General features: G+C 44.1%; 1 protein-coding gene across 1 annotated transcript; it reads right to left on the reverse strand.

The window, feature by feature from the left end:
- Positions 1-46,465: 46,465 nt before the first annotated feature.
- Positions 46,466-112,277, reverse strand: LOC120993688 (amine oxidase [flavin-containing] B-like). Its single transcript, XM_040422165.1, has 10 exons — positions 112,149-112,277; positions 109,462-109,611; positions 108,778-108,937; positions 102,681-102,777; positions 100,006-100,059; positions 87,066-87,123; positions 84,437-84,534; positions 82,987-83,098; positions 79,194-79,256; positions 46,466-46,771 (listed from the first exon to the last, which is right to left on the reverse strand). The coding sequence occupies exons 1-10, from the start codon at positions 112,275-112,277 to the stop codon at positions 46,613-46,615; spliced, it is 1,080 nt and encodes a 359-aa protein (XP_040278099.1). The 3' UTR covers positions 46,466-46,612.
- Positions 112,278-141,144: the final 28,867 nt, after the last annotated feature.

Below are 141,144 nucleotides of genomic sequence, written 5' to 3' on the forward strand. Positions count from 1 at the left end.
CATTCTAGACACAGTCCAATGGAAAACAAACTACCATTGGGTAACACTAGATGTAAGCTCTCTTTACAGCAACATCCAACATGAATTAGGCCTGCAGGCAATTAAACATTTTTTATCCCAAGATCAAGAAATGCCCTCGGTCCAAAAAGAATTCATCCTCCAATCCATCCACTTTATTCTTCACCACAACTTTTTCACCTTCAATAAAAAATTCTTCCTACAAACCAAGGGGACAGCAATGGGGACAAAATGTGCGCCCTCCTATGCCAATTTATTTGTAGGCCTTTTTGAGGAAAGGCTGGGCCTCCTCTCCTATGACCAGATTATATTCTACAAAATATATATTGATGACATCATAATGATCTGGGATGGACGAGAGGAGGATCTAGTTAACTTCATCAAGGACCTTAACACCAACAGCTGGGGCCTACAATTTAGCTCTGAACACGACCCCCAGGAAGCCGTTTTTTTAGACATCCATATCAAAACCCTAACAAATAAAATCACCACCCAAACGCACTTCAAAAAAGTTGATGCGAATAGCTACCTCGAATATTCCAGCTGTCACTACTCCAAATGGAAAAACAACATTCCATTTGGTCAAATGAAAAGAATCAGAAGAAACTGCTCAAGCGACCAAGTAATGAAGGAACAACTAGAGATCATCAAAAACTGATTTAAGGAAAAGGGGTACCCCAAAAAAATAATCAATGCTACTGCAAAGAATGTCTGCACTCTTAATCAGAAAGCCACTCTTACATCGACCCGACCCAAAACCACAACCGACGTGAAATATCAATACAACCTCATCACCCGTTTTAATGCAAAACACAAAAATATCAGGCAGATACTGAATAAACATTGGGACATCCTCTTGAAGGATCCAATCTTAAGAGACTCCTTACCCAGACAACCATCCCTCACATTCAGAAGAGCCCAAACCATGAAAAATTTAATCGCCCCATCTTGCCCTAAATTAGAAACAAAAAAAGTGACTCTGCCTCTTGGGATAACAAGTCTGATAGGAATACGGAAATGCCGACTCAAAAAATGCCTATGCTGCACCATGATCACTCAGGGCACAAAAGAACTATCTATTGATGGACCAAAAGAGGCCCCTAAGGAAATATGGAACATAAACCAAGATCTACATTTCGGCACAAAAAATGTGATTTATCTACTTACCTGTCCCTGCAAACTAAAATACGTTGGGAGAACCACACAAACAGTCAGGGAAAGAATGAACGAGCATCGCTCTAACATCAGACGAGGCGTTCTAACCCACAGCGTGTCCCGACATTACTCAGAAAAACATAACAAAGACCCATCTACACTAAAAGTTTCACCTATAGAACATATAACCACCTCATACCAACAACTCTGCCGGAAAGAAATGCATTGGATCTACCGCTTTAACAACCTAACACCCTTCGGACTCAACGAATCAATGGAATATTCAAATTACTAACCAGCACCTCCAATCACCAATCACCATAACAACACACCATAAAACCTTTTATAAAAAACCTATATATATAAAATATTATCCCTTAAACAACCATCATAGATCCTTCCGCACATAACCAACACATCTTTACGGTTAACCCACGGACGAAATATATAATAAAATAATAATATTGAAACAATATACGAAACAATTTTTTCCTATTTATTTATCCATCCCCCTTTTTTATTTATATATTTTTTTATTATATTTTTTTATATTTTTTATACTTTTTTATACTTTCTATAGCAACCTCTATCCACCCTGTCTTTTAATACATTTTATCATTATTATATAGCGCTCCTCGAGCAATATTTTTATTGAGCTCGACGATAATAATTATTTAGGGCACACCCCTCCATTCATATACACACACATGTCCTTCCTTGGAACAAAAATATACTCGTCTGTTCCAAGACACTGACACACAGATCGCCTTTTTTAAAATAATTAAAAAAAAAAAAAAAATTCTTTTTTTAAAATTTCTGCACGATCTTTATACAATCCATGTAACCCTCCTTCCCCGATCCCGCAAAATACACACACATTTTATTCATCAGACCTCCACATTTTTTTTATTTCTACAGTATTTTCTAATTTTCCTTGTTAACTTCTTCATCTCTTCTAAATGCCCTTACAAACCATTTTTATTCACTTTTTTCCCATCGTTTCCACCTATAGAACAAATCCCCCCCCCCCTCCCTGTGCACATATTTGCGTACGTGTGTGTATATATATAAATATACACTTAGGGAGATGTTACCTGCTGATCCAAATAACATCTAAAAATAAAATCATATATCTCCCGATTCTCCCCATATCCCTATGGGATAAGAAAAACCAGCCATTGCCGGTTAGAATACCCTGGTCAAAATATAATAGAATATATCAAAATATATTACTATACATAATGTGTTTCTCTGCCATTCCCTTTAGACTAACAACTACCAACAGCTATTTTGCCCCCCCTCCCATACACAGACATTCTCCACCATGATCCCTGTGAGAAGCTGTGGTGCGTTTCACCCTGGAACGCACACCGGAACCTTTACCACTTCCAGTTTTCTCCACACCCAACTCCCTCTCCCTGGCCATCATATCATATTATATTATACATAAATAAAACTAGATACCCCTCCTAAACATCGCCACACCTACCCACAATATCCGACAAGAAGTTTAATTACTTTTGTGCCGATCCCTCAGCCGCCTCGATCCCGATGCGTTCCAGGCTGGAACGCATACCGGAAGTGACGTCGCTTCCCCTCCTGGTCCACATTCAATCCATCACATCGGTGCCGATGCGTTCCAAGCTGGAACGCACACCGGAAGTGAAGTCTCTTCCCCTCCTGGTCCACTATCCATCCACTACAAGGCCGAGATGCTTCCTGATGCGTTCCACGCTGGAACGCAAACCGGAAACCACTCCAAGTTAAGCCTACCACAATGCGTTCCACCCTGGAACGCAAACCGGAAGTGACGCCAGTACCTCCCGTTTTTTGGCGCCGTTTTCTGGCGTTCTTTGGCGCTTTTTCTCTGTATAAATACCTGCCATTATGCATGATGCACTTATGCTCCTGATGAAGGGGATCCCAGTGACCCCGAAACGCGTTGAGCCTACTCCTACCCCTACCCTGTGCTAAAACAATAAAAAGAAAATAACCAGAAGTTCCAAGTGTGACTGCCGTTATTTCCGGACGATCTTACAGGCGATCCAGGCGCAGGAGGAAGCAGAGTGGGTGTTATGTGCTTTATCCCACCCTGCCCCTCCTGGGTGAAGTGAGTCTTTACTACAAAATGCCTTTTTTAACCAACTACCTTTACTGTTTTAATTAAGGTTATTTTGCACGTTTTACAAATGTTGTGTTTTTAAACAACTATATCAAAGTTACCACTCAATTGACCATTTTTATCGCAAGTAGGCTATTACCTTTGAGGCTATTGGCGCCCGATACAGGTCTATTTTTCTTACGTTTTTTTCCCTATCCCCATGCATGTACCAGTGTAGTTGTGCCGTTATACGTCATATGACTGAATATTTATGACCTCCACAGTACCCGCCCATTTAACAGTGACCTCCACAGTACCTGCACCTATAACAGTGACCTCCACAGTGCCCGCCCCTTTAACAGTGATCACCCCTTTAACAGTGACCTTCATAGTGGCCGACCTTATAACAGTGACTTTCACAGTGCATGCTCCTTTAACAGTGACCTCCGCAGTGCCTGCCCCTTTAACAGTGACCTCCACAGTGTCCGCCCCTTTAACAGTGACCTCCACAGTGTCCGCCCCTTTAACAGTGACCTCTAAAGTGCCTGCCCCTTTAACCACCTCAGCCCCCCTTGCTTAAACACCCTTAATGACCAGGCCACTTTTTACACTTCTGACCTACACTACTTTAACGGTTTATTGCTCGGTCATGCAACTTACCACCCAAATGAATTGTACCTCCTTTTCTTCTCACTAATAGAGCTTTCATTTGGTGGTATTTCATTGCTGCTGACATTTTTACTTTTTTTGTTATTAATCGAAATTTAACGATTTTTTTGCAAAAAAATGACATTTTTCACTTTCAGTTGTAAATTTTTTTTAAAAAAACGACATCCATATATAAATTTCTCTCTAAATTTATTGTTCTACATGTCTTTGATAAAAAAAAATGGTTTGGGTAAAAGTTATAGCGTTTACAAACTATGGTACAAAAATGTGAATTTCCGCTTTTTGAAGCAGCTCTGACTTTCTGAGCACCTGTCATGTTTCCTGAGGTTCTTCAATGCCCAGACAGTAGAAAAACCCCACAAATGACCCCATATCGGAAAGTAGACACCCTAAGGTATTCGCTGATGGGCATAGTGAGTTCATAGAACTTTTTATTTTTTGTCACAAGTTAGCGGAAAATGATGATTTTTTTTTTGATTTTTTTCTTAGAAAGTCCACTAACTTGTGACAAAAAATAAAAACTTCCATGAACTCACTATGCCCATCACGAAATACCTTGGGGTGTCTTCTTTCTAAAATGGGGTCACTTGTGGGGTAGTTATACTGCCCTGGCATTTTAGGGGCCCAAATGCGTGCAAAGTAGTTTGAAATCAAAATCTGTAAAAAATGGCCGGTGAAATCCAAAAGGTGCTCTTTGGAATGTGGGCCCCTTTGCCCACCTAGGCTGCAAAAAAGTGTCACACATGTGGTATTGCCGTACTCAGGAGAAGTTGGGAAATGTTTTTTGGGGTGTCATTTTACATATACCCATGCTGGGTGAGAGAAATATCTCGGCAAAAGACAACTTTTCCCATTTTTTATACAAAGTTGGCATTTGACCAAGATATTTATCTCACCCAGCATGGGTATATGTAAAATGACACCCCAAAACACATTGCCCAACTTCTCCTGAAAACGGTGATACCAGATGTGTGACACTTTTTTGCAGCCTAGATGCGCAAAGGGGCCCGCATTCCTTTTATAAGGGCATTTTTAGACATTTGGATCCCAGACTTCTTCTCACGCTTTAGGGCCCCTAAAAAGCCAGGGCAGTATAAATACCCCACATGTGACCCCATTTTAGAAAGAAGACACCCCAAGGTATTCAATGAGGGGCATGGCGAGTTCATAGAAATATTTTTTTTTGGCACAAGTTAGCGGAAATTGATTTATTTATTTTTTTCTCACAAAGTTTCCCTTTCCGCTAACTTGGGACAAAAATTTCAATCTTTCATGGACTCAAGATGCCCCTCAGCGAATACCTTGGGGTGTCTTCTTTCCGAAATGGGGTCACATGTGGGGTATTTATACTGCCCTGGCATTCTAGGGGCCCTAAAGCTTGAGAAGAAGTCTGGAATATAAATGTCTAAAAAATTTTACGCATTTGGATTCCGTGAGGGGTATGGTGAGTTCATGTGAGATTTTATATTTTGACACAAGTTAGTGGAATATGAGACTTTGTAAGAAAAAAAAAAAAAATTCTGCTAACTTGGGCCAAAAAAATGTCTGAATGGAGCCTTACAGGGGGGTGATCAATGACAGGGGGGTGATCAGGGAGTCTATATGGGGTGATCACCCCCCTGTAAGGCTCCATTCAGACGTCTGTATGTGTTTTGCGGATCCGATTCATGTATCGGTGGATCCGTAAAAAACATACGGACATCTGAATGCAGCCTTACAGGGGGGTGATCAATGACAGGGGGGTGATCAATGACAGGGGGTGATCAGGGAGTCTATATGAGGTGATCACCCCCTGTCATTGATCACCAACCTGTAAGGCTCCATTCAGACGTCCGTATGTGTTTTGCGGATCCGATCCATGTATCAGTGGATCCGTAAAAATCATACGGACGTCTGAATGGAGCATTACAAGGGGGTGATCAATGACAGGGGATCAGGGAGTCTATATGGGGTGATCACCCCCCTGTAAGGCTCCATTCAGACGCCTGTATGTGTTTTGCGGATCCGATCCATGTGTCCGTGGATCCGTAAAAAACATACGGAGATCTGAATGCAGCCTTACAGAGGGGTGATCAATGACAGGGGGCTGATCAATGACAGGGGGGTGATCAGGGAGTCTATATGGGGTGATCACCCCCGTCATTGATCACCCCCCTGTAAGGCTCCATTCAGACGTCCGAATGCGTTTTGCGGATCCGATCCATGTATCAGTGGATCCGTAAAAATCATACGGACGTCTGAATGGAGCCTTACAGGGGGGTGATCAATGACAGGGGGGTGATCAGGGAGTCTATATGGGGTGATCAGGGGTGATCAGGGGTTAATAAGGGGTTAATAAGTGACAGGGGGGGTGTAGTGTAGTGTGGTGCTTGGTGCTACTTATTACTGAGCTACCTGTGTCCTCTGGTGGTTGATCCAAACAAAAGGGACCACCAGAGGACCAGGTAGCAGGTATATTAGACGCTGTTATCAAAACAGCGTCTAATATACCTGTTAGGGGTATAAAAAATCGCATCTCCAGCCTGCCAGCGAACGATCACCGCTGGCAGGCTGGAGATCCACTCGCTTACCTTCCGATCCTGTGAACGCGCGCGCCTGTGTGCGCGTTCACAGGAAATCTCGCGTCTCGTGAGATGACGCATATATGCGTGACTGTGCGCAGGGCTGCCACCTCCGGAACGCGATCCTGCGTTAGGCAGTCCGGAGGCGGTTAATAGTGACCTCCACAGTGTTCGCCCCTTTAACAGTGACTTCCACAGTGCCCGCCCCTTTAACAGTGAACTCCATAGCGCCAGTCCATTTAATAGTGGCCCCTGCCCCCATGCATGTACCAGTGTAGTTGTGCCGTTATACGTCATATGACTGAATATTTAAGGACCTGCGAACTGCTAAAACCTGTGATCAGTTTTTATGGCAACCTGGAGTAGGACCTGCAAGTTTCTATTGGCTGATAAGGGACATGTGACCGTGTATATGACAGTTGGGATATGAGTGAAAGACTTGCAGGCTTCTATTGGCTAATGCAGGTCATTTTTGGGGAATATCTCCGGAATGGTATGGTCTAGAGAGCTGAGACCCGGTCTAAAACATTCCCGGACACCTGATGTACCTGTGTACCAAATTTAGTGAAGATCGGTGCAGTCATTTGGTCGATCAAAAAGAACGTCCAGACAGACAGACAGACGTCTAGACAGACAGAAATTAATTTTTATATATATAAGAGACTAGCAGGAGGATGCAGTTTCGCACGGGTATATTTCATCAATTTCATTTCATGTTTCCGTGAGTCGTAAAACAATATCAACAGTATCCCCCATAACAGTGAACTCCACAGTGTCCGCCCCTTTAACAATGACCGCCCCTTTAACAGTGACCAACACAGTGTCTGCCCCTTTAACAGTGACCTCTACAGTGCACGCCCCTTTAACAGTGACCTCCACAGTGCCAGCACCTTTAACAGTGATCTCTACAGTGCCTGCCCCTTTTATCAGTGATCTCCACAGTGGCCGCCCCTTTAACAGTGATTGCTCCTTTAACAGTGACTGCTTCTTTAACAGTGACCTCTACAGTGCCCGCTCCTTTAACATTAAACTCCACAGTGTCTGCCACTTTAACAGTGACCTCTACAGTGCCCGTCCCTTTAACAGTGACCTCTACAGTGGCTGCCTCTTTAACATTAAACTCCACAGTGTCTGCCACTTTAACAGTGACCTCCACAGTGTCCGCCCATTTAACAGTGACCTCTACAGTGCCTGCCCCTTTAACAGTGACCTCCACAGTGTTTGTCCCTTTAACAGTGACCTCCACAGTGTTTGCCCCTCTAACAGTGACCTTCACAGTGTTTGCCCCTTTAACAGTGACCTTCACAGTGCCAGCCCCATTAACAGTGCCCACCCCATTAACAGTGACCTCCACAGTGCCCGCCCCTTTAACATTGACCTCCGCTTTAACAGTGACCTTTATAGTGGCTGCCCCTTTAATAATGACCTTCACAGTGCCCGCTTCTTTAACAGTGACCTCCACATTGCCCGCCCCTTTAACAGTGACCTACACAGTGTCCGCCCCTTTAATAGTGAACTCCACAGTTCCCACCCCCTTAACAGTGACCTCCACAGCGCAAGCACCTTTAACATTGACCACCCCTTTAACAGTGACCTTTATAGTGGCTGCCCCTTAAATAATGACTTCACAGTGACCGCCTCTTTAACAGTGACCTCCACAATGCCCATCCCTTTAATAGTGCCCTCCCCATTAACAGTGATCTTTATAGTGGCAGCTCTTTAAACAGTGACCTCCACAGTACCTTCCCCTATAACAGTGACCTCCACAGTGTCCACTCCTTTAACAGTGATCACCCCTTTAACAGTGACCTTCATAGTGGCCGCCCTTATAACAGTGACTTTCACAGTGCACGATATTTAACAGTGACCTCCGCAGTGCCTGACCCTTTAACAGTGACCTTCACAGTGCCCACCCCTTTAACAGTGACCTTCACAGTGCCTGCCCCTTTAACAGTTATCTCCACATGGCCCGCCCCTTTAACAGTAACCTCAACAGTGCCCGCCACTTTAACAGTGACTTCCACAGGGCCCGCCCCTTTAACCGCCTCCGGACCGCCTAACGCAGGATCGCATTCCGCAGGCGGCAGTTCTGCGCAGAGTCACGCATATATGCGTCATCTCGCGAGACGCGAGATTTCCTGTGAATGCGCGCACACAGGCGCGCGCGTTCACAGGAGCGGAAGGTAAGCGAGTGGATCTCCAGCCTGCCAGTCGTTCGCCGGCAGGCTGGAGATGCGATTTTTTTAACCCCTAACAGGTATATTAGACGCTGTTTTGATAACAGCGTCTTATATACCGGCTACCTGGTCCTCTGGTGGTCCCTTTTGTTTGGATCGACCACCAGAGGACACAGGTAGCTCAGCAATATGTAGCACCAAGCACCACACTACACTACACCCCCCCCTGTCACTTATTAACCCCTTATTAGCCCCTGATCACCCCATATAGACTCCCTGATCACCCCCCTGTCATTGATCACCCCCCCTGTCATTGATCATCCCCCTGTAAGGCTCCATTCAGACGTCCTATGATTTTTACAGATCCACTGATACATGGATCGGATCCGCAAAACACATACGGACGTCTGAATTAAGCTTTACAGGGGGGTGATTAATGATGGGGGTGATCACCCCATATAGACTCCCTGATTACCCCCCTGTCATTGATCACCCCCCTGTCATTGATCAACCCCCTGTAGGCTGCATTCAGATGTCCGTATGTTTTTTACGGATCCACGGATACATGGATCGGATCCGCAAAACACATACAGACGTCTGAATGGAGCCTTACAGGGGGGTGATCACCCCATATAGACTCCCTGATCACCCCCTGTCATTGATCACCCCCTTGTAAGGCTCCATTCAGACGTCCGTATGATTTTTACGGATCCACTGATACATGGATCGGATCCGCAAAACACATACGGACATCTAAATGGAGCCTTACAGGGGGGTGATCAATGACAGGGGGTGATCACCCCATATAAACTCCCTGATCACCCCCTGTCATTGATCACCCCCCTGTCATTGATCACCCCCCTGTAAGGCTGCATTCAGATGTCCGTATGTTTTTTTACGGATCCACGGATACATGGATCGGATCCGCAAAACACATACAGACGTCTGAATGGAGCTTTACAGGGGGTTGATCACCCCATATAGACTCCCTGATCACCCCCCTGTCATTAATCACCCCCCTGTCATTGATCACCCGCCTGTAAGGCTGCATTCAGATGTCCGTATGTTTTTTTTACGGATCCACGGATACATGGATCGGATCCGCAAAACACATACGGACATCTGAAAGGAGCCTTATAGGGGGGTGATCAATGACAGGGGGGTGATCACCCCATATAGATTCTTTGATCACCCCCCCTGTCATTGATCACCCCCTTGTAAGGCTCCATTCAGACGTCCGTATGATTTTTACGGATCCACTGATACATGGATTGGATCCGCAAAACACATACGGACGTCTGAATGGAGCCTTACAGGGGGGTGATCAATGGCAGGGGGGTGATCACCCCATATAGACTCCCTGATCACCCCCCTGTCATTAATCACCCCCCTGTCATTGATCACCCCCCTGTCATTGATCACCCCCCTGTTATTGATCACCCCCCTGTAAGGCTCCATTCAGACATTTTTTTGGCCCAAGTTAGCAGAATTTTTTTTTTTCTTACAAAGTCTCATATTCCACTAACTTGTGTCAAAAAATAAAATCTCACATGAACTCCCCATACCCCTCACGGAATCCAAATGCGTAAAATTTTTTAGACATTTATATTCCAGACTTCTTCTCACGCTTTAGGGCCCCTAGAATGCCAGGGCAGTATAAATACCCCACATGTGACCCCATTTCGGAAAGAAGACACCCCAAGGTATTTGCTGAGGGGCATATTGAGTCTATGAAAGATTGAAATTTTTGTCCCAAGTTAGCGGAATGGGAGACTTTGTGAGAAAAAAAAATCTATTTCCGCTAACTTGTGCCAAAAAAAAAAAAATTCTATGAACTCGCCATGCCCCTCATTGAATACCTTGGGGTGTCTTCTTTCCAAAATGGGGTCACATGTGGGGTATTTATACTGCCCTGGAATTTTAGGGGCCCTAAAGCGTGAGAAGAAGTCTGGGATCCAAATGTCTAAAAATACCCTCATAAAAGGAATGTGGGCCCCTTTGCGCATCTAGGCTGCAAAAAAGTGTCACACATCTGGTATCGCCGTACTCAGGAGAAGTTGGGCAATGTGTTTTGGGGTGTCATTTTACATATACCCATGCTGGGTGAGATAAATATCTTGGTCAAATGCCAACTTTGTATAATAAAAGGGAAAAGTTGTCTTTTGCCGAGATATTTATCTCACCCAGCATGGGTATATGTAAAAAGACACCCCAAAACACATTGCCCAACTTCTCCTGAATACGGCGATACCACATGTGTGACACTTTTTTGCAGCCTAGGTGGGCAAAGGGGCCCACATTCCAAAGAGCACCTTTCGGATTTCACAGGTCATTTACCTACTTACCACACATTAGGGCCCCTAGAATGCCAGGGCAGTATAACTACCCCACAAGTGACCCCATTTTGGAAAGAAGACACCCCAAGGTATTCCGTGAGGGGCATGGCGAGTTCCTAGAATTTTTTTTTTTTTCACAAGTTAGCGGAAAATGATGATTTATTTTTTTTTATTTTTTTTCTTACAAAGTCTCATATTCCACTAACTTGTGACAAAAAATAAAAACTTCCATGAACTCACTATGCCCATCACGAAATACCTTGGGGTGTCTTCTTTCCAAAATGGGGTCACTTGTGGGGTAGTTATACTGCCCTGGCATTTTTGGGGCCGAATGCGTGAGAAGTGGTTTGAAATCAAAATCTGTAAAAAATGGCTGGTGAAATCTGAAAGGTGCTCTTTGGAATGTGGGCCCCTTTGCCCACCTAGGCTGCAAAAAAGTGTCACATATCTGGTATCCTCGTACTCAGGAGAAGTTGGGCAATGTGTTTTGGGGTGTCTTTTTACATATACCCACGCTGGGTGAGAGAAATATCTTGGCAAAAGACAACTTTTCCCATTTTTTTTATACAAAGTTGGCATTTGACCGAGATTTTTATCTTACCCAGCATGGGTATATGTAAAATGACACCCCAAAAAACATTGCCCAACTTCTCCTGAGTACGGCAATACCACATGTGTGACAGTTTTTTGCAGCCTAGGTGGGCAAAGGGGCCCACATTCCAAAGAGCACCTTTTGGATTTCACCGGCCATTTTTTACAGATTTTGATTTCAAACTACTTACCACACATTAGGGCCCCTAGAATGCCAGGGCAGTATAACTACCCCACAAGTGACCCCATTTTGGAAAGAAGACACCCCAAGTTATTCGCTGATGGGCATAGTGAGTTTATAGAAGTTTTTATTTTTTGTCACAAGTTAGTGGAATATGAGACTTTGTAAGAAAAAAAAAATCATCATTTTCCGCTAACTTGTGACAAAAAATAAAAAGTTCTATGAACTCACTATGCCCATCAGCGAATACCTTAGGGTGTCTACTTTCCGAAATGGGGTCATTTGTGGGGTGTTTGTACTGTCTGGCCATTGTAGAACCTCAGGAAACATGACAGGTGCTCAGAAAGTCAGAGCTGCTTCAAAAAGCGGAAATTCACATTTTTGTACCATAGTTTGTAAACGCTATAACTTTTACCCAAACCATTTTTTTTTTTACCCAAACATTTTTTTTTTTATCAAAGACATGTAGAACAATAAATTTAGAGAAAAATTTATATATGGATGTCGTTTTTTTTGCAAAATTTTACAACTGAAATTGAAAAATGTCATTTTTTTGCAAAAAAATCGTTAAATTTCGATTAATAACAAAAAAAGTAAAAATGTCAGCAGCAATGAAATACCACCAAATGAAAGGTGCTCTTTGGAATGTGGGCCCCTTTGCCCACCTAGGCTGCAAAAAAGTGCCACACATGTGGTATCGCTGTACTCAGGAGAAGTTGGGGAATGTGTTTTGGGGTGTCATTTTACATATACCCATGCTGGGTGAGATAAATATCTCAGTCAAATGCCAACTTTGTATAAAAAAATGGGAAAAGTTGTCTCTTGGCAAGATATTTCTCTCACCCAGCATGGGTATATGTAAAAAGACACCCCAAAACACATTGCCCAACTTCTCCTGAGTACGGTGATACCAGATGTGTGACACTTTTTTGCAGCCTAGTTGGGCAAAGGGGCCCACATTCCAAAGAGCACCTTTCGGATTTCACCGGCCATTTTTTACAGATTTTGATTTCAAACCACTTCTCACGCATTCGGGCCCCTAAAATGCCAGGGCAGTATAACTACCCCACAAGTGACCCTATTTTGGAAAGAAGACACCCCCAGGTATTTCGTGATGGGCATAGTGAGTTCATGGAAGTTTTTATTTTTTGTCACAAGTTAGTGGAATATGAGACTTTGTAAGAAAAAAAATAAAAAATCATCATTTTCCGCTAACTTGTGAAAAAAAAAATAATAATTCTAGGAACTCGCCATGCCCCTCACGGAATACCTTGGGGTGTCTTCTTTCCAAAATGGGGTCACTTGTGGTGTAGTTTTACTGACCTGGCATTCTAGGGGCCCTAATATGTGGTAAGTAGGTAAATGACCTGTGAAATCTGAAAGGTGCTCTTTGGAATGTGGGCCCCTTTGCCCACCTAGGCTGCAAAAAAGTGTCACACATGTGGTATCGCCATATTCAGGAGAAGTTGGGCAATGTGTTTTGGGGTGTTTTTTTTACATATTCTCATGCTGGGTGAGAGAAATATCTTGGCAAAAGACAACCTTTCCCATTTTTTTATACAAAGTTGGCATTTGACCAAGATATTTATCTCACCCAGCATGGGTATATGTAAAATGACACCCCAAAACACATTGCCCAACTTCTCCTGAGTACGGTAATACCAGATGTGTGACACTTTTTTGCAGCCTAGATGCACAAAGGGGCCCACATTCCTTTTATGAGGGTATTTTTAGACATTTGGATCCCAGACTTCTTCTCACGCTTTAGGGCCCCTAAAATGCCAGGGAAGTATAAATACCCCACATATGACCCCATTTTGGAAAGAAGACACCCCAAGGTATTCAATGAGGGGCATGGCGAGTTCATAGAAATTATTTTTTTTGGGCACAAGTTAGCGGAAATTATTATTTTATTTTTTTCTCACAAAGTCTCCCTTTCCGCTAACTTGGGACAAAAATTTAAATCTTTCATGGACTCAATATGCCCCTCACGGAATACCTTGGGGTGTCTTCTTTCCGAAATGGGGTCACATGTGGGGTATTTATACTGCCCTGGCATTCTAGGGGCCCTAAAGCGTGAGAAGAAGTCTGGAATATAAATGTCAAATTTTTTTTACACATTTGGATTCCGTGAGGGGTATGGTGAGTTCATGTGAGATTTTATTTTTGGACACAAGTTAGTGGAATATGAGACTTTGTAAGAAAAAATAAATAAATTTCCGCTAACTTGGGCCAAAAAAATGTCTGAATGGAGCCTTACAGGGGGGTGATCAATGACAGGGGGGTGATCAATGACAGGGGGGTGATCAATGACAGGGGGGTGATCAATGACAGGGGGGTGATCAATGACAGGGGGGTGATCAGGGAGTCTATATGGGGTAATCACCCCCCTATAAGGCTCCATTCAGATGTCCGTATGTGTTTTGCGGATCCGATCCATGTATCCGTGGATCCGTAAAAAACATACAGACATCTGAATGGAGCCTTACAGGGGGTGATCAATGACAGGGGGGTGATCAATGACAGGGGGGTGATCAGGGAGTCTATATGGGGTGATCACCCCCCTGTCATTGATCACCCCCCTATAAGGCTCCATTCAGATGTCTGTATGTGTTTTGCGGATCCGATCCATGTATCCGTGGATCCGTAAAAAACATACGGACGTCTGAATGGATCCTTACAGGGGAGTGATCAATGACAGGGGGGTGATCAATGACAGGGGGGTGATCAGGGAGTCTATATGGGGTGATCACCCCCTGTTATTGATCACCCCCCTGTAAGGCTCCATTCAGACGTCCGTATGTGTTTTGCGGATCCGATCCATGTATCAGTGGATCCGTAAAAATCATACGGACGTCTGAATGGAGCCTTACAAGGGGGTGATCAATGACAGGGGGGTGATCAATGACAGGGGGGTGATCAGGGAGTCTATATCGGGTGATCAGGGGTTATTAAGGGGTTAATAAGTGACAGGGGGGGTGTAGTGTAGTGGTGTTTGGTTCTACATATTACTGAGCTGCCTGTGTCCTCTGGTGGTCGATCCAAACAAAAGGGACCACCAGATTACCAGGTAGCAGGTATATTAGACGCTGTTATCAAAACAGCGTCTAATATACCTGTTAGGGGTTAAAAAAATCGCATCTCCAGCCTGCCAGCGAACGATCGCCGCTGGCAGGCTGGAGATCCACTCGCTTACCTTCCGATCCTGTGAACGCGCGCGCCTGTGTGCGCGCATTCACAGGAAATCTCGCGTCTCGCGAGATGACGCATATATGCGTGACTCTGCGCAGGGCTGCCGCCTCCGGAACCGCCTAGGCGGTCCGGAGGTGGTTAACAGTGACCTCCACAGTGTTCGCCCTTTTTACAGTGATTGCCCCTTTAACAGTAACCGCCCCTTTAACAGTGACCTCTACAGTGCCTGCCCCTTTAACAGTGACCTCCACAGTGTTCGCCCCTTTAACAGTGACCTCTACAGTGCCTGCCCCTTTAACAGTGACCTCCACATTGTTTTCTTCTTTAACAGTGACCTTCACAGTGTTTACCCCATTAACAGTGACCTCCACAGTGCCCGCCCCTTTAACATTGACCTACACAGTGTCCGCCCCTTTAATAGTGAACTCCACAGTTCCCGCCCCCTTAACAGAGATCTCCACAGTGCCCGCACCTTTAACATTGACAACCCCTTTAACAGTGACCTGTATAGTGGCTGCCCCTTTAATAATGACCTTCACAGTGCCCGCTTCTTTAACAGTGACCTCCACAGTGCCCGCCCCTTTAACAGTGACCTACACAGTGTCTGCCCCTTTAATAGCGAACTCCACAGTTCCCGACCCCTTAACAGAGATCTCCACAGCGCCCGCACCTTTAACATTGATCACCCCTTTAACAGTGACTTTTATAGTGGCTGCCCCTTTAATAATGACCTTCAGAGTGCCTGCTTCTTTAACAGTGACCTCCACAGTGTCAACCCCTTTAACAGTGACCTTCACAGTGCCTGCCACTTTAACAGTGACTTCCACAGTGCAAGCCCCTTTAACAGAGACCTCGACAGTGCCTGCCCCTTTAAAAATGACTTTCACAGTGATCCCCTGTTAACAGTGACCGCCCCTTTAACAGTGATAACCCCTTTAACAGCCACTTTCACAGTGGCAACCCCTTTAACAGTGACTTTCAAAGTGACCACCCCTTTAACAGGGACCTTCATAGAGCTCGCCTCTTTAATAACAGTGACCTCCACAGTGCCCACCCATTTCATAACAGTGACCTCCTCTGTGCCCGCCCCTTTAATAACCGTGACCTCCACTGTGCCCGCCCCTTTAAAAACAGTGACCTTCACTGTGCCCGCCCCTTTAAAAACAGTGACCTTCACTGTGCCCGCCCCTTTAAAAACAGTGACCTCCACAGTACCCGCCCCTTTAAGCAGTAAATAAATATGGCTGGGTTGTTATGGAAACCTGGAGTAAAACAGTTTTTATGGCAGTTCAGATTTGAAGAGAAAGACTTGCAGGCTTGTATTGGGGGGCTCATTTTTTCTGAATATCTCAGTAACGGTACGTCCTAGAAAGCTGAGACCCAGTCTAAAACCTTCCGGGACACCTGATGTACCTGTGTGCCAAATTTGGTGAAAATAGGTCCAGTCGTCTGGTCGCGCATAAAAAACATTCAGGCAGACAGACAGACGTCTAGACAGACAGATAGAAATTATTTTTTATATATATAAGAGAATAGTAGAAGGACCCGGCTTCGCACGGGTATATTTGATCTATTTCATTTTATGTTTCCGTGTGTCGTAAAAAGATATCGACAGTACCCCCCATAACAGTGACCTCTACAGTACCTGCCCCTTTAACAATGACCTCCACAGTGCCCACCCCTTTAACATTAGTATTCCCCATAACAGTGACTTTCATGGTGACCGCCCCTTTAACTGTGATTTTCATGGTGACCGCCCTTTTAACAGTGAATTTCACAATGACCTCCCCTTTAACAATGACTTTCACAGTGGCCGCCCCTTTACCAGTGAATTCCACAGTGACTGCCCCTTTAACAGTGACTTTCACAGTGACCGCCCCTTTAACAGTGACTTTCACAGTGACTGCCCCTTTAACAGTGATTGCCCCTTTAACAGTAACCGCCCCTTTAACAGTGACTTTCATAGTGACCGCCCCTTTAACTGTGACTTTCATGGTGACCGCCCCTTTAACAATGTATTTCATGGTGACCGCCCCTTTAACAGAGATTTTCATGGTGACAGCCCCTTTAACAGTGACTTTCACAGTGACCGCCCCTTTAACAGTGACTTTTACAGTGACCGCCCCTTTAACAGTGACTTTCACAGCTACTGCCCCTTTAACAGAGACTTTCACAGTGACCGCCCCTTTAACAGTGACTTTTACAGTGACTTCCCCTTTAACAGTGACTTCCCGAGTGCCAGCCCCTTTAACAATGACCTCCACACTGCCTGCCCCTTTAACAGTGACCTCCAAATTGCCTGTCCCTTTAATAGTGACCTCCACAGTGCCCGCCCCTTTAACCTGTTGGGGACACATGACGTAGCGGTACGTCATGATGTCCCGGTACTTAAGGACACATGACGTACCGGTACGTCATGTGTATTTCCGATCACCGCCGCGCGGGCGGTTCTCGGAACTGGGTGCCTGCTGAAATCAATCAGCAGGCACCCTGGGACAATGTGGTAAAGGGTCCTGTGACCGCCCCCGTATCGGCGATCGCGGCAAACGGTAGGGTAATTTAGACCTGCGGTTTGCTGCGTTTCCGGGTTATTCGGGTCTCTGGTGACCCGATAACCCGGAACAGGATGGTGATCGTGGTGTGATAATATACCACCAATCACCATCCTGTGATCCAGAGAGGTGATGGGGACATTAGCTCTCAGGATCGCTTCTGATTGGCTGCAGGGCGGGCGGAAGGTTTAAGTTATTGCAGCTCTCCTCTCCTTCTCCTTTCTGTGTCCGGGAGCGAGGAGAGAGGAGCCTGCATCGGATCTCCTGACCCAGCACCCCCATCTGTGCCCAGCACCCCCCTTCTGACCCTCCACAGTGCCATCTGGCACTAAAAGGTACTTAGGGAAAGGTTAGGGAAAGGTTAGGTTAGGCTGGGAAATTCAAGGAAAGTTTAGGGAAAAAATAAAAATAAAGTTTTAACTGTTGCATCACCCTGATCGGGTGTCTGGGGTCCACAGCACAGCTGTGTGACCCTAGACCCCCCAGCGGTGCTGCAGCTTGCCCCCCCACACACACATTTTTTGGGGTGCAAGCATATTATTATTAGTATTATTTATTTTTTCGTACGCTGACTGTGGCCGGCACTCTTAGCGTCCGGCCACTGGTAGCGCATCGCACACCCCACCGCTCATGATCAGCTTCAGATGGCTGATCAGCTAGTTTGAATCATTTTTATTTATTTTTTCACATATTTGGGGATTTTCTTTTATTTCTTTTTTTTTTTTCTATTAGGTTTAGGGATAAGTAAGCGAACACCCGTGCCCCCACACACACGTACACTAAATAAAGATTTCCACAAACGCACACACACACGCACACACACACTCCCCTATGGCTTACCAGATACGCCCAGCTTGCCTCCGACTCCAAGAGCCCCAGTGAGGACGAGGATGACCCCACTTTCCTTTTGTCATCCGCGTCCTCCTCATCATCTAGCGATGATAATGAGCCCCCAAGGCGGCGGAGATGCTGCCAGGCAGAGCAAGGGGACCTCCATGCCATGGACCCTGTGGCCCACACTAGTACGAGCAGCTCGGGCTCGTACTAGTTTTCCGGCCCACCAGATAAGTCCAGCGGAGCCCCCTACCGGTGAACTTGCATGGTGTACCGCAGAGGATTTTGAGCCTGTGATTCCTGATTTTGTTGGCCAACCAGCAATCCAGATTCCAACAGTGGGCTTCACTGAATATGACTATTTTAGTATTTTTTTTTCTGTGACCACTTTGTGAATCTGATGGTGGAGCAAACGAACTTGTACGCCCAACAGTTCATTGCTCAACACCCGGGCTCCTTTTTGGCTAGGGCTGGTGGCTGAACTCCGGTCAGTGTAGCCGAGATGAGGACGTTTTGGGGCCTCGTGCTGCACATGGGCCTAGTCAAAAAACCCAGTGTCAGGCATTACTGGAGTGGTGACGTCCTCTACCAGACCCCACTTTACATTACGACCATGACACGCTCCCATTTTGAAGCCATTCGGAAATGCCTGCATTATGCAGATAATGCAGCATGTCCTCCTAAGGTGATCCTGCCTATGACCGCCTGTACAAAATCAGGCCGGTCATCGATCACTTTGAGGCCAAATTTTTGGAGGCCTATGTACCTGGAAGGGAGGTCGCGGATGATGAGTCTCTCATTGCTTTCAAAGGGAGACTCATTTTCCGCCAGTATGTTCCCTCTAAGCGGGCAAGGTATGGCGTGAAGCTGTACAAACTTTGTGAGAGTACCTCTGGGTACACATACAAGTTTTGTGTGTACGAGATTCCCGTATTGAACCGCTAGAATGTCCCCCCACACTGGGTGTTAGCGGGAAACTTGTGTGGGACCTTATGCACCCACTGCTAGATAAGGGTTACCACCTGTACGTGGATAACTTTTATACTAGTATCCCCTTGTTCCAGTCCCTCGCCGCCAGATCCACGTCCTCTTGTGGGACTGTGAGGAAAAATCAACGTGGCCTCCCTACCCACCCCCTCCAGGTGCCTTATCCCCAGGGGTGGGACCCGTGCCCTTACCAGTGGAAACCTGTTGCTGGTCAGATATAAGGACAAGAGGGATGTCCTTGTACTGTCCACAAATCACAGTAACGGCATCACCCCTGTCCCTGTGCGAGGTACCGCGGCAACGGTCCTCAAGCCCGATTGTATCGTCGACTACAATTGGTATATGGGAGGAGTTGATCTCTCTGATCAAGTCCTCAAGCCATATAATGCCATGCGCAAAACACGGGCATGGTACAAAAAAGTTGTGGTCTACTTGGTACAGGTTGCCTTGTACAACTATTTTGTGCTGTCCCAGAGCACTGGCAACATAGCGAATTTCCTCCAGTTCTATAAGGTAGTCCTCAAGGCCTTGATCTTTTCTGACCGGGAAAGAGCAGGCAGGAGTACCTCGGGAACTGGAGGCGCCCGGATCGTCCCTGGCCGACATTTTCCAGTTGTGGTCCCCCATACTGGAAAGAAGGGACGGACCCAAAAAAAAAAAAAAGGTGCAGAGTGTGTCACAGGAGGAGGATACGAAAGGAAACCACCACTCAGTGTGACACGTGCCCCGATCATCCGGGCCTCTGCATTATTGGTTGCTTTAGGGAGTACCACACTTCCATGGAGTACTAAAATGTATAATTCCCTTCCCCAATTTAAATTCCATTTAGCCACTAACAATCGAAAAAATATATATGGTTCTCAGACTTGAGACACTAAAACAAATAAATATATATTTTTCAAAAATATTATTTTGTAAAATTAAAATAAGTAAAAAAAGTAGACATATTAGGTATCGCCGCGTCCGTAAGAATCTGCTCTATAAAATAAAAACGGTGCAAAAAAAGGTATTTTTTGTCACATTACATCACAAAAAGTGTAATAGCAAGCGATCAAAAAGTCATATGCCCCCCAAAATAGTACCAATAAAACCATCCTCTCATCCCGCAGAAAAGACTCTTAGACTATGGAGATAATTAAATGTTCTTTTTTTTGTTTAAAAAAGGATAATATAGTGTAAAACCTGAATAAATAAAAAAAAAGTAGACATATTAGGTATCGCCGCGGCCGTAAGAATCTGCTCTATAAAAATACCTCATGACCTAACCCCTCAGATGAACAAGGTCAAACAAATTAAATAAAAACTGTGCCAAAACAGCTATTTTTTGGCAAATTTTTAATTTTAATCTGTTTTCTTTCCAGTAACAAAGCAAAGGTTAACAGCCAAACAAAACTTAATATTTATTACCCTGATTCTGCAGTTTACAGAAACACCCCATATGTGGTCGTAAACTGCTGTATGACCAAACGGCAGGGCGCAGAAGGAAAGGAACGACATATGGTTTCTGGAAGGCAGATTTTGATGGCCTTTTTATTTTGGCACCATGTCCCATTTGAAGAACCCCTGATGCACCCCTAGTAGAAACTCCATAAAAGTGACCCCATCTAAGAAACTACACCCCTCAAGGTATTCAAAACTGATTTTACAAACTTTATTAACCCTCAACAGTTTATGGCAAACGGAGATGAAATTTCTGAATTTCTATTTTTGGTAACCTTGCCTCACAAAAATGTAATATAGAGCAACCAAAAATCATATGTACCCTAAAAATTGTCCCAACAAAACTGCCACCTTATCCCGTAGTTTCCAAAATGGGGTCACTTTTATGGAGTTTCTACTCTAGGGGTGCATCAGGGGAGCTTCAAATGGGACATGGTGTAAATAAACCAGCCCAGCAAAATCTGCCTTCCAAAAACCACACGACGCACCTTCCCCTCTACACCCTACTGTGTGCCCGTACAGTAATTTACGATCACATATGGGGTGTTTCTGCAAACTACAGAATCAGGGCAATAAATATTGAGTTTTGTTTGGCTGTTAACCCTTGCTTTGTTACTGAAAAAAATGGATTAAAATTGAAAATTTGCCAAAAAATCTAATTCTGAAATTTTATCTCCATTTGCCATTAACGCTTGTGGAACACCTAAAAGGTTGACGATGTTTGTAAAATCTGTTTTAAATACCTTGAGGGGTGTAGTGTCTTAGATAGGGTCACTTTTATGGAGTTTCTACTCTAGGGGTGCATCAGGGGGGCTTCAAATGGGACATGGTGTAAATAAACCAGTCCAGCAAAATCTGCCTTCCAAGAACCACACGGCGCTCCTTTCCCTCTAGACCCTACAGTGTGCCCGTACAGCAGTTTACGACCACATATGGGGTGTTTCTGCAAACTACAGAATCAGGGCAATAAATATTGAGTTTTCTTTGGCTGTTAACCCTTGCTTTGTTACTGGAAAAAATGGATTAAAATGGAAAATTCTGGAATTGTATCTCCATTTGCTAACTCTTGTGGAACACCTAAAGGGTTATGTAAAAATCTGTTTTGAATACCTTGAGAGGTGTATTTTGTAGAATGGGGTCATTTTTGGGTGGTTTCTATTACGTAAGCCTCACAAAGTGACTTACCGTATTTTTCGCCCCATAAGACGCACTCTCCCCCCCCCAAAAGTAGGGGAAAAATGCCCCTGCATCTTATGGGGCGAATGCTGCCATTTTACATCGCAGACTGCGATGTATCAGCTGGACGGGGAGGGAGGAGGGGCCAGTGTCATGCAAATGCGGTGGGGCCGGTGCGATCACTGTACTCCGGCCCCACCGCTCACTCACTGCTTTATTGCCATAACATTTTATATTAATAGCTTTCATTGAAGTTCCGATCCCCAGCCCCATCTGTACTACTTACTAAATGTCCTGTAGCAGGCAGAGCAGGGCGGGCGGCCGGCCATAACTCACTGACGTCACGTGCCTGAGCCGCCTATTTCATTCATATAGTAGGCGGCGCAGGCACATGACGTCAGTGAGTTCCGGCCGCCCGCCCGCCCTGCTCTGCCTGCTACAGGACATTTAGTAAGTAGTACAGATGGGGCTGGGGATCGGAACTTCAATGAAAGCTATTATTATAAAATGTTTAGGCAATAAAGCAGTGAGTGAGCGGTGGGGCCGGAGTACAGTGACCGCACCGGCCCTGCTGCATTTGCATGACACCGGCCCCTCCCACAGGTTTAGCCCCCGTATATTAGGGAATCTATGGATGCCACTATTATGGAGAGGGGGATCTGTGGGTGACACATATATAGCAGTGCCATCCACAGATCCACCCCCCATAGCAGTGCCATCCACAGATCCCCCTCCATAACAGTGCCATCCACAGATCTCCCCCCCATAACAGTGCCATCCACAGATCACCCCCCCATGACAGTGCCATCCACAGATCACCCCCCCATACCAGTGCCATTCATAGATCCCCCCCATAACAGTGCCCCCTCAGATCCCCCCCATAACAGTACCATCCACAGATCCCCCATAACAGTGCCATCCACAGATCCCCCATAACAGTGCCATCCACAGATCCCCCCATAACAGTGCCACCCACAGATCCCCCCATAACAGTGTCATCCACAAATCCCCCATAGTAGTGTCATCCACAAACCACCATTAGTTCAAAACCCACCAAAAGCACACCTTTTGGTTAAAAATTATTTTTTTCTTATTTTCCTCCTCAAAAACCTAGGTGCGTCTTATGGGCCGGTGCATCTTATAGGGCAAAAAATACGGTAAGACCTGAACTGGTCCTTAAAAAGTGGGTTTTTGAAAATTTCAGAAAAATTTCAAGATTTGCTTCTAAACTTCTAAGCCTTGTAACAACCCCCAAAAATAAAATGGCATTCCCAAAATGATCCAAACATGAAGTAGGCATATGGGGAATGTTAAGTAATAACTATTATTGGAGGTATTACTATGTATAATAAAAGTAGAAAAATTTTAACTTTTTTTTTGGTAAATTTGGTATTTTTTTATAAATAAAAATTAATTTAACATTGACCTCCACAGTGTCTACCCCTTTAACAGTGACCTCCACAGTGCCCACCCCTTTAACAGTGCCTGCCCCTTTAACAGTGGCCTCCACAGTGCCCGCCCCTTTAGCATTGAACACCCCTTTAACAGTGACCTTCATAGTGGCTGACCATTTAACAGTGAACTTCACAGTGCCCGTCCCTTCAATAGTGACCTCCACAGTGCCCGTCCCTTTAACACTGACCTCCAAAGTTCCCGCCCCTTTAACAATGACCTCCACAGTGCTCGCCCCTTTAACATTGACCACCCCTTTGACAGTGACCTTCACAGTGCACCTCCCTTTAACAGTGACTTCTAAAGGGAAATGTGACTCCATCTTGTCTTCTCTTACATGTACAGAATTGTTATAATATCTCACCAACGCACTGTTTCACATTTCCCCCGCTGTGAGTTAGGTTCACTTATCTGTCCTAGGACAGAATCTGGGAATCTCCCAGAACTGGAACAAATGTTCTGTCTCATTCAGGGTCATTCGGCACAACTGCGTACATTCTTATATGTGACGTATTACATACCATAAAAGGATGTTCCGGTAGTATCTGTGTGATCACCAATGTTTATTTTTTATGATTGGATTAACGCTGTTGTTATGCAAACTTTTCTACTGCCTATATAAGGCCAAGCTATAGCATAATAAAATTAGAGTGTTTCTTAGTGATTGCCTGTGTGTGTGTCTGTTATTAGCAACTGAGAAACATCTCTCCTGACGTCAGTGTGTCAAACCAAGGTTGTCGTAGAGGTCCAGAAAGGTCCAAATCCTTTCAGGTTGGGGGCTCCGTCCGGGATAGAGAAGGCCATCCTTGTGTACAGTAAGAGAGATATCCCTTTTGTCCACTGCCGGGTCCGAGGGCACTGGCCACATCTCTATCCATGAGTTTTTATTATGTATCCGGGATACATTGTTAAGCCTTAAAAATAGACTCTGGGAGTTTATAATAAGTACTTGGAGTACTTTCATGAATAAGGCCGGCACTTGGAGTGCCATGCACGGCATAGAGTCTCAGGGAGATCTATCCGTAAGTTGGTTTGTGTCATACAAGACTTTGAGAAACAATTATATGAGAAGGAGGCAGCGGGATGCTTTGAGATCAGAAAGATACAGACCCCCACACATAGTTACAAAAGTTCAGGAGCCAACACGTGAGTAAACAGAGACAGCCGACATTTCTCAGTTGCTGTCAGCCATTTACTGCAGAAGCTGTCTGTTTCAGCGTGATAGACTTGCAAAATGCTTTCTTCTCTATCCCGGTTGACAAGCAGACCAGACTCTTTTTGCTTTTTCCTTTGAGGGTCGTCAACTCACCTGGTGCAGGATGCCCCAGGGATATGCTGATTCACCTGTAGTGTACAGCATTGTCCTCCAAGCCAGTTTAAAACCATGGCCCCCCCCCCCCCCCCAGGGTTCTGTGCTCTTGCAATACGTGGATTATTTGTTATTGTGTAGTATGTCAGAGGAGGCCAATGTAACAGATGGTTTATCTTTGTTGAAATGGTTGTCTGAATGTGGACACAAGGTGTCACGCAAGAAAATGAAATGGTGTAAAAAGCAAGTTGAATACTTGGGCTTTGTTCTCTCAAAGGGAGAAAGGAGAATCAGCACAGAAAGAGTCCAGTCTGTTGCGGGCCTGGTCACCCCACACACCAAGAAAGAAATGTTATCTTCCTTGGAATGATAAACTACTGCAGACAATGGATTCCTGATTGATCCTACTATGACAATGTAATGAGACAAGCCACTCTGGCAGACATGCCAGATCTCATAAGGTGGTCTGAGGAAATGTTTAATGCATTTGATTATTTGAAATGTTCTTTAATGAAAAGTCCAGGTTTGGGCCTCCCTGACTACAAACTCACATTCCACGTATATGATCGACAAAATTGTAAAACCATGGCGGGTGTGCTGACACAATATCACGGAGGCAAGTTACGTCCTTGTGCCTTTTTTTCAAAGGTGGTTCCGGCATCCGTCCAAGGAATGCCGGCCTGTCTGAGATCTCTTGCAGCCTGTGCTATGATGGTTGAGCTTGCAACGCCACTCACAATGGGACATGAGACTATCCTGTACACCACACATGATGTAGTAGGCCTTCTCAAAGGCATACACACACAGCACATGTCTGCACAAAGACTATCTGGATATGAGATTCTACTCCTCAGCAATCCCTCCCTCCAAATCAAATATGCAACACACACCTCAGATCCATCACCTATCTTGAATGCCCTATTAGGACTTAAAGGACATGAGGATCACTTGACAGAGGCTCATGATTGTATACACGCCATACAACATGACACACATATTGTCCTGGAAGCCAGACCCATCACATACCAATCTGCACAAGCAGCAGAATTAATTGCACTCACGAGAGCATGCATACTACATGAAAGCAAGCCAGTCACCATTTACACTGACAGCAGGTACGCACATGGAGTGGTCTGGGACCACGGGGTCATTTGGCAAAGGAGAGGATTCATTGCAGATGATGGTAAGCACATCTCACATTCACAACTTGTCATACAACTTTTAGAAGCCATAAGATTGCCCTCATAGATTGCAATTGTCCACTGCAGGGCGCATATTGGGGGTAAAGATCATGTGTCCCAAGGCAATGCCCTGGCAGACGCGGAGACCAAGAAGGCTGCACTTATGGCACCAGCCACATTGCAAATGGTGAAATTAGTACCTCCTTCACTTGAGTTAACTCAGATGCTTGTGGATCTCCAGTCCTCAGCTACTGACGATAAAATGGCCGATTGGTGTTATCCAATCTTGCAGAAGAATCCTAGGACAGGATTAATCTGCAAACAGGGGGAAACATGCATACCACAGCACAGCTCCCCTCTGTTCATTGCACATTTTCATGGAGTAGGACACAACAGCATTCAAACAACACACATGCTGCTGGCACATAATTTCTATATTACAGGCATTAAACAGTTAGTGTCAGATTATGTGGGAAGGTGTATCACATGTTTGAGGAACAACCCAAACACCAATGTAACCAGATTGATTAAAGCCCTAAGTGAAATTGAGGAAAAAAATTGATTGTAAGTCTCCTTGTCTTCCACAGGAACCAACTCACCCATTCCAAGTGGGAGATATCGTGCTGATAAAGAAATTAAAGAAAGGAAAATTCGCAGGAAACTTCACCTATGGACCACCGACTACAGTGGTGGCCGTGACCCACACAGCAGTACTCACGGAAGAAGCACCTACTTGTATCCACGCCACCAGAGTGAAACTGGTAAAGGAGGCACCCCAAAAGGAGGTAATAACGGGGACAGACAGTCCTGACCTCGAAAAAGGACAAAGTGAGGTACTAATGGGAGCAGACAGCTCTGACCTCCACCAGGATGCACTCCCTCAATTCTGGAAGATGGCACAGACGGTCTACTTGGACTGTGGGATTACTGACGATCCTAATGACTCTGCCGGAGGATAACAAAGCTGAAGTTGCTATAGCGCAGAAAGGTGGAATCACTACCTTCTGGTACAATTCCTCCAGTACTCACGTTGCAACTTACTCCTTCTGTTTATGCAGCATAATGAAGTGCAGTCCTTCCACGAGCTGCGGCAACCACTATAAGAATGGACATACCCTCAGAAACAAACCAACCCCCTCAAACCCCGTATCTTAACTTTTAACAATATGAGAGCAATATCTGACCCAACATATGATGCCAACCTATGGTTAGAATGGATGAAGTACAGCGCTGCTTCAGTAAATAAAAGTAATTTTTATATATGTGGGACCGCTAAGCCTCACCTAGGTACTGTGCCCTTAATATTGCCCTCTAGTGTTGAGGAAAGTTTTTTGCAATTATTCTCAAATTCATCTACTAACCAGTCTGCATGTGAAGAATGGAAGCAAAAATACCCACTCCTCATAAAAACTCCCCACCCTGGTGCAGGTATACATATCTATCCTGGTAACTATACCTGCCACAGAGGGGGAGATCAAAGAAGATCCCTGGGTAATTTTACTGAAGGATACTGTGCAACTTACAGTGAAACAGATACCTCCCTCACACAGAATCAAGTATACTCGATTGGAGATGTATATTGGATCTGTGGGGATGGAAAGATAAGATCTAGACTAGAGGGTTCCTGGAAAGGTGAATGTGCCCTTGCTAAAGCCATCGTGAACATACACATCTTCACTGAAAATGAAAAAGACACCAACACACATATACGCAACCGTCACACCCTCCCAAAAGGTAGCTTCGACCCACACGTGTATATTGATGCAATCGGGGTCCCAAGAGGGGTCCCTGATGAATTCAAGGCCAGAGGTCAGGTGGCAGCAGGATTTGAATCCATAATTCCCCACATAACAATCAACAAAAATGTAGACTGGATCAACTATATCTACTATAATCAACAAAGGTTTGTAAACTACACCAGGGATGCGTTACAGGGTGTAGCAGAACAGTTACAAGCAGATTCCTTTATGACATTTAAAAACCGCATGGTACTCGATATGATACTTGCAGAAAGAGGTGGTGTCTATAAGGTATGGACGGACCCCTCATCCAACCCCTCATCCTGCTGCACGTTCATACCCAACAACACCGGCCCTAATGGTAAGGTCACACTGGCAATAAAGAAACTCGAGGATTTATCAATCGAGCTCAAAAGAAACTCAGGTATTGATAACCCTTGGGATCAGTATTTTGGCTGATTCACTAACTGGAAACAGGCACTTGTACAGTTGGGAATTATTATCCTGATAATTATTATAGTAATAGCATTAGTTGCAACATGTATCATACCATGTGTACGGAAACTGATAATAAAAGGAGTATCAAATATGTAATTTTCTGAAACTCTGCTACCTAATCCTGAAGACAACTCACATGAAGGATATAGAAAATATCTGGCGGTATACAGGGAAAAGGGCAAGGGTAAGAACCATATTATCTAAGAAATTTTGTTCTAAGAGGGGATTAAAGGAAAATGTGACTCCATCTTGTCTTCTCTTACATATACAGAATTGTTATAATATCTCACCCACGCACTGTTTCACATCCGCCCCGCTGTGAGTTAGGTTCACTTATCTGTCTCACGACAGATTCTGGAAATCTCCCAGAACTAGAACAAATGTTCTGTCTCATTCAGGGTCATTCGGCACAACTGCGTACATTCTTATATGTGACGTATTACATACCATAAAAGGATGTTCCGGTAGTATCTGTGTGAGCACCAATGTTTATCTTTTATGATTGGATTAACGCTGTTGTTATGCAAACTTTTCTACTGCCTATATAAGGCCAAGCTATAGCATAATAAAATTAGAGTGTTTCTCAGTGATTGCCTGTGTGTGTGTCTGTTATTAGCAACTGAGAAACATCTCTCCTGACGTCAGTGTCTCAAACCAAGGTTGTCGTAGAGGTCCAGAAAGATCCAAATCCTTTCAACTTCCACAGTGCACGCCCCTTTAACAGTGACTTCCACAGTGCACGCCCCTTTAAAATATGCCTGCACAGTGCCCGCCCCTTTAACAGTGACTTTCACAGTGCCCGCCCCTTTAACAGTGACCTCCACAGTGCCCGCCCCTTTAACATTGATCACCCCTTTAACAGTGACCTTCACAGTGACCGCCCCTTTAACAGTGACCTCCACAGTGCCCGCCCCTTTAACATTGATCACCCCTTTAACAGTGACCTTCATAGTGGTCGCCCCTTTAACAGTGACCTCCACAGTACCTGCCCCTTTAACAGTGACTTCCACAGTGCCCGCCCCTTTAAAAATAACCTCCACAGTGCCTGCCCCTTCAACAGTGTTCTCTACAATACCCGCCCCTTTAACAATGAACTACACAGCACATTTAATAGTGGCCTCTTCCCCCATGCATGTAGCAGTGTAGTTGTGCCATCATACATCATATGACTGAATAGTTAAGGACCTACTAACTGCTAAAACCTGTGATCAGTTGTTATGGCAACCTGGAGTAGGACGTGCAAGCTTCTATTGGCTAATAAGGGACATGTGACTGTGTGAATGGCAGTTCGGATTTAAGTGAAAGGCTTGCTGGCTTCTAATGGCTAATGAAGGTAATTTTTGGGGAATATCTCAGGAACGGTACGTCCTAGAGAGTTAAAACAATGACCTTCGCAGTGCCTGCCCCTTTAACAGTGACCTCCACAGTGCCCGCCCCTTTAATAACAGTGACCTCCAAAGAGTCTGCCCCTTTAATAACAGTGACCTCCACAGCGCCCGCCCCTTTAACAGTGGCCTTCACAGCGCCCTCCCCTTTAATAACAGTGACCTCCACAGCATCTGCCCTTTTAATAACAGTGACCTCCACAGTGCCCGCCCCTTTAACAGTCAATACCACAGCCCCCGTCCGTTTAATAGTGGCCCCCCATGCATGTAGCAGTGTTGTTGTGCCGTGATACGTCATATGACTGAATATTTAAGGACTTTCGACCTGCTGAAACCTTCGATCAGTTGTTATGGCAACCTGGAATAGGACCTGTGAGCTTCTATTGGCTGATAAGGGACATGTGACCGTGTGTATAGCATTTGGGATATGAGTGAAAGACTTGCAGACTTTTATTGGCTAATGCAGGTAATTTTTTGGGAATATCTCAGGAGCGGTAAGTCCTAGAGAGCTGAGAGCCTGTCTAAAACCTTCTTTACCTGTGTGCCAAATTTGGTGCGCTTAAAGAACGTCCAGACAGACGTCTAGACAGACAGACAGACAGAAACTCATTTTTATATGTATAACAGATATATAGTATATCACAAAAGTGAGTACACCCCTCACATTTTTCTAAATATTTTATTATATCTTTTAATAGGACAACACTGAAGATGTGACACTTTGCTACAATGTAGTCAGTGTACAGCTTGTATAACCGTGTAAATTTTGTGTGCCCTCAAAATAACCCAACACACAGCCATTATTGTCTAAACCGCTGGCAATAAAAGTGAGAACACCCCAAAGTGAAAATGGCCAGATTGTGCCCAATTAGCGATTTTCCCTCCTCGGTGTCATGTGACTTGTTAGTTACTAGGTCTCAAATGTGAAGGGGGAGCAGGTGTGTTAAATTTGGTGTTATCACTCTCAAAGAATCTCATACTAGTCACTGAAAGTTCAACATGGAACCTCATGTCAAAGAACTATCTGAGTATCTTAAAAAAAGAATTGAAAAAAAGAATTGTTGCTCTACATAAAGGCTATAGTAGAGCCTAGGCTATAGGACGATTGCCAACACCCTAAAACTGAGCTGTAGCATGGTGGTCAAGACCATACAGCGATTTAACAAGACAGGTTCCACTCAGAACAGGCCTAGTCATGGTCGGCCTAAGAAGTTGAGTGCACGTGCTCAGCGTCATATCCAGAGGTTGTCTTTTTAAAATAGACGCATGAGTGCTGCCAGCATTGCTGCAGAGGTTAAAGAGGTCAGCCTGTCAGTGTTCAGACCATACGCTGCACACTTCATCAAATAGGTCTACATGGCTGTCGTCCCAGAAGGAAGACTCTTCTAAAGATGATGCACAGGAAAGCCTGCAAACAGTTTGCTGAAGACAAGCAGACTAAGGTCATGGATTACTGGAATCATGTCTTGTGGTCTGATGAGATCAAGATAAACTTACGGTATTTGGTTCAGATGGTGTCAAGCGTGTGTGGCGGCAACCAGGTGAGGAGTACAAAGACAAGTGTGTCTTGCCTACAGTCAAGCATGGTGGTGGGAGTGTCGTGGTTTGGGGCTGCATGAGGACTGCAGGCTGTAGGGAGCTACAGTTCATTAAGGGAACCACGACAAACCGAAGCAGAGCATAGACACCTCCCTTTGGAAACTGGGCCGCGGGGCAATATTCCAACATGATAACGACTCCAAACGCACCTCCAAAACAATATACACATACACACTGCAGAAGTCATCAAAATCTAGAGGTGTAAGCATGCTAATCTCCAGATCTACCCCCTGGGAACTGGTAGACTTTCAGACTGATGAAAATGGTTTATACCTTTTCGCAAAAGGCTGTCTAGCAGGACAACTTTACACTCTAGCCAATGTGTACCAATCAACACAAGGCTCTAGCGGGAATACTATCGAAATTAGACTGTTTTGCGGAAGGTGTGCTTTTCGTCAGGGGGATCTAAATGTTGCCATAGACCCGCAGATAGACATATCTAGAGGGGCTTCACACTTGGCCTATTCTTATCTCCATAGTATCAAATGTCTTCTACACTCCCACCAACTAATAGATGTATGGAGGGCGGTGAACCCAGATGTCTGGGACTACACCAATTAATCTGCGGCAAGAGATGTCTACTCCAGGTTAGACTACTTCCTGATAAGATATTCAGCGGTTCCTCTTTTAGCTTCCTCCTCGATCGACACAATGACCTTCTCTGATCATGCTATGCTCCATGCTTCTTTGAGAATCCCGCTTCCAGCACCCAAATCCTGGCAGTGGCGATTGAATGAGTCTTTAATAAAGGATCTAGTGATCTCTCAAGATATCCACAAGGTTCTCTCCAGTCACTTCGAGGAAAACCAGGTGGATAACACTTCCCCCCTTACAGTATGGGCAGCTCAGAAATGTGTAATCAGAGGGGCTCTCATTAAGCATAGAGCCAGGTGGAAAAAAGAAAGAGCAGAGGAAATCTCCCAACTTCTTGTGGAGGTCTCCCGCCTTGAGCTTGTTCACAAACAAACAATCTCATGCCCAGTTGACTAAGGCTACTTTCACACTAGCGGCACGGACCTCCGGCAGGCTGTTCCGTCGGGTGAACAGCCTGTCGGATCCGTCCTGCCGCTAGTGAACGTGTGCCCCCGGACTACCGCTCCGGCCCCATTGAATATAATGGGGGCGGGGCGAAGTTCCGGCAGAGGCACGGCAGCACATGGCGAGAGGCTGCCGGAATAAATGTCGGACATGTAGTTTTATTCCGGCAGCATTGAACAGCATTGCTCTCGAACCCCTCTAGTGCTCTTGCCCTGGGCAATGGTGCGGACACCAACCGCTCTTTCCGCTCACCCCACCATAGGCCCCACCTTATTGCAATTCCACAAGTATGCTGCCGTGAACACACTATCCACTTCACCCTCCCCATTGTTCACAATCCTGGGTCACCCGGACTTCCTAGTCAGCTGCTCCTCAGGGCCGCACCTACAAAGGCATCTGAGTGGTAAGTGCAGGGCCCCTTTGTTCAGAACTGCAGGGAGATGGCTCACACATTCCGAATTACAAAACCTATCGGACCCGTGTGCCCTGGGGCATTGGAGAGCTAGACAAATATCTCACTTCCTCTCCTCGATCCCCTCGTCTCCGGGCTTCGACAGATCCTTGACTTCATTTGAAAAGGTCTGTATCGGCTCAGGAATCTACCGACACTCAGAGTTTTATAAAGCGCTGGTAGCTCCGGATCCGGACTTTCGCCCTACATATATTGATAAATGGAGCTCTGATCTTGGGACAGACATTCCCCCCGACCAATGGCCAAAGCTATTCAACATAATGCCTAAATCATCCATAGCTAGCCTGTAAATTTCAAGAAGCAGGTTTCAAGATACTCTCTAGACGGTACTATGTCCCGACCCGCCTACAGAAAATGTTCCCCTCAATATCTTCACTATGCTGGAGATGTGAGTCGGCACCAGGCACACTGATTCATATCTTTTGGCACTGTTGTAGAATCAGACAATTTTGGGAGTAGGTACATAAAACCATGACACAGATCTTCTCCTTTCAAATTCCGAATTCTCCGAGCTTCTTTTTATCACACCTTTCGGACCTACCTAACCGTCTACTATACAAATCAATATTGCGTCACCTAGTAAACACGGTGAGGGCCTGTATCCCAGCCAGATGGAAATCACCTTCCCCACCTGCTACACACCTTTGGGTCAACAAGGTAGTGGACATTTGGAGAATGGAGGAAATAAAAGCCACCTTGAAAAACTCTCATGAGGCATTTGTCTCGGTATGGACTCACCTTCCAGGACACACCAGAATACCACGCTCTGTTAACATAATGAAGACCTCCTTTCTTACTGTACTTTACTCATCCCTCTTCAACTCCCCCCCCCCTTATTTCTTTCTTTCTTTCTTTCTTACTCCTCTCCCCCTTTCCCCACAACCCTCCCCTTATATTGCTGTTTGTCTCCCTCCTACTGTCTGTCTGATTATACGGTATTTAAGATAAGATTGATAGTTTAAAGCACTGTTAGACTATATCATATGGACAATGGGCAAAGCACAATAGCGCTAAAACTGATTTGTCACAGAGGACTCTTCACACAGGTCTATATTTGACATGTTTTATTTAAATGATGATGAAGATATTGAGTTGCTGATTACTTGCCTTACAGATATATGTCTGATATGTTTTATTGTAATGAAGAGACACTTGTTCTTGTTTTTATTGAAACTTCCTAAATAAAGAATTTAAAAATAATAATAATATATGCGGATTAAGGCCCCTTTCACAAGAGCGAGTTTTCCGCGCGGGTGCAATGCGTGACGTGAACGCATTGCACCTGCACTGAATCCGGACCCATTCATTTATATGGGGCTGTGCACACGAGCAGTGATTTTCACGCATCACTTGTGCGTTGTGTGAAAATCGCAGCATGTTCTATATTCAGCGTTTTTCACGCAACGCAGGCCCCATAGAAGTTAATGGGGATGCGTGAAAATCGCAAGCATCCGCAAGCAAGTGCGGATGCGGTGAGATTTTCACGCACGGTTGCTAGGAGACGATTGGGATGTGGACCCGATCATTATTATTTTCCCTTATAACATGGTTATAAGGGAAAATAATAGCATTCTTAACACAGAATGCATAGTACAATAGGGCTGGAGGGGTTAAAAAAATAAATAAAAATAATATAACTCACCTTAATCCACTTGATCGCGCAGCCCGGCTTCTCTTCTGTCTTCTTCTTTGCTGTGCACAGGAAAAGGACCTTTGATGACGTCACTGTGCTCATCACATGGTCTGTCACATGATCTATCACCATGGTAAAAGATCATGTGATGAACCATGTGATGAGCGCAGTAATGTCATCAAAGGTCCTATTCCTCAAAGAAGAAGACAGAAGAGAAGCAGGGCTGCGCGATCAAGTGGATTAAGGTGAGTTAAATTATTTTTTATTTTTTTTAATCCCTCCAGCCCTATTGTACTATGCATTCTGTATTAAGAATGCTATTATTTTCCCTTATAACCATGTTATAAGGGAAAATAATAAAATCTACACAACACCTAACCCAAACTCGAACTTCTGTGAAGAAGTTTGGGTCTGGGTACCAAACATGCTGATTTTTCTCACGCGCGTGCAAAACGCATTACAATGTTTTGCACCCGGCAAAAAACGCAAACATAGAATGCAATCGCAGTGAAAACTGACTTGTTTTAGTGTCAAAATCGCACCATTTTCCCTGAACACATCCGGCCCCAATCCGCAACGCCAATGTGAAAGGGGCCTAACATTGCAAAGAATGAAATCTTTGACAGAACAGTATAATTGATATGCTGCAAATTTAAAATCTGCACAGTGGTACAATTTACCCTGCTGGTTTTTATTTGCCTGTCATGTATAGACGAGAATTCTCAAAATCACATCAACATTGCTTGTACTGAAAACTAAAGAAGATTTTCCGCACACGATTTCACGGTTGCATCATACCCTAAGGGCTCATGCACATGACCGTATGTATTTTGCAGTCCGCAAAAAACGGATCCGCAAAAAATACGGATGACGTCCGTGCGCATTCCATACTTTGCGGAACGGAACAGCTGGCCCCTAATAGACCAGTCCTATCCTTGTCCGTAATGCGGACGATAATAGGACATGTTCTATTTTTTGCAGAACGGCAATACGGACATACGGAAACGGAATGCACACAGAGTCACTTTCCATTTTTTGCAGACCCATTGAAATGCAAAAAAACCTAATGGACACGGAAAGAAAATACGTTTGTGTGCATGAGCTCTAAGAGATAAGGTTAACGTGGCATGTGGCTTATACGCTATCCATGAGTTTTTATTATGTATCCGGGATACATTGTTAAGCCTTAAAAATAGACTCTGGGAGTTTATAATAAGTACTTGGAGTACTTTCATGAATAAGGCCGGCACTTGGAGTGCCATGCACGGCATAGAGTCTCAGGGAGATCTATCCGTAAGTTGGTTTGTGTCATACAAGACTTTGAGAAACAATTATATGAGAAGGAGGCAGCGGGATGCTTTGAGATCAGAAAGATACAGACCCCCACACATAGTTACAAAAGTTCAGGAGCCAACACGTGAGTAAACAGAGACAGCCGACATTTCTCAGTTGCTGTCAGCCATTTACTGCAGAAGCTGTCTGTTTCAGCGTGATAGACTTGCAAAATGCTTTCTTCTCTATCCCGGTTGACAAGCAGACCAGACTCTTTTTGCTTTTTCCTTTGAGGGTCGTCAACTCACCTGGTGCAGGATGCCCCAGGGATATGCTGATTCACCTGTAGTGTACAGCATTGTCCTCCAAGCCAGTTTAAAACCAGGGCCCCCCCCCCCCCCCCCCAGGGTTCTGTGCTCTTGCAATACGTGGATTATTTGTTATTGTGTAGTATGTCAGAGGAGGCCAATGTAACAGATGGTTTATCTTTGTTGAAATGGTTGTCTGAATGTGGACACAAGGTGTCACGCAAGAAAATGAAATGGTGTAAAAAGCAAGTTGAATACTTGGGCTTTGTTCTCTCAAAGGGAGAAAGGAGAATCAGCACAGAAAGAGTCCAGTCTGTTGCGGGCCTGGTCACCCCACACACCAAGAAAGAAATGTTATCTTCCTTGGAATGATAAACTACTGCAGACAATGGATTCCTGATTGATCCTACTATGACAATGTAATGAGACAAGCCACTCTGGCAGACATGCCAGATCTCATAAGGTGGTCTGAGGAAATGTTTAATGCATTTGATTATTTGAAATGTTCTTTAATGAAAAGTCCAGGTTTGGGCCTCCCTGACTACAAACTCACATTCCACGTATATGATCGACAAAATTGTAAAACCATGGCGGGTGTGCTGACACAATATCACGGAGGCAAGTTACGTCCTTGTGCCTTTTTTTCAAAGGTGGTTCCGGCATCCGTCCAAGGAATGCCGGCCTGTCTGAGATCTCTTGCAGCCTGTGCTATGATGGTTGAGCTTGCAACGCCACTCACAATGGGACATGAGACTATCCTGTACACCACACATGATGTAGTAGGCCTTCTCAAAGGCATACACACACAGCACATGTCTGCACAAAGACTATCTGGATATGAGATTCTACTCCTCAGCAATCCCTCCCTCCAAATCAAATATGCAACACACACCTCAGATCCATCACCTATCTTGAATGCCCTATTAGGACTTAAAGGACATGAGGATCACTTGACAGAGGCTCATGATTGTATACACGCCATACAACATGACACACATATTGTCCTGGAAGCCAGACCCATCACATACCAATCTGCACAAGCAGCAGAATTAATTGCACTCACGAGAGCATGCATACTACATGAAAGCAAGCCAGTCACCATTTACACTGACAGCAGGTACGCACATGGAGTGGTCTGGGACCACGGGGTCATTTGGCAAAGGAGAGGATTCATTGCAGATGATGGTAAGCACATCTCACATTCACAACTTGTCATACAACTTTTAGAAGCCATAAGATTGCCCTCATAGATTGCAATTGTCCACTGCAGGGCGCATATTGGGGGTAAAGATCATGTGTCCCAAGGCAATGCCCTGGCAGACGCGGAGACCAAGAAGGCTGCACTTATGGCACCAGCCACATTGCAAATGGTGAAATTAGTACCTCCTTCACTTGAGTTAACTCAGATGCTTGTGGATCTCCAGTCCTCAGCTACTGACGATAAAATGGCCGATTGGTGTTATCCAATCTTGCAGAAGAATCCTAGGACAGGATTAATCTGCAAACAGGGGGAAACATGCATACCACAGCACAGCTCCCCTCTGTTCATTGCACATTTTCATGGAGTAGGACACAACAGCATTCAAACAACACACATGCTGCTGGCACATAATTTCTATATTACAGGCATTAAACAGTTAGTGTCAGATTATGTGGGAAGGTGTATCACATGTTTGAGGAACAACCCAAACACCAATGTAACCAGATTGATTAAAGCCCTAAGTGAAATTGAGGAAAAAAATTGATTGTAAGTCTCCTTGTCTTCCACAGGAACCAACTCACCCATTCCAAGTGGGAGATATCGTGCTGATAAAGAAATTAAAGAAAGGAAAATTCGCAGGAAACTTCACCTATGGACCACCGACTACAGTGGTGGCCGTGACCCACACAGCAGTACTCACGGAAGAAGCACCTACTTGTATCCACGCCACCAGAGTGAAACTGGTAAAGGAGGCACCCCAAAAGGAGGTAATAACGGGGACAGACAGTCCTGACCTCGAAAAAGGACAAAGTGAGGTACTAATGGGAGCAGACAGCTCTGACCTCCACCAGGATGCACTCCCTCAATTCTGGAAGATGGCACAGACGGTCTACTTGGACTGTGGGATTACTGACGATCCTAATGACTCTGCCGGAGGATAACAAAGCTGAAGTTGCTATAGCGCAGAAAGGTGGAATCACTACCTTCTGGTACAATTCCTCCAGTACTCACGTTGCAACTTACTCCTTCTGTTTATGCAGCATAATGAAGTGCAGTCCTTCCACGAGCTGCGGCAACCACTATAAGAATGGACATACCCTCAGAAACAAACCAACCCCCTCAAACCCCGTATCTTAACTTTTAACAATATGAGAGCAATATCTGACCCAACATATGATGCCAACCTATGGTTAGAATGGATGAAGTACAGCGCTGCTTCAGTAAATAAAAGTAATTTTTATATATGTGGGACCGCTAAGCCTCACCTAGGTACTGTGCCCTTAATATTGCCCTCTAGTGTTGAGGAAAGTTTTTTGCAATTATTCTCAAATTCATCTACTAACCAGTCTGCATGTGAAGAATGGAAGCAAAAATACCCACTCCTCATAAAAACTCCCCACCCTGGTGCAGGTATACATATCTATCCTGGTAACTATACCTGCCACAGAGGGGGAGATCAAAGAAGATCCCTGGGTAATTTTACTGAAGGATACTGTGCAACTTACAGTGAAACAGATACCTCCCTCACACAGAATCAAGTATACTCGATTGGAGATGTATATTGGATCTGTGGGGATGGAAAGATAAGATCTAGACTAGAGGGTTCCTGGAAAGGTGAATGTGCCCTTGCTAAAGCCATCGTGAACATACACATCTTCACTGAAAATGAAAAAGACACCAACACACATATACGCAACCGTCACACCCTCCCAAAAGGTAGCTTCGACCCACACGTGTATATTGATGCAATCGGGGTCCCAAGAGGGGTCCCTGATGAATTCAAGGCCAGAGGTCAGGTGGCAGCAGGATTTGAATCCATAATTCCCCACATAACAATCAACAAAAATGTAGACTGGATCAACTATATCTACTATAATCAACAAAGGTTTGTAAACTACACCAGGGATGCGTTACAGGGTGTAGCAGAACAGTTACAAGCAGATTCCTTTATGACATTTAAAAACCGCATGGTACTCGATATGATACTTGCAGAAAGAGGTGGTGTCTATAAGGTATGGACGGACCCCTCATCCAACCCCTCATCCTGCTGCACGTTCATACCCAACAACACCGGCCCTAATGGTAAGGTCACACTGGCAATAAAGAAACTCGAGGATTTATCAATCGAGCTCAAAAGAAACTCAGGTATTGATAACCCTTGGGATCAGTATTTTGGCTGATTCACTAACTGGAAACAGGCACTTGTACAGTTGGGAATTATTATCCTGATAATTATTATAGTAATAGCATTAGTTGCAACATGTATCATACCATGTGTACGGAAACTGATAATAAAAGGAGTATCAAATATGTAATTTTCTGAAACTCTGCTACCTAATCCTGAAGACAACTCACATGAAGGATATAGAAAATATCTGGCGGTATACAGGGAAAAGGGCAAGGGTAAGAACCATATTATCTAAGAAATTTTGTTCTAAGAGGGGATTAAAGGAAAATGTGACTCCATCTTGTCTTCTCTTACATATACAGAATTGTTATAATATCTCACCCACGCACTGTTTCACATCCGCCCCGCTGTGAGTTAGGTTCACTTATCTGTCTCACGACAGATTCTGGAAATCTCCCAGAACTAGAACAAATGTTCTGTCTCATTCAGGGTCATTCGGCACAACTGCGTACATTCTTATATGTGACGTATTACATACCATAAAAGGATGTTCCGGTAGTATCTGTGTGAGCACCAATGTTTATCTTTTATGATTGGATTAACGCTGTTGTTATGCAAACTTTTCTACTGCCTATATAAGGCCAAGCTATAGCATAATAAAATTAGAGTGTTTCTCAGTGATTGCCTGTGTGTGTGTCTGTTATTAGCAACTGAGAAACATCTCTCCTGACGTCAGTGTCTCAAACCAAGGTTGTCGTAGAGGTCCAGAAAGATCCAAATCCTTTCAACTTCCACAGTGCACGCCCCTTTAACAGTGACTTCCACAGTGCACGCCCCTTTAAAATATGCCTGCACAGTGCCCGCCCCTTTAACAGTGACTTTCACAGTGCCCGCCCCTTTAACAGTGACCTCCACAGTGCCCGCCCCTTTAACATTGATCACCCCTTTAACAGTGACCTTCACAGTGACCGCCCCTTTAACAGTGACCTCCACAGTGCCCGCCCCTTTAACATTGATCACCCCTTTAACAGTGACCTTCATAGTGGTCGCCCCTTTAACAGTGACCTCCACAGTACCTGCCCCTTTAACAGTGACTTCCACAGTGCCCGCCCCTTTAAAAATAACCTCCACAGTGCCTGCCCCTTCAACAGTGTTCTCTACAATACCCGCCCCTTTAACAATGAACTACACAGCACATTTAATAGTGGCCTCTTCCCCCATGCATGTAGCAGTGTAGTTGTGCCATCATACATCATATGACTGAATAGTTAAGGACCTACTAACTGCTAAAACCTGTGATCAGTTGTTATGGCAACCTGGAGTAGGACGTGCAAGCTTCTATTGGCTAATAAGGGACATGTGACTGTGTGAATGGCAGTTCGGATTTAAGTGAAAGGCTTGCTGGCTTCTAATGGCTAATGAAGGTAATTTTTGGGGAATATCTCAGGAACGGTACGTCCTAGAGAGTTAAAACAATGACCTTCGCAGTGCCTGCCCCTTTAACAGTGACCTCCACAGTGCCCGCCCCTTTAATAACAGTGACCTCCAAAGAGTCTGCCCCTTTAATAACAGTGACCTCCACAGCGCCCGCCCCTTTAACAGTGGCCTTCACAGCGCCCTCCCCTTTAATAACAGTGACCTCCACAGCATCTGCCCTTTTAATAACAGTGACCTCCACAGTGCCCGCCCCTTTAACAGTCAATACCACAGCCCCCGTCCGTTTAATAGTGGCCCCCCATGCATGTAGCAGTGTTGTTGTGCCGTGATACGTCATATGACTGAATATTTAAGGACTTTCGACCTGCTGAAACCTTCGATCAGTTGTTATGGCAACCTGGAATAGGACCTGTGAGCTTCTATTGGCTGATAAGGGACATGTGACCGTGTGTATAGCATTTGGGATATGAGTGAAAGACTTGCAGACTTTTATTGGCTAATGCAGGTAATTTTTTGGGAATATCTCAGGAGCGGTAAGTCCTAGAGAGCTGAGAGCCTGTCTAAAACCTTCTTTACCTGTGTGCCAAATTTGGTGCGCTTAAAGAACGTCCAGACAGACGTCTAGACAGACAGACAGACAGAAACTCATTTTTATATGTATAACAGATATATAGTATATCACAAAAGTGAGTACACCCCTCACATTTTTCTAAATATTTTATTATATCTTTTAATAGGACAACACTGAAGATGTGACACTTTGCTACAATGTAGTCAGTGTACAGCTTGTATAACCGTGTAAATTTTGTGTGCCCTCAAAATAACCCAACACACAGCCATTATTGTCTAAACCGCTGGCAATAAAAGTGAGAACACCCCAAAGTGAAAATGGCCAGATTGTGCCCAATTAGCGATTTTCCCTCCTCGGTGTCATGTGACTTGTTAGTTACTAGGTCTCAAATGTGAAGGGGGAGCAGGTGTGTTAAATTTGGTGTTATCACTCTCAAAGAATCTCATACTAGTCACTGAAAGTTCAACATGGAACCTCATGTCAAAGAACTATCTGAGTATCTTAAAAAAAGAATTGAAAAAAAGAATTGTTGCTCTACATAAAGGCTATAGTAGAGCCTAGGCTATAGGACGATTGCCAACACCCTAAAACTGAGCTGTAGCATGGTGGTCAAGACCATACAGCGATTTAACAAGACAGGTTCCACTCAGAACAGGCCTAGTCATGGTCGGCCTAAGAAGTTGAGTGCACGTGCTCAGCGTCATATCCAGAGGTTGTCTTTTTAAAATAGACGCATGAGTGCTGCCAGCATTGCTGCAGAGGTTAAAGAGGTCAGCCTGTCAGTGTTCAGACCATACGCTGCACACTTCATCAAATAGGTCTACATGGCTGTCGTCCCAGAAGGAAGACTCTTCTAAAGATGATGCACAGGAAAGCCTGCAAACAGTTTGCTGAAGACAAGCAGACTAAGGTCATGGATTACTGGAATCATGTCTTGTGGTCTGATGAGATCAAGATAAACTTACGGTATTTGGTTCAGATGGTGTCAAGCGTGTGTGGCGGCAACCAGGTGAGGAGTACAAAGACAAGTGTGTCTTGCCTACAGTCAAGCATGGTGGTGGGAGTGTCGTGGTTTGGGGCTGCATGAGGACTGCAGGCTGTAGGGAGCTACAGTTCATTAAGGGAACCACGACAAACCGAAGCAGAGCATAGACACCTCCCTTTGGAAACTGGGCCGCGGGGCAATATTCCAACATGATAACGACTCCAAACGCACCTCCAAAACAATATACACATACACACTGCAGAAGTCATCAAAATCTAGAGGTGTAAGCATGCTAATCTCCAGATCTACCCCCTGGGAACTGGTAGACTTTCAGACTGATGAAAATGGTTTATACCTTTTCGCAAAAGGCTGTCTAGCAGGACAACTTTACACTCTAGCCAATGTGTACCAATCAACACAAGGCTCTAGCGGGAATACTATCGAAATTAGACTGTTTTGCGGAAGGTGTGCTTTTCGTCAGGGGGATCTAAATGTTGCCATAGACCCGCAGATAGACATATCTAGAGGGGCTTCACACTTGGCCTATTCTTATCTCCATAGTATCAAATGTCTTCTACACTCCCACCAACTAATAGATGTATGGAGGGCGGTGAACCCAGATGTCTGGGACTACACCAATTAATCTGCGGCAAGAGATGTCTACTCCAGGTTAGACTACTTCCTGATAAGATATTCAGCGGTTCCTCTTTTAGCTTCCTCCTCGATCGACACAATGACCTTCTCTGATCATGCTATGCTCCATGCTTCTTTGAGAATCCCGCTTCCAGCACCCAAATCCTGGCAGTGGCGATTGAATGAGTCTTTAATAAAGGATCTAGTGATCTCTCAAGATATCCACAAGGTTCTCTCCAGTCACTTCGAGGAAAACCAGGTGGATAACACTTCCCCCCTTACAGTATGGGCAGCTCAGAAATGTGTAATCAGAGGGGCTCTCATTAAGCATAGAGCCAGGTGGAAAAAAGAAAGAGCAGAGGAAATCTCCCAACTTCTTGTGGAGGTCTCCCGCCTTGAGCTTGTTCACAAACAAACAATCTCATGCCCAGTTGACTAAGGCTACTTTCACACTAGCGGCACGGACCTCCGGCAGGCTGTTCCGTCGGGTGAACAGCCTGTCGGATCCGTCCTGCCGCTAGTGAACGTGTGCCCCCGGACTACCGCTCCGGCCCCATTGAATATAATGGGGGCGGGGCGAAGTTCCGGCAGAGGCACGGCAGCACATGGCGAGAGGCTGCCGGAATAAATGTCGGACATGTAGTTTTATTCCGGCAGCATTGAACAGCATTGCTCTCGAACCCCTCTAGTGCTCTTGCCCTGGGCAATGGTGCGGACACCAACCGCTCTTTCCGCTCACCCCACCATAGGCCCCACCTTATTGCAATTCCACAAGTATGCTGCCGTGAACACACTATCCACTTCACCCTCCCCATTGTTCACAATCCTGGGTCACCCGGACTTCCTAGTCAGCTGCTCCTCAGGGCCGCACCTACAAAGGCATCTGAGTGGTAAGTGCAGGGCCCCTTTGTTCAGAACTGCAGGGAGATGGCTCACACATTCCGAATTACAAAACCTATCGGACCCGTGTGCCCTGGGGCATTGGAGAGCTAGACAAATATCTCACTTCCTCTCCTCGATCCCCTCGTCTCCGGGCTTCGACAGATCCTTGACTTCATTTGAAAAGGTCTGTATCGGCTCAGGAATCTACCGACACTCAGAGTTTTATAAAGCGCTGGTAGCTCCGGATCCGGACTTTCGCCCTACATATATTGATAAATGGAGCTCTGATCTTGGGACAGACATTCCCCCCGACCAATGGCCAAAGCTATTCAACATAATGCCTAAATCATCCATAGCTAGCCTGTAAATTTCAAGAAGCAGGTTTCAAGATACTCTCTAGACGGTACTATGTCCCGACCCGCCTACAGAAAATGTTCCCCTCAATATCTTCACTATGCTGGAGATGTGAGTCGGCACCAGGCACACTGATTCATATCTTTTGGCACTGTTGTAGAATCAGACAATTTTGGGAGTAGGTACATAAAACCATGACACAGATCTTCTCCTTTCAAATTCCGAATTCTCCGAGCTTCTTTTTATCACACCTTTCGGACCTACCTAACCGTCTACTATACAAATCAATATTGCGTCACCTAGTAAACACGGTGAGGGCCTGTATCCCAGCCAGATGGAAATCACCTTCCCCACCTGCTACACACCTTTGGGTCAACAAGGTAGTGGACATTTGGAGAATGGAGGAAATAAAAGCCACCTGAAAAACTCTCATGAGGCATTTGTCTCGGTATGGACTCACCTTCCAGGACACACCAGAATACCACGCTCTGTTAACATAATGAAGACCTCCTTTCTTACTGTACTTTACTCATCCCTCTTCAACTCCCCCCCCCCTTATTTCTTTCTTTCTTTCTTTCTTACTCCTCTCCCCCTTTCCCCACAACCCTCCCCTTATATTGCTGTTTGTCTCCCTCCTACTGTCTGTCTGATTATACGGTATTTAAGATAAGATTGATAGTTTAAAGCACTGTTAGACTATATCATATGGACAATGGGCAAAGCACAATAGCGCTAAAACTGATTTGTCACAGAGGACTCTTCACACAGGTCTATATTTGACATGTTTTATTTAAATGATGATGAAGATATTGAGTTGCTGATTACTTGCCTTACAGATATATGTCTGATATGTTTTATTGTAATGAAGAGACACTTGTTCTTGTTTTTATTGAAACTTCCTAAATAAAGAATTTAAAAATAATAATAATATATGCGGATTAAGGCCCCTTTCACAAGAGCGAGTTTTCCGCGCGGGTGCAATGCGTGACGTGAACGCATTGCACCTGCACTGAATCCGGACCCATTCATTTATATGGGGCTGTGCACACGAGCAGTGATTTTCACGCATCACTTGTGCGTTGTGTGAAAATCGCAGCATGTTCTATATTCAGCGTTTTTCACGCAACGCAGGCCCCATAGAAGTTAATGGGGATGCGTGAAAATCGCAAGCATCCGCAAGCAAGTGCGGATGCGGTGAGATTTTCACGCACGGTTGCTAGGAGACGATTGGGATGTGGACCCGATCATTATTATTTTCCCTTATAACATGGTTATAAGGGAAAATAATAGCATTCTTAACACAGAATGCATAGTACAATAGGGCTGGAGGGGTTAAAAAAATAAATAAAAATAATATAACTCACCTTAATCCACTTGATCGCGCAGCCCGGCTTCTCTTCTGTCTTCTTCTTTGCTGTGCACAGGAAAAGGACCTTTGATGACGTCACTGTGCTCATCACATGGTCTGTCACATGATCTATCACCATGGTAAAAGATCATGTGATGAACCATGTGATGAGCGCAGTAATGTCATCAAAGGTCCTATTCCTCAAAGAAGAAGACAGAAGAGAAGCAGGGCTGCGCGATCAAGTGGATTAAGGTGAGTTAAATTATTTTTTATTTTTTTTAATCCCTCCAGCCCTATTGTACTATGCATTCTGTATTAAGAATGCTATTATTTTCCCTTATAACCATGTTATAAGGGAAAATAATAAAATCTACACAACACCTAACCCAAACTCGAACTTCTGTGAAGAAGTTTGGGTCTGGGTACCAAACATGCTGATTTTTCTCACGCGCGTGCAAAACGCATTACAATGTTTTGCACCCGGCAAAAAACGCAAACATAGAATGCAATCGCAGTGAAAACTGACTTGTTTTAGTGTCAAAATCGCACCATTTTCCCTGAACACATCCGGCCCCAATCCGCAACGCCAATGTGAAAGGGGCCTAACATTGCAAAGAATGAAATCTTTGACAGAACAGTATAATTGATATGCTGCAAATTTAAAATCTGCACAGTGGTACAATTTACCCTGCTGGTTTTTATTTGCCTGTCATGTATAGACGAGAATTCTCAAAATCACATCAACATTGCTTGTACTGAAAACTAAAGAAGATTTTCCGCACACGATTTCACGGTTGCATCATACCCTAAGGGCTCATGCACATGACCGTATGTATTTTGCAGTCCGCAAAAAACGGATCCGCAAAAAATACGGATGACGTCCGTGCGCATTCCATACTTTGCGGAACGGAACAGCTGGCCCCTAATAGACCAGTCCTATCCTTGTCCGTAATGCGGACGATAATAGGACATGTTCTATTTTTTGCAGAACGGCAATACGGACATACGGAAACGGAATGCACACAGAGTCACTTTCCATTTTTTGCAGACCCATTGAAATGCAAAAAAACCTAATGGACACGGAAAGAAAATACGTTTGTGTGCATGAGCTCTAAGAGATAAGGTTAACGTGGCATGTGGCTTATACGCTGTGTATACCAAATAACACAACAGAATCGGCTGATTGTCACCATGAAAATGAGACCAGTATTGTGAACTTATTTAACATGAGCAATGAAGCCTTTCTTGTATGCAAAGAACCCAAGAGCAGTTGCCGAAGCAATGAACGTAGAGTAGCCAATGAACCTAACAAATCCTTGAGCTGATGGCAAATTTCTTTCCAAGAACGATCTATTAAATGGTAGTGCAGGAACATCCTACAAGAGAAAGATCACAGCGTTAGATGACAATGCCTCATATAGCTTCATAAAATGTTAAGAAATGTTCACACCATGTTTTTTTCACCCTGGTTATTTTTTTTTTTCAACATAACAAAAAACCTTTCCTACCATATCCACATACCGCAATTAACTTCTATTACAAGACCTTAAAAACTGGTTACATCTGGATTTTAAGGGCTCATGCACATGGCCAATGCCTGGCCGTGGCCGTACTGTGGTCCGCATACAGTGGGTCCGCAATACACGGGCACCGCAATGGGTCTGCAATCCGGAAGATGCGGTGCGGTGAGGCCATAAAAGCAGCTGGCATTTTTCATACCACATGCTGTTTCTACAGTGTTTCTTATAACAGTATAGCACTTTGTAGCAAAAGTTTGAAGGACATTTTTTTCATGTGTTTTTTCCCCTCGAAGCAGAAGCAATCCAGCATTAGCAATTTATCATAAACAGGGAAATGCAGACCACAAGAAAAGTGACCAGGCTATTCAACCCTGTCTCGCGCTTCAATCTATTACCTTACCCAAATGATAATTTTTTTTAAAGTATCTGAATAAAAGTTATTTTTTATTTTTTACAAAGCACACTCAGTCCATTATAAATAAAATGTTATGGAAGAACCAAAACAGATCACCATTTTTGGTGGTAGTTGCAGCCAAAAACGTGATCTGACTGCAATGTGTGAATACACCCTTAGGCCTCTTTCACACTGACGTGTGTGACCCGTGCCTGTGTTGCGGCCCGCAAATAGCGGGCCGCAATGCACGATCGCCGGCCGTAGGTCAGCCGCATCGGATCGCGGACCCATTAACTTTAATGGGTCCGCGATCCGCCCGTTCCGCTAAAAGATAGGACACGTTCTATCTTTTTGCGGAACGGAAGTACGGGACGTAACCCCACGGAGGCACTCCGTAGTACTTCCGAGGGGTCCCGTCCCGTGCAGCCATTCCGCGATTCCGGATTTGCGGACCCATTGAAGTGAATGAGTCCGCATCCGTGATGCGGAATGCACACGAAACTGTGGCCGTGTATTGCGGCCCGCGATTTGCGGGCCGCAATATGGCCACGGATCACACACGTCAGTGTGAAAGAGGCCTTAAGTTGGTGGTCCCAAACTTAAAGGCTATGAACATGCTTTTTTTAGCATTGCATTTTACTAATTTCGGTCTAAAAATAATTTTTTCAATTGGTCTTTTTAAAAAAATGTTCAACACTTGCATCTGTGTTATCAGGCTGGTGCAAACAAGCAGCAATGGACAATTATTATCCACCATTGCCGAATATTGGGCAGTGTAATATCACCCTAAGGTTTCTTTCACACAAACGATACGGATTGTCAGGATGTGTTCTGTGAAACTCGCACCATTTCGCAAGCACCATCAGTCACTTTTGTCTGCAATTGCGTTCAGTGTTTGTTTTTTCTGCACGGGTGCAAAAATATTTTTATTTTTTTATTAATCTTTTTATTTGTTATACCAAACACATACAAAAAACACAGCATCGGACCGTCCAAAGGGTCCATCACAATAATCATTCATGTATTAACATATTATACCGACTACCCTCCCACCCACGAGAGAGAGAGAGAGAGAGAGAGAGAGAGAGAGAGAGAGAGAGAGAGAGAGAGAGAGAGAGAGAGAGAGAGAGAGAGAGAGAGAGAGAGAGAGAGAGAGAGAGAGAGAGAGTTTCTCCGCCCCTCCGTTTGGAGAGAAAGAGCCAAGGTGGGGGGGGGGGGGAGAGGAGAGAGAGGGAAAAAAAAAGAAGGTATTTATCATTCAAGCACCGTGGCCCTGGTTCAACCATTTCCTCCATATTTTGTCAATTTTTACATCTCTATCCCTATATCTCTCAGCCGCCTGTTCCAATTTAATCAAATTGAGCACTGCTTCCTGCCACTGTCCCACTGTGGGGGGATCTTTATTTATCCATTTTCGAAGTATAAGCAATCTAGCCTGAAATAATATTTTACACAATACCCCTTGTATCTCTCTTTTAAGTTTGAGATGTGCCACAGTATTATATCAGTATAATTTTGTAGAAGTAAGGTCATACAATGACACAAAGCATTATAAATCATCACTATGCTGTGCAATCTTGCAAAACTAGCAGTGTCCATAACAGGAAATCATGCCCACACATGATTTCCACACAGGACATGCTCGTCTGAAAGAGCATAGGACAACTACAATGCCACACCTTTGTCAACAGATAACCCAGATTGACACATCAGCCAGCTCAGTTATTTTGTCTTCTATGCTGCACGTAGGCTGGATTCACACATGTTTTTTACTGGTGATTTTCCCACCTTTTTGCACGTGTTTTTGCAGGAAAAACACAGGCACCCGAAGTTTGGCGGTTTTTCCTAGTGTACCTTTTCAATGTGAGTGTGGTTTTCATGTCTAAAGTGTCATTTATTTTATTTTTTTAAGTGTACCTAAACCATTCTATATACTTTATTAAAACCCACTGTAAATGCCATAAAATTTATTTTTGCGAATACGTTGTTTTTTTTTCTCATGTTTTCTCAGTTCAATAGCCTATAGCATTTTGCAATACGTACCTCCATACACCACTGTTTATGGGAGTACAGACACCCTTACGGCCACACTGAACATTGTACAGGCAGGAGATCCATAGCACATCACTGCTCCTGCCTATACCAGTGCTGCTCTACTAAAGCCTGGCTCAGGGCTCATGCACACAAAAGTTTTTTGCGTTCCGTATACAGACCGTATTTTAATTCCGTATACGGAAACATTCATTTCAATGGGTCCGCAAAAGATGTGGACAGCACTCTGTGTGCTGTCCGCATGCTTTGCTCCGTTCCGTGACCCCGCAAAAAAAATTATGAGACGTCCTATTCTTGTGCATTTGCAGACAAGAATAGGCATCTCTATAATGGGCCTCCTGTTCCATTCCGCAAATTGCGGAAGGCACATGGGGGGCATCCATTTTTTGCAGATCCGCAATTTGCGGACAGCAAAAAATGGCACGGTCGTGTGCATGAGCCCTTAGATAGGCTTTTTTATACCCAGCAAAAAGTAAAAAGAAGAGAAAAACAGCCTGTTATTCAGTGATGGCCAGTTCGCAGTGTTCGCCCGCGAACACATGCGGGCTGCAATCTTAACTCACAAGTCCGGTGATGCACAGGTAAGCTCTTACCTGTGCCTGTGTTGCGAGCCAGTCTGAAACAAATGCGGTCACCGGGAGCAGGCAGTTCCGAGAACAGCACAATGAAGGCCCCCAGCGGCTGTTATCGGAACTGCCTGCTCCTGGTGACTGCATTTGTTTCAGGGCGAACACTGCAAACTGGCCTTCACTGCTGTTATTTACATTTGAATTTTTTTTTTTAAATAGAACAGTGCAGCTGAAATACATTTTTAAGGCCTCTTTCACACTTGCGTTGTCCGGATCCGTCGTGTACTCCATTTGCCGGAAGTGCCCGCCGGATCCGAAACACCGCAAGTGAACTGAAAGCATTTGAAGACGGATCCGTCTTCAAAATGCGTTCAGTGTTACTATGGCACCCAGGACGCTATTAAAGTCCTGGTTGCCATAGTAGTGGGGAGCGGGGGAGCAGTATACTTACCATCCGTGCGGCTCCCGGGGCGCTCCAGAATGACGTCAGGGCGCCCCATGCACATGGATGACTTGATCCATGCGATCACGTCATCCATGCGCGTGGGGTGCCCTGACGTCACTCTGAAGCGCCCTGGGAGCTGCACGGACGGTAAGTATACTGCTCCCCCGCTCCCCACTACAATTTACCATGGCAAACAGGACTTTAGCGTCCTGGCAGCCATGGTAACCATTCAGAAAAAGCTAAACGTCGGATCCGGTAATACGCCGAAACGACGTTTAGCTTAGGGCCGGATCCGGATTAATGCCTTTCAATGGGCATTAATTCCGGATCCGGCCTTGCGGCAAGTGTTCAGGATTTTTGACCGGAGCAAAAAGCGCAGCATGCTGCGGTATTTTCTCCGGCCAAAAAACTTTCCGTTCCGGAACTGAAGAGATCCTGATGCATCCTGAACGGATTTCTCTCCATTCAGAATGCATGGGGATAATCCTGATCAGGATTCTTCCGGCATAGAGCCCCGACGACGGAACTCTATGCCGGAACAGAACAACGCAAGTGTGAAAGAGCCCTAAATTGTGTCTCTGGAACATTTTGATACAGGGGATGGTTTATGGTTGCTGGGGCTTGAAGCTGCAATGTAAGCTTCTAGATTATTAATTTTAATATTTATTTTTTAAAGCTTAAATATTTATTTTAAACTTTGTGCCCTCATACAAAACCTTTGAAGGTATTTAACAATATGTTTTACTTTTTTAATGCTGTTTTTTCTTGTAACTGGGGCTGACATACAGGTGAAACTCGAAAAATTTGAATATCGTGCAAAAGTCCATCAATTTCAGTAATGCAAATTAAAAAGAATTGCATTAATGCTGCTTAAAATTAGAATTTTGTGAAAAGGTTCAATATTCTAGGATCAAAGTGTCACACTCTAGTCAGCTAATTAATCCATACCCCCTGAGCAAAGGGTACCTCAAAATTGAGACTTTGGGGTTTTCATAAGCTGTAAGCCATAATCATCCAAATTATAACAAATAAAGGCTTGAAATATCTCACTTTGCAGGTAATGAGTCTATCTCATATGTTAGTTTCACCTTTTAAGTTGGATTACTGAAATAAATGAACTTTGCACAATATTCTAATATTTTGAGTTTCACCTGTATTAGCTCCAGTTACAGGGGATTACAGTTTCCTGATATGCAATGCAGGGCTGATCTGAATCTGCTAAGAACCAAGAGCTCTTGCAGTTACCTGGAAATCAGAGGGAACACTGTACATATATGATTACTACGACTGGAAAAGGAAACAGCACTGATGCTTCCTGATCTGTGCATACAGATATACAGTGATAGGGAAAGCATGGATGGCAAATAAAAAACACAGGTCTGCCTTCTCAATCGGGATGCAAAAGAGAATTAAACACAGTGCACCTTGAACAGTATTGTTTGTATACATTGTGGGATGGCGCAAAAGCGAGTGATTGGGTGCTCTACCTTTGATGGTTGTGCAAACAACAGACACAACCCTAGTGTTGACAAATAAGCAGAATCCCAAAGAGTCACATGAACAAGAAAAGATAAGAAGGGACTTGGCCACACCTCTGGTACTGAGAGGTCATCAAATAAAGTTAATTCAAGATAAAATGCTTTATTGGGACTACATGTTTCAGTACTAAACCAGTGCCTTCATCAGGCCTGAAACAAATAGTCCCAATAAAGCTTCCATCTTGGATGAACTTCGTTTGAAAACTTCTCAGGATCAGTGCCGTGATTTAATCCCTACTTACCTCTTCTTGATCATGGGATTTTCAATAGGGAGCCCGGCTGTCACTGACAACTAGTTCCCCGCTCCTGTAGCTGCACAATCTCTCTGCAGACATCTCTGTAAAGATGTTTAGGAAAAAATAAAAGCATTTAACCTCTTCCAGACCGTCAAATAAATTTCTAGGTGCCCCGGAAGAAGTTACATTTTTTTTCTTAAATATCCTAATCCATATTTCTTATTTCTGTTGTTTTATTAGGATGTTTTTGACTGTTGAAGCATAAAGCTTATTATAGTGTAATTACACACAAAATGTAATACCATATTAAGGTAGCACGGACATGGTCATGACTGATGCAAGGCTAAGGGCCACAAACATGAATTTGGTCTGGCGTTATTTTTTACCACTGAAAGGATGTCACAGAAACTGCTTGCATTTTTCTCCAAAGTGTGTGTATGCGTTTTTTATGGCACTTTTTTTTGTTTTTTGTATGGATGATGTTTTTTTAAGCTTCATAGCTTCAAAATGCTGCATTTAAAAAAACGCCATACACATGAAAAATAGCACCAAATTGAAAAAAACACCACTGCCAAAAAAATCTCGCGTGTACTGCATATTTTATATTTCCCATAGACTTTCAGCTAACATCTGGAGCTGGTGTTCATTCAGCAAAAAAACGCTGGTGCAGAAGACACCACCGCCAAAGTGGTGAAAAACGCCACAGAATTCTCATGTGAATCCAACATTAAAAGACATTTTCTAAATGTTGGATATATTTATAATAGACCATGATTAAGACTGATATTTTCTTTCCACGGTATGCATTAGGGCTCATGCACACAAACTTATTTTCTTTCTGCTTCCATTCCGGTTTTTTTGCGGACCGTATGCGGAAACATTTACTTCAATGGGTCTGCAAAAACAATGGAAGGTACTCCGTATGCATTCCATTTCATTCCATGTCATCCGTATTTTGCGGATCCATACTGTAAAAATGCTATGCCCACCCATATTGCTCATGTGTTTGGTGATTAATAAGTTACCGTTTCCGTTCCCGATCTGCAAAAAACGGATCGCATACGGAAACCATACGGATATGTTTTGTGGAATAACGGAACGGAAGACAACTTAAATCAGAGAAAAAAAAAACCTTAGATACGGAACAACGGATCCGTGAAAAACGGACCGCAAAACAACAATGGTCGTGTGCATGAGCCCTTATACTGAATATAGAAGTGTCATGTTTGACTCTAATCCAAAAACATAATTGATCTATGTTTGTTTAGCTGTTGTAGCCTTCATCACATGAGGATTGCATCAAAGCCAGAAGTTTATTTCAGCCTTTTATCATTACATTATTTTCTTTTGGGCCAACATTCTATGCTGATTCATTTCATAACATATCTTTATGCTGTCGGAGCTCCATTTTCCCATGAAGAGCTCCAAGTTCACTGCATAGACACTGAATTAAAGTAAATTTGTCAGGTCTCTTATGCTTCCAATCTAAGAGCAGTTTCTGTAAGAGAGGGAGATGCTGAGCTCGGGGGATATATTGTTTTTATGATGTGATTCAGTATTTTAATGAAAAAAAAAAAAAAAGAAAAGCTGTAGTCAGAAATCATCGAAAAAGCCTACGAGTTCTGCTTTTTCAGGCACACACGGCCTGATTGACAGTTTTTGCCGTATAAGATAGTATGCACTGCTGTCAATTACTCTATGTTTGGCAGAGGGAGCAGGACTCTGTGTTCTTTATGATTCCTTTCAGTTTGTAAACTGCTTTTTACGTGCAAATACTAATTCAAATTCTAGAACACTATATAGTAACTATATACCTATATTAGAATAGGTGACTTGAAAAACTGAGCTCTAAAAAAAGAGGTTTGCTATGCTGAAGGTAAAGGGATTGTTCCAGGGTAGAAAACATGGCAGCTTCCTTACAGAAACAGCACAACACCTGTCCACAGGTTGTGCGTGGTATTGCAGCCGCTTTCCACTGAAGTGAATGGGAATGAGCTGCAAAACCACACACAATATGTGGACAGGTATGGGACACCTTTTTTGGGGGGACAACAACCATGTTTTCCAAATCCTGAAGTGATGGTGAGCAGTCATTTGTGTAGACTACCTACATTTACTTTTCTTTCTTTAAAGAGGTATTCCCATCACAGTCATATCACTAGAATATGTCTCCATTGTCTGATAGGTGCGGGTCACACCTCTGTGACCCGCACCTATGCCGAGAACGGTGCGGGCAGAGCAGCGAGTTTACCGGGGTCCGGCCACCGCCAAGCTCTCTCCCCATATAAGTGAATGGGAGCGCGGTGCGAGCAAGCCACTATCAGGGCCGACGGAAATAGCTGAGCCAGCTCGGCTATTTTCGGCGGCCCAATACACATGAATTGAGGGCGGCTGCGCATGCGAAGTGCGCCCTCCACCACCTTTCCCGGCTCCGTTCTCAGTGTAGGTCCCAGCAATATGCCCCCATTGTCTGTGATGGGAAAACCTCTTTAAGAGTATATTTTCACAAACAGACAAACAGGTTTTGTGGCACATTTTCTTACACAATTAGGCCAATTTCACACAAGTGTATACAAGGGGTTTGTCTTATCTTGCTGTTATTAAGATGAGATGAGACACAGTCCCGACCACCAGCCGGTCAGAAACAGCGTAGCATAGCAAGCTATGCTATTTCTGAGTTAGGGAAACAGTATAGCTTGCTGTTCTATGCTGTTTCCGCAGCTCTTATGCGCCACAATGGGAGCTACTGAAACAACGAGCGCTGCAACGCTCTACTGTTTCCCAACAAGGTGGTCAGGACTAGTGATGAGCGAGCATGCTCGGCCGAATACCTGTTCGGCTCGAGCATCGCTATGCTCTGCATATGGCGGTACTCGGCCGAGTACCACATGTGCTCGAGCGGCATGCTCGAGTCTCCTCCCCGCACGTTTTGCGGCTGCTCAGCAGCCAATAAATGTGCATGTAAGTACTGCCATCACTGTAATGCCAGTTTTCGAAAACTGTCCTGCATCCGAAAACTGTTTCTTTAGGGCAAATTCCAATAATCTGGGCCTAATATAGTGTCCATATTCTGTGGGTTTCTGCGACATATACTGTCCTGCATCCGAAAACTGTTTCTTTAGGGCAAATTTCAATAATCTAGGCCTAATATAGTCTCCACATTCTTTGTGTTTCTGTGACATATACTGTCCTGCATCCAAAAACTGTTTCATTAGGGCAAATTCCAATAATCTGGGCCTAATATAGTGTCCATATTCTGTGGGTTTCTGTGACATATTGTCACGCCGGTGACAGGTTTGAGAAGGTCTGAAAGAATATCTGCACATTAGTTATCTGACAGCCTCTTTTGGTTTCACTTTGTCTGTGTGTTGTTTGTATGTCCACACCCCCTGTTCAGGTGTGGATCATGTGACCTTCACCTCCCCCTATTTAGTCTGACTTTACCCATCACTCCTTGCTCTGGATAGCTTCATTTAGTTTTTGGAAGAGCTGGAGTGTGGTTCGTGGTGAAGTCCTGTTCGTCCATCAGCTGCAGAAGTTAAGTGTTCTGCTTGTTGTGTTTTGTATTCCCCCCACCTTTGTTGTTTACTAGGCCTTAGCGAGACGCTGGTTCCTTCACCAGGGAAGGAGTGGGTTGTCTCTGCCCTGTCATTACGATTAGGGCATCTGAGGGCCACCAGGGTTTTCTAGGTTCCTGTGTATGGGTATCTCTACCATCGACAGGTGCCCATACGGATAGGAGTTAGGGCCAGGAGCAGGGTTTTATAGGTGGTGACCCTTTTCCTTCCCTAGCGGTGAGGCCTAGTGTCTTTTCCCTTCCTTCTTGTTGTCTTTTGGTGTTCTCCCCTACAACATCCGTGACATTATCCAGAGCCAATACCGCCATTTTTTGTTCTGATCTGTGCAGCTATGGATGCTATGACTGCACTGGTCAAACAGCTGCAAAATTTGACTTTGGAGGTAGCAGACCTCCATGCAATGGTTTTGCAGATTCAGAGTCCACAGGCTGCTGGTTCCAGTGGTGGGTTCCAGGCCTGCCCTGAACCGAAGGTAGCTCTCCCAGACAGGTTTTCCGGGTAGTGACAATTTCATACGGTTCAGGGAGTCATGTAAATTATACTTTAGGCTGTGCCCATACTCTTCTGGGGATGAGTGTTAACGTGTGGGTATGATTATTTCATTGCTAAAAGAGGACGCCCAATCTTGGGCTTTTTCTCTGCCGACTGGTCGGTAGATAAATTCTTTAGAGCCTTGGGTCTTATCTATGATGACCCGGATCGGATCTCTCAGGCCGAGACCAAGTTACGGGGTTTGCGGCAGGGAGAACGTTTTGTTGAGACCTATTGCTCAGAATCTAGGAGATGGGCTACGGATACAGAGTGGAACGATTCTGCTCTCCGTAGCCAATTCTGCCAGGGTCTCTCTGAGAGACTGCAGGACGCATTGGCTTTTCATGAAAATCCTGAGTCATTGGAAGCAGCTATGTCTCTTGCTGTACGTCTTGATAGACGCCTGAGGAAGAGATCTAGGGGTCCTCACCTTCAGGACGTACTGTCCAATAAGGGTACTGCTTCCTTTGACACTTATGGTGGAGAGACACGAGTGGTTGTGCCTTGTGATGAGCCTATGCAGTTAGGAGGAGCTACTCCTGGAACTATTGCAAAAGCTTGGGTCATGTGAAAGGAGTCTGCTTTTGTTGTTGCAAGAAGGGACATTTGGTGAATATTTGTCCGTACTTGCAGCATCAAGGTGTAAACAAAAAAAAAAAAGTTTAATCCCCAAATTACTATTGGTAGTATGGGTGGGGAGCAAGAAAACCTACTTTTGTCTTTTACTGGTAGTACCCTTTTTCTCTTGTCTGCCGAGGTGGCGCTAGAGTCCAAAACGGTGAAAATCGAAGCATTTATCGACAGTGGGGCAGGAGTAAACTTGATTGATGGACAGTTTGTACGCATTCACGGGTTGACTACTAATGCATTAGAGAATAGTATTTCTGTCTTTGCAATTGACTCAGCACCTCTCGCCCAAAAATGCCTGTCGCAGGTAGTGAATGACATTCATTTAAGAGTGGGTGATTTGCATCAGGAATCTATCTCCTGTTATGTGTTGGAGGGTCTGCCTGCTCCGTTGGTGTTGGGCTTACCATGGCTAAGCAAACATAACTCTAACATCGATTGGCAAGCGAGACAGATTCTAGATTGGAGTGATTTTTGCATGGACAACTGTCTTAATGCATCATTCTCTATGGTTACCACTAAAACTGTACCCTCGTTCATTTCAGAATTTTCTGATGTTTTCTCTGAGAGTGGTAATCAGGAGTTGCCTCCACACCGGGAGTATGACTGTCCCGTCAATCTTATTGCCGGATCTAAATTGCCCAAATCTCGGTTGTATAATCTTTCGGAACCCGAAAGAAAGGCTATGCGAGAATATATCACCGAGAGTTTGGCAAAGGGACATATTAGACCATCCAAGTCCCCAGTGGCTGCTGGATTTTTCTTTGTAAAGAAAAAGGATGGTACCTTGAGACCATGTCTGGACTTCCATGAGCTCAATCGTATTACCGTCCGTGATCCTTACCCCCTTCTTTTGATTCCGGATTTGTTTAGTCAGATTGTCGGTGCCAAGGTGTTCTCTAAATTGGATCTGAGGGGGGCATATAATCTGGTAAGGATCAAGGAGGGGGATGAGTGGAAGACCGCATTTAATACCCCTGAGGGTCATTTTGAAAACCTTCTCATGCTCTTTGGGTTAACCAATGCTCCTGCGGTTTTTCAACACTTTGTCAATGACATCTTTCATCATCTGGTGGGGAGGTTTGTCGTTGTATACCTTGATGACATACTAATTTATTTGCCTAATATGGAGACTCATCAGGATCATGTGAGACAGGTGTTACAGATCCTGAGAGAATAAGTTGTATGCTAAGATGGAAAAGTGTGTATTTGCTGTACAGGAAGTGCAATTTCTGGGTTACCTGCTCTCATCCTCAGGTTTTCGTATGGATCCCGAGAAGGTCCGTGCCGTGTTGGACTGGGATCGACCCTAAAATCTGAAAGTGCTTATGCGGTTTTTGGGGTTTACCAACTACTACCGTAAATTTATCTTGAACTATTCATCGGTGGTTAAACCTTTAACAGACATGACTAGGAAGGGTGCTGATATTTCTATCTGGTCTGATGCGGCATTACAGGCCTTTTCTGCTGTGAAAGAATGTTTTGCTTCGGCCCCTATTCTGGTGCAACCGGAAGTGTCTCAGTCAATTATTGTTGAGGTTGACGCGTCTGAGGTTGGGGTAGGAGCAATATTGTCGCAGGGTCCTTCACCCAGTAAATGGCGCCCATGTGCATTTTTTTTTAAAAAAAAATCTCGACTGCTGAAATGAATTATGATGTAGGGAATAGGGAATTGCTGGCTATTAAGTTAGCATTCGAGGAATGGCGGCATTGGTTGGAAGGAGCAATTCATCCTATTACGGTAATTACGGATCACAAGAATCTGGCCTACTTGGAGTCGGCTAAGCGACTGAACCCAAGGCAGGCCAGATGGTCATTGTTTTTCACCAGATTTAACTTCATCGTCACTTATCGCCCTGGGGTTAAGAACATAAATGCGGAAGCTTTGTCACGTAGCTTTCCTGGGGGGGGGGGGAGAGTCCAATGACCCTAGTCCCATTTTATCTGAAGGGGTAGTTATATCCGCTATTTATCCTGATCTCGAGGCCAGGGTGTCGGAGGCACAGGAGGATGCTCCGGACTCTTGTCCTCAGGGGAAATTGTTTGTTCCCTCCGAATTACGTCACAAGTAGAGTTGAGCGAACACCTGGATGTTCGGGTTCGAGAAGTTCGGCCGAACTTCCCGGAAATGTTCGTGTTCGGGATCCGAACCCGACCCGAACTTCTTCCCGAACCCGAACCCCATTGAAGTCAATGGGGACCCGAACTTTTGGGCACTAAAAAGGCTGTAAAACAGCCCAGGAAAGAGCTAGAGGGCTGCAAAAGGCAGCAACATGTAGGTAAATCCCCTGCAAACAAATGTGGATAGGGAAATGAATTAAAATTAAAATTAAAAAAATTAAAATTAACCAATATCAATTGGACAGAGGTCCCATAGCAGAGAATCTGGCTTCACGTCAGCAGAGAATCAGTCTCTTCATGCCATAGCAAAGAATCTGGCTTCATGTCAGCAGAGAATCAGTCTCTTCATGCCATAGCAGAGAATCTGGCTTCATGTCAGCGCAGAATCAGTCTTCATGTCATAGCAGAGAATCAGGCTTCACGTCACCCACCACTGGAACAGGCCACTGTCACACATTTAGGCCCAGGCACCCAGGCAGAGGAGAGAGGTCCCGTAACAGAGAATCTGGCCTTATGTCAGCGCAGAATCAGTCTTCATGTCATAGCAGCGAATCAAGCTTCACGTCACCCACCAATGGAACAGGCCACTGTCACACATTTAGGCCCCGGCACCCAGACAGAGGAGAGAGGTCCTGTAACAGAGAATCTGGCCTTATGTCAGCACAGAATCTGTCTTCATGTCATAGCAGAGAATCAGGCATCACGTCACCCACCACTGGAACAGGCCACTGTCACACATTTAGGCCCAGGCACCCACGCAGAGGAGAGAGGTCCCGTAACAGAGAATCTGGCCTTATGTCAGCGCAGAATCTGTCTTCATGTCATAGCAGAGAATCAGGCATCACGTCACCCACCACTGGAACAGGCCACTGTCACACATTTAGGCCCAGGCACCCAGGCAGAGGAGAGAGGTCCCGTAACAGAGAATCTGGCCTTATGTCAGCGCAGAATCAGTCTTCATGTCATAGCAGAGAATCAAGCTTCACGTCACCCACCACTGGAACAGGCCACTGTCACACATTTAGGCCCCGGCACCCAGACAGAGGAGAGAGGTCCTGTAACAGAGAATCTGGCCTTATGTCAGCACAGAATCTGTCTTCATGTCATAGCAGAGAATCAGGCTTCACGTCAGCCACCACTGGAACAGGCCACTGTCACACATTTAGGCCCAGGCACCCAGGCAGAGGAGAGATGTCCCGTAACAGAGAATCTGGCCTTATGTCAGCACAGAATCTGTCTTCATGTCATAGCAGAGAATCAGGCTTCATGTCACCCAACACTGGAACAGGCCACTGTCACACATTTAGGCCCCGGCACCCAGACAGAGGAGAGGTTCATTCAACTTTGGGTTGCCCCACAATATAATGGTAAAATGAAATTAAAAATAGTATTGAATGAGGAAGTGCCCTGGAGTAGAATAATATATTGTTAAGGGGAGGTAGTTAATATCTAATCTGCACAAGGGATGGACAGGTCCTGTGGGATCCATGCCTGGTTCATTTTTATGAACGTCAGCTTGTCCACATTGGCTGTAGACAGGCGGCTGCGTTTGTCTGTAATGACGCCCCCTGCCGTGCTGAATACACGTTCAGACAAAACGCTGGCCGCCGGGCAGGCCAGCACCTCCAAGGCTTAAAAGGCTAGCTCTGGCCACGTGGACAATTTGGAGACCCAGAAGTTGAATGGGGCCGAACCATCAGTCAGTACGTGGAGGGGTGTGCACAGGTACTGTTCCACCATGTTAGTGAAATGTTGCCTCCTGCTAACACGTTCCGTATCAGGTGGTGGTGCAGTTACCTGTGGCGTGGTGACAAAACTTTTCCACATCTCTGCCATGCTAACCCTGCCCTCAGAGGAGCTGGCCGTGACACAGCTGCGTTGGCGACCTCTTGCGCCTCCTCTGCCTTCGCCTTGGGCTTCCACTGGTTCCCCTGTGACATTTGGGAATGCTCTCAGTAGAGCGTCTACCAACGTGCGCTTGTACTCGCGCATCTTCCTATCACGCTCCAGTGTAGGAAGTAAGGTGGGCACATTGTCTTTGTACCGGGGATCCAGCAGGGTGGCAACCCAGTAGTCCGCACACGTTAAAATGTGGGCAACTCTGCTGTCGTTGCGCAGGCACTGCAGCATGTAGTCGCTCATGTGTGCCAGGCTGCCCAGAGGTAAGGACAAGCTGTCCTCTGTGGGAGGCGTATCGTCATCGTCCTGTGTTTCCCCCCAGCCACGCACCAGTGATGGGCCCGAGCTGCTTTGGGTGCCACCCCGCTGTGAACATGCTTCATCCTCATCCTCCTCCACCTCCTCCTCATCCTCGTCCTCCAGTAGTGGGCCCTGTCTGGCCACATTTGTACCTGGCCTCTGGTGTTGCAAAAAACCTCCCTCTGAGTCACTTTGAAGAGACTGGCCTGAAAGTGCTAAAAATGACCCCTCTTCCTCTTCTTCCTCCTGGGCCACCTCCTCTTCCATCATCGCCCTAAGTGTTTTCTCAAGGAGACATAGAAGTGGTATTGTAACGCTGATAACGGCGTCATCGCCACTGGCCATGTTGGTGGAGTACTCGAAACAGCGCAACAGGGCACACAGGTCTCGCATGGAGGCCCAGACATTGGTGGTGAAGTGGGTCTGATCTGCAGTGCGACTGACCCGTGCGTGCTGCAGCTGAAACTCCACTATGGCCTGCTGCTGCTCGCACAGTCTGTCCAGCATATGGAAGGTGGAGTTCCACCTGGTGGGCACGTCGCATATGAGGCGGTGAGCGGGAAGGCCGAAGTTACGCTGTAGCGCAGACAGGCGAGCAGCGGCAGGGTGTAAACGCCGGAAGCGCGAACAGACGGCCCGCACTTTATGCAGCAGCTCTGACATGTCGGGGTAGTTGCGAATGAATTTCTGCACCACCAAATTCAGCACATGCGCCAGGCAAGGGATGTGCGTCAAACCGGCTAGTCCCAGAGCTGCAACGAGATTTATCGCATACCACCAGGCCGGGCTTGAGGCTCACCGGCAGCAACCACTCGTCGGTCTGTTGTTTTATACCCCGCCACAACTCCTGTGCGGTGTGGGGCCTCTCCCCCAAACATATGAGTTTCAGAATGGCCTGCTGACGTTTACCCCGGGCTGTGCTGAAGTTGGTGGTGAAGGTGTGTGGCTGACTGGATGAGCAGGTGGAAGAAGAGGAGGAGGAAGCTGAGTAGGAGGAGGAGGAGACAGGAGGCAAAGAATGTTGCCCTGCGATCCTTGGCGGCGGAAGGACGTGCGCCAAACAGCTCTCCGCCTGGGGCCCAGCCGCCACTACATTTACCCAGTGTGCAGTTAGGGAGATATAGCGTCCCTGGCCGTGCTTACTGGTCCACGTATCTGTGGTTAGTTGGACCTTGCCACAGATGGCGTTGCGCAGTGCACACTTGATTTTATCGGACACTTGTTTGTGCAGGGAAGGCAATGCTCTCTTAGAGAAGTAGTGGCGGCTGGGAAAAACATACTGTGGGACAGCAAGCGACATGAGCTGTTTGAAGCTGTGTGTCCACCAGCCTAAATGACAGCATTTCATAGGCCAGTAGTTTAGAAATGATGGCATTCAGGGCCAGGGATCGAGGGTGGCTAGGTGGGAATTTACGCTTTCTCTCAAATGTTTGTGAGATGGAGAGCTGAACGCTGCCGTGTGACATGGTTGAGATGCTTGGTGACGCAGGTGGTGGTGTTGGTGGTACATCCCATGTTTGCTGGGCGGCAGGTGCCAACGTTCCTCCAGAGGCGGAGGAAGAGGCAGAGGCGGCGGCAGCAGCAGCAGAAGAGGCCGAGGCGGCGGCAGCAGCAGAAGAGGCCGAGGCGGCAGCAGCAGAAGAGGTAGCAGGGGGAGCCTGAGTGACTTCCTTGTTTTTAAGGTGTTTACTCCACTGCAGTTTATGCTTTGCATGCAGGTGCCTGGTCATGCAGGTTGTGCTAAGGTTCAGAACGTTAATGCCTCGCTTCAGGCTCTGATGGCACAGCGTGCAAACCACTCGGGTATTGTCGTCAGCACATTGTTTGAAGAAGTGCCATGCCAGGGAACTCCTTGAAGCTGCCTTTGGGGTGCTCGGTCCCAGATGGCGGCGGTCAGTAGCAGGCGGAGTCTCTTGGCGGCGGGTGTTCTGATTTTTCCCACTGCTCCCTCTTTTGCTACGCTGTTGGCTCGGTCTCACCACTGCCTCTTCCTCCGAACTCTGAAAGTCAGTGGCACGACCTTCATTCCATGTGGGGTCTAGGACCTCATTGTCCCCTGCATCGTCTTCCACCCAGTCTTGATCCCTGACCTCCTGTTCAGTCTGCACACTGCAGAAAGACGCAGCAGTTGGCACCTGTGTTTCGTCATCATCAGAGACGTGCTGAGGTGGTATTCCCATGTCCTCATCATCAGGAAACATAAGTGGTTGTGCGTTAGTGCATTCTATCTGCCCTTGGGAAACCCTGGCAGCAGAGTCTTCAAACAGCATAAGAGACTGCTGCATAACTTGAGGCTCAGACAGTTTCCCTGATATGCATGGGGGTGATGTGACAGACTGATGGGCTTGGTTTTCATGCGCCATCTGTGCGCTTTCTGCAGAAGACTGGGTGGGAGATAATGTGAACGTGCTGGATCCACTGTCGGCCACCCAATTGACTAATGCCTGTACCTGCTCAGGCCTTACCATCCTTAGAACGGCATTGGGCCCCACCAAATATCGCTGTAAATTCTGCTGGTTACTGGGACCTGAGGTAGTTGGTTCACTAGGACGTGTGGCAGTGGCAGAACGGCCACGTCCTCTCCCAGCACCAGAGGGTCCACTAACACCACCACGACCATGTTCACGTCCGCGTCCCTTATTAGATGTTTTCCTCATTGTTCCCGTTCACTACAATTTTGAGAATGGCAAATTTGGGAATGCTTTTTTACCCAGAACAAAAAGTGTGCTTTTACGGTCACTACAAATAACTTGACCAGCTAAAACTGTGCAGATTTGGTTGAATAGAGATGTGAGACCTGTTTTTTTTTTGCGCTGTGTGACAGTTATAGGTTTAATCACAGAATGACACTTCTATCAGCACGCTAGCATGTGTCTTAGGTTTTTCTGAATGATACTATCAATAACTTCAATGTAAGATTTTCTTTTTGGGATAGATTTCAAGTAGGCCTGAAATACCACAAACTAGTTATTTTCAGAATGGCAAATTTGGGAATGCTTTTTCAACCCAGAACAAAAAGTCTGCTTTGACGGTCACTACAAATAACTTGACCAGCTTAAACTGTGCAGATTTGGTTGAATAGAGATGTGAGACCTGTTTTTTTTTGCGCTGTGTGACAGTTATAGGTTTAATCACAGAATGACACTTCTATCAGCACGCTAGCGTGTGTCTTAGGTTTTTCTGAATGATACTATCAATAACTTCAATGTAAGATTTTCTTTTTGGGATAGATTTCAAGTAGGCCTGAAATACCACAAACTAGTTATTTTCAGAATGGCAAATTTGGGAATGCTTTTTCAACCCAGAACAAAAAGTCTGCTTTGACGGTCAGTACAAATAACTTGACCAGCTAAAACTGTGCAGATTTGGTTGAATAGAGATGTGAGACCTGTTTTTTTTTGCGCTGTGTGACAGTTATAGGTTTAATCACAGAATGACACTTCTATCAGCACGCTAGCGTGTGTCTTAGGTTTTTCTGAATGATACTATCAATAACTTCAATGTAAGATTTTCTTTTTGGGATAGATTTCAAGTAGGCCTGAAATACCACAAACTAGTTATTTTCAGAATGGCAAATTTGGGAATGCTTTTTCAACCCAGAACAAAAAGTCTGCTTTGACGGTCACTACAAATAACTTGACCAGCTAAAACTGTGCAGATTTGGTTGAATAGAGATGTGAGACCTGTTTTTTTTTGCGCTGTGTGACAGTTATAGGTTTAATCACAGAATGACACTTCTATCAGCACGCTAGCGTGTGTCTTAGGTTTTTCTGAATGATACTATCAATAACTTCAATGTAAGATTTTCTTTTTGGGATAGATTTCAAGTAGGCCTGAAATACCACAAACTAGTTATTTTCAGAATGGCAAATTTGGGAATGCTTTTTCAACCCAGAACAAAAAGTCTGCTTTGAAGGTCACTACAAATAACTTGACCAGCTTAAACTGTGCAGATTTGGTTGAATAGAGATGTGAGACCTGTTTTTTTTTGCGCTGTGTGACAGTTATAGGTTTAATCACAGAATGACACTTCTATCAGCACGCTAGCGTGTGTCTTAGGTTTTTCTGAATGATACTATCAATAACTTCAATGTAAGATTTTCTTTTTGGGATAGATTTCAAGTAGGCCTGAAATACCACAAACTAGTTATTTTCAGGATGGCAAATTTGGGAATGCTTTTTCAACCCAGAACAAAAAGTCTGCTTTGACGGTCACTACAAATAACTTGACCAGCTAAAACTGTGCAGATTTGGTTGAATAGAGATGTGAGACCTGTTTTTTTTGCGCTTTGTGACAGTTATAGGTTTAATCACAGAATGACACTTCTATCAGCACGCTAGCGTGTGTCTTAGGTTTTTCTGAATGATACTATCAATAACTTCAATGTAAGATTTTCTTTTTGGGATAGATTTCAAGTAGGCCTGAAATACCACAAACTAGTTATTTTCAGGATGGCAAATTTGGGAATGCTTTTTCAACCCAGAACAAAAAGTCTGCTTTGACGGTCACTACAAATAACTTGACCAGCTAAAACTGTGCAGATTTGGTTGAATAGAGATGTGAGACCTGTTTTTTTTTGCGCTGTGTGACAGTTATAGGTTTAATCACAGAATGACACTTCTATCAGCACGCTAGCGTGTGTCTTAGGTTTTTCTGAATGATACTATCAATAACTTCAATGTAAGATTTTCTTTTTGGGATAGATTTCAAGTAGGCCTGAAATACCACAAACTAGTTATTTTCAGAATGGCAAATTTGGGAATGCTTTTTCAACCCAGAACAAAAAGTCTGCTTTGACGGTCACTACAAATAACTTGACCAGCTAAAACTGTGAAGATTTGGTTGAATAGAAATGTCAGGTCTATTTTTCAGGCGCTGGGTGACAGGCTCAACTTGCCCCTAATGTAATATATGGCCAAAAAATAACCAGACTGTTGATGGTTAAATGCACTTGGGTGACACAGGCTCAGCCTGCAGCTGATGTAGTATATGGCCAAAAAATAATCAGACTGTTGATGGTTAAATGCACTTGGGTGAAACCGGCTCAGCCTGGAGCTGATGTAGTATATGGCCAAAAAATAACCAGACTGTTGATGGTTAAATGCACTTCGGTGACTCAGGCTCAGCCTGCAGCTGATGTAGGATATAGCACAAAATAACCACACTATCGATGGTTAAATACACTTGGTGATAGCTCGTGCTGGCGCACCACAAGTCACAAAATGGCCGCCGATCACCCCAGAAAAAAAGTGATCTAAAAACGCTCTGGGCAGCCTCAAAAAAGTGAGCAAGTCAATAATAGCACTTCAATGATCCACAGCTGCAAATCGATCACAGAATGAAGTCTTTTGGAGGAGTTAATCTGCCTAATCTCGCCCTAACGTCGCAGCTGCAACCTCTCCCTATACTGATCAGAGCAGAGTGACGTGCGGCGCTACGTGACTCCAGCTTAAAAAGAGGCTGGGTCACATGCTGCACTGGCCAATCACAGCCATGCCAATAGTAGGCAAGGCTGTGATGGCCTCTTGGGGCAAGTAGTATGACGCTTGTTGATTGGCTGCTTTGCAGCCTTTTAAAAAGCGCCAAGAAAGCGCCGAACACCGAACCCGAACTTTTACGAAAATGTTCGGGTTCGGGTCCGTGTCACAGACACCCCAAAATTCGGTACGAACCCGAACTATACAGTTCGGGTTCGCTCATCCCTAGTCACAAGGTGTTTGAGGAACATCACTGTACGGTGCTTATTGGGCACCGTGAAAGCAGATCGACTGTCGATCTCATCTCTTGCAGATTCTGGTGGCCAGGGTTGCGTAAGTGTATTGAGGACTATGTGTCAGCCTGTGGTACCTGTGCACGTGCTAAGGTGACACATACTCGGCCTTCCGGATCTCTGCTTCCATTGCCCATCCCGTCCAGACCTTGGACCCATTTGTTCATGGATTTTATCACGGAATTAACAAATTCTTCGGGAAAGACCGTGATTCTGGTGGTTGTCGATCATTTTAATAAAATGACACACTTTATTGCATTACCTAGTCTACCCAATGCTAAAACTCTTGCGCAGGTGTTTGTCGACAACATCGTGAAACTACATGGCATTCCCTCTGATGTGGTGTCCGATAGAGGGACTCAGTTTGTTTCCAGATTCTGGAGAGCGTTCTGTACTCGTCTGGGTGAACAATTGTCCTTCTCTTCGGCTTTTCATCCTCAGTCGAATAGACAGACGGAGTGCACTAATCAGAATCTGGAGACTTACTTGAGATGTTTTGTTTCAGAGAATCAGGAACAGTGGTCTTCATTTTTGTCGTTAGCTGAGTTTGCTATAAATAACCGTAGACAGGAATCCACTGATAAGTCGTCGTTTTTTGGGGCATATGGGTTCAATCCACAGTTTGGTACATTTTCTGGTGCTCATAATTCCGGCATTCCTGAGGAGGAACGATTTTCCTCTTCTTTGTCTTTTATTTGGCGGAAAATCCAAAATAACCTGGAAAAGATGGGCAACAGGTATAAGCGTGCGGTTGACAGGAGACGTATGAGTGGTCCGGACCTGAGAGTGGGTGATTCTGTGTGGCTGTCTACAAGAAACATTAAACTTAAGGTACCTTCTTGGAAGTTGAGACCAAGATTTATTGGTCCATATAAGATCACTGCCATTGTTAACCCTGTAGCCTTCCGTCTTGAACTTCCTCAGGCATTGAAAATCCATAACGTATGTCATAAATCGTTGTTAAAGAAATGTGTTGAACCTGTTGAACCGTCCTCCTTGCCTCCCGCTCCTGTCATGGTGGACGGCAATTTAGAATTTCAGATAAGCAGGATTGTGGACTCCCGAGTTCTCCGGAGATCCCTCCAGTATCTCGTTCATTGGAAAGGGTACGGACCAGAGGAGAGGATGTGGGTTCCAGAGACCGATGTTAATGCTAGCCGTCTGGTGAGAGCATTCCACAGAGCTCATGCTGATAAGGTGGGTCCTGGGTGCCCGGAGGTCACCCGTAGAAGGGGGGGGTACTGTCACGCCGGTGACAGGTTTGAGAAGGTCTGAAAGAATATCTGCACATTAGTTATCTGACAGCCTCTTTAGGTTTCACTTTGTCTGTGTGTTGCTGGTATGTCCACGCCCCCTGTTCAGGTGTGGATCATGTGACCTTCACCTCCCCCTATTTAGTCTGACTTTACCCATCACTCCTTGCTCTGGATAGCTTCATTTGGTTTTTGGAAGAGCTGGAGTGTGGTTCATGGTGAAGTCCTGTTCGTCCATCATCCATCAGCCGCAGAAGTTAAGTCTTCCACTTGTTGTGTTTTGTATTCCCCCCACCTTTGTTGTTTACTAGGCCTCAGCGAGACGCTGGTTCCTTCACCAGGGAAGGAGTGGGTTGTCTCTGCCCTGTCATTACTATTAGGGCATCTGTGGGCCACCAGGGTTTCCTAGGTTCCTGTGTATGGGCATCTCTACCATCGAGAGGTGCCCAAACGGATAGGAGTTAGGGCCAGGAGCAGGGTTTTATAGGTGTTGACCCTTTTCCTTCCCTAGCGGTGAGGCCTTGTGTCTTTTCCCTTCCTTCTTGTTGTCTTTTGGTGTTCTCCCCTACAACATCCGTGACACATATACTGTCCTGCATCTGAAAATTATTCCTTTGGGGCAAATTCCAATAATCTGGGCCTAATATAGTGTCCATATTCTGTGTGTTTCTGTGACATATACTGTCCTGCATTTGAAAACTCTTTCTTTTAGGGCAAATTCCAATAATCTGGGCCTAATATAGTGTCCATATTCTGTGTGTTTCTGTGACATATACTGTCCTGCATTTGAAAACTCTTTCTTTTAGGGCAAATTCCAATAATCTGGGCCTAATATAGTGTCCATATTCTGTGAGTTTCTGTGACATATACTGTCCTCCATCCGAAAACTTTCTTTAGGGCAAATTTCAATAATCTGGGCCTAATATAGTGTCCATATTCTGTGGGTTTCTGTGACATATACTGTCCTGCACCCGAAAACTCTTTCTTTTAGGCAAATTCCATTAATCTGGGCCTAATATAGTGTCCATATTCTGTGGGTTTCTGTGACATATACTGTCCTGCATCCGAAAACTGTGTCTTTAGCGGACTGTAAAAAATCTGCGCCACATCTAGTGACAAAACCATTAATATGAAGAAGGTGAGCACTAAGGGACGGGGAAGTGGGCGTGATGCTGATGGTGCACGCAGAGGCGTGGCCCTGGGCGCAATTAAACTGTGCCTGCTGCCAGTGCACCAGAAAAAAAAAATACACCGTACCCAGCTTCATGTCTAACTTAGCTGGGCAGCGCAGGACAACACTGTCCAAGTCGGACCAGTGCAAACAGTTGGTCGATTGGATTGCTGAAGATAATGCTTCAAGTCGGTTAAGCACCATCTCTTCCACCAAGTCCAGTCTCTGCAGCCAAGAGTCTGGTCAACCGAATCCTCACTCTGATCATCCTTCTTCCCACATGCAGAGGCTTGCCAAATGAGTGATCCCACACTCGGATATTCCGAGGAGCTCTTTCCAGCGCCACTATTACATTTGGCCCTCGCGCCCAGCGCACTTGAAGAGGGACCTGAGATATTGTGCCCTGTTTCCCAACCTCTTGAGCCTTCACAGTCTCAAGAAGATGACGGTGGTGATCAGCAATCATTCATTCACAAGGTGGATGATGATGAGACACAGTTGTCAATCACTGAGGTTGTGGTTAGATCAAGTCAGGAGGATGAGCAGAGTGAGGAAGTGGAAGAGGAGGTGGTTGACGATGAGGTCACTGACCCAACATGGGAAAGTGAAAAGCCGAGCGAGGACAGCAGTACAGAGGGGGAGAGATCCACAGCACTGCAACAGGCTGGAAGAGGCAGTGGGGCTGCAAAAGGGAGAAGTCAGCCCACACCAAACAGGCCTGCAACCGTTACACTGAGCACCCCTATGCGTAAATCTACCTTGCCAAAGGGTAGGTGTTCCGCAGTGTGGCGCTTTTTTGATGAAAGTGCAGACGACAAAAGAGTGATAATTGCAATTGTGCCGTACCAAAATGAGCCGGGGTGTGAACACTAGCAACCTCACCACCACCAGCATGATCCACCACATGGCATCCAAGCACCCTAACAAGTGGGCCGAATGCCTGGGTCCACAATCTGGGTCTGCGGGTCACACCACTGCCTCCTCTTCCCCTGTGTTACGCACTGCTGGCCAATCCCCTGTCGAAGGCGCAGGCCCGGATGCCCCTCGCTCTGCACCTGGACCTTCGCATGAACCATCAGCAACAACATCCACTTCCATGTCCCAGCGCAGCGTCCAAATGTCCATAACACAGTCATTTGAACACAATCGCAAATACCCACCCACCCACAGGCCATAATACTAAATGCGCAACTTTTGAAATTACTGGCCCCATGAAATGTTGCCATTTAGGCTTGTGGACACTGAGGCCTTCATCAGCCTGATGTCGGCGGCTGTCCCTCGGTATGCAGTCCCCAGCCGCCACAATTTTTCACGGTGTGCCGTTCCCGCCTTACACCAGCATGTGTCCCAGAACCTCACCCGTGCCCTGACCAACGTAGTTACTGGGAAGGTCCACTTAACCACGGACACATGGACAAGTGCTGGTGGCCAGGGACGCTACATTTCCCTGACCGCACACTGGGTTAATGTTGTGGAGGCCGTGAGTGAGTTGTACCCTGGGATGGCACAGATGCTACCCACGCCCTGGATTGTGGGCCCTATGTCCATCAGGGTCTCCGCCAACAGCTATGTTACTGGCTCCAACCCCCACTTCTCCTCCTCCGCCGCCTCTTCCTCCACTTCCACCTCCAGCAGCAGTCAGCAATCAGTCGCTAGCTGTAAGCAGTGTAGCACTGCTGTGGGTAAGCGTCAACAGGCCGTGCACACCGCCGCAGAGCTGTGGCAGGGTATAAGGGACCAGACCGAGCTGTGTCTCTCGCCACTCAACCTACAACCAGGCATGGTTGTGTCTGACAATGGCCGTAACTTGGTGGCGGCTTTGGAGCTCGGCAACCTGACACACATCCCATGCCTAGCCCACGTCTTAAAATTTAATTTTAGTGGTTCAGCGGTTTATCAAAACCTACCCCAATTTGCCAGAGCTGCTAGTGAAGACGCGCCCCATGTGTGCCCATTTCCGCAAGTCGTCCACAGCTTCAGCTAGTCTGTCAATGCTACAGCAGCTCTTGCGGCTTCCAGCTCACCGACTATTGTGTGACGTGAGCAAGCGCTGGAACTCTACGTTCCACATGTCGGCCAGGCTTTGTGAGAAGCAGAGGGCATTTGTGGAATACAAGCTACAACATCGTCGTCACCTTTCGAGTCAACTGCCACTATTTACAAGAGAGGAGTGGGCATTGATGTCAGACCTCTCTGAGGTTTTAAAAAGCTTTGATAAATCCACAAAGATGGTTAGTGGCGATAACGCTATTATCAGCGTAACCATCCCACTGTGTCTACTCAAACGATCGCTGCTCACAATTAAAGACCACGTTCTGAATGTGTCAGACCAGGAAATGGGGGAGGACATTACACAGGGTGATAGAAAGCCCGTCCTCAGTTCATCTTCTCAGCGCGAATTGGATCATGAAGAGATGGAGGAGGAGGAGGAGCTGGAGACAGTTGCCTCTGCTACAGAGGGTAGTACTCATGGAACTTTAATTCCATCTGTTCAGCGTGGATAGGCAGAAGAGGAGGAGGATGAGGAGATGCTGATGTTGACATCGACGTCTTGCCTGTTGGTACTCTGGCACACATGGCAGACTTCATGTTAGGCTGCCTTTCCAGCGACCCTTGCGTTATGCGCATTTTAGATAAGACGGATTACTGGGTGTTCACCCTTCTCAACCCCCACTACAAAGAGAATTTCTCATCTCTCATTCCTCTGGTGGAGTGGACGAGTAAAATGGAGCAATACTAGAAAACCCTTGTTGGAAAATTGCTCCAAAATTTCCATCTGACAATGCTGGCGGCAGAGTCCGTAGTTCCTTGGCCAACCAAGGAGGGGAGACAAGGGGAACACACAGCAGTTCCAACAGAGACAGGGCAACACTCTCCAAAGCCTGGGACAGTTTCATGACACCCCGCCAGCACCCTCACCCTAATGTGTGGCCCCTACTGCCACAAGGAGAGAAAAATTTTGGAAGATGGTGAAGGAGTAGATAGCAGACCGTGTCAGCGTCCTCATTGATCCCTCAGTGCCTTACAAATACTGGGTGTCCAAGCTGGACACGTGGCATGAACTGGCGCTCTACGCTTTGGAGGTGCTGGCCTGCCCTGCCACCAGTGTTTTGCCTGAGCGTGTATTTAGTGCTGCTTGTGGCATTATAACAGATAAGCGTATCCGCCTGTCAACTGAAAATGCTGACAGGTTGACTCATATAAAAATTAACAAGGCCTGAATTGACAATGACTTCTCGACTCCACCAGAGGAATGCTGATAAATATAAAGGCACTTTACATGTGTTGTTTTTAATGTAGTTAATAGACTGTATTCCCATGCACCCCTTCCACCACAAACAAGGGTATATTGTTGAATCTTTCTTTTCTCATCCTCCTCCTCCTCTTCCGTCATATCAACATGCATTGCTTATTCGTCACATATAATGCCCTCGCATATATAGCCTTCAGATCAAATTTTTTTGAGGGTCCACTCACCAGCAGGCCCTCACATCTAATTTTTTAGAGGGTCCGCTCACAAGCAGGCCCTCACATTTAATTTTTTAGAGGGTCCGCTCACCAGCAGGCCCTCACTTTTAATTTTTTAGAGGGTCCGCTCACCAGCAGGCCCTCACATCAAATTTTTTTACAGGGTCCGCTCACCAGCAGGCCCGCAACTCAATGTGAATGAGGCCCTCCTTTATGTGATATACATGTTGTATCGGAGTGCCTCTTCCTTGTAATTTTTGGCAGCACTTGCACTTTATATACAAGTAAATATACAGGAAAGAATGTTTTCAATCAATTTTTCCTATAAGCCCTTTTAAGCTGCATCAGCAGCAGCATGGTGATAAAAATGTGTGGCAAGGTGACATGGTGTGGAGATGGCAGCATGAGGAGGCCATCTAGTGGCACAATGACTGAGTCTGAATAAAAGACTAAGGCCACAGATTGTTTAGATGCAGATGGAAACAATCTGTGGAGCTGTATCAAGGTCACCTGCAGAATAATGCAGACCAGGGCCGTAGCTATAGGGGAAGCAGGGGAAGCTGCAGCTTTGGGGCTCTGACCCAGAAGGGGCCCATCCAGGAGGACTAAAGGATTTGGTCAGGGCCCCCTCAATAGTATTGCACAATGAAATTATATACAGTAACAGTATAGACAGTGTATAAAACGGATGGAACAGCTGCCGACCCAGGTCTGAGAAAGCGATCTTTACTAGCCACAGGAATGGGGGCGGCATGAAAGGAAGGGGTCGCTAAAAAATTACTGTGGAATGGAGCCCCATTCAAAAATTTGCTGTGGGGCCCAGTCATTTCTACCTAAGCCACTGATGCAGCCCACAAAAGCAAGTTGGGTTTATCGATTACAAAACCATAATTAAATTGTGGGCCTGGTGATCACTTTAGGCCCTTTTAAGCTGCATCAGCAGCAGCATGGTGATGAAAATGAGTGGCAAGGTGACATGGTGTGGAGATGGCAGCATGAGGAGGCCACATAGTGGCACAATGACTGAGTCTGGATAAAAGACTAAGGCCACAGATTGTTTAGAAAGATGCAGATGGAAGCAATCTGTGGAGCTGTATCATGGTCACCTGCAGATTAATGCAGCCATCAAAATCAAGTTGGGTTTGTCGGTTCCACCTCAGCTCACCAGCAGGCCTGCACCTAAAATCTTTTACTGGGTCAGCTCACCTGCAGGCCCGCAACTCAAATATTTTACTGGGTCAGCTCACATGCAGGCCCTCGCATAGAACTTTTTAGAGGGTCAGCTCAGCTGCAGGCCCTCACATATAATGTTTTACAGGGTCAGCTCAGCTGCAGGCCCTCACATATAATGTTTTACAGGGTCAGCTCAGCTGCAGGCCCTCACATATAATGTTTTACAGGGTCAGCTCACCAGCAGGCCTGAACCTAAAATCTTTTACCGGGTCAGCTCACCTGTAAGCCCGCAACGCAAATCTTTTACAGGGTTAGCTCACCTGCAGGCCCGCAACTCATGCTGCCTTGCTTTGAAGTAGTAGCGGTAACCGTTGTAGGAAAGTGCAAAGGGCCGTCATTGACAGAAGATATGTGTCACCGAGGTTCCTGGCCTCGGTGAGGTAAGAGCCAGTAATTTTAAGTGTCAGCGGCAGCTAGTGCTGACTGACACTTTTGGTTATTTAGTGTGGCTGTAAAGCCGATCCGGGCCGGCTCTTACTGGGAGCAGTCAAAGTGCAGGGTGGGTGGCTGTTCCCCAAATTCCAGGCCAGGTTTTGGTTAGGGATATAAAACCCAGCCAGCAGTCTCAGCTGGTGATGGATTATCCTCCATCTGACAAGGAAGCTGTGGAGTCTCTGTTTTTTTAGATCTAAGGATGTGTGCCGTGCTAAAGGGCTGAGAGCTGCATTACTGGGAAGCAGGCCCCTAAAACCTGTTGTGGACTGCTGCTGACAAAACCGCTGACAAGGTGAATGCTTTTGTTCTGTGGACTTGCCCTGGTGTAAATGAACACCAAAGACGGCGAACTGTCATTTTGTTTATGTGTCAATAAACACTGAACTGTTTAAGTTAAAGACTTTGTTTTTGCCTCTGTACTGCGTCCGCTAATCTGCCTACCAGAGCAAATCCCCACACCGTTTATCAGGTTCCCTCTCCGAAATCGAACAATGATTCCTCGTTACCGGTGGTCACCATGTTAGGCACATAAAACAACATCAAAAGTTGATAGGGAAGATATCCAAATGGATCGCTGACATCAAGAGGACGTGCGATCAGGCAGAAGTTATCTAGAGTCAACAAAGCGGCAGCAGAGCCTCTCCTATATAATGTTTCCTCATCAAAATACTGCAGTAACATTCCGTGTAATTTTTTATTACTCATTCCAATAACAGGGTTAACATCTTAAGAGTCCTGTATTGTTATTTATCGTCACTACCTCCCCGAGTCGGGAGTGGGTAATTGCCGCGTGCCTGCTGCATTCCTTGGATTCTTGAACTTTAATAACTTGACCCACCCTCTCTGGGTGGTTCACAATTAGGAAAAAATAGTGGCAAGGCGACAACAGCCAATCAGATTTCAGCCATTGACCTCCCTTGGATGTGGTATCTCTTTCTCAAACTCCCTCTCCGGCATCGAACTCTGATTCCCCATTACCCGTGATCACCATGGTAGGTGCAGAAGAGAACATCGAAAGTTGATAGGGCAGACATCCAAATGGATCGTCGCCGTCACGGGGACGTGCAATCGCCCAGAGGTTATCTAAAGTCACCAATGCGGCAGCAGGCCCTCGCCCTAATGTTTTAGATGGTCAGATCAGCAGGTCCTTGCTCCAAATGTTTTTGAAGGTCACCAGTGTGACGGTCACGTACACTACACATAGGGGGGAGGATAGTGACCACTGCGCTCCACCCTCACCCCTGGCCCTGCCTACTTGCCTCGCAAGTCCTAATGACAGGGGGCAACTAGACGGCAGTCCCTAACTTAGGATACGTGCTGGGAAGACAGACAAGACAAATAACGGAATGTGAACGGACCGGGTCAATACCTAGAGAGCTAAGCAGTACTAAGGAATGAGCAGAGAATAGTCAGGTAAAGCCAAGGTCAGATACCAGGAGAGAAACGAAGTACAACAGGAGTCCGCAAAGAATCGTCAGGTGGAAGCCGGAGTCAGGATACCAGGAGAGATGCGCAGTACAGGAGGAACAGGCAAAGGATAGTCAGGGAACAGGATCAGGTGAGTATTCAGTAGTCCAACAAATAGCCAGGAACCTAAAATTAACAGGCAACATGTGGCCAGCAGGCTGCCTGTATTTATAGTGGGGTCTGAGGATTATGTGACGTGGCCAGCGTCACATGACCGACAGACAGACAAGTCAAGCACCGAGTGATCAGCTCGGCTCTCAAGGCAGACCTAGGAACAGGGAGCCTCCCAGCTAGCAAAGCCGCCCTGGGAACAAGGCCAAACACAGATCCTCGCTCCCGAAGCTAAGCAGCAGGTCTGCGGCTGATGGGAGACCGAGTGAGCCTTTGGCGCCCCGTGACAACCAGCAGACCATCAATCATAATTTTTCAAGGGTGTGCATGATGTGTAACAAAGGGTGTTTTGAAGTGCCGGTTCCTTGTCATTTTTGGCAGCCCTTTCACTTAGTGCATAGGCTTTATAAGTGTAGGAGTCCCACTACCTGAACAATTGTACCACAATGTGAAAGAGGCCCTCCTTTATGTGATATACAGGCTGTTTCGGAGTGCCTCTTGCTTGTAATTTTTTGCAGCACTTGCACTTTATATACAATTGAATATACAGGAAAGAATGTTTCCGAACAATTTTTCCTGTAAAATAGATTTTTTGGGGGGTTTTGTGCATATTTTTATCAGTCTGTAAAAGTGGCATACAACTCGGACAACATTGTTCCCAGCAGCGTCCTGGGAGTCCAAGATGCATCCAGATGTTCCCGATCCATTTCGGTGGTGATTCTGTCACTTTCTGATCTTTTCCAATGGACCAGGCACCCTCCCCTCTTCGGTGCCTGGTTGTCTCCCATTGACTTCCATTATACTCGGGTGTTCGGCCGAGCACACGAATATAGCAATGTGTTTGGGCCAAACACCCGAATACTTAGGTGCTCGATCATCACTAGTCAGAACTGTTTCTCCTTTCATTGTTAAAAAAGCCACAAAACCTGCTTGTGTAAATATTCCCTAAAGCAGGAGTCAGCAACCTCCAGCACTCATGCTGCTGTGTGGCTACAACTCCCAGCTGTTCTTGTATATCCTACAGAAGTGAATAGAGCATTCTGGGAGTTGTGCTTTCAGAAAAAGTTGCAGAGCCAGAGGTTGCCGATTCCTGCCCTAAAGGCTGGTAACACTTCTGGAAGATGCCTTAAATGTTTCTAAATGATCAATCTGTTGGATTTTTATGTGCCGAAATTACCCAGTTATCTACATAATTTCTAATTCACTTACAATGTCACTAGTCTGGCTTAATTACTGTAACGTCTGTTCACCATGTATTTAAAGCCCCTGTTTGTCATTTACGCAATGATAAACTAAAGACAGCATGCAACACTATTCTTGCTAAAAAATTCCAGAACCCCAATGAACCCCATTATAAGTTGACAGGGTCCACTGGTGCTAGTCTTGAGTCACAAAGTAAGGCCTCATGCAGATGAACGTATTTTGGATGTGCATCAAAAAATCTAAATAAAAAGCACACAAATGTCGTCGGTGTACTGTCCGCATCCATATGTCCTGTAAATTATAGAACACGTCATTTTCTTGCGGACAAGAATAGCCACTCCTATTAACCCCTTGGCTACCGGAGGTTTTTTCGTTTTGAATTTTTCATTTTTCTTACCTATTTTCCGTGAGCCATAACTTTTTTATATTTCCGGTACTTTGTAATGCCACCATTAATTATGGCATAAAATGTAGTGAGAAGCGGGAAAAAAATTCCAAATGGGGTGGAATTGGGAGAAAAATGCAATCCCTCAACCGATTTACGGGTTTTGTTCCCACAGCGTTTCGTTTGCGGAAAAACTGACCCATGCCCTTTATTCTCAATTATTTTTTTTTACATCACCATATTCTGACCCCCATAACATTTTTTATACATACTTATGTCTACTGAGCTGTTTAGGGGCTCATTTTTTGCGGAACAATCTGTACTTTTTATTGATACCATTTTAGAGTGTCTGTGACTTTTTGATCACACTTTATTAAATTTTTTGGGGTAAGAGAAGCAATGAAAAAATGGCAAATCGGCCATTTTTACCTCTTTTTTCCGTTAAGCCATTCGCCGTATTGGAATTTTTTTCTTCCAATTTGAATAGTATGGGTATTTTTGGTTGCGGTGATCCCATGATGTTTATATTTATTGTTATTTAGGTATTTATTTTTTAATTATACGGAAAGGGGGGGTGATTTAATATTTATATGTTTTAACATTTATTTTTTATTTTTTGTGATCATTCTGTGGTTCATATATAAGCTTATTAATTATATTTTTGAATTTTTCATTTTGTTCGTTCAAGGATTTTTTAATTGCCATTGAAAGTCAATTTTGCTCATTTCTTATCCTGGCCTGCTATTTGGTGGCCAAAATAAAAATTGCAGTATGAACATTTTCAGCCTCATCAGCGAGGCTGAAAGTGTTCAGCGTAAGTACCGATGCCCCATTTGGCCACACGGGGCATCAGTAGCAAGCCCTGAAGCGTGAGCTTCCAGGTTTTTGTGCATTTAGATGCAGTGACTGCACTTGGTCACGGCATCTGAAGCATTTAATTAACGCGATCGGCATTATTGCCGGTCACGGTAATTAGACGCAGGTCTCTGCTGCATGAAACAGCAGAGATCTGCGCTCCATGACGCCCAATGCACGTGCAAGGGGGCGCCATGTTCGGACATCGCTCCATACATGTACGGCGCTGGTAGCGAAAGGGTTAATAGGACTGAGAAAAATGCAGATTGCACACGAAATGTACCTGTACTTTGTGGATCCGCAATAGGAACATGGTCAAGCATGCATCCTGGGTAAAATCAGTTATGTCAGAATATATGAAACAGAAAAAAAGATCTGCTGCTACGGGTTTGTAATTCTAGCTTGCGTGCTCATGATGAAGTCATATCTTATTTACAAATGATAATCATTAGGACAATTTTCCTACAGCTGCATTCCACCAGCTTCAATTTTCATCAGCTCTCCCTACAGAGCGCTGCTTACATTGTTCAGCTAGAGGGAAGCTGTAGATAATGAACTGCAGAGAATGGTGTTACAAAGAAAAGAGTGAAGCTCAGCCATTAATTATATGAATTGAAAGAGCGATGCAGAACTTACCGCACTCTCTGGTTCAGGCAACCATATTTCATTCTCCGTAATGAGTCCCATTTTACACATTACCTGTAAGTATTAGTAATGCATTTTACAGTTTTATAATTTCACAGTATGAAAGCACATAATGATTTGAATAGAACAGTTTCTACAAATGTTGATTAGGGTTGAACTTTAAATTTTAGATCTGCAGAATAAAAAAAAATACTTGTATGGGAATATAAAAAAAAAAAGGATTTTCAAGCTTAGCGTATAAAACAAATCACCCTTCCTATTCCAATTAAAATAAAGCTCTACCTTTACAGCAAATTCAAAGAATATATTAGTGATTCATATAATGAAACACATATGTGCATGCATGTATAAGGGAAATCAGGATGAACAGCTGCTGGCCAAACAAGCCGACAACTATAGAAGATGTATGAGCACTTAGGCCCCTTTCACACGGGCGAGTATTACGCGCGGATGCGATGCGTGAGGTGAACGCATTGCACCCGCACTAAATACCGACCATTCATTTTTATGGGGCTGTTCAGATGAGCGGTGATTTTCACGCATCACTTATGCGTTGCGTGAAAATCGCAGCATGCTCTATATTCTGCGTTTTTAACGCAACGCAGGCCCCATAGAAGTGAATGGGGTTGCGTGAAAATCGCAAGCATCCGCAAGCAAGTGCGGATGCGGTGCGATTTTCATGCACGGTTGCTAGGAGACAATCGGAGTGAGACCCGATCATTATTATTTTCCCTTATAACATGGTTATAAGGGAAAATAATAGCATTCTGAATACAGAATGCAAAGTAAAAGAGCGCTGGAGGGGTTAAAAAAAATAATAATAATTTAACTCACCTTAGTCCACTTGATCGCGTAGCCGCATCTCCTTCTCTCTCCTTTGTTGAATAGGACCTGTGGTGAGCATTAAGTACAGTTACAGGACCTTTGATGACGTCACTCCGGTCATCACATGTACGTCACATGATCTTTTTACCATGGTGATGGATCATGTGATGACCGGAGTGACGTCATCAAAAATCCTGTAACTGCACTTAATGCTCACCACAGGTCCTATTCAACAAAGGAGACAGAAGGAGATGCCGGCCGCGATCAAGTGGACTAAGGTGAGGTGAGTTTAAATTTTATATATTTTTTTTTAACCCCTCCAGCGCTGTTTTACTTTGCATTCTGTATTCAGAATGCTATTATTTTCCCTTATAACCATGTTATAAGGGAAAATAATACAATCTAAAGAACACCGATCCCAAGGCCGAACTTCTGTGGGTACCAAACATGCGCGATTTTTCTCACGCGAGTGCAAAACGCATTACAATGTTTTGCACTCGCGTGGAAAAAAGTGGGTATTCCCGCAACGCACCCGCACATTTTCCCGCAACGCCCGTGTGAAAGGGGCCTTAGAGTTTGCCTTCAGACCCATCACATGTGTTCTGTGACTGGGATACAGTTGAGCACAGTTTAATGCAAAACAGACTAAAATCTGCTGATCTCCCTGCATGCAAACAGCAATAAGTAAATTTACACCTAAAAAGAATGTTACTATAACTAAATCAGCTTGTATTCAAGAGATCAGACCATTTTCAAAAATCCTTTAGTAGGATACATAATGCATATGTGTTACACCGGAAATCTACACCAGCGTCTTGCTGGCATAGATGTCTTTTTCTGGGTCATGGATCTCCAAAGATGTGCCAAAATTTATGGATAGGCATGTGCTTTGTTACTAATTTTTGGAGCTTCATATGCCAGCAAGCTTTCCTATTAAGACTAGTGTCAGAAACGCCAGTCTTATTACATTTCCCCCATGAAATCAATGGAGATAGGCAATATTATTAATAAAGGGAACCTGTCACCTGCACTATACTGCCTTCACTGAGGGCAGCATAGTGCAGTGACAGACCCGCTGTCAGTGGTTTGTCACTATTGGGATGGCAGTCGGTACTTTTAGAGTACCGACATGCCGAACCCCATGCAAGCGGTGTGACAAAGATAGGTCCAATAATCTTCACTGCCCCCACCTATGGACGATGAGTAACAGATTTCTTACCTGTTGTGCATAGTAAAGAATCCTGTCATCATCCAGAGGCGGGTTAAGGTGGGGACAGCGAGCCTCAACAAACTCTTCTCCAGCGCAGCTCTGGTGTGCACTGCGGGCTTCAGCAGGTCAGTACTCTAAAAGTACGGACTGCCATCTCAGAAGTGACTGACTGCTGAAATGAGTGGGTCTGACATTACACTGTACTGTCCTCAGTGAGGGCAGCGTAGTGCAGGTGACAGGTTCCGTTCTAGTTTTTTTTTTTTTACTATCTATTTTTTAACAGGTAAAAGGAGATTTCAAAAATGTCCAGATCCAGAAAAAGCCTTTTAAGTTTTAATAGTTCCCTATTATATTGTGCCAGGAGTCAGAGATCTAAATTTCTCATGCAAGAGCAATCAATTTATCATCAATATGCTCCCTCTAATTGCCAGAGCATCTGTCTGGACTTTGGTATATGACAAAGTAAGTTGTTCATAACAAGACATGGATATGCCACATCACTGAAGTGAAACTGATTTGTGCGTCCCTTACAAATTAGGGGAAAAAAACTAATATTAAAGAGGTTTTCCAGAAGGTCAGTTTTCTGGGCTCTGACTCCTGGGACCCCTGCCGATATGCTGTTGAGGAGGCCATGGTTTCTTAATAGGCCAGTGACGTCACCTTCATTGGTCACATGGCATATCTGCAACTCAGACCATACTATGCTGTTTATTCACTTGAATGGGAGCAGAAATGCATGGACACTACACAGTGGATGGAACCTTGTGCTTCTGGTTCCATCAACTGTACCATTTTTGGCGTTGGAGGCCTGAGACAGCCATCGGATATTGATTACCCATCCTAAGTATAAGTCATCAATATCTCCAGGCTAGAAAACTCCTTTAAGTGTTGTATATGTTATAGAAACAAATAAATAAAACAGTTTTAAATAATACAAAGCAATGTTCACACTTATGTTAAGTTTTCATGTTCCATCACAGGAGCAGAAACATGTAAATAATGGATTACTGTACATTAGAGACACTTGTAGTGCTTTACAGACACCATTAACTTATAATGGGGTCTGTCGGGTTCTGGCCTAGTGTCCGTCATTTCGTCAAATGTGACAGAGGCTGCTGATGTGTGAACAGAGCCTAAGAAGAACATGAAGCAATGACTGGACAAAACAAAACTACAATATACGTGTGTGTGTGGAGGGGCAATTAATGGATACGAAAAAAATAAAAATGAAGAGGGTAGGTACAGAATACTGAAGGAGCCAGAATACAGAATTGCATATGTGAGATAGAAAGTGCAATTGGCTGCAAACTCCACTAGAGGGCTCTAAAACATAACTGCGTTGAGATGATTTTTAACTGAGACGTTATCTGAAAAAATACACAATCTAAATGGAGCCAGGTCCTCATTAAAACATTTAATTTGGAAAATGAGAAACAATGTAGATTCATGTGTTTCATTTCATTTTAATCAACATCCTCAATGTTCTACAAGAGGTTCTGTTCGCAATACTGGGGTCAGAAGAGCGGCAGAAATGTCTGTACAGATGTTCTATGGATGAAGCTGCCTGGTAATGTTTGATGGCTTGTTAATGATAATTAGAGAGACAAGCACACTGCGCCGGCCACCTTAAGGAACATGCAATAAAACTTTCTGTAGTCTCTCCATAACAATAAACTTTTTTCTTTTATTTTCAATGTCTTGTATAATTATTTTTAATAAGTAGCAAAAATAATTGTGTAGAAACAGTACCTCTCTGGCGGCTCTCTCCCCAGCCTGGACTGCTCCATCCATGTATCCACTCCACTGAGTAGCGGTTTCCGTTCCAGCAAAGTAAAGTTTTCCACAGGGCTGCCGAATGACACTGTTGAGAAAGGACATGCTTTAGGCAATTCATAATTACTCAATACACGAATTACTGTACCCAACGCCATGTTTGACATTGTATTTACAAATACAAAGTATGCCAAATCCTGCACAACAGTAAAGATGCTGATCCATCTCTGCCAAAAAATGAACTGGTCATACATCAAAGACCGACAAAATTACTATACTGCTCCCCCTTACCTTCCAGAGTACCTATATCTATACTCAGATTTTTTTCTACTAACGTAAATAAGTCTAGGATTCTGTGAAAGTTGTATCCAACGCTCATCTAGGGACAAGAATTAAAACTAAGATGGTCATTAGAGCATTTTAAAACCTATGGTCCAGATTTATTTGTCTGCGCCAAAAATCTGTCTAAAAAAGTGGCAAAATTGGCGCATTTAGGTGCTCATTATCCAAACTGTCTAACAGCAAAACGGTCTAGTTGTCCACAGCAACCAATCAAAGCTCAACTTTCATGTCCTAAAGGGCTCTTAAAAAATGAAAGCTGAGCTTTAATTGGCTGCGACTGGCAACTAAGGACAGTTTTGATAAATGAGGCCCTTAGGGTGTCTACAATTTTTACACTGTCAACAAGAGGGCATGCTTGGTGGAAAGTGGGCAGAGATTCGTCAGAAATGGAACTAATTTGTGAAAAATTTGGGCGCAAGTTTGGTGTAAAAATCTGTCTAAAAGTAAGCCAACGAGTTGGTATAGAGTCATAGAAAAGAGTCTATCCCTGCACCAGCCCAAGCCCCTGTGATAAATCTGGCGGAGGTCTAGACATTATGTCTAAGCTTACGCCATCTTTAGGATTAGTAAATCTGGGCTTATATGTCATAAAACAGGACATCATATGTGTTTCTAACCAGATTACTTGGTTCTTAGACATCATGCACACAACTGTGTCCGTATTGCGGTCCGCAAACTACAGATCAGCAAAATATGGACATCTGTGTGCAATCCGCATTTTTCTCATGCCCATAACTAGAAATGGTCTGCAATACAGACAAGAATAGAACATGTTCTATAATTAGCGGTTATAACAGAAAATAACAGAATCCATAAGACGGAAGGATGGATCCGTTCTTCTGCCTATAGACTTGTATTATGACGGAATGCAAAACAGAAGCCTTTAAAAGGCATTCCGTTTGCTTTCCATCCTAATAGAATTACAGATCATAGATCCTGTCACCTAGAAAGAAATGGGTCTATGCACATTAGCACTCAGTGTCCCAGTGCCAACACAGTCAGTCTGTTCTTCAATCTTCTCAATGTACCCACATTGCAAAAACACAAACAGTCTCTAATTTTGCACTGATTTGCTCCGCATTACCTTCCATACTGTGTCATGATTCCTGGTGGGAAGTAGGCAGCGTGACAGCCCCCAGAATACTGTTCCTCACTCCAATTCTTTTCCTCATAATGTACAGGCTATTCAATAACAAACAGGCCATTTAGTAGTCATATACTAAACATAAATTACTACATATCATAAATAAGAATGGTAAAAAAGGTGTAATTTAAAAGGGCTTTCCGAGACTTAAATACTGATGGTCTATCCTCTGAAAAGGTCATCGGTCTCTGATTGACACCCGGGACCCCACCGATCAGCTGACTGAGAATGCACCTTCACTCTGTGAGTGCCGCTGCCTTCTCCCTTCTCATCAAACACAGTGCTGTACATTGTATAGCTGCTGTACTTGGTATCGCAGCTCAGACCCATTCACTTCTATGGGGCTGAGCTGCGCCTAGGCCAAGGGTGGGCAACCTGCGGGCACTCCAGCTGTTGTGAAAACTACAAACTCCCATCACAACAGCTAGAGTGCTGCAGGTTGGTCTACTCCTGGCTAGTCCATATGAACATGTTGTCACACAGTCTAAGAAAAGCTCGAGAAGAGCCGTGTCACTACTGCGAGCGACTGCTGCTTTCTCAAATAGCTGATCGGCTGGAGTCCCAGGTGTCAGACCCCCACAGATCAGATTCTGATGACCTAGGATAGATCGTCAGTATTAATGTCTCAGAAAACCCCTTTAATTTAAGAAAATAAATATTCCACTGTCTTCCACATACAAAAAAAGCCTAGAGCAGTGGTGGCGAACCTATGGTACAGGTGCCAGAGGCGGCACTCAACACTCTGTGGGCACCAACACCCTGGAAAAAGACTATGGTGTACCAATATGCCTTAGACTTTTCATGCCATTCATCAGAGCAGGGCGCACTGTGAACAACACAGGCAGCTCATTGAATGTGGGCAAGCTATTATAGCTAAATGATAAAGTACATGGAAGATATACTATAGTGGACTGTAGTATTTAGGTTAAATTGCCGTGTTGACACTTTGCGATAAATAAGTGGTTTTGGATTGCAGTTTGGGCACTTGGTCTCTAAAAGGTTCACCATCACTGGCCTAGAGCAAAATCTCTGCTTCTAAATTGAAAATAAAATAAAAATAATATAGACCTCTAAAGAAATACAGATAGTATATGCTATAGAACCTTGTCTTTTTCAGCAGATTAAGGAGGGATCAGAATGTTGTGGCAGTACCAGAATTCCTACAATGCACCTGTACTACAGTTATGAGCATCGGGTAGGCCTACGGTAATGGAGTACTCAGCATTTTCTAAAGGGGGACAATTAAAAAAAAAAAATTTGCAGATTTGCCCAGACATATAACATGCAGGTTCTATTCACCTTAAATTTATAGGCTAAATTGAAAAAATATTTTTGTTAGCAAAAAAGTATACAACATGTCCTGACACATGTCCATACCGTAGGTCTCTAAGTGCCCTCTGGCATAAGTGTAAAGCGGTTGTCTCAATGTCCATACTGTCTCCTTTGCTGGCTTAATTCATTTTTCCATTACATTATACACTGCTCGTTTCTATGGTTACGAACACCCTGCAATCCAGCAGCAGTGGCTGTGCTTGCACATTGTAGGAAAAAGCGTTGGTCTCTCTCCTATAGTGTGCAAGTGCAAGGGTGGTCATAACTATCAAAACAAGCTATAAGTGATGGAAAAAATAATCGAGCCAGCAAAAGAAGCAATATGGACAATCACATTACATTAGTAAGTGCCTTGTATTAACTTTCTCCACATGATAAATGCCACTTGCTGAAGTGAGACAATACCTTCAGCCTAATCCCTTAACTCATTAAGGTGTGGATACATGTCATGGAATGCCTTAAAGAGGTTGATCAAAGATCTAAACTTATTTGCTATTCACAAGATAGATGACAAGAATCTGATTGTTCAGAGTCCGAATGCTGTGACCTCTACTGATCATGAGAACATGACTCCTGTAACCCACCTATATGAATTGTAGGGGGTTGTGCATGCACGCTGAAGCTCCATTCACAGGATTTAGGGCTGATTCACATGACCAAAATAGGTCCAGGAAACACGGCCGGCATGTCAACCACATGTCGTGGACCAACAGCGGCTCTGCTGACCAGATCTGACTGCAGCATAGGGATTTATGGTGCAGTTAGCTGCTATCTGATCAGGGGTCTAATGTACTGTACTCACCATCCATCTGGATACAGTACAATTGACCTGTGATCACATACCAAGTGACCGCAATAAATTACTATGATGCAGTCAGTCCGGGTCAGGGAAGTCATGGTCGGTTTGGAAGATGCGGCCTATACGGGGGCCGTATTTCCCGGAATGATCATGGCCTTGAGAATCAGCCCTAAGGCTAGGGCGTCACTGTGACTTTTTTTTAGCTCTACTGATTGACGTTAACTATCAAGACAAGGCTGCAGATTAGGTTGGATGTCATCTTATGGACTGCAGCTCTCATTCAATAGTTAAAATCAATCAGTAGCACTACAAAAAGTAGAAGTGTAGCCCAGTATACATATATGCAACAACTCCGACTATTGAGACGTTTAACATGTACTTTGAAGATAAATCCATGAAAGTCATACTATACAGTTGTAGTAACAAAAGACAACTTACATGTAAAGCTTTGTCAGTTCCCATTGCTTTGGCATAGTACTCACTTATTCTTCTCTTTCTATGTATAATAAAACAAAGCATATTTAGATATGGGCATATTTATATAACCACTCCTAATCATTTCATTTTCCCCCCTATTTTAGGCCATTTAAATTAAGGAATTAACCATGTCTTGTTGTGGCACCTTTCTACTTCACTCAGCCTGCAAAGAATAAGTTTTGTTAATTTCCATCCGGATGCAACGCGTGGAGCGAACGCATAGAATCCTGAATGAATCCTGACGCATCCATTTCAATGGGTTTGTGTCATCTTTACGTTCAGGAAAAAATTGCAGCATGTTCTATATTGTGTGTTTTTTAAGGCAGCCTTGGACCCATAGAAATGAATGCGGCTTGCGTGAAAAACGGTGATTGCATCCGAGCTGAAAAAACTAAACACAATTGCAGACAAAACTGACTGAATTTCCTGCAAAACCATCAGCTTTTCCCTGAACAGATCCTGACTCATTCCCTATCGCTCATGTGAAAAAGCATTTTCAGAAAACAAATTTGAGCTGCAAATACGTTCATTTCATCACACAAACTGATTTAGTACGGTTCTTCTTGTGAAAGTAGATTCAGCGCCCAAAGCTGCAAAAAGACATCTTGGATCCCTCTTCTTTTTTAACATTCATTCACATATCCTAAAGCGGTTGTGCTGCCCTGTGTACGGGAAGCTGCTTTCTACTAGCTCAAACACTTTGTGCTGTTTTTCTAATAGAGCCTAATAAATAAAACTGGGGCAGATTTACAAAACCTACAGATGAAAACTTGGGCTACTTTCACACCAGTTTCCTTGATGTATAAATCAGTCTGTATATGACCTCCCTCATTGTTAATAATCCAGGTGTCAAGAAAATGTATCCTCTCACTATCCCCAATGTATGGTAAATTGAAGTTTCTTCCATATGAGTTCAAGTAAGTGGAGAAATCAAGTAAGGATTGAATGCCGCCCCGCCATACGCAAAAAATGTATCTGCATCTCCCGAGACTTCGTGTAATAACGTTGTGAATTAACTTTACTGTAAAAAACCTTTGTATCGAACTTGGGTTCGGTTCCAAGTGGTACCTTGAAAACAAACCGAGTTCAGTATCAAGGTTTTTTACAGTAATAATTAATTCACGAAGTTATTACATGAAGTCTTGCGAGTCTTCGCGTTGTAATAACTTCAGCTCATTGGAGCATCTGAAGTCGATTTGCTCATCCCTACTCACAATGTAAGTCAATGGGGACGGATCCGTTTTCTCTGACACAATAGAAAATGGATCAGTCCCCCACTGACTTTCAATGGAGTTCATGACTGATTTCATCATTGCTATGTTACAGATAATACAACCGGATCCGTTCATAATGGATGCAGGCGGTTGTATTATCGTGACGGAAGCATTTTTGCTGATCAATGACGATCCAGCAAAAATGCTGGTGTTGAAAGTAGCCTTACTGACAATCATGGATAAGCATTTGTATAAATACTTGTTCCTGATAATTGGCCTGTGAAGACATGCCAGAGATCACCCGATCTCTCTCTCTAGTGATTGGGGGATGTCAGTTCAGGCGCAAAAACTGCAAAATGCTGCTGCGTTTACGGTTCGTCATAAATCAGGTGCAGCATCCGGCAGCGCGCCAAGCTATGATAAATCTGTCCCTTTTTTTTTTTTACAATTTTTGCAGATTTTTTATTAATTTTTTTGTCTTTCCATGTCACTATTTATACAATCCTGCAATTTTTACAGGTCCTCTTTGAAGGGAATGTGGGTTACTGGTGTGGTTTACTGAAGTGGAGGGGTCAATAAGTGTAAAGTCAGATTCATTGGCCTGTATTTGTGGGAGGGGCACTGCTGCCTTTATGTTCGGCCGGCGTCCCTCCCACTTTGTACGTCGTTCGGCGTTCTGGAGCGTAACTGGGTCCCTAGCGGTGTATGCAGGGAGCGGAGCGGTGTCCATTTGCGGTGAGAAGCTACCACATCCTGCAGCCCAGCGCTTCTGAGTCCGGCCGGCGGTGGGTCAGCCCCTTAGCTCCCCACGCGGCATGACACGTTAGGGTGCAGGGGGCAGCGTGTCCCCGCTCAGCAGTTTGTTTTAATGTCTGGCACGGGTATCCTCTCAAAAGATTTTTTTTGTCATATCATCAAATCTGGTCTCTTTGACCGCGGCATCTGAGACTATTCTGTCCACACGCTGAAATTGTGAGTACGGTAAGGATTTTTTAACCGCAGATGGATGGTTACTTGTAAAGTGCAGGAGACTATTTGTCAGTTTCCTTGATGTATAAATCAGTCTGTATATGACCTCCCTCATTGTTAATAATCCAGGTGTCAAGAAAATGTATCCTCTCACTATCCCAATGTATGGTAAATTGAAGTTCTTCCCATATGGAGTTCAAGTAAGTGGAGAAATCAAGTAAGGATTGAATGCCGCCCCGCCATATGCAAAAAATGTCGTTGATAAAACAACGCCATAATGCAGTGTTTCTTATAAGATTCATTGCCATAAATATTTGTATTGTCTGCCCGCATCACAGTTTTTTTTGTTTTGTTTATATGTTGCCTTGACTACCTGACGTCACACTCCATGACACCAGATCCGGTGGGCTATTTAAATCCTGTTTGAAAACTCGCCACTTACTTGGTTCTTCTATATGGCAATAAAAAGAAGCATTGCATTTACTTCTGCGAGTGTTGGTCTTCAACTTTATACACTTAGCGGTAATCAGATTTTCCTGACCCCAGGACAGCCCCAGAGAGAGAGAGAGAGAGAGAGAGAGAAAGAGAGAGGATCTGCCCCCAGTGACAGGAAACCTACAGAATAAAAAGGAGGAGCCGCTCTCCCACCTCAGTGGTTTACAGAGCATGAGAGAGACAATGACCCAAGTTAATGATGTATGCTTCATCAAAAATACTATCTTTTTTTTAATGTAAGACCAAAGCGCAACCAAAACAGAACCCGGAAAAAAAAATACCAGGGAGGGAATAAGGAAGGGTGCTGTCGTGGGGTCTGGAAAATCTGATTACCGGTAAGTGTAATCATCATTTTTCCCTTCGCCCATGAGAGCACTACAGAGAGAATTACAGAGAAAAATAAATTCCTTCCTTAGAGAGGGACCACCGATTGCAAAACCTTTCTGCCAAAAGAAAGATCAGAAGAAGAGTTTAGATCCAAACGATAGTGACGAAAAAAACACGTGGCAGCCTTACAAATGTGTTCAATAGAGGCACAAGCCCTTTCAGCCCAAGAAGTAGAAACAGAACGGGTGGAATGTGCTTTCACCAACAATGGGGGAGAAAGACCTGCCTCCAGATAAGCTAGAGAAATCCCCTGCCTAATCCATCTAGCCAGAGAGCTTTTAGTAGCCCTCTTGCCTTTGTTGGGGCCTGAAAAATGAACAAACAAAACCGAAGACCTTCGCCAATCTTCAGTAGTGAAGATAATGTAACAAACAATGCCTTGCATCTAAAGAGTGAAATTCCCTCTCTTTACAGGTCTTAGGGTCATTGCAAAAAGGGGGAAGAACTATCTCCTGGGATCTATGAAATTAAGAGGAAACTTTTGGTAAAAATGCAGGTTCAGGATGGATAATAACCCTATTCTCAAGAATAGTAGAACGGGAGGGTTTTCAGAAACTGCATGTAGTTCACTAATTCTACGAGCAGAGGTTAAGGCTGCCAGCAAAACTAATTTCAGAGTTAGACAATGGGCCCCAAACGCAGGAGGGGGGAGTATAGTTATTTAAAATGTAACTTTTAATAAAGTCAAAATATCAGACTAAAAGAACTCACTACATAGATAAGACATACATACACATAGACAACCAAAAAATGGTGCCTGGCTGGTATAGACAAAATTCTGTTCCGTCCGGGGAGACGTGAACAGTCTTACCAGACCCTTTGTAGATAGTGATAGAGGTCCTGGGTACAGGAGGCAGGAAGCGTTTCGATCAAGCCATACCGCACCAGCTGGGACTAACAGCAGTTGAATTCTTCCTGAAATCCAGGGGCTGCCAATATCTCGCCCACAGCCAGTTCATCGTCCGGATCCTAGAATTCACCCTGAACAGGAATTTCTTCTCCTTTGATAACAAGATCTACCACCAGCTCAGGGGTACCGCGATGGGGAGTCCCTGTGCCCCGTCGTATGCTAATCTATTCCTGGGCTGGTGGGAGGAGACCCTGGTATTCGGGGATAGGAGTCCGGACGATATATCCAGAATTGGACTGTGGGCGCGATATATAGATGACATCTTTATCACCTGGAATGGGAGCCCCTCTCAATTCGAGTCGTTCCTATCCCGTCTAAACCAGAACGACATTGGCATGAGGTTTACATTCGAGACCCATCCAACCTGTCTACAATTCCTGGATATAAAAATTACCAGGAATGATAGGGGTGAACTGGATACCTCGATTCACAGAAAACCTAATGCGACAAACTCTCTCCTGAGATGGGAGAGCAGTCACCCTCTCCCACTTAGGAGAGGGATACCAAGAGGACAATACCTCCGTCTACGCAGGAATTGTTCGGACAAAAAGGACTTTGTGGCGCAGGCAGCTGACCTAAGGGCCAGATTTCTACTAAGGGGGTACCCGGACTATATTTTAAGAGCCGCCTATAAAGTGGCCTTAGCACGACAGAGACCGACCCTACTAATTAAGAAACAGCCAAACACTCCTACAACCAAACTGTCACGTATCATCACGACTTTTGACAGAGGTTCAAGCCAGGTCAGGGACATCTTACGACGCCACTGGGGGATCCTGAAAATGGACCCCGACCTTTTGGACATATTAGCAGACAGCCCACAGATAACATACAGACGAGGTACCAATCTGCGCGATAAACTCGTTCGCAGTCATTTTTCATCCATCAGTGCAAAACCAACATGGCTGCGGTCCAACTTGGTAGGTAGCCATAGGTGTGGCAGGTGTGTTGCCTGCAAATACATTATGACTGCAAAATCCTTCACCAGCTCGGTCACAGGCAAGACGTATTCCATCCCGCACTTTATCAATTGCAAATCTAGAGGTTTGGTGTATCGCATCCTCTGTGAATGCGGTCTGGAGTACGTCGGAAAGACCATACGGGAATTTAGGAGGAGGATCGGCGAGCACATGGGGGACGTGACACACAAGAGGGACACCCCGGTGTCGTAACATGTGCACACCGACCACAACGGCAAAGCCCGGCTGAAATTCATGGGCATTGATCTCGTGAAACCCCCTCCAAGAGGGGGGGACTGGGATAAGAGCCTCCTCCAACGCGAAGCACGCTGGATCTTCAATCTTAAAACAGCGGCACCTCTGGGCATGAACGAGAGATTGAATTTCTCCTGTTTTCTTTGAGAATGAAAACCTTTATGCCTCATCTACCAGGGTGCTGCTGCTTGATGGAAGATCCGGGGCAGCGTTTAATCGTCATGGAGCTGGTGGTTCCACTCTGTGCTACACTGTTACTGTCGTTACTTTGATGCTGACCCAGGGCACTGGGCACCTCAACTAGCGCATATGGCGTTAAACCTGCGCCTACCTAGTTTTGGGGGCACCCTCTCCTTTGTACATCGCTGCGCACACATTGAGGCTGGCATATACCCTTGCCGTACATGGGGTCATGTTAGTCTACATTGTCACTAGCATTTTGATCCTGGTGGCGACGTACGCAGGTGCTCATGAGATCCTGATTAACGCCAGCCTCTGTATTGTCTAATGTGTGATTTTAGCCTGTAGAGCGCTTCCTTAAAACCATTATGATTAGCGCCTGCTTCTGTAATGCGCATACGGCCTTCTGTTTTTGTTTTTGTTTCTGTTTCTGGTTTAGTCTGACCCTTGCTACATATGGGGTCACGTTGGTCTATACTGTCAATAGCATCTGGACCCTGATGGCGGCATATGCAGGCGCTCATGACATCCTGATTAGCGCCTGCTTCTGATATGTGCGATCTTAGTCTGTGGAGCGCTCCTCTGAACTAGTTTGAGTAGCGCATGCTTCCGTAATGCGCGACCCTAGCCTGTAGAGCGCTTCCTTAAACCAGTACCTGGCTCTAATGCTATGGTGGCTGTGTAAACGGGACAACTGTCATTCACCTATGACCTCTTGTCATCCTGTCGGCGTCGGTCCGACAACAATTGCTGCATTGATCACTTGCCTGTCTATGACTCCTGCACTAAATACCATTAGCCGATCTAAGGCTTTACCATGTGTTTGTTACCAAGGGAGACGCATTACACTATGCGTTCCACACGATCATCATGACCATATGACCATTGGCTGATGATCCTCGATTGCGCCCATCTCCTATCGCGATCCGCCCACCCCACGTGGTACTGTTGACGTGTGATGTCACTGACCCGCGTCCGCCCTTGCCCTGTTGATGTTGCCTCGGCGCAGGTTCTCTGTCGCGGGGGTCACGTGACCGGGTATTGAGCGGCGCTTCAGGTAGGCGTTGCGCCGCGATGATGCACAGAGGAGGAGGGGCGAAGGACCTGGGGCGCGACTATTTAAAACCCAGTACTGAGGTACAACACTGCGGCTGGTTTCACTGCATTGTCACCCCAAACCAGAAGGGTTTCTTTTGCCTGGGACCACTGTGTCCCCCGGACCGCCAAGCACAGGACTATCCCTCCAGTGCATTACTGCATCCTACACCAGGATAGCAGAACACAAGCTTTCTAGCTTGTCTCCTTTATCCCCAGTGTGTTATTGAGCCACAGGCCAGATACCTGCGGCCTTCCACTCACTGTCTTCCTGCAGTCTTTCCCTGAAGAGTCACGGACAGAAACGTGCCACGTCGGGAGACCCCCGGAAGCATCCCCATCAACAAATCCACTGGCATCTTTCCTGTAGTTCTAGGGTGAGGTCCAGGCGAGTGCTCCGTGTAGATAGGTAGCAGCATAATAGCCCCCTTCATCTGAGGCAGGGCCATTTAGGACACTTCCTATCGCTCCATCTACACGGTTCTACAACCACAGCAACCATCCCCACATGGCTTGATCGAACGCATCCTGCCTCCTGTACACAGGACCTCTATCACTATCTACAAAGGGTCTGGTAAGACTGTTCACGTCTCCCGGACGGAACAGAATTTGACTATACCAGCCAGGCACCATTTTTTGGGTGCTCTAGGTGTATGTATGTCTTATCTATGTAGTGAGTTCTTTTAGTCTGATATTTTGACTTTATTAAAAGTTACATTTTAAATAACTATACTCCCCCCTCCTGCGTTTGGGGCCCATTGTCTGCTTATCAAGTTGGAGTGTTTTTCATAGCCTGAACTGCTTCAGTGCTCTGATCAATTTATTAATTTCAGAGTTAAATGCTTAATAGTACTGGATTCAATAGGTTCAAACCGTGGCTGTGTTAAAGCTTTTAGAACAAGGTTCAAATCCCAAGGAGGGACTCTTGGCATCCGAACTGGAGCAGACCTGTCAATAGCTCTAAAAGACCCTGTTACCCAAGAGGATCTTGAGCAAAATTCTGTTCAAAGAGAACAGAATGGATATTGACCTAGACCTTCAAAGTATTTTTTGCCAAACCTAAAGCTAAGCCCTTCTGAAGGAACTCTGAAGGAATAGACACAGAACTAGGTAAATTTCTAGGGTCATTGCAATCAATAAATCAATAAATTTCTTCAAAATTTTTGCATAAATTGATACCGTCACAGCCTTCTTACTTTTAAGTAAAGTGGCTACAAGACCCTGAGAGAAACCCTTCTTGACTAGGAGGTCCCTCTCAAATTCCAAGCCTTTAACTGAAGACCCCAAACTTCTGGATGCAAGATAGGACCCTGTGTCAGAACGTCCTGGATCTCTGGAAGAACCCAAGGGTCCGAGACTGACATGGTCCTGAGAAGAGTGAAGCATGCCCTTCTGAGTCAAAATGGAGCAAATCATAATCATTCTTGAATTTTCTCTACTAATCTTTTTCAGTACAAGGGGTAATAACTGAAACGGGGGAAAGCATATGCCAGGGTAAAGTTCCACTTTAGAAGAAAGGCATCCACCCCATAAGGGAATTCCTTGGGTTTTAGGGAACAAAACTGATCTACTTTCCTGTTTTGATGAGAAGAAAAAAGATCTATCACTGTTGTACCCCAAAGATCCGTAATTAGTGGGGGAAAAAAATCAATGGGTTTAAAAACCATTCCCCCTGTTTCAGCTGGCATCTGCTCAAAAAATACACCTGGACATTTTCCCTCCCTTTTATATGAAGGGCAGAGACATGACTGACCCTCCCTTTTAACCACTGAAATAACCGATTCACTTCTAGCATAAGTGTCGCTGATTTGGTTCCCCCCTGATGATTGACATATGCCACCGTTGTTTGGTTGTCTGACATAATTCTGATATGGCCTGATACCAACAAAAACCAGGAGAATTCCACTGCCAACCGCACCACCAGAAATTCCTTCCTGTTGGAAGAAAAGGTCTTCTGAGTCTTTGACCAAAGACCCTGGAAATTCTGGCCCTGGATATCAGCTCCCCAACCCCAGGGACTTGCATCTGTAGTTAGGACTAGTGGATCTGGGTAATTACAAGGAATGCCCTGAACTAAATTTTCCTTGTTTTCCCACAAGACTAGGCTCTTTAAGGTTCTGGCAGATATCCGCAGTTTGGCTTCTAAAAATCCCTTGTTCTTCTTGAAGCCTGAAAAAATCTCCATTTGCAACTGACGGGAGTACATCATCCCGCCTTGGCCAAAAATCAAAAGTAACATGGCACTCACCATCTTTTCCAGTCCTCATGCCTGCAGCTCGCAGCGCGGCATCACTCCAACGCAGGAGCCAACGCACCTGCCACAAGATCTTGGAATAGCTCTTGGATCTCCCTAGGATCCTAGGGTTCTAACAGCTGGAAATACTGCTGGATGGACCCCAGCAGGATAACGCTAGCCCTCTAGGGACCCCTCTAGAAGAAATAGACCAGTGGTATGCGACCTGTGGAAAAAAAAAACACTGTAGGTCTCCTACTACAGGGACAGGAAACCACTGAGGTGGGAGAGAGGCTGCTCTTTTTTTCTGTAGGTTTCCGGTCCCTGAGGGCGGATCCTCTCTCTCTGTGGTGCTGTCGTGGGGGAAGGGAAAAAGATTTTTAGGTCATCGGCATACAAATTGATCCTCCCTAATGATAATGGCCATGGCATTATAGCGTAAAGCATCTTGCACACAAGCGCATCTGTTTTGTGGTCCAGAAAATTGTGAATACGCAAAATACAGATGCAGTCCATGCATCCTGCACTTTTTGCAAGCCCCATTGTAGAAATGCCTAGTCTTGTCCGCAAAACAGACCAGAATAGGACAGGTTCTATCATTTGCAGCATGGCCACATGGCTGTGGACAGCACATGGATGACATCTGTGTGCTGTCCTCATTTTTTGCAGCCCTATAGAAATTAATGAGTTTGCATTTGATCAACAAAAAATGCAGATCGGATGCGGACCAAAAAATACTGTTATGTGCATGAGGCTTAAGGGAGAGAGAGGACAACCCTGTCTTGTATCTCTACCCAACTCAAAATAATCCCACTATTTATTAATACCGTATTTTTCTGGACTATAAGATGCAGCTAGGATTTAGAGGAGGAAAATAAGAAAAAAGTTTCATAAGACCCCAAAATTAGACCCCCAAACTCTAAAACTTACATCACTTACTCCAGACGGCGCTGCCACTCTGCAGATCCAGGATTCTCCGCTCCCTGGTCTTCTTCTGGCCCACACTGCACAATGACCTGAACTCGCACAGCGTCAGGTCATAGTGCACGCCTACATGCACTAGGTCCTGATGCTGTATGCAGTCAGGACACAGTACAGAGTGAAGATATCCCAGAGACGGGTGAGTACAGCCCTCGCCTCCTACAAACTAATATCCATTTCCCCTATTTTTTAGGGGGGGGAAGTATGTCTTATAGTCCGTAAAATATGGTATTTTAGCTGTCTATACTAAAGGAGTTAATCCTGTAATAAATGCCTAGCCCAAGCCCAATCTTTCCAAAATAAGCCCAGAGAAACCTTCACTCCACACAGCTGAAGACCTTAACGGGCATTAGAGACAGTATGGGGCCGAGGCCTGCACTGCTCCCACAAGATTTGTGAAGAGCCCAGGTATATTATGCATTGTTGACTTCAGGGAAGGAGATCGGTCTATATGAACTCGGATGATAAATGTCCTTATCAGGTTTCTAGGAAACAATACAATTTAGCCTTTTCCATTGATCTTGGCAATCTACCCAGTTTTTGTGCATAGTATAACACTTCAAGATAGTTATTGCTTATATTTTTTGTACAGATCAATTGGAAGCTCACCCGACCCTGGTATTCTTTCATTTGGCATATAAATATAGCCCTTTTAACCTCTTTATAGATAGGGAGCTCATGCCATATCCCTTCGCTCTGAATAAAAATATTGACTCCCTTCAGATAACTCTAATCAGATTCTCATCATACTCACCATTGAGGTATACTGTTCCTAATAAGAAGTCAAAAATACGGTACACCCATGATCGATTTTGAGTCATAACATATTAACCCCCCTGCTTATTCCTTAACCTGGGGCACAAGTTGGGACTCCACTTGGTAAATTTTTGGACAGTCCATAAAAATAGGCAACCTTTTTCCTGTGTCCATGAAAATAGATGTGTCCCATGATTTTCTTGAGACTGGTGGGAATTGACTAGATTAATTATGGTGGTAATTATAATTTTACAGATCACAGTTAGGGATGAGCGAATCTACTTCAGATGAAACATCCGAAGTCCATTCGCTTAAACTTTGTTTCAATACTGTACAGAGCGAGCGCTCCGTACAGTATTAGAATATATTGGCTCCGATGAGCCGAAGTTATTACTTCGCAAAGTCTCGCAAGACTTTGCATAATAACTTCAGAAATTGATTTATACCTGTAAAAAACAATTTCTGGAACTCGGTTCGGTTCCAAGGTACCACTTGGAACCGTACCCCGAGTTCGGGAAATGTTTTTTTACAGTATAAATCAATTTCTGAAGTTTTAATACAAAGTCTCTTGAGACTTTGCAAAGTAATAACTTCGGCTCATCTGAGACAATACATGCTAATACTGTACGGCGCGCTCGTTCCGTACAGTATTGAAACGAAGTTTTATGTGAATCGACCTCGTATGTTTCATCCGTAGACGATTCGCTCATCCCTACTCACAATAAATGCAGGTAATTTCTTATCAGTATATTGAGCTATAGACGTGTACTATATAATATTTATCATTCGTTATGGTTTTCCAATGTGTCCTTTAGATAATTAAATAATAGGAATCTGGGTGTCAAACAGGAGCCGAGCTCCTACTTTCTGCTGCACGGGGGACCCGTGCAGTGCTTAGATTAGGCTGCCGTAAAAAGACGGTCGTCTAGCCTAAGGCCCATTAGTGACCATCGTAAAATGGCGTATTGGCAGTCGCTAAGGGGTTAATAGTGCCAATAAACGCCTCTAGATTCGAGCCATTTATTTATCTCCTGCTTAATTAATGCCATAATATTTGCAATCGAGCAGAACATAAGAAGGCAGTCACTGCCACATGTCACAAAAGGAGCTCAAACCACCACACTCCAAGCATCATACTTACCGTATAACAATAGCAATATGAAAAAATGACATAATATTTATGACAAGAAAACAGAAAGCTTTAGATAAATAGTTCTGACTAGCTCGATGTACTAAATACATCAAAAGACATTTTCAAGCTTAAAATAATAACATCATAATTACAGTATATTGCCTCAAAACGTGAAAGCAACCATGGCAGCTTAATTTAAGATTATACTGTATGTCACATGTTTTCAATTCGGGCCAGTATAAGGATATGTTCACACTGAGTTTTTTTAACAGTGATTCAGTGTAGAAAAACAACTCATATCTGCTACCCTTTATTTTCAAAGGGTTAAGTAACCAATATTTCTGTTTTCAGAACACTGAAAAAAAGCATTCTGCGCTATCTTGCTGCAGTTTCTGTGTCGGATACAAAGCTGAAACCATGGTGAGTGGCCACACATTGATTAGCTCCATTGGCTAATCAGCATGCAAAAAGGTGGGATTAACCACAGCAGAAGTCTGAGGCTGAGCCTTAGCTTTTGTCTGTGGATTTAACTAGTATTACCTGTGGATTTGTTTAGGACATCTATTTTAAAGAGGAATGCTTTAGAATAGCCCCCAGCAACCTGTTCTAGAGTAGGATTAGGACTGGTTGCCACCACTTGAAGAGCTGTCAACAGGGGTGAGGGGGCGTGGCCTAATTTCACACTAACTACATTACTCTACAATAGATGGTAATCATGTGATTCTGCCTATGGTATCTTGTACCATCATGGCTGAGCAATCTGAGAGGAAAACTCACCAATGTGTAGTATAATTAAGTGCCAGAGCATAGTGTGTAGTGAGGCCCTGCCCACACACTGCCCTAGCAGATCTGCAAGTGGAAGCAACCAGTCCTGCTCACATTCGAGGACAGGTTGCTGGTGGCCATTTTAAATCTTTCCAGGAGAACCCATTTAAGGTACTAGTTTCTGATACTGGACCATGTTACTGACTGACGAATTCAATATCATTAAAGGGGTTCTCCGGGCTTTTAATATTGATGACCTATCCTCAGGTCTCTCTTCCTGCTACTGCTATGACTATGGCACAGCAGCAGTGAGCAGGAAGACAAAAGGGAGACGGAACATGCACACTGCGCGCACCGTCTCCTCATACAGCTGATCTGCGTGGGGTGCTGGGTGTCGGATCCCTGCCGACCTGATATTGATGGCCTATCCTGAGGATAGGTCAGCAATATTAAAAATCCAGAGAACCCCTTTAAGGGGAGATACTAATCAAATGTAATGGTTTTTTTTTACATTCCTGCCCATAAATAAAAACCTTGTTGATTTGATCAAAACCCCCAAGAGACCCTTACCTCTCCTCCTTAGTAAGATGTGTCAATTTAGATGCTCTTCTGCATAAAATAAAACTAAAGAGAAGAAAAATAATGGATGTCACTTAAGATATACACAAGCTTATCAGACAATGAATGCCCAGATTGTTATTTTTCACACTGTATCTTCCTTTGGAACAACATTTCACCATAACGTACAGCTTCTGAAGCCCTGACCACTTGATGAATTTTGCAAAGGTAAAAACCGCTGGGTATTCCGCTGCAGAAGCTCCTCTGGTTTTTTCTGGATGCTGTTTTTCAATGTAAATGCCACGGACAAGCTTATGGTTTAGCACCATTGAATGGAGCTAAACCATGAACGGACACCTGCTGTGGTTTCCAGTGGCGTCCATTCGGACACAGTTGGCGCAGTTTCCACATGAACAGCAGTGCCGCCACCCATTGGATCCAATCGGTGATGCTGCAGCTTTCTGGAACGGTGTCTGCATCAAATTCCGCCGGCAAAAGACTAAGTGTGAGTTGGGCCTTTTGAATACAGGTTCCAAGGGGTTAAAGCTTTGATATCACATGGCAATATCACGGACATTCATTTTTCTGTTGATTTTTATATTCTATTTTCTGTACATAATTATGAGGAGCTCATCTTTTCTGAGCTGCTGCTCTGCTTTGTTGAGAGCACTTAGAGATGCTTCACAACAGTCACAGGGACAGAAGACATTGGTGCCTGGAGAGGATTTACTGACCTATGTCTGCATGCTATGTGCCCCATGCAGCAGTCAAAGGACATCACTTGTTGTCCGTGGTGGATCCTGTGTTATCTACTTCCAGCTTTTTTATGTACAGTAGGTGTTACAGTTAAGTGGACCTCTACCAACCACTCCCTCTCCTTCCTGAATGACAGGGCCAGGCAAGTTGACTATGCAGGAACCTGACCCTGTCAATCAAGGAGAAAGAGAGGCTGGCAGAGAAGCACGAAAAGCAAGGAGCCCAGAGCTCTCAGTGCACTTAAAGGGAACCTGTCACCAGGATTTTGTGCACAGAGCTGGGGACATGGGCTGCTAGATGGCCACTAGCACATCTGCAATACTCAGTCCCCACAGCTCTCTGCGCTTTTATTGTGTTAAAAATCAGTTTTGATCCATATGAAAATGACCTGATATGAGTCCTGTATCCGGAGATGAGTCAAGCGGACGCCCCGCGTCCTCCGAATCTCCTCCTTGCCGGCTGACGTCACAGAGCTGGAGCGCCGAAATCTCGCGATGCGCGAGCTAGCGCATGCGTAGTTCGTTCCCTATGCCAGTACAGGGAATGAACATGATGCCGACACTGCGCATGCGCTAGCTCGCGCATCGCGAGATTTCGGCGCTCCAGCTCTGTGACGTCAGCCAGCAAGGAGGAGATTCGGAGGACGCGGGGCGGTGCTAGGCTCCTTTCCGCTTGACTCATCTCCGGATACAGGACTCATATCAGGTCATTTGCATATGGATCAAAACTGTTTTTTAACACAATAAAAGCGCAGTGAGCTGTGGGGACTGGGTATTGCAGATGTGCTAGTGGCCATCTAGCAGCCCATGTCCCCAGCTCTATGCACTAAATCCAGGTGACAGGTTCTCTTTCACTAGTTTAAAAACTAAAAACTAACTATATCAGTGGGCAGAGCGGCGCCCAGGGGTCCCTCTGCACTTACTAGTATGTCTGTGCGCCGCTCCGTTCGCCCGGTATAGGCTCCGGTGTCTGCAGCTCCCTCTTTTGTACGGGGCGGAGTTATTGTATTAGGGTTGTCCCTTGCTGCAGCGCTGGCCAATCGTAGCGCACAGCTCATAGCATGGGAGTCCCCGTACAACAGAGGGAGCTGCACACCCCGGAGCCTATACCGGGCGAACGGAGCGGCGCCCAGACATACTAGTAAGTGCAGGGGGACCCCTGGGCGCCGCTCTGCCCACTGATATATAGTTAGTTTTTAGTTTTTAAACTAGTGAAAGGTCCTCTTTAACTGCTAATCTGCATACGGATTAAAAGTACATTTTCTCCATAATGAATCAATGGATTGCTAAGTAAAAGGAATTATTTCATTCCGCTAAGCTAGCAATACAGGGTATTGTGCCTCGTTTAATATTGTGTTTGGTGCAACTAATCTGATACTGTGATCTGGAAAATATCTGGGTTGTGCTGATTAGACATACAAGCACTCATCTTTTCCCTAGTTTTTTGGGGGGAAAAACACACTCCTTATGTGAAAGTTGCCATTATTTTATGGCACTGCGGCTTCCATTACTTTCATTGTTCTGTCCTTTAAAAGGAGTAAAGCGATGGGAAAAAAATGCCACTGTTAAATTATTCTGTATCACGCAGGGCAAGGGCTGTTTGTTGATATTCTTTACACCTTAGGAACGGGCGCCGACTTCTCTGGTGCCCGGGACTGCAGGAGTTTCTTTTCCTATAGTGTGCAAGCACAGCCACCGCTGCGAGATTGTAGGGTGGTCGTAACCCCTGCATACAAGTAGTGCATAATGCGATGGTAAAATGAATTAAGCCAGCAAAGGAGGCAATATGGACAATAACAATACATTAGTGAGTGGCTTGTATTAAATTTCTCTACATGATAAATGCTATTTGCTGAAGTGAGACAACCCCTTTAACCACCTGCAATATCACATTTCTATAGTTAACATTTTGCATTGATAATTTTTTTTTACCCCATTATAGCTGGGCATGAACCATCAGGCTTTGTATCATCTAAGGTAATCTCAACTGGAGTGTCTTCATCATCAATAAACATAGCTCCACAGTAATCTAGAGGAAAACAAGGAATGAGAGAAAAGAAGTAATGAGCGACAGATATAAACTTGTATAACAGAAAATAATGGTGTATAACTTATTTCTATATTTTTTGTCCAGTAGCGGCCACTTCTGAGTATTTGTCATATGTAAAAGGTCTGAAATACATGAGCATCCTAAAGCAAAACGGTTCATTCAGTGAGATGTTGCATTAGTGCTGCAGGCAATGTTAAGGCTGTATTGACGTTTATTAATGATGATCTGGCGGTGAACGAGCAAACGTTTGTTCATGGGGAAATCCAAATTTTTTAACAGGTTTAAAAATAATCGTTTTGCAGGCGGCAGATTGTGGGTCTATCATTTTCTGCTACCGGCAAACAATGATTCAGTATAGAGAAGAGCGATGGCATAACGATCACTTCTCCCTATACTGAGGGGGAGATTTCTGCATGTAATAGCAGCGGTCTACTCCACTAAGGAGTACAGGGGAACACAGGGGACCAGGTGAATCTCCCTAGGCCCCCACCACCTGCACAAGTGGCACATGGCACGGTACACTGACTGCACTACATACAGACAGGCTTGTTGAGGTGCTGTAGGCTGCCTATGTTTTCATCCTGTAAACTAGAGCAGCTTAAAGGGCTTCTGTCACCCCCCTAAAGTCATTTTTCATTTTTGGGCGACTTAGAATCCTTATACTGCGATTTATCAATATATAGTGCTCATACCCTTTTTTGTTCAGTAGTTTCTTTAAAATCTGCACTTTTATAATATGTAAATTACCTCTCTACCAGCAAGTAGGACAGCTACTTGTTGGTAGCAGCCGCATCCTCCTTTCAAATAAACTTCCCCTCCTCCTGTTGATTGACAGGGCCAGCGAGCGCTCTCGTCCTCTGGCTGGCCCTGTCTGCGTTCTAAATCTCGCGCCTGTGCCGTACCGGTCTTCAGTCGGCGTAGGCGCACTGAGAGGTCGACGCTCGCTCAGCTGCTCCTTCCTCAGTGCGCCTGCGCAGGGTGTAGATGTGACGTCATCGGAGCAGGCGCAGTGAGGAAGGAGCGGCCAAGCGAGCGTCCTCCTCTCAGTGTGCGCCTGCGCCGACTGAAGACCGGTACTGCACAGGCGCGAGATTTAGAACGCAGACAGGGCCAGCCAGAGGACGAGAGTGCTCGCTGGCCCTGTCAATCAACAGGAGGAGGGGGCATTTATTTAAAAGGAGCATTGCGGCTGCTACCAGCAAGTAGCCGCCCTACTTGCTGGTAGAGAGGTAATTTACATATTCTAAAAGTGCCGTTTTTGAAGAAACTACTGAACGAAAAAGGGTATGAGCACTATATATTGATAAATCGCAGTATAAGGATTTTAAGTCGCCCAAAAATGAAAAATGACTTTAGGGGGGTGACAGAAGCCCTTTAACCACCTCCGGACCGCCTAACGCAGGATCGCGTTCCGGAGGTGGCAGCGCTGCGCACAGTCACGCATATACGCGTCATCTCTCGAGACGCGAGATTTCCTGTGAACGCGCGCACACAGGCGCGCGCGCTCACAGGAACGGAAGGTAAGAGAGTTGATCTCCAGCCTGCCAGCGGCGATCGTTCGCTGGCAGGCTGGAGATGTGTTTTTTTTAACCCCTAACAGGTATATTAGACGCTGTTTTGATAACAGCGTCTAATATACCTGCTACCTGGTCCTCTGGTGGTCCCCTTTGTTTGGATCGACCACCAGAGGACACAGGTAGCTCAGTAAAGTAGCACCAAGCACCACTACACTACACTACACCCCCCCCGTCACTTATTAACCCCTTATTAGTCCCTGATCACCCCTAATCACCCTTGATCACCCCATATAGACTCCCTGATCACCCCCCTGTCATTGATTACCCCCCTGTCATGATCAACCCCCTGTAAAGCTCCATTCAGACGTCCGCATGATTTTTACGGATCCACTGATAGATGGATCGGATCCGCAAAAACGCATCCGGACGTCTGAATGAAGCCTTACAGGGGCGTGATCAATGACTGTGGTGATCACCCCATATAGACTCCTGATCACCCCCTGTCATTGATTACCCCCCTGTCATTGATTACCCCCCTGTAAAGCTCCATTCAGATGTCCGCATGATTTTTACGGATGCACTGATACATGGATCGGATCCGCAAAACGCATCCGGTCGTCTGAATGAAGCCTTACAGGGGCATGATCAATGACTGTGGTGATCACCCCCCTGTCATTGATTACCCCCTGTAAAGCTCCATTCAGATGTCCGCATGATTTTTACGGATGCACTGATAGATGGATCGGATCCGCAAAACGCATCCGGACGTCTGAATGAAGCCTTACAGGGGCATGATCAATGACTGTGGTGATCACCCCATATAGACTCCCTGATCACCCCCCTGTCATTGATCACCCCCCCTGTCATTGATCACCCCCCTGTAAAGCTCCATTCAGATGTCCGCATGATTTTTACGGATGCACTGATAGATGGATCGGATCCGCAAAACGCATCCGGACGTCTGAATGAAGCCTTACACGGGCGTGATCAATGACTGTGGTTATCACCCCATATAGACTCCCTGATCACCCCCCCTGTCATTGATCACCCCCCTGTCATTGATCACCCCCCTGTCATTGATCACCCCCCTGTCATTGATCACCCCTCTGTAAGGCTCCATTCAGATATTTTTTTGGCCCAAGTTAGCGGAATTTTTTTTTTTTTTCTTACAAAGTCTCATATTCCACTAACTTGTGTCAAAAAATAAAATCTCACATGAACTCACCATACCCCTCACGGAATCCAAATGCGTAAAATTTTTTAGACATTTATATTCAGACTTCTTCTCACGCTTTAGGGCCCCTAGAATGCCAGGGCAGTATAAATACCCCACATGTGACCCCATTTCGGAAAGAAGACACCCCCAGGTATTCCGTGAGGGGCATATTGAGTCCATGAAAGATTGAAATTTTTGTCCCAAGTTAGCGGAAACGGAGACTTTGTGAGAAAAAAATTAAAAATATCATTTCCGCTAACTTGTGCCAAAAAAAAATAAATTTCTATGAACTCGCCATGCCCCTCATTGAATACCTTGGGGTGTCTTCTTTCCAAAATGGGGTCACATGTGGGGTATTTATACTGCCCTGGCATTCTAGGGGCCCCAAAGCGTGAGAAGAAGTCTGGTATCCAAATGTCTAAAAATGCCCTCCTAAAAGGAATTTGGGCACCTTTGCGCATCTAGGCTGCAAAAAGTGTCACACATCTGGTATCGCCGTACTCAGGAGAAGTTGGGGAATGTGTTTTGGGGTGTCATTTTACATATACCCATGCTGGGTGAGAGAAATATCTTGGTCAAATGCCAACTTTGTATAAAAAAATGGGAAAAGTTGTCTTTTGCCAAGATATTCTCTCACCCAGCATGGGTATATGTAAAATGACACCCCAAAACACATTCCCCAACTTCTCCTGAATACGGCGATACCACATGTGTGACACTTTTTTGCAGCCTAGGTGGGCAAAGGGGCCCATATTCCAAAGAGCACCTTTAGGATTTCACAGGTCATTTACCTACTTACCACACATTAGGGCCCCTGGAAAATGCCAGAGCAGTATAACTACCCCACAAGTGACCCCATTTTGGAAAGAAGACACCCCAAGGTATTCCGTGAGGGGCATGGCGAGTTCCTAGAATTTTTTATTTTTTGTCACAAGTTAGTGGAAAATGCTTATTTTTTTTTTTTTTTTTTTTTCATACAAAGTCTCATATTCCACTAACTTGTGACAAAAAATAAAAACTTCCATGAACTCACTTTGCCCATCAGCGAATACCTTGGGGTCTCTTCTTCCAAAATGGGGTCACTTGTGGGGTAGTTATACTGCCCTGGCATTCTAGGGGCCCAAATGTGTGGTAAGGAGTTTGAAATCAAATTCTGTAAAAAATGACCTGTGAAATCCGAAAGGTGCTCTTTTGAATATGGGCCCCTTTGCCCACCTCGGCTGCAAAAAAGTGTCACACATCTGGTATCTCCGTAATCGGGAGAAGTTGGGGAATGTGTTTTGGGGTGTCATTTTTACATATACCCATGCTGGGTGAGAGAAATATCTTGGCAAAAGACAACTTTTCCCATTTTTTTATACAAAGTTGGCATTTGACCAAGATATTTATCTCACCCAGCATGGGTATATGCAAAAAGACCCCCAAAACACATTCCTCAACTTCTCCTGAATACAGAGATACCAGATGTGTGACACTTTTTTGCAGCCTAGGTGGGCAAAGGGGCCCACATTCCAAAGAGCACCTTTCGGATTTCACAGGTCATTTACCTACTTACCACACATTTGGGCCCCTAGAATGCCAGGGAAGTATAACTACCCCACAAGTGACCCCATTTTGGAAAGAAGAGACCCCAAGGTATTCGCTGATGGGCATAGTGAGTTCATGGAAGTTTTTATTTTTTGTCACAAGTTTGTGGAATATGAGACTTTGTATGAAAAAAAAAAAAAAAAATCATCATTTTCCACTAACTTGTGACAAAAAATAAAACATTCTAGGAACTCGCCATGCCCCTCACGGAATACCTTGGGGTGTCTTCTTTCCAAAATGGGGTCACTTGTGGGGTAGTTATACTGCCCTGGTATTCTAGGGGCCCAAATGTGTGGTAAGGAGTTTGAAATCAAATTCAGGAAAAAATGAGGAGTGAAATCCGAAAGGTGCTCTTTGGAATATGGGCCCCTTTGCCCACCTAGGCTGCAAAAAAGTGTCACACATCTGGTATCCCCGTACTCAGGAGAAGTTGAGGAATGTGTTTTGGGGTGTCTTTTTACATATACCCATGCTGGGTGAGATAAATATCTTGGTCAAATGACAACTTTGTATAAAAAAATGGGAAAAGTTGTCTTTTGCCAAGATATTTCTCTCACCCAGCATGGGTATATATAAAATGACACCCCAAAACACATTCCCCACCTTCTCCTGAGTACGGAGATACCAGATGTGTGACACTTTTTTGCAGCCTAGGTGGGCAAAGGGGCCCATATTCCAAAGAGCACCTTTCGGATTTCACAGGTTATTTTTTACAGAATTTGATTTCAAACTCCTTACCACACATTTGGGCCCCTAGAATGCCAGGGCAGTATAACTACCCCACAAGTGACCCCATTTTGGAAAGAAGAGACCCCAAGGTATTCGCTGATGGGCATAGTGAGTTCATAGAACTTTTTATTTTTTGTCACAAGTTAGTGGAATATGAGACTTTGTAAGGAAAAAAAAAAAAAAAAAAAAATCATCATTTTCCGCTAACTTGTGACAAAAAAAAAAAAGTTCTATGAACTCACTATGCCCATCAGCGAATACCTTAGGGTGTGTACTTTCAGAAATGGGGTCATTTGTGGGGTGTTTGTACTGTCTGGCCATTGTAGAACCTCAGGAAACATGACAGGTGCTCAGAAAGTCAGAGCTGCTTCAAAAAGCGGAAATTCACATTTTTGTACCATAGTTTGTAAACGCTATAACTTTACCCAAACCATTTTTTTTTTTACCCAAACATTTTTTTTTTTATCAAAGACATGTAGAACTATAAATTAGAGCAAAATTTCTATATGGATGTCGTTTTTTTTTCAAAATTTTACAACTGAAAGTGAAAAATGTCATTTTTTTGCAAAAAAAACGTTTAAATTTCGATTAATAACAAAAAAAGTAAAAATGTCAGCAGCAATGAATACCACCAAATGAAAGCTCTATTAGTGAGAAGAAAAGGAGGTAAAATTAATTTGGGTGGTAAGTTGCATGACCGAGCAATAAACGGTGAAAGTAGGGTAGGTCAGAAGTGTAAAAAGTGGCCTGGTCTTTCAGGGTGTTTAAGCACTGGGGGCTGAGGTGGTTAATAGCAATCGCAGTGTCCATAAGGCTGATACATTTCAGTATGATGATTATCAGTATCTACTCTTTTGAGAGTTATGGCTTATACATAAAGCTTATTCTCGTAAAACACATATTAGCATACTAGTTTCAATGTATATTTACCAAGTTTTCTCCAAAATGCTTCCTTGTAATACATCATGGTCTTTATTACAGATCCCATTGGAAGCCTCTGAATTAACTGATTTCTAATAGGTGTCAGCTCAGGATTAAAATGAATCTTTGCAGTTAAAATTGGTGGTATAGCACTTATAACATACTTGGCCTGAAAAAAAAACATTGATCACTATTACTCATAGTACTTCCACTGACCACTAGTAGCTCACAGAGTAATATCCAGACCAGGGATCAGCAACCTCCGGCATTTCAGCTGTTCTGAAACTACAACTCCTAGAAGCCTCTTTTCACTTCTATGGGAGTTACAAGAACAGCCAAGAAAGTGTGCATGCTGGTAGATGTAGTTTCACAGCAGCTGGAGTGCGAAGGTTGCTGATCCCTGGTCTAGACTGATGCACTGTAAAAAGCTCATCCTGACTAAGTTCTGATAATTTTCATTGTCAGTTCACTGACTGCAAGCATAGAAGAAGAGAACTTTAAAAATAAGCATGAAATGATAATACATTTTTCCATACATTTTTAGATAATTATTCATGCTGGACAAGGCCGGGGACATCTTGCACATGGTCCACAGATGGTGTAGCTTCATAAAGAGATTGTGCAATATACTCCCATAAACCAGATGTCAAACAGCACTAAACTTAAATACATAAATAAAATCAAGGAACTTACCTGATAGACTTCATGGTTTAAGGTCTCCACAATGACATTTTCACCAGTCTGATCAAGCCTCACCACTGGTCTCTCTAATTTAACACGATCCTTAAGAAGCTCCATTAACTTCTCACTAACCTGACCAGCACCTCCAACAAACTTTCTCTCCTAATAAAAAAATAATAATAATAATGAATAAAAGAAAATTCATATAATACAGTTCTATTTATCAATTCACTACAAAACAAAAAATTTCAAAAGTATCATAATAATTATACATCTTCCCTCTTCTGCTTCTTTCCCTGGGTATTCAGGCAGTTTTAGCAAAGGCCATTTTCCTTCTAACAATACTTATGTGCATCTTTTTCTTAACCAGGCCTTCCTTTTATCTGCTCTGCTGTAGGACAGGAATAGTTGTCTGTAGGTCCTCAGCCCCCCTTCTGCTATTAAGAAGGCGATTTTCATTTTCTTGTTCATTTGTACTCTAGGTTTTTTTACTTTTATATGGCACGCCCCTCCCTCCCCAAAGCCAATTTCTTACCCTAACCCCTTCCCTTAATCTCATGGCCCTTAAGTTGCCCCTCCTGCCCCTACTTGGTGCTGCCTGAGGCGATCGCCTCACCTGGCCTTATTGGTGGTGCACCCTGATGGCAGGGGCTGTATCAGATTTTTTGCCTTCCTCCTGGCATATGTATTTTTTCCCCAGGGGCCAGCCCCTCAGGATCTCTTTGAGGTAAACCATGATTCTTTGGGCTCTACCTTGTTTTTGAGCATTCATTTATTGCTCTTATTTTTTTCCTATCTACCAGATCAATTCTATGGAAGTTTGCATGGCTTTTCTCTTCCCACCCTCTGAGACTGCTTTGGATGTCCCATTGTGCTGTGTCCCCCCCAAAAAATTGGATTTTAGTATTTACCATAAAGTCCTTCTCTCGCTTAGTTCATTGGGGGACACAGATGCTGCCCTCCATTCTCGTGGTTTCCCTTACTGGGTTCAGAACATGTTGCTTTCTTCTTGCGACTACTTGTATTGTCTGTCTCCTACTGCTATTGGTACAAACTGATTATACTTGTGTCTATGGAAAAGGTATAGTCCCCCTGGAGTTCTGCAATCATATCTTTTCTTTACAGCAGTCATATGGAGATGGGAAATCTCAGTCAGGAGAAGACTGATTGACTTCTGTGGGGAGATGTGTTTGCATGCTCTCTGACCAGTCATTGTGCAGGGAGGATGAGGGATATGAGCTGTGTCAATCACCTATTGGCAATGGTGTCACCCTGTGTTACTTGCTTTAAAATTTGTGATGATAATGTAATGACTACTGAGAATTGATATCTACAGAATGGGAAGTCTGAGTCAATTATAAGGCTGAGTGACGAGAGTAAAAAGTAAGAGATTTCAAGAAGTGTTTGTTAACTATACCAAAATATGTTTAACGTTTTAATTCACATAAAACCTAAATTCAAACAATGGGTCATTTTCTGAAATTAACCTTTAAAACAGGAATCAGCAACCTTCGCTACTCTAGCTGCTGCAAAACTACAACTCTCAGCATGCAAACATGCTTGGCTGTTCTTCTTACTCCTACAGAAGTGAATGAAGCATTCTAGGAGTTGAAGTTTCTGAACAGCTGGGAGGTGGCTAATCGATGCTTTAAAAGATAACTTTCTGACAGTATTTAAAGGGTATTCTAAGTCCCCAACGCTAACGACATCTTCTTGGATTCAGTGGTGACATTCTGTAAACAGAATATACAGGACATCACTGCTGAGGCCAGTGATTGGCTGCAGAAGTGACCTATGTGCTTGAAACCTAACTGCTGCAACCAGAAAAACAAACTAGTGGGGAAGACCAAAGCTCAGTGTTGGAAGAAGCAGAGGAGAAAAGGGTTGAGTATCCATTCTTTTGTTATTTTACCACATGTATAGGGGTTGCCTAAATTTTTCACTCATACAACTCTTTGAGCATTACTAGAACTTATCATATGTCTAGAGTTATTTTATAAAATGTGTCCTAACTATTTTGGATCTGTGAAGAGAGTGCGAGGTTTACAAGGAGAGAGATGCTACGATCAAGCCTCCTCATGTCCCATTCAGAACATATGCTACAGACACACAAGTCTCTATTATACTCTGTAACATTAGTACTTCTGAATTCCGGGCAGCAAAAATCCTGAATTTGAAACAGGAGCGTATGACTCTACTACTCTGCTCAGAGTACTTTAAGCCTTTTTATGGGCAGACATGCTTTCCTGGCAATAACTGAGGTTAGCGATTCTCTGGCTTACAGCAGAGAATTGGCTTCTGCTTAAATTATGGCACCGTTTCAAAGCAATTTCACCCGCCATTGCTATTTTTACATTTTATGAGGACAATTTATCATGGGGAAACTTTTTAAGTCCGTTTTTTTGTCTGCATTGACGTATTTTGCCAAAGGTCGTACATTGATTAATACATTTGGTGCATCTTTACAAATTACACTGTAGTCTACACATGTTACTCTATTTTTGCCTCCTCCCTTTTAAAAAAGTCGCAGTTGATAAATCTGGTGTGTGTCTAATTAACATAGCTATCCACACCACAAATAGCGAGAATGGTGTTGAAATCACAAAAAGTTGCAATTTTTGTCCAAAAATGGCATGAGCCAACATTTGTGACTTTTATTTACATATTGAATCTATGTATGCACTATAAACATGAATTACCTGTGCTCCATTTTCCACTGAAAACATTCGTTGTGTTCCGCCACTGAGTTTTGTACACCAGAGGTACCATAGGACAGAAACATTTTGTGTTTCAGAAGTGGCAGTCACATTTACAAAAAGCTCAGCCATTTGTTTAGCTGCCCTGTTAAAATACATGTAAATGTTTGATATTACATACAGTCTTATTAAAGCATTCTTCATCTACAAATGTGGAGACCATAATAAATACTGTAATAAAGTGTAATCTCAACCAAATATGGCCATACATGTAAAAAATGGTACGACAGCAGGATCAGGTAGTCACAGGGATTTTACATCAGTTTAGTTTAAAGGGATTTTCATAATAAAGACATTTACCACATACTATACCAAATGGATATGTCTGAAGGGTGCAGGGTTGGCCGCTGGGACCTCTATTTATGAGACATTTGTCAATATTCCATATGTGTCCACAGCCTATAGGGAGAACCCCCTTAAAGAGATATTCCAGTTTTAATTATTACATTTATTTATTTATTTAGAGAACCAGATATTGAACAACTTTCTTATATACATCTATTTAAAATTTTGCTTGCAGACCATTAATATATCCATAAAGCAGCCTCTCCCTAAAGAAGAAAAATGGTATGGCCCATTTAAGTCCTGTAATATGCATCCATATAAGAGCTGGAAAGGACTAAACATTGTGTCAGTCATGTGACCCTCACAAGTATGATGTGACCTGGATTCAGTTAACTGCCCAGGTATCTAACAGGTGAATAGCAGTGTATTGAGGAGCAGAACATATGCAGGATATATAGCATTACTACCAGCAGCCGTATCTCATTTTGTCTGTCAGTGTCTGTGTAGAAACAGATTTGGCAATAAAAGAATAAATTATAGTGAGCACTCAATATCTGTTGCTATACATCAGGTCTAATATGTTACAACTCATTTATTAAATCATAAAATTAAGCATACAATAAAATAGAAATGGACAGTATATAAAATATAAGGTATCTCGGTCTATTATAAAATATAATATATAATATATAAATATCAGTTTTGTTATATTGATAATTTCAGCTATATATCACTAAAAACAATTAAATGTTAACATGTGTCCTTATGAACGCTGAAACTTTGTTCCTAACGTTACAGAGTCTCAATTGTATGTTGCGTTAATGAGGAGGATAGTTCACTGTCTTGTGCGGTATATCCGTGAGTATATATATTCAGTGGTACTCACTATTTGAAGTCCGGCTTGTATGTAACTGCCCGTGGTGGCGTCCCACCACAGGTCAGTGCACTCACCCGGTTTCCTTATGACAATATGGGATATCTCCCGATGCTCGGTGTCCGCGGTGTCGTTACGGTAGTTAAGAAACCTGCTCCCAAATAGCTGCTGTGCGTCCCACGTGTAGCTGGCGTCCTGCGCTTTTGCCGGCACTTCACGTAATCAGGGCGCAGGGGAAGTCTTTGCCTATTAGTTGGTTCAAGGCTCCTATGGTGAGTCAGGGATAATCTCGATCACCGTCTGTGCGGTTATGTCCGTAACTGCGTGTGCTGATCAGCTCCGATATGTTAAGGTGTCTTGTCCGCTATAAGGGTCCCATCCGCTATACGCGTTTCAAGGTCTCTGACCTCTTCCTCAGTAGCTGGTTATGGGATCCAACAATACTTCCTTATATACCCTAAACGGGTTACACCTTATTTGCTTGATTAGGGCTCATTTCAAAATCTGGTTTGGAGTTAGGTAATTTTGAAATCCCTCCTTGTATTTTTAAATAAGGATATTCAACGTATTTTTAAATAAGGATAGTTTTATGGAAATGTTTATTTATGTAAAATATATTAAGGATTATGAAATAATGAATTTTTTATAGAAATATACAATGAATTTTAGTCAGGTCTGTTTAACCACCTCAGCCCCCAGTGCTTAAACACCCTGAAAGACCAGGCCACTTTTTACACTTCTGACCTACACTACTTTCACCGTTTATTGCTCGGTCATGCAACTTACCACCCAAATGAATTTTACCTCCTTTTCTTCTCACTAATAGAGCTTTCATTTGGTGGTATTTCATTGCTGCTGACATTTTTACTTTTCCTTGATGTATTCTATTGAGGTCCGCCCACCACGTCATTTGATCCAGTTACGTGAAGGACTCAGATCGTGTCTCTATCAGCTATAAGTTTTTCTTCCCCATTCATTGCTCCTGCACAGGATCATTTTTATATCAATTTATATTAACATATTATTACATCCAGAGATTCATCATGACAATAATATTGTTTTTCATACAAAAATAAGGGAATGCACATAGCACTCCAGTACATTCAACAAGAAACCGGTAAAATGAATCATACCATAGTTTACCCCCTAAAAGTGGATATACAGGACGAATATACAGCCGTATGCATAGTTGTTGGGGGTTTCAGTATCCTTCCATGCTCAGATGGAGGCATGTAGATGCACATGTGCACCAAATATGTTTACATTATTATATTTCAATTCCGTACATACATTAACATTGCACATACATGCATCCACACGCCTCTCCACAGAGGGTCTATATTTATCATTAAACTCTTATAGTGGAACTTTTCAATAAGCATATTAGCATACTCGTCCTTTCCATCCAAACCATGCATGAATGAATGTGTGATATCTCCAGTTTATGGATTCATCACACACATTCATGAATGTACCATCTAATACATATATTAAATATACCAAAGTGTCATGTGCAAAAAAGTGCTTTTTATTTATCATCATATATAAACGAATATACAATCTCTAAAATTAGATCTATTTCATGATCATATATATTTAAAGTGCTGTGCATGTTTTTTACTTGCAATATCTGATGTGTACATAATAATATTAAATTAAAGTGCCGTGCATATTATTTACTTGTCAATTTCTAATGTGTATCCAATGATGTTAACCCATTTCATATTTATATATCTATATTCATATATCTACAAAAGTGCCATGCTTAAACAATCTCACTATCTACCTCCAATATGTGAGTACTAGTATTGTCAGGTTACTTACAATCTTATCCTTAGCTTTTATTCCCACATAAGGTCCGATATCCTCCCTCCTTATACTATAGTGCATCATTCTCAATCTATTTTCTATGTAGGAAGGCACGTTAAAAGCATAGACAAATGTCTATTGCTCTTCACAGCCTTGATCGCCACCTCAATCTCTTTTGCTCTATATTGATCATTATGCAATTATATATTAAATAGGACCTACACTCATCCCCATACGTTGTTGACATTGTCTCTATATATAATGTAAATCAATACCAGCTTCATATTTTGTATTCAAGATGTTCTTTACTACTGGATGCATTTGTTTAATTCTTCTTTTTTTCCTTCTTTCTATTTTTTCCTTCCTCCACAGATTTCAATGGATGCAGGTCTCCAGCCACAAGTCACCATACACCATCACGTAAGTTTCTACAATAATCAAACAAAACAATGTTAAAATATTATATATCTCTTTTTTTACACTATAAAATACTATCTAAAACCTCCTACAGTTTATAGAAAGGAACTGAAGCCCATGGTTTCATTCAATCCTTTTGGTGCCATGGTGCCCAATCTAAAAATCCATTTACTCTCGACTTGTGCTAGTTTTTTACTAAGGTCTCCCCCTCGTATCCCCATATGGATCTGGTCTATTCCCGTGAATTTCAGCAGTTTTTCATTGCTTTGGTGGAATATTTTAAAATGTCTCGGTATAGTTTTGAGATTGTCTAGATTTTCCTCCTCTTTGCTTTTCTCGATGTCCCGTACATGCTCCCTAATTCGCGCTCTTAATTCCCTGGTTGTTAAGCCTATATAGATTTTATCACACGGGCATCTGGCGTGATATATAACGCCTTTTGAGGAGCAGGAAATGTACTCCCTGATTTTATATCTTTTTTCGTGTTTTAGACCAGTAAATTCTGTGGTTTTAATCACATTTTTACATGCCTTGCATGTCCCACAGGGGAAGGATCCTTTTAGTTTTTCATTTCCGGTGTTGGCTGTCCTGCTTATAAAATGACTGTGAACTAATGCATCTTTGAAGTTTTTTGCCCTTTTTGCTGTTACTAGGGGTTTGTCTGGGATGCATTTGTTTAGGATAGCATCTGTTTGCAGTATATTCCAGTGTCTCTCCAAGATCTCTTTTATCTGCCACCATTGGCTGTTATACTCCGTTAGAAACCTGATATTATGTGTCATGTTTTCAGTTTTGATCACATTAGGGCACAGTAGTTGTTCTCGTTTCTTTTTCTTGATTTTCCCAACTCCTCTTTTGATCTGTCTGTTGCTGTACCCCCTGGTTTTAAATCTTTCTATCATTTCATTACTTCGCTCTTTATACTTACTCTCATCAGAGCAGATCCTTTTTATCCGTGCGAATTGCCCAATGGGTATTCCATCTATGGTAGATTTTAGGTGGGATGATCCAGCATGTAGGAGTGCATTCACTGCTGTTTCTTTCCTATAGACATCAGTTTCTAGTGTTCCATTTTCTTTTATTTGTATCCTTAAATCCAAAAAAGTGACTTCCTTACCCATCTGAAAGGTTAAAAATATATTGTGATTATTCTTGTTTAAAATATTGATGAATTTTCTCAGATCATCATGCGAGCCTTCCCATAGGAAGAAAACATCATCAATGAATCGCATCCAATTGTGCACTCTATTGATGTACGGTGTTGTCCCATTCATAAATATTTCTCTTTCCCAGGCTCCTAGAAACAAGTTTGCATAGGATGGGGCACCTTAGGGTGTCTACTTTCCGAAATGGGATCATTTGTGGGGTGTTTGTACTGCCTGGGCATTGTAGAACCTCAGGAAACATGACAGGTGCTCAGAAAGTCAGAGCTGCTTCAAAAAGCGGAAATTCACATTTTTGTACCATTGTTTGTAAACGCTATAACTTTTACCCAAACCATTTTTTTTTTACCCAAACATTTTTTTTTTAACAAAGACATGTATAACAATAAATTTAGAGCAAAATTTATATATGGATGTCGTTTTTTTTGCAAAATTTTACAACTGCTGGGTGAGATAAATATCTTGGTCAAATGCCAACTTTGTATAAAAAAATGGGAAAAGTTGTCTTTTGCCAAGATATTTCTCTCCTCCAGCATGAGTATATGTAAAAAGACACCCCAAAACACATTCCCCAACTTCTCCTGAATACGGAGATACCACATGTGTGACAATTTTTTGCAGCCTAGGTGGGCAAAGGGGCCCACATTCCAAAGAGCACCTTTCGGATTTCACCGGTCATTTTTTACAGAATTTGATTTCAAACTCCTTACCACACATTTGGGCCCCTAGAATGCCAGGGCAGTATAACTACCCCACAAGTGACCCCATTTTGGAAAAAAGACACCCCAAGGTATTCGCTGATGGGCATAGTGAGTTCATGGAAGTTTTTATTTTTTGTCACAAGTTAGTGGAATATGAGACTTTGTAAGAAAAAAAAAAATAAATAAATCATCATTTTCCGCTAACTTGTGACAAAAAATAAAAAATTCGAGGAACTCGCCATGCCCCTCACGGAATACCTTGGGGTGTCTTCTTTCCAAAATGGGGTCACTTGTGGGGTAGTTATACTGCCCTCGCATTTTCCAGGGGCCCTAATGTGTGGTAAGTAGGTAAATGACCTGTGAAATCCGAAAGGTGCTCTTTGGAATTTGGGCCCCTTTGCCCACCTAGGCTGTAAAAAAGTGCCACACATGTGGTATCTCCGTATTCAGGAGAAGTTGGGGAATGTGTTTTGGGGTGTCATTTTACATATACCAATGCTGGGTGAGATAAATATCTTGGTCAAATGACAACTTTGTATAAAAAAATGGGAAAAGTTGTCTTTTGCCAATATATTTCTCTCACCCAGCATGGGTATATGTAAAATGACACCCCAAAACACATTGCCCAACTTCTCCTGAATACGGCAATACCAGATGTGTGACACTTTTTTGCAGCCTAGATGCGCAAAGGGGCCCACATTCCTTTTATGAGGGCATTTTTAGACATTTGGATCCCAGACTTCTTCTCACGCTTTAGGGCCCCTAAAATGCCAGGGCAGTATAAATACCCCACATGTGACCCCATTTTGGAAAGAAGACACCCCAAGGTATTCAATGAGGGGCATGGCGAGTTCATAGAAATTTTTTTTTTTTGGCACAAGTTAGCGGAAATTGATTTTATTTATTTTTTTCTCACAAAGTCTCCCTTTCCGCTAACTTGGGACAAAAATTTCAATCTTTCATGGACTCAATATGCCCCTCACGGAATACCTTGGGGTGTCTTCTTTCCAAAATGGGGTCACATGTGGGGTATTTATACTGCCCTGGCATTCTAGGGGCCCTAAAGCGTGAGAAGAAGTCTGGAATATAAATGTCAAAAAATTTTACGCATTTGGATTCCGTGAGGGGTAGGGTGAGTTCATGTGAGATTTTATTTTTTGACACAAGTTAGTGGAATATGAGACTTTGTAAGAAAAAAAAAAATATTTCCGCTAACTTGGGCCAAAAAAATGTCTGAATGCAGCCTTACAGGGGGGTGATCAATGACAGGGGGGTGATCAATGACAGGGGGGTGATCAATGACAGGGGGGTGATCAATGACAGGGGGGTGATCAGGGAGTCTATATGGGGTGATCACCCCCCTGTCATTGATCACCCCCCTATAAGGCTCCATTCAGATGTCCGTATGTGTTTTGCGGATCCGATCCATGTATCCGTGGATCCGTAAAAATCATGCGGACATCTGAATGGAGCTTTACAGGGGGGTGATCAATGACAGGGGGGTGATCAGGGAGTTTATATGGGGTGATCACCACAGTCATTGATCACGCCCCTGTAAGGCTCCATTCAGACGTCCGTATGCGTTTTGCGGATCCGATCAGTCTATCAGTGGATCCGTAAAAATCATGCGGACATCTGAATGGAGCTTTACAGGGGGGTGATCAATGACAGGGGGGTAATCAATGACAGGGGGGTGATCAGGGAGTTTATATGGGGTGATCACCACAGTCATTGATCACGCCCCTGTAAGGCTCCATTCAGACGTCCGTATGCGTTTTGCGGATCCGATCCATCTATCAGTGGATCCGTAAAAATCATGCGGACATCTGAATGGAGCTTTACAGGGGGGTGATCAATGACAGGGGGGTAATCAATGACAGGGGGGTGATCAGGGAGTCTATATGGGGTGATCACCACAGTCATTGATCACGCCCCTGTAAGGCTCCATTCAGACGTCCGTATGCGTTTTGCGGATCCGATCCATCTATCAGTGGATTCGTAAAAATCATGCGGATATCTGAATGGAGCTTTACAGGGGGGTAATCAATGACAGGGGGGTGATCAGGGAGTCTATATGCGGTGATCACCACAGTCATTGATCACGCCACTGTAAGGCTCCATTCAGACATCCGTATGCGTTTTGCGGATCCAATCAGTCTATCAGTGGATCCGTAAAAATCATGCGGACATCTGAATGGAGCTTTACAGGGGGGTGATCAATGACAGGGGGGTAATTAATGACAGGGGGGTGATCAGGGAGTCTATATGGGGTGATCACCACAGTCATTGTTCACGCCATTGTAAGGCTCCATTCAAACGTCCGTATGCGTTTTGCGGATCCGATCAGTCTATCAGTGGATCCGTAAAAATCATGCGGACATCTGAATGGAGCTTTACAGGGGGGTGATCAATGACAGGGGGGTGATCAGGGAGTCTATATGGGGTGATCACCACAGTCATTGATCACGCCCCTGTAAGGCTCCATTCAGACGTCCGTATGCGTTTTGCGGATCCGATCAGTCTATCAGTGGATCCGTAAAAATCATGCGGACATCTGAATGGAGCTTTACAGGGGGGTGATCAATGGCAGGGGGTAATCAGGGAGTCTATATGGGGTGATCACCACAGTCATTGATCACGCCCCTGTAAGGCTCCATTCAGACATCCGTATGCGTTTTGCGGATCCGATCAGTCTATCAGTGGATCCGTAAAAATCATGCGGACATCTGAATGGAGCTTTACAGGGGGGTGATCAATGACAGGGGGGTAATCAATGACAGGGGGGTGATCAGGGAGTCTATATGGGGTGATCACCACAGTCATTGATCACACCCCTGTAAGGCTCCATTCAGATGTCCGTATGCGTTTTGCGGATCCGATCAGTCTATCAGTGGATCCGTAAAAATCATGCGGACATCTGAATGGAGCTTTACAGGGGGGTGATCAATGACAGGGGGGTAATCAATGACAGGGGGGTAATCAGGGAGTCTATATGGGGTGATCAGGGGTGATCAGGGGCGAATAAGGGGTTAATAAGTGACAGGGGGGGGTGTAGTGTAGTGTGGTGCTTGGTGCTACATATTGCTGAGCTATCTGTATCCTCTGGTGGTCGATCCAAACAAAGGGGACCACCAGAGGACCAGGTAGCAGGTATATTAGACGCTGTTATCAAAACAGCGTCTAATATACCTGTTAGGGGTTAAAAAAATCACATCTCCAGCCTGCCAGCGAACGATCGCCGCTGGCAGGCTGGAGATCCACTCGCTTATCTTCCGATCCTGTGAACGCGCGCGCCTGTGCGCGCGCGTTCACAGGAAATCTCGCGTCTCGCGAGAGGACGCGCCAGCGCGTCCAGGTGGAATGAAACAACCACCTCCAGGACGCGTCTGTGCGTACAGCGGTCCGGAGGTGGTTAATGTCGATGTATAAGGAGTAATGAATATATGTATATTTAAGAAAAACGTTGAATATCCTTATTTAAAAATACAAGGAGGGATTTCAAAATTACCTAACTCCAAACCAGATTTTGAAATGTAACCTGTTTAGGGTATATAAGGAAGTATTGTTGGATCCCATAACCAGCTACTGAGGAAGAGGTCAGAGACCTTCAAACGAGTATAGCGGATGGGACCCTTATAGTGGACAAGACACCTTAACATATCGGAGCTGATGAGCACGCGCAGTTACGGACATAACCGCACAGACGGTGATCGAGATTATCCCTGACTCACCATAGGAGCCTTGAACCAACTAATAAGCAAAGACTTCCCCGGCGCCCTGATTACGTGAAGTGCCGGCAAAAGCGCAGTACGCCAGCTACACGTGGGACGCACAGCAGCTATTTGGGAGCAGGTTTCTTAACTACCGTAACGACACCGCGGACACCGAGCATCGGGAGATATCCCATATTGTCATAAGGAAACCGGGTGAGTGCACTGACCTGTGGTGGGATGCCACCACGGGCAGTTACATACAAGCCGGACTTTAAATAGTGAGTACCACTGAATATATATACTCACGGATATACCGCACAAGACAGTGAACTATCCTCCTCATTAACGCAACATACAATTGAGACTCTGTAACGTTAGGAACAAAGTTTCAGCGTTCATAAGGACACATGTTAACATTTAATTGTTTTTAGTGATATATAGCTGAAATTATCAATATAACAAAACTGTGATATTTATATATTATATATTATATTTTTATAATAGACCGAGATACCTTATATTTTATATACTGTCCATTTCTATTTTATTGTATGCATAATTTTATGATTTATTAAATGAGTTGTAACATATTAGACCTGATGTATAGCAACAGATATTGAGTGCTCACTAAAATTTATTCTTTTATTGCCAATTCTTTGTGTGGTTAGGGTGAACCACATCTTAGTTAGAGCACCTACCCTGGTAATCAGAAGGGTGAGCCACTATAAACCTATACTATTTGGAAACAGATTTGTGTGTTGTTTTTTTTGCACTGAACCTTAACATGACAACATCACCTAAAGACAAGGTTTTACGTTTAAAGGGGTTTTCCTAGACTTTTCTACTGATGACATATCCCGTGGCACAACTTCTCAAACAGCTAATCAGCGGGAGTCGGACCCCCACCGATCAGATACTGATGACTTATTCAGAGGAAAAGTCATCTGTAAAAAAGTCTTGGAAAACCCTTTTAATTGATACATAGAATCACAAATACACCTCCCGAAGATACTATGTAGAAAAATCCAATTAAGGTCTCATGTACACGCCAGTTGCCCAGCCATACCCATATTGTGCTCCGCAAACAGCGGGTCTACAATATATACGGGCACCGGAAGTTTGTGCACCGCTTCACGGACACGGACCCATTCCGTGTGGTTTCTCTTCGTGTATCTGCACCATAAAAAGATAGAACATATTCACGAAATAGAAAATATTCAAGTTGAATGGGTCTGGATCCCTCTGCTGCAGCTGCACAGATGGTGCCAGTGCATTGGGGACCGCAAATTGGGGCTGTGTACATGAGGCCTAATAGTGAAGCCTGGGATGGATAGCAGCTGACCAATCCCATCTGGTTCCTAGGAAAACACTGCCTAACAATCAGTCTTTTCTAAGGTATTGTCAGGCAGAACATCTGTAGCATACGGTCTTGGTTCTCCATCCTCAGTATAGTTCATCAATATCAGACTAGTGGGGGTTCAGCTATTTGAGGGGGCTGCCCCACTGGGACGAGTGTTGCAGCCGTACACTGTATAGTAGCTGTTTTTGGCATTGCAGTTTAATTCTAATCAATACAATTTGACTGAGCTGCTCAAAAAACATGTTAATAATGGCCGTGATGGTTGAGGACAGCCAGGTGCAGGACTTTAGCAAAATTGCTGGGTCAGTTCAATAAAGTGGCCCACTGTTTTAATAAGGAGAACTGTAATTAGTTTATGCTGCGCTTAGTTAGGGCAGCAGAAAACTGGTGACAGATTCCTTTTCAATCCTGACAATCCCTTTAATACAGATACTGGGACTTCACTAGACAGGAAACTGCTTGCAAATACAAATCATTTTGCATATTTTCTAAATTAACTATAGTCTTACAATATACTAAAAACTTAATTATTACTTTGTCCAACAAACTTTGTCTATAAACTCCTTCATTGTCATTTTGTCCCACTCTTCAGCATGTGGTGCTTTCCAAGGAGAGTCAACTGGAATCTGAATGAAAAAAAAATATTTTACAATTTTCCTCGTTACCAGAGCTGTATTTACCCCTAGGCACTGGCATCGTTGTTAGTTAAAAATAAAAATAATTTAAAAATAAAATACTTAGCTTTAATTGAACAATTCTGTTTATAGCTATAAGTTCATTACATGAATATATATATATATATATACACATATATACATATATACAGTACAGACCAAAAGTTTGGACACATTTTCTCATTTAAAGAGTTTTCTTTATTTTCATGACTATGAAAGCATCAAAACTATGAATTAACACATGTGGAATTATATACATAACAAACAAGTGTGAAACAATTGAAAATATGTCATATTCTAGGTTCTTCAAAGTAGCCACATTTTGCTTTGATTACTGCTTTGCACACTCTTGGCATTCTCTTGATGAGCTTCAAGAGGTAGTCCCCTAAAATGGTCTTCCAACAGTCTTGAAGGAGTTCCCAGAGATGCTTAGCACTTGTTGGCCCTTTTGCCTTCACTCTGCGGTCCAGCTCACCCCAAACCATCTCGATTGGGTTCAGGTCCGGTGACTATGGAGGCCAGGTCATCAGGCGCAGCACCCCATCACTCTCTTTCATGGTCAAATAGCCCTTACTTTCAAAGTTTTCCCAATTTTTCGGCTGACTGACTGACCTTCATTTCTTAAAGTAATGATGGCCACTCGTTTTTCTTTACTTAGCTGCTTTTTCCTTGCCATAATACAAATTGTAACAGTCTATTCAGTAGGACTATCAGCTGTGTATCCACCTGACTTCTCCTCAATGCAACTGATGGTCCCAACCTCATTTATAAGGCAAGAAATCCCACTTATTAAACCTGACAGGGCACACCTGTGAAGTGAAAACCATTTCAGGGGACTAGCTCTTGAAGCTCATCAAGAGAATGCCAAGAGTGTGCAAAGCAGTAATCAAAGCAAAAGGTGGCTTCTTGGAAGAACCTAGAATATGACATATTTTCAGTTGTTTCACACTTGTTTGTTATGTATATAATTCCACATGTGTTAATTCATAGTTTTGATGCCTTCAATGTAAATCTACAATTTTCATAGTCATGAAAATAAAGAAAACTCTTTGAATGAGAAGGTGTGTGCAAACTTTTGGTCTGTACTGTATATCATTTTATGAATTCTTTTGTATGAAATGATATAGACTTTATATAAATTCTGAAGCAGCATAAAAAGTATGAAATGCATTAGAAGTACAACAGCATTGAATTGCAGCCATATGCCGACTTCCCCAAAAAGGCATACAAACCAAAAAGCAAGCACATATAAAAATGTATAGCAAACAATTCTTGTGCCTTTAATCAATGTAACACAAATCTCTAAAAACTTTAAATTAGCATGCTTAGAGGGGTTTTCTAGGACTATTTTTCAGACTACAGGATACACCTGACTACAAGACTCAGGTTCAGAAACAGAAAATTATACCTATTAACCCTTCCCTGGTCGGTCACTAACTCTGCGGTTTAGCATACGGGGGTTAATAGTTTTGGTCAGCTCCTATTAACCTTAGTGTGATATTTGCTGACCATTGAAACAAACAGCAATGGGGCATGTGCTCACCTCATTAAATGTATCCAAGTAAATAAATCTCCTGTCATTGCTCTGGAGTAGGCTTGAGCGAATCAAGCTTTGGATCATAGATCCGAAGTTGATTTGTTCAAAAACATCATTGTTAATGCTGTTTTTGTACAGTATTAAAATGTATTGGCTCCAGGGAGGCATAATTCATCTCGGCTGAAGTTGCGCGAGACTTCAGTGAATTACTACTGTATTCTTATCTGCGTATTTAAAAACATTTTAAGATAGGAATCGAAGTGGGCTTTGTTACTGGCTGGTATCTCGGTACCAAAGCCCACTTTGGATTCCTATTTTTAAATGTTTTTAAAGACGCAGATAGGAATACCGAACTAATTCACCAAAGTCTTGCGTGACTTCAGCAGAGACAAATTTTACCTACACAGAGCCAATACATTTAATGCTGCACATTATGATTACAAAGATCGATTCACTCAAGCCTACTTTTGTAGTGTCCTGCCTTGCTTGTTCTGCTAGATTATACACTGCCTGTCCCAAAAAAAATGTCGCCACAAAAAAAAAGGTCACACACTCTAATATTTCATTGGACCCCCTTTAGCTTTGATTACGGCACGCATTCGCTGTCGCATTGTTTCGATAAGCTTCTGCAATGTCACAAGATTTATTTTCATCCAGTGTTGCATTAATTTTTCACCAAGATCTTGCATTGTTGATGGTAGAGTCTGACTGCTGTGCAAAGCCTTCTCCAGCACATCCCAAAGATTCTCAATGGGGTTAAGGTCTGGAATCCTGGGATTGTCATCTTGGAATATGCCCGTGCCATCAGGGAAGAAAAAATCAATTGATGGAATAACCTGGTCATTCATTAAGTTTAGGTAGTCAGCTGACCTCATTCTTGGAGCACATACTGTTGCTGAACCTAGACCTGACCAACTGCAGCAACCCCAGATCATAGCACTGCCCCCAAAGGCTTGTACAGTAGGCACTAGGCATGATGGGTGCATCACTTCATCTGCCTCTCTTCTTACCCTGATGCGCCCACAGGGCCGGCTCTATCATAAGGCCGCCAAAGCGGCTGCTTGAGGGCGCAGAGAAGGGGGGAAAACAATTAACTTGCTAACCTACACTTGCCCCGCTGAGAATGTGTGCCACGCAGCCTGGCCCTCAATGTCTCAGTCACAGAGCGAGCGGCACGCAGCCACAAGACCCTGGTGTATTTAAATGTCACTTAGCATGTCTTTCAGAAAAGTTTCTCCTGCGATTCAAACTCGTGACCTTTCACATCAGAGGCAAGGCACTTACCCACACAGCTATGAGAGCTGTATAGCCAGTTGCTTAAAAAAAAAAATATATAAGACTTCTACTGTAGGTAACTTTGAAACCTAGTGTACATCCATACACATGACATCTGCCCCAACAAACCCAGCTCTGCTACATCCATACACAGTGTACTGGGGCAGCTGTCATGTGTATGGGTATACACTAGGTATCAAAGTTATCTACAGTAGAAGTCTTATATATATTTTTTTTTTTTTAAGTGGCTATACAGCTCTCATAGCTGTGTGGGTAAATGTCTTGCCTCTGATACAGAAGGTCGTGGGTTTGAATCCCAGCATGAACTTTTCTGAAAGACAGGCTAAATAAGAACACAAACACCAAATCTTCAACACTAGAGGCTGGTGGGAACACAGGCCGGAAGAGGCCTGCATCGCATCGCTGACATGGAGGTAAGTATAAAAGTGATTTGTTTTGTTTTTAAATACCCGTTTACTGCAACGTGGGAGGGGGGAGGGGGGCTATTGGCGCCATGATACTGGCAGATGGAGGGGGGAGTAGAGAGGCACTTGATACTGGCACATTAGGGGGCAGGGGGAGAGGATGGCACTATGATATTAGCACATGGGGGGGGCAAGAAATGCACATGAATCATGAGGGGCAGAAATGTGAAATGATGGGGGGGGGGGGGCGCCAAAATGTAGATTCGCTTGTGTTGACAAAAATCCTTGCACCGGCCCTGTGCGCCCATCAAAAAATTGGCTAAAACATGATTTTTTGGTTTCAAAAATGCTATTTTATGTTAAAGGTAAAAAATAAAAGAAAATATACATATTAGGTATCACCACGTCCGTAACGACCGGCTCTATAAAAATATCATATGACCTAACCCCTCAGGTGAACACTGTCAAAAAAATAAAATAAAAACTGTGCTAAAAAAAACATTTGTTTTGTCACCTTACGTCACTAAAAGTGCAACACCAAGCGATCAAAAAGGCGTATGCCCCCCCACAATGGTGCCAATCTAACCATCATCTCATTACGCACAAACTGATACCCTACATAAAACAATTGCCCAAAAAATAAAAATAAACTATGGCTCTCAGACTATGGAGACACTAAAACAAGTTTTTTTGGTTTCAAAAATGATATTATTGTGTAAAACCTTAATAAATAAAAAAAGGTATACATATTAGGTATTGACGTGTCCGTAAGAACCTGCTCTATAACAATATCACATGATTTAACCCCTCAGGTGAACAACGTAAAAAAAAAAAAAATGGTGTAAAAAAAGCCATAATTTTGTCACTTTACATCCCAAAAAGTGTAATAGCAAGTGATCAAAAAGGTATACGCACCCCAAAATCATACCATTAAAACAGACATATCATCCTGCAAAAAATGAGACCATAACTAAGACAATCGCCCAAAAAATAAAAAAAACTATGGCTCTCAGACTATGGAGACACTAAAATGATTTTTTTTGTTTCAAAAATGATATTATTGTGTAAAACTTAAATAAATTTTAAAAAGTAAACATATTAGGTATCAATGCGTCCGTAACAACCTGCTCTATAAAAAATAGCACATGATCTAATCTGTCAGATGAACGATGTAAATAATAAAAAATAAAAATTTTAATACATTTTTTCCCGTAACAAAGCAAGGGTTAACAGCCAAACAAAACTCAATATTTATTGCCCTGATTCTTTAGTTTACAGAAACACGCCATATGTGGTCGTAAACTGCTGTATGGCCACACGGCAGGGCGCAGAAGGAAAGGAATGCCATATATATTTTGGAAGGCAGTTTTTGCTGGACTTGTTTTTTGACACCATGTCCCATTTGAAGCCCCCCTGATGCACCCTTAGAGTACAAACTCCAAAAAGTGACCCCATTTAAGAAACTACACCCCTCAAGTTATTCGAAACTGATTTTACAAACTTTGTTAACCCTTTAATTGTTCCACAAGAGTCAATAACAAATGGATATGAAATTTCAGAATTTCTATTTTTTGTTACTTTGCTTCGCAAAAAGTGTAATATAGAGCAACCAAAAATCATATGTACCCTAAAAACCTACCAAAAAAACTGCCACCTTATCCCGTAGTTTCCAAAATGGGGTCACTTTTTTGGAGTTTCTACTCTAGGGGTGCATCAGGAGGCTTCAAATGGGACATGGTGTAAATAAACCAGTCCAGCGAAATCTGCCTTCCAAAAACCACACGTCACTCTTTTCGCTCTACGCCCTGCCGTGTGCCTGTACAGTAGTTTACGACTACATATTGGGCGTTTCTGAAAACTACAGAATCAGGGCAATAAATATTAAGTTTTGTTTGGCTGTTAACCCTTGCTTTGTTACTGGAAAAAAATTATTAAAATGGAAAATCTTCCAAAAAAGTGAAATTCTGAAGTGTTATCTCCATTTTCCATTAAATCTTATGGAACGCCTAAAGGGTTAATAAAGCTTGTAAAATCAGTTTTGAATACCTTGAGGGGTGTAGTTTCTTAGATGGGGTCACTTTTAGGGAGTTTCTACTGTAGGGGTGCATCAGGGGGGCTTCAAATGGGACATGGTGAAAATAAACCAGTCCAGCAAAATCTGCCTTCCAAAAACCACACGGCGCTCCTTTCCCTCTACGCCCTGACGTGGGGCCATACAGTGGTCTACGACCACATATCAGGTGTTTCTGTAAACCGCAGAGTCAGGGCAATAAATATAGAGTTTTGTTTGGCTGTTAACCCTTGCTTTGTGAGTGGAAAAAATAGATTAAAATGGAAAATTTGGCAAAAAATTGAAATTCAGAAATTTCATCTCCATTTGCCATCAACTCTTGGGGAACACCTAAAGGGTTAATGATGTTTGTAAAATCAGTTTTGAATACCTTGAGGGGTTTAGTTTCTTGGATGGGGTCACTTTTTGGTGGTTTCTATTATGTAAGCCTCACAAAGTGACTACAGACCTGAACTGGTCCATAAAAAGTGGGTTTTTGAAAGTTTCTGAAAATTTTCAAGATTTGCATCTAAACTTCTAAGCCTTGCAACGTCCCCAAAAAATAAAATGGCATTGCCAAAATTATCCAAACATGAAGTAGACATATGGGGAATGTAAACTAATAGCTATTTTTTGGAGGTATTACTATGTATTATAGAGGTAGAGAAATTGAAACTTGGAAATGTGCAAATTTTTCCAAAATGTTGGTAAATTTGGTATTTTTTTTTATAAATAAAAATGATTTTTTTTTTACTTCATTTTACCAGTGTCATGAAGTACAATATGTGACAAAAAAACAATCTCAGAATGGCCTAGACAAGTTAAAGCGTTTTAAAGTTATCACCACTGGTCAGATTTTCAAAAAATGGCCTGGTCCTTAAAGGGAACCTGTCACCAGTTTTATGGTGTCCTAACTAAGGGCAACATAAATAAGTGACTGATTCTCTTAGCACAATGCTGGGTCACTTTCTTTAATTTACCCAGTCAATCTGCCAACATCTTGTATTGAAAAGCTCCAGCTGATAATGATGAGTCATGAATATTCATGAGCTCCTGACTCTCCCCGCCCACCTGCTGCTGAATGACAGTTTGTTTCCATATGAACCAGCAGCAGGTGGGCAGGGGAGTGGCTATAGCTCTGAATTAAATATACGCTGGACTCAATGACATCACGCCGGACTCAAATCAGCTCATTAGAATGCGGCATCTTTGTGTGTATATTATAAGATAACCATCTGTCACACCAGTAACTGAATACATCTAAGGTACTTTTTAGTAGTTAATGATTGTATATAATTACCGTATTTTTCGCTTTATAAGACGCACCTGATGATAAGATGCACCTAGGTTTTTGAGGAGGAAAATAAGAAAAAAATATTTTGAACCAAAAGGTGTGCTTTTGGTAGCTTTTGAACTAATGGTGGTCTGTGGATGACGCACTGTTATGGGGATCTGTGGATGACGCACTGTTATGGGAATCTGTGAATGACGCACTGTTATGGGGATCTGTGGATGACGCACTGTTATGGGAATCTGTGGATGACGCACTGTTATGGGAATCTGTGGATGACCCACTGTTATGAGAATCTGTGGATGACCCACTGTTATGGGGGGATCTGTGGATGACGCACTGTTATGGGGAGATCTGTGGATGACGCACTGTTATGGGAGATCTGTGGATGACACTGATGGGGGGGATCTGTGAATGACACTGAGGGGGGATCTGTGAATGACACTGAGGGGGGTTCTGTGCATTACACTGATGGGGGATCTGTGGATGACACTTATGGGGCTCTGTGGATGACACTAATGTCATCCACAGATCCCTATAAGTGTCATCTACAGATCCCACATCAGATGCATCAGTGTGGAGGGAGGAGGCGGGGACACTCATGGCGGGGCCGGTGCAGTGACTCTACTCTAATACACCGGGCCCCGCAACTGTTAAACATTCAATCTGATCTATATCTAATTGTATATGCTCTGTACGGTACTTACTGTAGTACCGAAAGTATAGCATTCAGACGGCACAGACCGGCATCTCCCTCGGTCATGCGCCGCCTGCCGCAGCTCCCTCCTCATGCGCTGCCTGTCCCAGCTACCTCCTCGTGCGCCGCCTGCCTGCTTATCTCACTTTATGAATGAACAGGCAGGCGGCGCATGACAGAGGGAGCTGGGGCAGGCGGCGCATGACAGAGGGAGCTGGGGCAGGCGGCGCACGAGGAGGGAGCTGCGGCAGACGGAGCATGACAGAGGGAGATGCCGGTCTGCGCCGTCTTAATGCTATACTTTCGGTACTACAGTAAGTACCGTACAGAGCATATACAATTAGATATAGATCAGATTGAATGTTTAACAGTTGCGGGGCCCGGTGTATTAGAGTAGAGTCACTGCACCAGGCCCCGCCATGAGTGTCCCCGCCTCCTCCCTCCACACTGATACTTCGCTAGCCGCGCTGTGCAGCATAGCGGCCAGCAAAGTATTCGCTTTATAAGACGCACGGCCATTTCGAAAAAAGTGGGTCTTAAAAAGCGAAAAATACAGTAGTTAGAATATAATCAAAATATCCACATGACAGGTTCCCTTTTAGGTGAAATATGGCCGTGTCCATAAGGGGTTAAAATACATGGTGGCAATATATACACACACACGAAAAAAAAAATTATATATATATATATATACACACACACAGGGTGCGCCATTTATATGGATACACCTCAATAAAATGGGAATGGTTGGTGATATTAAATTCCTGTTTGTGGCACATTAGTATATGTGAGGGGGGAACTTTTCAAGATGGGTGGTGACCATGGCGGCCATTTTGAAGTCGGCCATTTTGAATCCAACTTTTGTTTTTTCAATAGGAAGAGGGTCATGTGACACATCAAACATATTGGGAATTTCACAAGAAAAACAATGGTGTGCTTGGTTTTAACGTAACTTTATTCTTTCATGAGTTATTTACAAGTTTCTGACCACTTATGAAATGTGTTCAATGTGCTGCCCATTGTGTTGGATTGTCAATGCAACCCTCTTCTCCCACTCTTCAGACACTGATAGCAACACCGCAGGAGAAATTCTAGCACAGGCTTCCAGTATCCGTAGTTTCAGGTGCTGCACATCTCGTATCGTCACAGCATAGACAATTGCCTTCAGATGACCCCAAAAGATAAAAGTCTAAGGGGGTCAGATCGGGAGACCTTGGGGGCCATTCAACTGGCCCACGACGACCAATCCACTTTCCAGAAAACTGTTCATCTAGGAATGCTCGGACCTGACACCCATAATGTGGTGGTGCACCATCTTGCTGGAAAAACTCAGGGAACGTGCCAGCTTCAGTGCATAAAGAGGGAAACACATCATCATGTAGCAATTTCGCATACCCGGTGGCCTTGAGGTTTCCATTGATGAAGAATGGCCCCACTATCTTTGTATCCCATATACCACACCATACCATCAATTTTCTTGTTCAAACAGTCTTGGAGGGATCTATCCAATGTGGGTTAGTGTCAGACCAATAGCGGTGGTTTTGTTTGTTAACTTCACCATTCACATAAAAGTTTGCCTCATCACTGAACAAAATCTTCTGCTTAAACTGAGGGTCCTGTTACAATTTTTGTTTTGCCCATTCTGCAAATTCAGTGTGCCAATCTGGGTCATACTCGTTGAGATGCTGCAGTAGCTGGAGTTTGTAAGCGTGCCATTTGTGAGTAGCTAATATCCGCCGAAGGGATGTTCGACTAATGCCACTCTCCAGTGACATGCGGCGAGTGCTACGCTGTGGGCTCTTGCTGAATGAAGCTAGGACAGCCACTGATGTTTCTTCATTAGAGACAGATTTCATGCGTCCACATTTTGGCAAATCCAACACTGAACCAGTTTCACGAAACTTAGCAAGCAGTTTGCTAACTGTAGCATGGGAGATGGGTGGTCTCGTAGGGTGTCTTGCATTGAAATCTGCTGCAATGACCCAGTTACTGCGTTCACCAGACATCAACACAATTTCTATCCGCTCCTCACGTGTTAACCTCGGCGACATGTCAATGCTGTAAACAAAGAGAAACTTGTAAATAACTCATGAAAGAATAAAGTTACGTAAAAACCAAGCACACCATTGTTTTTCGTGTGAAATTACCAATAAGTTTGATATGTCACATGACCCTCTTCCTATTGAAAAAACAAAAGTTGGATTCAAAATGTCCGACCTGAAAATGGCCGCCACGGTCACCATCCATCTTGAAAAGTTTCCCCCCTCACATATACTAATGTGCCACAAACAGGAAGTTAATTTCACCAACCATTACCATTTTATTAAGGTGTATCCATATAAATAGCCCACCCTGTATATACAGTTGCAAGAAAAAGTATGTGAAACCTTTGGAATGATATGGATTTCTGCACAAATTGGTCATACAATGTAATCTGATCTTCATCTAAGTCACAACAATAGACAATCACAGTCTGCTTAATCTAATAACACACAAAGAATTAAATGTTACCATGTTTTTATTGAACACACCATGTAAACATTCACAGTGCAGGTGAAAAAAGTATGTGAATCCTTTGATTTAATAACTAGTTGAACCTTCTTTGACAGCAATAACTTCAACCAAACGTTTCCTGTAGTTGCAGGTCAGACATGCACAACGGTCAGGAGTAATTCTTGACCTTTCCTCTTTACAGAACTGTGGGATGTCTGGTGTGAATCGCTTTCTTGAGGTCATGCCATAGCATCTAAATCGGGTTGAGGTCAGGACTCTGACTGGGCACTCCATAAGTCATATTTTCTTCTGTTTAAGCCATTCTGTTGTTGATTTATCTCTATGCTTTGGGTCGTTGTCCTGTTGCAACACCCATCTTCTGTTGAGCTTCAGCTGGTGGACAGATGGCCTTAAGTTCTCCTGCAAAATGTCTTGATAAACTTGAGAATTCATTTTTCCTTCGATGATACCGTAGCAATCCGTCCAGGCCCTAAAGCAGCAAAGCAGCCCCAAACCATGATGCCCCCACCACCATGCTTCACAGTTGGGATGAGGTTTTGATGTTGGTGTGCTGTGCGTCTTTTTCTCCCCACATAGTGTTGTGTGTTTCTTCAAAACAACTCAACTTTGGTTTCATCTGCCCACAGAATATTTTGCCAGTACTGCTGTGGAACATCCAGGTGCTCTTGTGCAAACTATAATTTGCAGCAATGTTTTTTTTGGACAGCAGTGGCTTCCTCTGTGGTATCCTCCCATGAAATCCATTCTTGTTTAGTGTTTTACGTTTCGTAGATTCGCTAACAGGGATGTTAGCATATGACAGGGACTTTTGTAAGTCTTTAGCTGACACTCTAGGATTCTTCTTCACCTCATTGAGCAGTCTGCGCTGTGCTCTTGCAGTCATCTTTACAGGACGGCCACTTCTAGGGAGAGTAGCAGCAGTGCTGAACTTTCTCCATTTATAGACAATTTGACTTACCGTGGACTGATGAACAGCAAGGCTTTTGGAGATACTTTTATAATCTTTTCTAGCTCTATGAAAGTCTATAATTCTTAGGCCTCATGCACACGGCCGTGCCGTTTTTTGCGGTCCGCAATCCACGGATCCACAAAAAAAAGGAAGCCGCCCGTGTTGCCTTCCGCAATTTGCGGAACGTAACGGGCGACGGCAATATAAATGCCTATTCTTGTCCACAAAGCGCGGACAAGAATAGGACGTGTTATATTTTTTTAGCGGGGCCGTGGAACGGAGCCACGGATGCAGACAGCACATGGAGTGCTGTCCACATCTTTTGCGGCCTTATTGAAGTGAATGGGTACGCATCCGAGCCGCCAAAACGGCGGCTCGGATGCGGACCCAAACAACGGTCGTGTGCATGAGAACTTACTCGTAGGTCTTCTGAGAGTTCTTTTGTGCGAGGCATCATTCACATCAGGCAATGCTTCTTGTGAAAAGCAAACTTAGAACTGGTGTGTGTTTTTTATAGGGCAGTGATTAAATGGCCAAAGATAAAGGGGAGAAGGCGCTCATAGGTGGTGGTGGACAAAATATGTTATTTGCTCCTAGCCAGGGTGAGTGATTGCTACTCACCTTGGTTTAGTTGCACTTTGTGCAGTGCAATTCTGGTAGAGTTAAAATCGTAGGGGTGATCTGTGTTGGTGCCGCCGCTTTGGTGCGTTTTGTGGTATATGGAGGGGAGCTCGTCTGCACTTGGTTCGTGCGGTGAGCGGATGGACACAAGGCGCAATTCACAACCCAGTTGAGGATACAAAGTATTTTTATTTTTTGTTTAGCAAAGACGACGCGTTTCGGGGTACACAGGCCCCTTTATCAAGTCAAAAAAAACAGCACAAAGTTCGATAATATAATATATGTATAAATAGACGAATCCATGGGTAAAAAGTTTAGGTTAAAACAAAAAGTGTGTATATATATATAATAGAAAAAAATCGGACAGCACTCCGGACGGTTTCTTCAGTAAAACAAGTAGTGTTTATTCACCCATATGGTGGCAGCAAAAAAGCAACGTTTCGGCTCAACAGGAGCCTTTCTCAAGTGGCTTGAGAAAGGCTCCTGTTGAGCCGAAACGTTGCTTTTTTGCTGCCACCATATGGGTGAATAAACACTACTTGTTTTACTGAAGAAACCGTCCCAAGTGCTGTCCGATTTTTTCTATTGTCTACTAGTGGGTAAGCTCCAGTTACCGTACTTGGACTTTGCACCCGTCTTTCCCAAAGGTGGTGCTGCCAGTAGTTTTTTATACCATATATATATATATGTGTGTATATATATATATATATATATATATATATATATATACACACACTGCTCAAAAAAATAAAGGGAACACAAAATTAACACATCCTAGATCTGAGTTAATTAAATATTCTTCTGAAATACTTTGTTCTTTACATAGTTGAATGTGCTGACAACAAAATCACACAAAAAAAAAAATGGAAATTAAATTTTTCAACCCATGGAGGTCTGGATTTGGAGTCACACTCAAAATTAAAGTGGAAAAACACACTACAGGCTGATCCAACTTTGATGTAATGTCCTTAAAACAAGTCAAAATGAGGCTCAGTAGTGTGTGTGGCCTCCACGTGCCTGTATGAGTTCCCTACAACGCCTGTGCATGCTCCTGATGAGGTGGCGGACGGTCTCCTGAGGGATCTCCTCCCAGACCTGGACTAAAGCATCTGCCAACTCCTGGACAGTCTGTGGTGCAACGTGACGTTGGTGGATAGAGCGAGACATGATGTCCCAGATGTGTTCAATTGGATTCAGGTCTGGGGAACGGGCGGGCCAGTCCATAGCATGAATGCCTCTGTCTTGCAGGAACTGCTGACACACTCCAGCCACTCCACAGGTCTAGCATTGTCTTGCATTAGGAGGAACCCAGGGCCAACAGCACCAGCATATGGTCTCACAAGGGGTCTGAGGATCTCATCTCGGTACCTAATGGCAGTCAGGCTACCTCTGGCGAGCACATGGAGGGCTGTGCGGCCCTCCAAAGAAATGCCACCCCACACCATTACTGACCCAATGCCAAACCGGTCATGCTGGAGGATGTTGCAGGCAGCAGAACGTTCTCCACGGCGTCTCCAGACTCTGTCACGTCTGTCACATGTGCTCAGTGTGAACCTGCTTTCATCTGTGAAAAGCACAGGGCGCCAGTGGCGAATTTGCCAATCTTGGTGTTCTCTGGCAAATGCCAAACGTCCTGCACGGTGTTGGGCTGTAAGCACAACCCCAACCTGTGGACGTCGGGCCCTCATATCACCCTCATGGAGTCTGTTTCTGACCGTTTGAGCAGACACATGCACATTTGTGGCCTGCTGGAGGTCATTTTGCAGGGCTCTGGCAGTGCTCCTCCTGTTCCTCCTTGCACAAAGGCGGAGGTAGCGGTCCTGCTGCTGGGTTGTTGCCCTCCTACGGCCTCCTCCACATCTCCTGATGTAGTAGCTTGTCTCCTGGTAGCGCCTCCATGCTCTGGACACTACGCTGACAGAGACAGCAAACCTTCTTGCCACAGCTCGCATTGATGTGCCATCCTGGATAAGCTGCACTACCTGAGCCACTTGTGTGGGTTGTAGACTCCGTCTCATGCTACCACTAGAGTGAAAGCACCGCCAGCATTTAAAAGTGACCAAAACATCAGCCAGGAAGCATAGGAACTGAGAAGTGGTCTGTGGTCACCACCTTCAGAACCACTCCTTTATTGGGGGTGTCTTGCTAATTGCCTATAATTTCCACCTGTTGTCTATCCCATTTGCACAACAGCATGTGAAATTGATTGTCACTGAGTGTTGCTTCCTAAGTGGACAGTTTGATTTCACAGAAGTGTGATTGACTTGGAGTTACATTGTGTTGTTTAAGTGTTCCCTTTATTTTTTTGAGCAGTGTGTATATATATATATATATATATATATATATAAAATAATAAATATATAAATATATGGTAATGGTTATTGTGGAAAGTCTGTGTGTATGAGAAAGTGAGTACAAATGTTTTATCTTTTGGACGAGTGTGGGTTGTGAGAGGTTTCACAAATGTGAGCAGGTATATGTATACATAATAGTATGTAATTATGCATAGTTCAATTTGATTGTTCGGTCTGGATTAGGCCAGAGACTGACCCAATAAATGCATAAAAAATATATATATAAAATATAATATTAGTGATAATGATAAAAATAAATATAAATAAATAAAAAATAGATGGATGAATGAATCAGTGTGTGCATGTTCAGTTTTGTCAGAGGGTGCTGTCATCCCTTGGATATACAGACGGTAACTATCAATCGTCAAGAGATACTGTGTACAGGTAACTTAGACGGGTGGTGCATTGTTGGTACCTGTATCCTTGTCACCGTAGGCTTAATGGGGGCACTCCTGTTGGAAATCCCTTTTAGAGGGTATGGCGGTCCGCACTTCTGTGGTAAATGATGATGAAGTGATGTTTAGTTGGGTGACGTTATATAAAAGCATCAGCATGAGATTTAGTGGGTCAGTATATGTTCAAACAAGGGTTAATGGGTGGATACTAGTCCACTGGTTGAACTGGGCCTAATAGTGGACTTGGTTGTTCTGGTGGGTGCTGTTTGCTGGGGGGCATGATCAAGTGAATCTTGTGGAGGACGCAATAGTAAGTAGTGTTGAGAGCAGATCCGGGCATGTGGCAATAGACAGTGGTTGTTTGTCTAGGATGAATCATGGGCATGTAGGGATGGTGGTTATTACCTTAAATATGCGGCCGGTGGGTGTCCTCCTGTGGTAGCGCTTCTGCACGTGCAGCCTGCGGTGTGCAGAAGCGCGCACGATCCAGGGGTTTTGAAGGCGGGGGAAGGGGGCGTGGACGGGGCGTGTCTGCAGCCCGTTCATAGGAGTGGGCGGTTGTGTTTGCAGGTAGATGAGGCTGTGTGTGCCGGGATTGTGCGCAGTGGGCAGAGCGAGGGGCGTGGTGGAGGGCCGATCCTGAGTGTATTGGTCTATGGTTTTGGTGCAGTTATGGGCGGAGGTAGGCGTGGCTGGGGCGTGTCTGTTGTCGGTGGTGGGGGCAGGAGTGTAGGCAGTGGGCGAAGTGAGGGGTGTTGCTGAGGGCCGCGGCCGGAGTGTCCTGAGTATTGGATTGATGGTTTGGGGTGCCGTGCTGGGGAGGGGGGAGGTTTTTGGTATCGCGGCCGAAGTGTGTCTGTGGCCTGTAGGGGCGGCTCCAACAGCTCGCTGGTGCGGCATGTGTTTAGTTGGTATGGGTGGGAGCATGGGCAGCTGGGATGTCAGAGGGGAGTGGCGGAGGGGCGGTCCTGGTGGTTGGAGGATGCGCTGCTGTGTAGCTTGTAATAGTAAGTGGGCGGCGGATGCAGCGGTGGCTGATGTTGTGATGTTTGTGCCGTAGGTTAGATGGTGGCATTGAGAGCTATCAGATGGTGGCAATGAGAGCTATCATAGTTGAGAGGGTTCTGAGTATCGGAATGGGGATATATATTGATGAGTGGCTGGGGGTTGTACTGCAGAGCTTGGAAATGGGGTCCTGGGATGTAGGGGAAAAAAAGGGGGGGGGAGTATGTGGATGGAGTGAATGTGATGGTGATGGAATTGGGGGAGGAACTGGAATAGCTGGAAATGCTGAAAATGGACGCAGACCATGTGGTTAAGTCTGGTGGGTGTATGGTGGCAGTGTGCAGGATGGACTGGAGGTGTTGCTGGGCTGGATGTCCGGATAGAGGGTCCCGATGGGAAAAATACTGGATATGGGGCCAGAGGCCGGCAAGAAAAGATGCAGAGCTGGTAGATCAAGGTATCAGACTGGGTGTTCGGGTGTGTTCTGGAAGAGGTGGGAGGGTGCGTACCTGGAGAGAGGGCGAGGTGGAATATATGAGCGTGAGTATTTTAAAAAGACTGGTTCTCCATGCTTTCGTTTAGTCCATTGGGTTCAAGTGTGTGGAGTTTGAATATCCAAAACATTTCACGTCTTTGGAGGGTCCTGTATCTGTCCGGACAATGGGCTTCGATGTGTTCTATAGGGGTGATTAATAGTTTAGAGGGGTCCTGGTTGTGGGTGACCAGGTAGTGGAGACGCTATGTTTTAGGTACCCCTTGGTGATGTTGGATCTGTGTTTATTGATACGTTCTTTTAGGGCCTGGATTGTCCTGCCGACGTACTGTAAACCGCATTCGCACTCCAATAGGTATATCACATATGATGTTGCACAATTAATGAAATTTTTGATTTGGAACTCCTCGCCAGTAGTGTTGCTCCTAAAGGTCCGGGTTTTATTGGAAATGTTGGTACAGCATTTACATAGGGTGTGGCCGCACCTGAAGCTGCCAACAGGGGCAGGGGTCCCACTGATAGTACTGATCGAGGCTGTTTTTTTCTTTTTTAGTTTTTCTTGGGGCCAAGATGTTCTTCAGCGACTTTGCTTTCCTGAATGTGATTTGTGGCCTCTGTGGTATATTGGGTTTGAGGTATGGATCGTTAGTTAAAATGTGCCAGTGCTTCATCAGGATCTTCCTCAAGGATTCGTGGTTAGTGTTGTAGGTGGTGATCAGTGATGTTTTGTATGGATTAGAAGTTTGTTTCTCTTGGTTTAGTTTTGGTCGCCAGGCATTAGTCTTGACTTAGGGTGTTTGCCCGGGAGAAGGCATTCTCGACGATCTTACTCGGGTATGCTTTGTTCATGAATCTATTCCGTAAGATCTTACTTTGAGTAATGAAGTCCTCTTTGGTAGAGCAGTTTCTTCTTATACGTTTGAACTGGCTGTATGGTATGTTGTTCTTCCATTTTCTGTAGTGCGCGCTCCTGAAGTCGAGATAGTTGTTTCCGTCTACTTTTTTGAAAAAGGTTTTTGTTTGAATGTTTTCATCACAGGGGAATAGGAGTAGATCCAGATATTCGATTGAAGTGGTTGAGATGTTGGCTGTAAAGGTGAGGTTCCAGGTGTTAGTGTTGAGGTGTGAAATAAATGCTTCTGCGTCCTTATTGCTTCTTTCCCAGATTATGATAAGGTCGTCGATATATCGTTTGTAAAATATGATCATATCGTTCCAGTTGTGATTATTGTAGATTAGTTGTTCTTCAAAACGTCCCATGTAGAGGTTTGCGTAACTCGGCGCGAAACGCGGTCCCCTTCTGCTGTCTATACAGACAGTTTTCAAAGTTGAATATATTGTGAGTTAAGATGAACCGGATGGCATCTGTAATGAATGTCTTGTGTTCCGGAGAAAGTTGGTTATCCATATCTAAGTAATATTTGGATGTGGTGATACCTGCTTCGTGTGGAATGTTTGAGTATAGAGATGCCATATCTAGTGTCATCCAGCGGTACGTGGAGTTCCATTTGATGTCCTTTAGTAAGGAAATAAGTTGGGCGGAATCTCTAAGGTGGGAACGGAGATTAGTAACATGTTTCTGTAAGAAAAGCTCGACGTAATGTGAGAGGTTACTAGTCAGGGAGTTGATCCCTGATATGATGGGTCTTCCTGGCGGGTTTTCGATGCTTTTGTGGACTTTTGGTAAATGATAAAATATTGCTGTAGTTGGATGATCAATGGTGATGAATTCTCTTTCTTTTTTGGTTAGTACATGGTTGTCTTCAGCCTGTTTTAATAGTATTCCGAGTTCTCCTATGTCCTCAGTGAGAGGGTTATGGGTGAGGGGTTTGTAGTAGGAAGTATCTTCCAGGATCCTGTGTGCTTCTTTGATATAGTCAGATTTCTTTTGGAGTACGATCCCGTCTCCTTTGTCCGCACTCCTTATTGTGATGTTATCGTTGCTGCTTAGTTCTTTCAAAGCATCTTTTTCTTTTTTAGTAAGGTTCAGTTTGGTGTTGGTGTTTTTGTTGATGTTTCTGACGTCTTTAGAAACGAGGGGAAAAAAAATGTGTTTATGTGGTTGCCCCTATGGTAAATGGGATTGAAAGTGGACTTTGGTTTGAGTTCGGTGTGTAGAGTGATGTCCCAACTTGGGTCCTGTGGGGGGGTCTTCTTTCTTAGTTGCGAGTTGTTCGGCTCGAATGGCGTAATGTCGCTGCAGTGTGATTTTTCGAATAAATGCGTTAAGATCAACGAATAGTTTGAATTCGTTGAACTTTTCTGTTGGGCAGAAGGATAACCCTCTTTTTAGTAAGGTGGTCTGCGCTGGTGTGAGATCATATCCAGAGAGATTAA

This window comes from Bufo bufo, chromosome 3, assembly GCF_905171765.1.
Source record: "Bufo bufo chromosome 3, aBufBuf1.1, whole genome shotgun sequence".
NCBI lineage: Eukaryota > Metazoa > Chordata > Amphibia > Anura > Bufonidae > Bufo > Bufo bufo.

What these genes read in the sequence shown, in the direction of transcription:
- LOC120993688 (XM_040422165.1), bottom strand. Translation starts at nt 112,277, where the DNA reads ATGGCTGAGCTTTTTGTAAATGTGACTGCCACTTCTGAAACACAAAAT. An exon ending in CATCTTACTAAGGAGGAGAG is followed by an intron (nt 87,124 to 100,005) that starts GTAAGGGTCTCT and finishes TATTATACATAG; the next exon opens with AAAGAGAAGAATAAGTGAGT. An exon ending in ATCATGACACAGTATGGAAG is followed by an intron (nt 83,099 to 84,436) that starts GTAATGCGGAGC and finishes CTTTCTCAACAG; the next exon opens with TGTCATTCGGCAGCCCTGTG.